We start from the raw sequence: 107,524 nt of genomic DNA on the forward strand, positions 1-107,524 counted from the left end.
ATTGTAAATAACAATGGGTTGTTGCCGTGTGTTTATTCAAGATCCTAACTAAACGGAGTCTTTCAGTGTCACACTGATTTTGTTTTTGCACGTTTAAGGCACGAAAAGACGTCGTAACATATAAAACAGCTTTTTTCAAACATACGACAGGGCACTCGTTTATTAAATTCACTTATACTGCGTCCATTTTCAAATTAGGACGAATTCACAGTCGATGTGCTTCTACTGGAAACCTCTCCAGCGTATTCAGCCTAGCTCGTACGTGCGTTGCAACGTAAAACTTTCACAGAACAAACTTCAGTTTTCCACATTTTAACATCTCTATACAAATCTCTACGAATTTAGCCTTGCAATGCTTATTTGGAGCAGGTCTTTAGGCCCTGATAAATCATTACCTATTGTTTGTCAACCGAATACACCCATAAAGCCAGCATAGCCATCTAGCTGTCGTGAAAGGTGTTCACCTGTTCGGTCATGTTTGTTCCGAACGTTGCAGAAAACGTGATGTTCGAGGGAGAGGGGCACGGGAGGTGGTGCAACGGGTTTGAGTCTCAGTAGGCATCTGTTATCATTTAAATGTTCATCATTAAGTGCAGTACCAACACTCAGATCGGTTTTGCAAGACTGCGAGAAAAGATAAAAAAAAAAGTAGTCGGACTAAGACCTTCTACATAGGCTATTATTGGGAAAACCGCGACTTTGCCTTTTGCTGGCACTGCTAAGTTTTGTTTTCGCATTGACTCGAGGAACTGAAAAAGAACTGGCATTTTGTCACATATTTGACTTATTTGTTTCCTCATTGATTACGGAATGATTTTGTATTATCGAGGAGCTTTTTCAGCTAAGATCTATGGCTGCTGTGACGACACTTGTGGTTTTTTTTTTTTTTTTTTTGGCTGATCCTTGTTGACACTGCATCGACTGACGTATAATAATAATAAAGATAACGAAAAGATGACATGAGTCCCATTGACCTAATATAAATATACTATGTAGAACTACAATAATCTGTCAAAATGCCTACTTTTGGAATAAAATAAGCATATAAAAACAGCTGAAGAGTGCACTGTCTCTATAGAGGAAGTCTAAAAAACATCAGAAAAAACCTAGAGACTTAATGGAGAAGAATGAAAATGATTATCTCATGGAAATTATTCCAAGTATGCTACTTGCAGCAGTCATTTGCAGGGCTATTGCACCACTGGTCCATTTCTGTCCATGCGGAATCCCAAGTTAGGAGGCAGTGGGCATCATTTTTAATTTCTGGTATTATTGGTAGGGCACTGAACTGCCAACCCTCTGTGGAAGGGTTGAACGCTCTAACCCTTTGGCTACTAGTCAGGAAAGGAGACAGTAATTTGATTATTACATGGAATGATTTTTGAGGCATGCTCATTTGTGAGGCATTTTCAAATGCAGTGGTGTACATAGCTGTAGGCAGTATGTGTGTGCTTGTTGAATGTGTACAGGGAGTGCAGGTTTCTGTTTGTGTGTGTATGAGGCACATGTGTCATGTATCAGTGAATCATTTCGTGTGTGTGTGTGTATGTGTGTGATGCATGTGCCATGTTTCAGTGAATCACTCCAGCAGGCAGGGTGTTTGTGTGATGGGGCCTTGACTTATTCCCGCCTCCTGGCTTGAGACGCGACCATGTGAAATGGATGGACTTGGCATCCAAGCAGGAAGGATGGGCACTTCTGTGTGGCTGAGATTAGCTCTGTTAATATGCAGCCTACCTCGAGATCCAAAATCCTCTCTGTGAGCAGTTTTCCTCTCAGAATTGGACAGTTCCTCCCAGGCTCCCAAGCTTGTCACAGATCGTTTCTTCATTGTTGTGGTAGACCATATTTTTCAATGAAGGTCACTCCAGGGCTTCTTGTAGTTCATGCTGCTGTTGTCGACAGCACCACAGTGTCTCCGAGCAGGATGGGAGTGTTGATTCTGCCATTGTTGGGTCTGCTTCCTCCACTAGGCAGAGGGCTCAACCAGACGCACACCTCGTGCCGATGGGAAGACAGGCTCCATCAAGAGGCGGGAGCGAGGGGTCGGCCAGGTAAGCCTGTGGAGAGCGGCTGCTGGTGATCACCAGTCACGTATGGGACTGGCTTCTCTCTCACACACTCATATATGTGTTTAGCGCTAGTGCTGGATGAGAGTGTCTGCTAATGTGACATATGACAATATACTGCAAGTTCATCTGATTGTGAAAGGAAACAGCATTTTGTTTCCATTTAGTCCACTGAAATCCTTAACTATGATGAATTGGCTGAAATGGTGCACAAGGCAGGAAGTAAAATGTGAAAAATTTCAACTTCTGTACCCATATGTGTCTTCCTGCTGCCAGGCTCTCCATAGATAGTAATGGGTTTATCTACCCAGTGCTGTGAACTGTCCATAGACAATGATGAATTGCATTGTTGGGTGCTGGAAAACTACTGATCTGTGTGAAGCCATCCTCTAGCCTCTCTGGTTGTACATCCCATGACGCTTTGACCAAACTGCTGCCTGCAGAACCAAGACTCACAACAATGCTTGATGGGAATACAGTTTGTCAGAGTGGATTAGGCAACAGCCAGAAAAATACAAGCTACAAACACAAGCTAAAAACTAGATTTGAGTTCTCCTGGTTTGGGAATGTGTTGATGCTAATTGTGGGCAGAACAGTCATAAAGTAGTTTCAAAAAATGTAGTAAATAGCATTCTTTAGAGGCACAAACTTCAGTAGCTCACAATGCCATTTCAAAGAGGTGAAACAGAGCACTGTAATGTTGTGAGGAGAAAAGCGGTGAAACTTTTTAACCTCACAGTACATGCACTCCTATTAAAAAACAGTTGGCAGATACTGGGATGATCCCCAGTGCTATGTGAGACTGTGTCTCAGCCTAATTCGTTTAAATTACTTACTGTTTTTTTTTTTTCATTTTTTAGCCTGAAGAGGACATGATCACAAAATGTCCAGAAATGGTAATGTCAGAAACCCTGTGCTTGCACTGCCAAGTAATAACTTGTGGTTGCCATGTTCAATGACTGCAGCTAAAGTATGAGTGATTGACACTACTAGAAAACCTTTTTTTTAATTTACACATAATGAAAGGTTTCATGGCAGAAATAGTTTATGGTTGTTGTAAAAGCTCTACCAATTTATAGACTTCTATCTATGATTTATATGACTCTTATCTTTCTATCACAGAAGCTGAAAACATTATTCTCTCAGCTTTCTTTGTGAATGCCAGTAAAACAGATTTGGTTTGCATTTCAGTGCAGCTTATTGTCCTCAAGTCTGGTGCCACAGCAAATGAGGGGCTAGATTCAGTGGGGTACTTTGCACATGTGTATATATATGCATGTGACATACACACACAGCCTCACACATGTTTGTAGCACACACACCATTGTGAGGCACGTATTAATTGATGTGTCCCCTCCAGCTGGACCTGCAGGAGAGCTACGACGAGGCAATGCAGGAGCTGCGGGGCCTGGAGCTCCAGCGTGAGGCACTGCTGTTCCAGGTGGACTGCCTCCAGGATGCCCTGGAGGGAGCTGAGGAGATGTTGGCGGAGACGCGGCGCGAGGCGGATGATGCCAACATGGTAAGGTGACTGCGACGACCAGCCGACACATCCCCCCTCAGTGGGAAAGCAAGTGGTCAGCCTGTGCCACAGCAGGTCTCTGAGCAGGCATTGCTAATAATTGTGATACTGTGTGTGTGTGTGTGTGTGTGTGTGTGTGTGTGTGTGGGGGGGGGGGGGGGGGGGGGGGGGGATCTGTGTTGCAGGAGTTGGAGCGTGAGAGATACGCCAAGAGGAAGTTGGAGGAGATGGTGGGTTCGCTGATGGAGGAGGTCCAAAGACTTAAAGAGGTGAAGGGGGGAGGGTGGGGTGGTGGGTGGTGGGAGGTTGAGTGTTTACACAAGTGCTCAGACATGCACTTCCTCTGTGGCTGAGCACAGAGGGACTCGAGCTGCGCTCTTCCACGGCGCTGGTGCAGTTGTGCAATCTTGCCCAAGAGGCCTTGTGGCGCTCCTCCCGTACAGAGACGCCACACAGAAGCTGGAAAATTCCACCGAGGATTTGGACCCCTTATCTGCTGTTGCCTGTCTCGTCCTGCATGTACGTGCCACAGGTCCGCAAATCCTTCCCCTCTGACCGTAGATTTTTTGCTGTGTCAGACTGTTACACTTATTTTGCTTTTTTAAAAAGGTGGAACAGTGATTTCTGTGGCTTGGTCACCCATTGGAGCTTCAACAGAACGTTTTCCCTTCTTTAAACTACTCTTTGAACATGCAGGCCATTGGAAACATTTAAAAACAAAGTTCTAGGCCCCTTTTGCACAGTTCAAGAACATAATACCCAGAGGAGATAAGGTAGAGCATTTCTTCATGCTGAAATCATGTGCTGCTTGTGTAACATGACACACACTGTGGTTGTGGTTGAGGTTCTAAAAATAAGTGTGCTGATTCACTCTACTGCACATTGTGCTGTTATGTTTTTTGCCTGTTTTGGTCCCAGACGGAGGACTTCATGTGAGTGCAGTGTAAGAGTTAGCTTTTCTTGCTTTATTGCCAGCAGTTAAGACATGAGCCAGCAGATTAGCTGGATGGTTTAGCTGAGTGTTTGATTGGTAGAGGGCCTCTTGGAACGCCGATGCATGAAGTGAAATTTAAAAGGCACTCAGTTGCATTTTAGCCACTCAATGATCCATTACTGCCTCTTACAAATACATGCAATTATTATGATATAGCTTTTGTCAAGTTAGTAGAGGGAGAATTCTCAGAACATTTGTCTGTCTGTGCATTTGTCTATTGGGGCTGTAGGTATTGTAAATGCTGTAAATTATATGGTGTAAATGCAGAAGTGGGGGTCAGATGGCAGTTGCTTTTGTATGATATTTCATTATACAGCTCAAAGCAGGCACCAGGCTCTTTCACCCATTTGTCTGGCTTCCAAATCCTCTGCTTCCCCTGGAGACATGTTATTTCTTGGCTAGCACTGTGGTGTAGCTTGTATGTTGCTGTTCGATTCCCTGCTGTTGAACATAAATTTAACCTGAACCACCTCAGGAAAAAATGAGCTGTATAATTGGATAGCATGTAAAAATTTTTTGATAAATTATGTGAGTCAGTCTGTATTATGGTTTCTGCCGAGCAACTGTAACATAATGTATTTTTGTCCCTCTCCACAGGAGCGGGCTGCCATACCTGTGGTCCCAGTGTACACCATAGTCAGGAGAAACAGTGTGCTGGAAGGGGAGGGGCTTGAGGGGGTGGGGACAATGGAGGCAGATGCCAAAGGAGGCGCTAGGCCACATGAAGAGGTGGAGTTAGCAAGTGACGCACTGACGGAGGCAGAGGGGAGCATCCCGGGGGCGCCACTCACAGTTGTGCGGCTGGACAGCACCCCGAGCACCCCGGGGCCACCACCAACAGGGCCGCGGAAGGGCGGGTCTTCCCCAGACATGACAACAGCAACATCAGGAGGCATCCTGGCCTCACTCTTCAGGAGGGGGAAGGAGGCGGAACAGCAGCCTGCTGGAGGAGGAGGAGGAGGAGGAGGAGGAGGAGGAGGAGAAGGAGGAGGAGGAAGCCGGCCCTCACTCCAGCACGCTCCCCTGGGCTCATCCGTGGACTCCGAGGATGCACTGGACAGCGGGGAGAGGGTAGGCGAGACGGGTGGCGACGGCCCCCTGGCCAGATTTCAGAGGATGATCAACAAGACCTTTGCTCCAGTGCCCAGCTTGGCTGTCACAACTGAGCCGGTCCAGGACGGGGTATTGAGGGGCGACCTCTCCCCCGACGGCGAGGCAGCAGGGGCGGGGCCCCTCTCTAAGCCAGCCACTGGCAAGGCCCCGTCAAACACGGGTGAAATCACTGTCCAGCCACCCCCCTTGGAGGATTCCCCAGCCACAGGACCCCCACTGCCAGAGGCCCCCACGAGGGAGGAGCAGCTCACACTCGAGGGGGAGGACACCACGACCCAGGGCGGGGAATTGGCCGGCCGAAAAGACAGCCCTGAGGTGGGAACTCCCAAGAGTCCAGACTCCTGTATTCTGTCTTGAAGGCACTGTCCTGTGAGACTGCTTCTGTGCTGGGCCCGAGACAATAGAAGCCCCCTGGAACCCAGCTCAACCAGTTAATGGCATCAGGCCAAAGGAATCCCAGAAATGGCTGAACCATGTCAACGCCTGTCCCTCCTTAGGCGCACACACAAAGAAAGCCCAGTTCTGCGCTTCCTGCTGTTTATCGGCAGGCACACACATACACGCACACACATATGCTGCCCTCCTCTTCAGTGAGGGCTGAACGCAGCGCACTGGCGTGTTTGTTACATGGGCATGCGAGGGAGGGCAGCGTGTGTGTGTGTTTATCAGGATACGTCAGGAGGCACGGAGGGGCTTATGCTCAGTGATCCTCAGGGTAGGTTTACAGTTGTATGAGATTTTATAGATCGTGAAGAAATTAGGAGTACGCTGCAGATATGGTCATGTTATTAGCCTGTCACGGCATGTTGATTTCGAGGGTTAATGAGTTTTTTAGCTCATTGATTTTTATATGTATACACGCACACACGTACAATGCAATAAATCTACTGAACGGAGGCAGGTCACACTAACATTGCTGGACAGTGTTTCTTCTATTGTTTTTATTAGGACTTAAACATAAATGTGGATCTGTCTACTGGCAAGCTCGTTTTTCCTGCAGGGTGGTAGCTTTAGGTAGGTTTGAACACTGTGAAGTTTTGGAGAAGTGCATTAATTCTGAGTTCCTAATTTTCTCTTGTGCTTTCTCTCGTCTTTCCACTCGGAAACATCCATGTTTTTTTAATATCTCCTTTTTATAGAAGCCTTTAAGTTCATAGCTGTAGTACACTATATCATGTGCCTATGACAGTGTTGAAACTGAACTGTTAACAAATTGAACTTTTTAATTTGATATCCTGTGATGCCTGATTTTTTTTTTTAAGTACCTTCAAGTCTTCTGAACACCAGAATGTTTACTGCAGTTGTGTTGTATTACCAGCGCCGTCTGGCCATGCCCTGACTAATATCTTTTTATAATTTGGTCATTTTATTACCTTTTTTAATTTAACTTTTGGCTTGCTGACTAAACTCTTCACTACCACTTTTATCTTTTACAAGTTAGTGTAATTTAGTTTAATGTGGGTTATTTGACACTTACACATTTCCAATAAGCACTAATGTGTAAAATATGGTTTTGGCTTGCACTTGAAGTTAGGTTATGGTACAAAACCCACTTAACACGCTTCAGTGGCTGTCTTATGAAACTGCCTCACTTAGCAAATGAACACACACAGTTGTTGAGTTCTGCAATGGGAGGACAGTGGTTTTTAACAGGTCTTGCACCAAGTAGTTTTAAATGCATGAACTTTTAAGTGTACATGCATTTAAATGTATTCTTTAAAGAATAAATATATCATGTACATCCTGGGGTTCGTGTCTGTTTCTGGAATAACACATTTTCCAGTCAGGTGATGACTGGCTTGCATCAATGGTAGCTAGATTCCCATGCCTTCATAAGAAGCATTTCCATGACTTTGAAAGAAGTAAGCCATGATTAACATATAAAATCACAAAAGGACACTGACTGACAAGACTGCGTACTATGAAAGGCAGTTTTTATTTTCATACATACAAGACAGGACTTGTTTGCAATAATTTCTTTACTTACATTAAATACACTGTGGAAATGGTCACCTTGTTTCTTTACCTTGGTTATATCCTCTAAGCCAAGAAAAGACACTTTCCAATATATATTTTGTTATGCATCTATACAATTTTAGCAAAGGCTTGATTTTTTAGGAGAAAATATGTATAAATTATGTATAATGCGATAAGAAAGATGGTTAGAATACAGCAGTATCCCTACACTTTGTGCATAGGCACAATGATCACATTTCGGAAAATATACCCTTTGACGAGTAGGCCAATGACCCATTAACTGGAGGGGGGAAAAAACCTAAAAACTAAAACATGGGGAAGGTTGTCGCTTTGACTCCCTTTGTGTTGTCAGATTGCCTGTCAGCAATGTTAGCAGCTAGTCCTTCCACGTGCAGCACAATCCAAAAGCTGGCGGCTGCTGTTGGCTCGCCAATGGCACGCCAACGCGCATGATGGTTGGTTCAGAGCAACAGCCACGCACCTCCTGCCGTGGGGCGTGTGTGGGTGGGGGGCAGGGGGTGGTTACGGTGGTTTTTCCATAAATTCGTTCTTTAGCGTAACTGTGTGGGTAACTGCGACAACAGTGGATACGTAAATAAACGATACTTCACATGAACCTGTATTCTCCGCACAAAGAGATGGAGCGTTAAACATGGTCTTGATTACTGGAGAGGAAGGAGCAGGTGACAGAAAGCAAGAAAGAGACAGCATTATGTTGTGCTGAAATGTGGGGTGTTGGAGTGCTTTATGAAGACTGTGCTTTTAGTGGAGGTGTCCACACATGAATCGTGTGTTAGTTAATTCCCATGCATTCCCACACCCGTCCAACAGTGGCGCCAGCGTCTAGGGCAAGTCGCTGTTTTGCCATATGCAAGCCCTTGGAACGGTTCTTTTAAAACCCCACTGCAACAGGAACTAAAGAATGACAAAAAGGAAAAATAAAGACAAGACCTTGTGCTCAAGGATGCTTGAGAGGCAGAGAAGTTCTAGAATCTAGGGCCTATGCTGGTAAGCGGTGTCAGGTTGTACGAACTGCATTTGGGGGTCTTGGGTAGGTCTGCAAGGAAACTGATGTCCTTCGGTCTCAACACGCTGCATGTGCCGCTCAGCTGTAGTTCCCCAAACCTAGCTCCCTTAAACTTCCCCCAAGTTTTTGAGAGAGTCGGCCAGACACGAGCTCTGGATTGTGACTTCAGTTCGGATGTGTGTTTTGAATCAGTTTGTCGGTTATGATGCCAGACTCCTCATTTCTTCCCACTTTGTGCTCATCTTCCTCCTCTTTCTCTACCTCAGCCCAGATATTAGCACATTCCTAGTCCCCTTCTCCCTCCCTCTTTCCTTCTGTTTCTCCATCTCTCTCAATCAGTCCCTCCCTTTGTCTCTCCATCCCTTCCTGTCTATCCTTCTCTCCTTGATTACCTCCTTCCCTCTCACTTTCCTTCTCCCCCTATTCCCTTTTCCCTTCTTCTTTCTCTCCCTCCCTCCCTCTGTCTCTCCCTCTCCCCTCAGTTCCCACAACACTGGCTCTTGCTTGATTGGCTGGGCTGACTCAGGTCCACACCCGCTCTGCCTCCTCGGCCCGCGTTGGCCCCTCCCCCGCCCTGTGGCTCACTTTTTGGCAATTTCTTGGCTAGAAAAGAAGCAGCAGGGAGAAGCAAGAAAATATGGTCATTCAAGAGCCAGTAAGCAGAGCAACAAATATTGGCAGTTTTCACAGGTAAGTTTACAGGGATTTAACAGGACACTGATCAGAAATGAGAACACCACAACTTCTAACTGCTGCATCATGTCCAGGAGCTACAATGAAAGAAGCTGAGTGGGCGATGCAGTGGACCAGTGCTTGGTGTTTTGGAGGCGCCGGTTAGAGGTGAGGTCCAGAGCCCCAGCTGCAACCCGTGGGCCTCCCCTCTCACCAGCATCTTCACAGAACACCATTCTGCACCCTGCCCGCTGAACTCAGTCATGCATTTCTCACTGTGACATGGGCTCCCCGTTGTGGTTGTCTGTGGAAATTGTACCTCACTGGAGCGATACTCTTGAGAACACAATCTTGTTATAAACAGGAGGGCTGCCCAGAGAGTAATGACCCGATAAAAACAAAATTCCACATGCAAACAATCAGATTTCTGGTGCTGTGAAATTTAACTCTCTGTGCCACACTTTACAGAGGATTAAGTTCTCTGACATATTTCGGCTGTGTGGGGGCACTAAGACCTGGGCACCCTGTGAGCCTTTTCAGTGCAGGGTACTTGCTCACCTATGGCCAGGAACAGGTCATTGACGTTCATTGCGGTCTTGGCGGAGGTCTCCATGAACAGGAGGCTGTTGTCGTCTGCATATGCCTGTGCCTCCTGGAGGAATCACAGTACATTGGTGAATCGGAGTAGGGAGTGTTTTCAAAAGAGAAACAGAACTAAACAAGCAAGGACTGAGAGACACTTACACACACAATCACAGACACAGACACATGCGTATCCACATTCAGATGTCACAAAAACACAGAGATACGGACAGACATACACAAACCCACATGCGTGCACACACACATATATAGACACACAAACTGCAGTCTGGCTGACTGGTTTAATCAGAGGCGTACCTCATACTCCACAGCTCTCTTGGCAGACAGGTCCGCTTTGTTCCCTGCCAGGGCAATCACAATGTTGGGGCTGGCTTGTCTCTGGAGCTCCTTCACCCAGGTCTTAGCACGCCCAAACGTCTCCTGCACACACAGCAGGGGGTCAGCAGCTGCCCTCAGCATGAATACATCTGAGACCACATTGCACTTCACCCACATAGCCCCAAAATGGAGAACGACATGATGGTGACATAATAAAGGATGGGGAAGGCTCCCACATGGCTCAGACAGTAAAAGTGCTTCTCTCAAGTGAAGGGTGAGCACTATAGCACGGGTTTGAAACACCCATGTCATTTGTGAAGAGTGACTGGGAGCCCACCTCAGCAGAAAAAAACTGGTTTTGTGTGGGACCTGGATGGGCACCTATGAGTTACTAAGACAGCGTTTGCTCCCTGCTGCAATTTGGGACTTGTAGTTTGCAGTAGGAGTGCATGTGTATCTGCAGGTGCCTCATCCCACATGGGTTCAGCGGTTGTAGCTGCCATAGTGACGAGCTTAAATGCATAATTGGCAACTATTACAAGGGTAAACAATAAGCAGGGAAAATGCAGAAAAAGGGGGAAAAGTGTACCGTATTGGTGATATCGTAGACCACAATGGCTGCCTGGGCTCCTCTGTAGTACATGGGTGCCAGGCTGTGGTAGCGCTCCTGGCCTGCCGTGTCCCAGATCTCAAATTTGACTGTGGTATCGTCCAGGCACACCGACTGCGTGAGGAATGCGGCTGGGCCGGGCAAAGGGGCCGGTGGAGGGGTGGGGGAGGGGGCCAGAAAGGAGAGAGGTGACACAATGACAAGGATGAGGGGAGGAGTTGACGAAAAGAAAGGGATGGACACAAGAGCAAGAGAAAAACAAGGGACAAAAAGGGACAGCGCTACTTAAAGTTTCACTAATCAGTTTACAAACAGGGCCTCTTTCCATTAGCTACGAATTATGCTAATTCTGTATTAGTCTTACACAGACACACACACTCAATCGAGCTGAAGGTCTACTGTATACAAACACACATTCAATTCACTTGTGTCCACAGTATACACACAGCATATACCCATTTGATCAGTTTATTCCTGTATACATCCATCTTGTGCACACAGTATACACACATTGGTTTAAATTTGTAATTGGACATAACCTGCCCCCTTTTCACTGAAGCCACACTCACTCCCTTCGCATGGCATTTTTTTGCCATGCCAAGTGAGGACCCCAAGGGTTTACCAGTCATTACATTACATTATATTATTAATATTTAGCAGATGCTCTTATCCAGAGTGACTTACAGGAGTTACAGTTTTACATGTTATCCCTTTGTACAGCTGGATATTTACTGAGGCAATTCTAGGTTCAGTACCTTGCCCAAGGGTACAACAGTGGTGCCCCAGCAGAGAATCAAATCAGCAACCTCCCAGTTACAAACTGTGCTCCTTACCACTATGCCACACTGCTGCCATGTGATGATGTAACTTGCAACAGCTCAGATACTGTATGTTGGCAACAGAAAAACGTTAAAGGGGGATTCTGTGAAGCCGAGCTGCCTGCTGTGGCCATCGAGGTATTAGGCCCACAAGTCGCCTTTTAACGCTGCGTTTGTCCGCAAGGCCTGGCAGGGTTCTGGCACGGCCTGGCTTGGCTCACCTTGGCTCGCATGGTTTGCCAGGGGAAAAGGGGCATTAAAGTGAGCGTGTCATGTATATGAGGCGTATCACACTGTAGGTGTACCGCATGTGTGCTTGCTTCTATTCAGATCAATTCCCCCCAGCTTAACTTTGATTGCTGTGCTCCAATGAATTACCCAGAACACACTGCAATAAGAATCAAGTGAAAATGTAAAGTCAAAAAGTAAAATCTTCAGATGTAATATCTAGGCCAAGATGCCAGGAATATCACAATGAATCAGGCTCCATGCAGTTAAAAGGAATGACCTTGAGGGTCATTGAGGAATGAGGCTGGAAGAATGTGCTTGTCTCAGATACTATCATTCACAAGAGGTGTGAATAGCTATTTAGCAACATCTTAAGGCTTGGCATGAACTGTAAGGGGTCAATTATCAATTCCTAAGTGTGTGAAAGTGCTTGATCCAATCAAACCATAAAACGACCTGTCAAGCTTCTCTCTTTTCTCAGCGTTTACAAAAACAGTTTGAGCACCTTTCAACAGCAGCTCATAAGACTGTGTAACAACATGGTGTTTAAATTTGTTACTGCTAAATTAGGAAAACCTGCTTTGCATGCAGACTTAGGCGGTGGGTACGTGTCCACGTCTAGTTCAGCGCGCACGCCCATTATACCTCCAATAGTGCTCTCCTGGTACTCGTGGAATTGCCCTTTGACGAAGCGCAACACCAGGCTGGACTTTCCCACGGCGGACTCCCCCAGGAGCACCAGCTTGAACTGGCACACCTTGCTGGGCTGCGGTTGGCCGTTGGGTCGCGACGGGCGCCCTGCCATTACGGCTCACAGGGAAGCTTTCGGGGAGAGGATGCTTCGTGACGGTCGGGATCGGGTCGGGAGGACGGGGAGGGGACTAGAGTGAGAGTGCCCCTATTGAAAGGATGGAGCCTCCGCCAGGTCGATAAAACTAGGAACCTACAAGACAAAAAAGTGCAGGCTCTAAACAAATCGGCGTAATTTAGTACCTTAACAGTAGCCTGTACTACCGTAACGGGCAGGTTACTTTTCTGGACTGAAGCCCCAATTAGCCTTTTCGAAATCATGTTTAAATTTAATATGAATTGTTATAACACTTTGTTATGTGGCTCTACGTTCGCCAACTTGCTGCCGTACTTAGCCTGGTTCATTTCAGGTGAGAACATGTCAGGAAAAAATCCAGAATTATCACCTAGGCTACATATCAAATGTGTACTGATGACTACAGCGATATGTTTTAGATCAGGCAGCGCGATTAAAATTAACTTCCACCCATCTAACTTGGTGCAGTTCAGATAACGTTTGCTGACATTAGCTGAACGACTTAAATTATGGTCGTTGATCTGACGATTATGAATACAAGTTAGCTTACTTAGCCAGCTACGAGAATATTCTCTAGTTAGCTAGCTGGCTAGCACACTATGTTGCAAGTTTCCTACGTCGATACCGACTTAAGACGGTAAAGATTCATATTTTTTGGTAAGATGCCTGCTTGCTCGTCACTAAGTAATAAACTGTTTTGAGACACAAGCTAGTTAGCTACCGTTAGCTGTTGTTGGTAAGTGGATACTCAACAGGAATTTATTGTCTTGATCGGTGGGATCTACTTGTACGGCAAATATTAGAAGCAGTTTTGTATTCAGTATAAGCACATCCTTGTTTTCCCCAGCTGGCTAATCCTCACCATCCTCAGATAGCTACCTAGCTATCCGTGTTTCACACATCGCGTTTTAGTGCGCCTGGGCGTACTGGAACGAAGAATACAACGCGATCGGCCCTGAGAAACACAACAAAGGCAGAGAGAACTGCATACAGTGCCTGGCAGGATTGATTATGACTGTTGACAGTAGCTAAATATGATTATTTCCCCCTCCCCCACCACCGCCAGTCCAACTAAACAGTCAGAGGTACCCCACCCCCTCCAAGCGCTTCCCCTAGATCATATCGGAAATAAAACACTGGATAGCGCCCCAGACTGGACACTAGGTGTTCGATACGGGAACGCCGCGCCACACCCGAACGCCAGAACTCTTTATCCCCCCCCCCGTATCCACGACCTGACGATCGTACCTGTCGCTCGATCGCTTTCTTCCCCCAGTCGCTTCGTCCTGCAGGCTGCGCAGCGTCGCCTGTCTCGTAAAGTCCCACGTCCTGGGCGCTGGCTGACAGACAGAGACTTAAACCAATGGGAGTTATGCTCTTATTCTTCTATTAACTTTCAAGGAGAGTTATTATTAGAAAGACCTATTTATGCCACCTACTGTAGTGGAGGTCTAAAAAAATACACACATGTTCAGCAATACATGCATCTCACTTTGTCAATATGGCCACAGCCTGAAAGAAAACACATTTACATTTACATTTATTCATTTAGCAGACGCTTTTATCCAAAGCAACTTACATAGGTTACAGTTCTTTACAATTTTATCCATTTATACAGCTGGATATTTACTGAGGCAATTGTGGGTTAAGTACCTTGCCCAAGGGTACAGCAGCAGTGTCCCAGCGGGGATCAAACCGGTAACCTTTCGGTTACGAGTCCTGCTCCTTAACCACTATGCTACACGCAATAAAATAAATTCAAATCATGTGTTGGAAATATCACATGAATAATAATTATGGAAATATCAAATCATAATCAATACGGTGTATAGAAATCTGGGTAATTGCAATGTCACTACCACAAAAGTGTGTGATTCATAATGCTGTTAGGTGGACTCAGTTCATCGTAAACTGCAGAAGTTCATGGTAATGGTCGTAAAAATGCCAGAAATGTTACTAAAACTCAGAATAACACCAAGTTGTCTTCATGGTTGAAATACACTTGCCTAGGATGCTACAGGAAAGAAGAGCATTGGTTTCCATAAGAAAGCAAGGAAAAATTTAGAATATCTTATGTATCCTCTGTTCTTTTTAAGTGTGTTGTATTTAAAAGTATTGCCTTTTTATTGACATGAAGTTTATCATTACCTTACTCCATCTCATAAACATTACCCCAGTCTTGAACAAAAACACTGGTAACAATGTTTTTAAATTATTGTTAATTATTACTAATTACAGTACTACTATGTCTGTTTGTGTGTGTGTGCTTATGTTTGTGCTTGCCTGTGAGTATGCTTGTGTGCATGCATGTCTAATGGTTTTACCTCTCATTTCCAAAGGCATTAGCCAATGCAGTGACAAGGAGCAGTTTTTTAAAAAATCTCCCTTTTCTGCTCCCATTTTTACCATCAGCCTTATCCTCTTGTTTCACCTCCTAATGGAACTAGGTTCTTTCATTTCAGTCCTGAATCCCATGAGTCACGGCCCCTCACCATGCATCCTGCTGAAGCATTAACTCTCATGCGCGTCTCTGTTTCATCTCAGTGCATAAACATGAGTCAGTCTTTTTGAACATCTTTCCCTGTTAGGTTGGGTGGTAGTCTACCAGGGGAACAGACAGGTGTGGTTCATAGTGTGAGAAAGGCCCTCTCTACCTGGGGCAGTTTGGAAAAATCACATTGCAGAGTCTGACCCCTTAACATACCTGTCTCAATATGCAAGCCTGAGAAGGGTAACCCACCAAAAACCCCATAGCTGCACACTGTTCTCACTGTCATGAAACTATTCCTTTAATCACATATCTCCAAATCATCTGTAACCAAGGGGGCAAGAGGACACATGGGGCATTAGGGATACAACATTGCAGTATTGCATCCAGCATTTTTCTTGCTTTGAACCTGATCAAAACCAATTCCAAAGAACTGGTTTGCACCTTCTTCCTATTTGTTTTTATCCTAGGACAAACTTGGTAATGAATGACTGACTTTACAACAAAGTAAATCTTTGTATGATTTATTGCTTTGTGGGAGAAGCTTAGCATTGCATGCAAAGAAATTAGTCTTCAAATGTTAATAACTGTAATGAAAGATTCAGTTCAAGAACTTGTAAACAGTCTTTCTTATTGATGATATCAGGTCACCATCAAAATTCCCTATAATGTCAAAGATTTATACCACTGTTCACCTGTTTTTTCTAAAGCATTACAATCTCCAGAGGAATGTCCTAAAATGGCTCTTCAAGTTGCACATGTACCACATGTGTGAAGAAAGATGGAAATTACTCATAATCAATAGTATCTTTATATCTTGTTTCCTTTATACTAATGAAAGACACAAATTTATTTTAAAAAATCTGCATCTGGTACCTTCACGTAAGGGACAAAGTGTTAGAGGACAGTAACCCAGCTTGTGTCCTCACAGTGTGCTCAGTGTAAAGGGATAAGGCCTGCAATGCCTCTCCTGTATGGCACTGCCTTGGAGCTGGAGTTGCAATTGGAAGCTGGGGGAGTAATTTTGACTTAGGGCTGCACTCTGGGGCTGGAGGTGCAATTTGGGGGTATAGCTTCACATATGGTGTCATAGCAGCACAATATGGAAAATACTAGTTCACTTTTACTGGAAGGCCCTGACTCCAGAGCCCAATACAAGCCCTGGCTTGTATTGTAGCTGTGGATTTCAAATGGGAACTGAGAATATTCGCTTCTCCTTTTATTTTGAATAGTTTCAGCTTTGGTGACACGTATTGAATGATACAAAAAGAGCTGATGCACAAGAGCAACAAAGACATGCATTATGAGAATTACATGGGATTTACCACATGCTGCTCCAGACTTACCAGACTGTCAGGTTATGCTTCCTTAAGCTTTATCAGGTACCTGAAGTAGGGAGCACACAGGATTTCAGCACAGTGCCAGCAGATGGCACCTGAGGAGCACCTACACACGTAGCTCAACGCTGCACTCTAGTCTTTTATGCTGACCTATAGAGACTGATGCATTAGACTTGAAAATCTCACATGCCGATGCAATCACACAGGACCTAAATCTTGCTGGCTCTACCACCACTATGACTGTGATTATTTAAATCCAGTGTGATTAGATGAACACAAAGAGATCTCACTATGGCTGCTTCACTGAAATCTGAGTGTCTGCATTCTGTTTTTGTTCATGGCTGGCTCTCCTAATGTGAAATGGATTCTGTCTATTAATTACAAATCACTTTATCAAAGGCAGCTTGTAGCAATAATGCAGAAAAATATACATCCCTCCTGGTATTGACTCTTTTTCCAGTTACTCAGACTAATGAGAATTTGACCACTGTCTGCTTCATAGCTTTGTAGTCAAACTCCGCATATTCCAGAACAATCGGAATCGTGTTGTATTGCAATGTCCTCATTTCCTTTGACCGGTTATTTTTAGCCAGTAGCAAGAGTAAGCACTGGCCTTTCAGAAGGGAAACAAGTATAGTGTATCTGCTTCCTGTTTACGGAAATGTGGAACTACAAGTGCTGAGGTGTGTTTTTATGAGCTTGCCGTGCCTTTGGGGGCAATACAGTGAAATATTAAACTCTTTGTTATATCTTAACGTTGGTACACTGAACATCCTCTTTTAGCCCATGGGTGTCGAGGTAATGTCCTTTCACCAATGCGACACAAGAGGGCGCTTTTCAACAAAAACTTTGCAAATTGACGTACTGCTCCTTCAAAGCGCCAGCCTCGACTGCAGCGCAAACCTTTGCGCGAACAACTAGTGGAGTGTGGACAAATCGTTCTGCAAATTGTTCTGCCTTGTTTGTGTTGAGATGGGGAGGCCAGATTTGTAGCTGGGACAATGTCTCTAGGCCAGGGTGATACAGGGGACGAAAAACACCAGGATGGGAATCTCTGTATCCTGTTATTGTAAAGGTCGATGCCATTAGAGTCCGAACCATAATAAAAAGTCTTATCCCACACTTTCCATCTCGTCTGTTTCCTCTCGCGGAGGATGCAGTGACATCCATAGTTCTCTGCTCTGATCATCCTGAAAACTTGAAAAAAAAAAAACAACTTAGAAATAGCTACATTGATTTACTCATTAATGTGATGTAAACGAAAGGAGAACAATAAGATCGTAATTAAGGCTACAACACAGCTATGACCCATACGATGTCAGTTCTATCACTGGCGTATTCATTGTCAAAACGGTCTTTTCTCACGGTTTATTTTTTCTCGGTTCTGCTACAACACGCTGCATGTCGCTAGGCTGTCCGTTTTCAGAGTATATCATCTCTCAAGACATTGGCATAGGACTAAAAATGTTCCTACAGTGAAATTTTAACAGACATTGACATACGTCTCAAATGTCTCAAAAGGTCAAGTGAAGGCTGGGGCCTAAATAGGTTCAAAATGTCTTTAAAAGATGGCGCTTGTCAAATCTCTACCCAGCTTTTGTTCTGTCACTGTTTTCCTTGTCAACAGCCCCCTGGTGAAAGACTCCCAAAGTGGCAAACACGTTTTTGCAAAGCACTATCTTTGTCACAACTTGCTTTTCACTTGTAATCTCTAGGTACATTATGCTGCGTAGAAAATCAATCTGTCACTTGAACGACATGACTTTGAATATGTAATATGATCTGCTGTGCCATTATAGCGTCATAGATTTTCCCGCGCATTGACCTTTCTCATCCTTTCATAAACGCTCCGAGGTGGTCGTCCTCTACCTTTCATGGGATATCAACAAGGTTGCTATTGAATAAACAACGCTTCTGGCTGCATTTCGTGGGATGACTAAAAAGAAACCTTGCAAACGCACCCGCAAATATGATGTTGGTTCGTCCATTTCCCTCGTGATATTCGCCAATCCAGTTGGACTTTCCAATTTAGTTGGAATTATATAGTGTCATTTCCATGCACACACCCTTACTTAACAGCGAGCCTATTTCACCCGACACTGATAAAATTCGATCAGGTTGAGTGGAATTCCTTTTATTAAATTCCGCTTAACTGGGTTCAGTTTCAACTAAAAATGCTCTTCTGTTCCACTAGGCCTACCTGCTGTCGCCTGATGGATAAGTTTAGTCAACCTATTCACTGCGTTGGTACATGAGTTAGCAATGGATACCTTTCAAGAGGTTAAGACACAGAATCTGTTAGCGTCTCTCCAGCTCAGAACGCTCTTCCTCTGTATCTCAGGTTCTTCTGTATCGTTGCAATGTACCGAGTGTTGTCCGGCTATGACTTCTCAACAGTGAACTCGTCACAGAGCTGCCACTGAGATTCGAATAGCTCCTGTCTTATTTAATATGAAGCTTAACAAAATATCTGTCGAAGAAAACTTCACAAATCACGCTCCATATAAACAGTTTATGAGATGACCTACAGAAATGCCACATATATGCGTAGATATTAAATAAACACACTAAACTAAATTATTTCAATTACATAAATTATCTGCTCTTGTAAGGACAAGAGACAGCCAAAGTACTATGGTGCGGTGTGTACGGGTGAGTATGGTAGTGCGGTAAAAGAACGCTTTTAACGAATGAGGCAGCATTTCATACCTTATCGTTTAAGACTACCATAACATAAAATTAGTAATGCCTTTTATGTGCTTATTTGAAGCCAATTTTTATTCCTCTCAGATTGCAGTTCTAGGGTGTCATCTACCATTTGACCACTGTCTCACCAGCTGGCCCTACCAGTACTCAAACTATCACTCGCCCCTGAATGTATTACTTTATCCTGCCATTTTTTTTTTACCATTTCAGTTGGCATATCATTTTATTATTCTGGAGCGACAAAAACGATAACCAAACACATGCTTTCACTCAAAGCCAAAAGCCACATGGCAGTGTGGCATTTCTTAGTTTCCTGCCGTAAGACTATTACCGACTAGCTAATATTAGAAGTTACCGTGCTGGCTACACTTCATTATATTCACTGCCTCGTTTCAGAATTAAGATTTTGCATTACTCTCCCTGCTCCAGACACGCGCTTTCTGACCTTTAAATATTTCACCTTCCTGTCCGAATCCTGGGATAAAACAGGAACGGGACTGACATTGCTGCATAGAGATTTCACAGTAAGTCATTTCAGTAAATGACAATAAACAGTAAATGACAGTGACAGTAGAGTGACCTCCCTAACTGGCTTATTCCCATTATAAACTCAATTCTTGAAATGTGATCGTGGACTTGTATCAGAGAACATATAGCCTACTGTTTTTTTTTTTTTTTTTTTTTTTTTTTTTTTTGAACGTTTAGTTGTCCCAGGTTACTCAAAGACTCCTGGGTGGGGGTGGGAGGTTTGGACGATTCCAAGGGCCCAGCACTGACACTATTATTATTATCATAGGCCTAAGTACGTTAATCTCATTAAAATTATAACTTTATCTATTAAAAAGTTGCAAATGAAACAAACTTGTGGTTTGTTTCTCCATTTTGGCTAAATTATCAGGATAGCCTTCATATTTCACCCCTCTCTGTGTTCATTGCATGGTTCAGTCTTGCGCAGGTACATTTTCCAGCAATGATTACAGAGCGCGCTACAACCTTTGCTTACCAGTAGGTGCGTTTACAAGCAGAACAGATGGTGAACTGTCACTAGATTTGACATGTCGTCATCGAAGAAGTTGGGATATCAAAAACGAAAAACGAGGCAACAGAAAGCTGAGAGGGAGACAAAGGGCCGACAGTTAGTCACCCAGTGTTTTTTTCCCAAAGAAATGTATATTTATTTACGGACCTTCCTTTTATGCCCATTAACACGTAGCTACCTAGCCAACATTACTATTGTGGCTTAACCACTGCCTGGATGATCTAGCTAACTAACAAGTTAAATTAATTTAGGCCCTGTTCACACCTGGTATTAACATGCGTCTTTGGTGATCCGATCACAAGTGGACAGCTCTAACTACGTCCGTTGTAGCAGCCGATTCCGTTCCCTTTAGGAATTCAGGTTCCCCCTTGAGAAAGCCATGTCTGTTCACGGAAGCTCCAGAAGCACCCAAACACAACTGGATGTACGGAAAGCGAAATAGCCCAAACGTGCTGCCGCTAGTTTCATATGTCTTGGCGCACATACAATAGCATACATTCCTATTAATGTTCTGTTATTTTAATGTTGTTTCCTTGTTTTTGTGTTTTGCAGTGGTCATATGTCGCATTTAGCCTACACCATTAGTATGTCTGAACCCACGTCCAAACTCAATGGTTTTTGTTGTTTGTTTGTTGATTGTTTTGAGACAATACATTTAAATTATTCTCAAACTCATTTGTCTGTCGACAAACTTACTGATACTTACAAACAACACCAATTTAAAGAACTATCCGAAGGGCGAGCTGTCACGTGACTGTGGATGGATACATTTAGTTCTCCGTTAGGGGAACACCTTATTCAGGTGAGATATGCTACCTTGTCAAAATCTGTTCCCTCATCATTAATATATGAAATAAAATCCATGGACATTAATAAAAACATAAAATGCGAACAATAATTCCACGCAACCACGCGATCTGTCCTTAAAAACAACTTTTTAAAAATCGCATCTCTAAAAATAGTGTTTATAGGCTTAAATGACATTGAACATATAAGAAGGCTTATGTTTTCATTATTCCCCACTTCAGAATCTTCTCTCAACTGAGCTATAATTAGGGGTGCAAAGTGACTACGTGTTTATCGTATTTCATACACACAATTTCGGAGGGCGCAAAGTTATAAAGTGTGGAGATGACGACACACCATTGTCACGTGAATTTATGGTCTTGCTGGCGCGTTTGCTTTGGTTTGGAAACATGGATCCAAAGACAGACATTAGATCGTTTTTTGGAGTAAAGACTAAGCATGGTAGATGATATTGATAGGCGTGTGTGGATTTATTTAGCAACCAGTTTCACGTCAGTCATCGTTTGAATAATTTGGCAACAGCGATTGTAGCCAAGGCTATTAGCTAGCTAGTTTCTGTGCTGTTGAAACTACTGTCGGTTAAATAAAATTTGCTTTCAGGATACGTTGAATTCATGTTATTCGTGTTCATTGGTAAGAATTATACTGATTTTGAATTCACATGTCTTTTTGCTAGAAAATAACACTAATGAGAGATGCCACTCACGTACCTCTGACTATCTGACTACACTAGAGCTACCAGTCTACAAATTATTGAACTTTGGGTCGTTAAATGGGTTTTCTGGGTTGGTGGGTGGTCTAGATTTGGGGGGCCCAATATTCTTTCATAGGGCCCAAAATTTCTAGCGGCGTCCCTGCCTAAAGGTGAACTCACAAACTGCTTCTGGACGTGGACCCAAGCTGTAAAGTGAGTAAGCAGATTTCTGTGATTTCTGTGACCCTTTCAAGCACGTTTTATTACCAGGCCCTTGGTATTAATTTTTTTAGTTATAATTTATCTGACCTGATTCGCACTGTTGCTGTCTATACGGCGCAGATCGAGCTCACTGACCTTGCACCGTCAAGGTTACAATCGACTGCTCTCGGCAAGGAACACGTCTCCTGACTGGATACTGGCCCCCGTAAAGCTGAAGCAAAAGAAATGCAGCTAACCATTGTGAGTCAGAAAACACATTATAAGATCTAAAGTAATTGTTGTTTATGTGACCATAATTTATGCCTCTGTTCCAGTTTAACATAAAGAATAGCTAGATGGCTCCATATGTATGCTGAATTTTTCAAGGGAAACTTAGGGCTACTTCTTAAAGCATCTTTTACATATTGTTTGGTAAGTCGTGTATTAGGACCTGTGTGACAGAAGACGAATCTGCTCTAGTAAACTACTATTTTGTGCTTAGCAGGCACTACTATGGACGAGGCATACAAACATAATTCCATTCCTTTGAATTCTCTGATCTAAGTAACGCTGATATTTGAAATTTGATATTTGAATATTTGAAAGATTTGACACTTCAAATAGTTAACATGCACATTTGACGAAAAAGCGAAATACAAATAGTTTTAAAAACCAGCGGTCTGGACCACACAGAGATTGGCTACTCCGTAAGGAGGGGGCGGCGAGTGCAATTTCAAGCAATGACATCACTTTTCCTGAAGAGTGCTTCCAAACGCGGAAAGACCTCTGAGACGGTTTTCCCTGTCTGTCCAACGCGAAAGCAAGTGGTTTTGTAATAAAAGAAAATACTATTTTGTATGCATCGTATTTACCGTAACATTTGCACGTCTTTTCCACATACAGCTTTCTGCGGAATCCGACAAATGAGGTTAGTGTTTGTTTCCACTGGCATTTAATGCGGCTGTGTTTGCTTTATTGCAGATGGGCTGGTACTAACAGCGATACGACAAAACCATCTTTAGGGTAGCTAGCCAACAGTAGCTACCTATGCCGAAAAAGCATGCTTTGGCTTTCCGTGTGGATGCGACAGTGGTAGTTAGCTAGCTAGCCAGATAACGTTAGCTTACCATTCCTTTTGTCAAGCCATGCCATTGTACGTGGATGTAAAAGAATCTTGCAATTTACTTGTCGACAGCAGGCGCATTAGGTAACGTTGGCTAAGATTAGAAGCATTAATTGCAATTTGGCTTGGCCAGTGCTGTTGTGGATGAGTGAAGTGCTGCGTTTCTGGGCAGCGAGCTAGCTAGATATAGCTTCTAAATTTAACATGGTAAGGGATTTTGGTTAGTGAACGTCATCAGATCTGAAAGAATAGGCCAGCTTGCTGGCTATAACGTTACATCTATTTAGCCATCTGGCTCCTTTACATAGCTATATATTAATTTATATTGTGTTTGGTTAAAATGTTTGCCGCTGATTAGCTATTTCAAAAAATTATAGTAGGTAATGTTAGCTTATGCATCTACCATTTTAGCCATCCAGCTAGCTAGATTGCTAGTTTGTGTTTGTTTGGCTGCATTCTGGTCAGGAAGGCGTCTGTGATTTCTTGTCGATAGCGTATGTCTTGGGTATCTTGGAAGCAGTCTATTTAGTCTTGTGAGACCACATCCAGTGTTTCCCTGAGGGCGTGTTGTCGGCCAGGTGGTGCTTTGGCGGTGCACCGGTCCGAGGTTTGGAGGGGGGGGGGGGGGGGGTGAATGCGGAGGGAGCAAGCCACCCCTCAGTCCTGACCACTAACATTTTAGAATCGTTGTCGTTGTCTGGAATTGACACATTTAGTTCATTCTTGGGAAAAAAGAATGAAATGGGAAAATGTTTAATGACAAAAAGAGACGAGTGGAAACGGATCGTTGAAGTGCAAAAGGAAAGTTAAGACAGCAAAAGACAGGTTTGACATTTGCCATTGACTCCTGTTGACATATTTTATACGCACGTTCTCTTTGATCAGGTGACGTTTCTGTTCCCTCTGTTGCCGTTGTTTTTGTCGTTCACCCTCAAATTGACGGGTAATCCATCATCTCACTTGGAACAAGATTTTTCAGGGCATTTACTCTATACTAATGGTTTAAATAGCTAGAAGCCATTAAGAGGTATGAAGGAAGGGAAAGGGGAAAACAAGCTTATTACATGAACAGAGAAACCCGTTTTCTGCAAAAAAGTATAGTTGCTATATAATTATAGATATGTGATGCCATGGCACCAGTAACACTTAATTAAAAGTCTATGACAAACTTAAACCATCTAAACCATGCTAACTAAAATATCTGGTCAGTGTTGATCAAATATCAAATGTGCTCCTTCAGTAGTCATTGTTAGTAAGGATCTGGGGGAAAAAACGTCGCTTCAATTCATGCGTGATTAGAGAGATGCACTATGGATCCGCCTTCGTAGCACCTTCATTACTGTTGTTCAGCATTGTCAGTGTGGCAAGAAACAAATACAATTAATTTATTCAAAATATAAATGTCTTTCATTGTACTGTGTCGACATTGAGTGACATTGTCAAATAATGGCAGTCAATTTCCATTTAGATACAACTCAAGTTTATATATTACACCAATAGCATTTTCTACTGCTATTATTTGTTACGTAATAAGTCTAATCTGAGCCAAAGTGGTCTTGATGTGGACACGAAGAAACTGACCAATCAGAGCATACTTTCTGTTCATGTGAAAAGATATGAATCAGTCAAAAATACATTCGGCACCAGCTTCCTTTAACAGAAAACATGTTTTTTTACGTAATAAGTTTATTCTGTAGCCTACATTTTAGATTACATAGATGTTTATTTGACTGAGCCATTTGATGGGTCATGCCAAAGCAAGACAGTAATAACCCAGACCACAGGCTCCCCAGTAGTTCTAGGTTAAGGCCTAAGTGAACTTTGAAGGCAAGCTGAGCTGGACAGCCCAGATTTGGTCCCGCCAGTGTCATCAGCTGGTGATGGGGGGGAACCCACGCCAGAGAAACAAACTGGTCTAGTTCCATGTGTTTGCCTGCCCTCTCCCGGATGGGTAGCTGCTTGAGCTGCATCTCTATGGCATAACTGGCCACTCTAAAGTGGGAGAAGACGGGTATTCCAAATTTAAAAAGCAAACAAAACAACACTCACTGCGAACAGCACAAAATCCTGGAACAGCCTTCATTTTTTTGTGTGTTTACTACTAAAAATGTAAGTAATACAGTGTCACTTAAATGGAAGATGTCAGGGTTGCAGTTCTTCCTAATTAATAATTCTTCAGGTGTGACTATTTTTATTAGGCAAATTATTTATGAACTGAAACCTATGTAAGTTGCTTTGGATAAAAGCGTCTGCTAAATGAATAAATGTAAATGTAAATGTAAATTTATGACTTGTGTAGATAACGTCTCACAAAGTGAGGAAAGTTGCCCTAGAAATGTAACAAAAATTCCACAATAGGTATATGTTGGTGTGATTCAAAATGGTTGTAGTTTTGTTGTGACACCATTCCATTGATGAAGGAAGTATGCTTCAATCTTAAATCTCATCTTTATGAAACATTTGAGTGGTGAATTAATGAATTTGTAATGTATGCACTTGTAATATGGCCTGCAAATTATTCTCTTTCTAAAGGGGGAAAATTTCCCTCTTTTTTTAGTTAGGAGTTAGTTACAGTTAGGAGTGGAACAGAGTTGTGTTTTAAGATAAGCAAACAGTACAGTTCTCAAGTTTTCAATCAACATGGCAAGAGCATTGAGTGTGTACTCATAAAACTGTATCAGCTGTTGCATCTACAAACTCGCTGTGGTCTGGACCAGTGCATGCCAGTGTCGGAGTTATTGTGTGTGTCAGTCCATCTTGCCACATGGCTAACGTTAATACTACAAGCTTTGCTTGGTTTGCTGTATTCATCCTGTCTTGTTCGGAGAGTTCTGGAGTGTAATTAAACTGCAAATACACTTTACAACAGAATACACATTCAACAGCCAATTTCTTTAATTAAACAGTAAATGAAGCTGGGTTCAGGTTTAAATTTCTTTTATGGTAGAATAACCAACTACTTAGTTCTTATCATCTCTGTCCTTCTCTCTCTATCTCTCTCTGTCTTTCTTCCTGGACTGAAGCACCACCCCAGAGGGGCTCTGGGATGTGATTTTAAACTCAATGGCACACTCACTTTAGGTACTGAACTTGTTAAGCAGCAGTTAGCTGGCAATTGGCAATTTAACTGGCTTGGAAGAAAAGAAAGGGGAAGAATAGGTTATTCCAGGTTTAGGTTAAGAATAATTTATATTCCAGAAGCTGGTGAAGATTTACAAGCATGATTGTAACTTTGCAATCGTTTGTAAATTGATATATCATTTAGGATATGTATCTTATTCCTTTGAAAAGTGCACGTCCCAGAAATTACGAATATTTAGCTAGGGCTACTGTTCTCCTGACCCCAGTGGTTTATTTTAAGATGTCTTCTCCAGTTGAGATTGTGTTTACTAAAGTATAGGGCTGCCCCCGACTAAAGATTTTCCTAGTCGACTAGTAGTCGTTAGCTCAAGCCATTAGTCGACTAGTTGTCGCACGTTTATGATATTAATTTAATTGTTTAAATAGCCTATATGTTGATTATTTTTGGGGACATCAGAAAATGGTTTGAGTTCCAGGGCTCGGAAAGAATGTTATAAGTAACATTGTTAATAGTGTGCTACTTTACAGAGAAATAGCCTACAAAACCGTAATAATGAGACTTTAAAATATAAATTTTACAAGCTCACGCACGAAGCCGCCTGTTAATAGCAATGCTAATGGGAAAAACGGTAATGATTCTGAATGTGTCGGAACAACCAGCAAGGAGACTGAATATTTTGGTAATTTATTTCAACACAGTAGCCTATAACATAACATAACATAACACAACTTATGAACTTGTGAACTCCGCGCACTTACTGCCTCACACTTCTTCCTCTTGTCACTACTTGTTCGTCTTCTGTGCCTGTCTATCCTTGTGTTTTCACCTCGTTTACCTCTCTGTTCTACTTTCCTTGACTTATTTAGCTGAGTTTAGTTGTTTAGGTTGCAATTAAAGCTTACTCCAAGGTCTCCTACACTACCGTAGCTTGCTTGCTGTTCCTCACTTGTAAATCGCTTTGGATAAAAGCGTCTGCCAAATAACCTTAATGTAATGTAATGTAATGTAATGTAACTTGTAACACCAACACAATAACTTAGAAAACAAATGTTAAAAAAAAAACAGAACATGAAGTTAAACATGCAGTAAGCGAGGTAATTTAGCTTCCCCAGTCCCCACGAACACTTGGATAAGCCTAATAGTGCATATGACGATATATTTATTTAGCTGCATATAGCCTTAACTTTGCAGTTGGTTAATGTTAGTTAGCCCATAATTATTTAGCATAATGGAATAACTCTTTCTTGCGTACGGTCACACTGGTGTGATTAGCCATTTAGCATGTATGCCAAAACCGGTGCGATTAGAACACTAGATTGGAAAAAATTAGCTAATTTTAGCTTTGAGTAAACAGCGATTTAACATCAAAAATACAGCAAATGCTTACTGAAAGCTATTAGAAGCTTAATAACGCTAATGAAAAAAGATAACGTTACAGACAGAAACTAATTATCATTGTGATCAACAACTCACATGTGTGTTCTATCAATACCAGGTGCTATTTTGTACAAATTTGGAACAACTTCGGAATAAACCTGACTTGCTTCTAAACTGAAAAACTCTGACATTGCAAACTTCAGGATGTGTTAAAGTACTAATTACTGTCAAATGATCATGACTATGACCCATGAAACAATAGACACAACTTCATTAAAAAAATTCCGCTTGAGTGAATTTACTTTCCGTGATCGAAAACATGATGTACACGCGATTTTTCGGGGTTCTGGTAAGTGTTGCATGCTGTACATGCTGATACAGTCAGGCATATCAGACTTTTATGGACTCGGAGAAAATCGCGTGTTACTTTCGTCACGTTACTTTAGTACCGGCTCTACCCTACATGCTTCAGATGATAAGTCATGTTTGAGGTAGACGAATGATAGGCGAATCTTTGCATGCAGAGTTTGCATGTCACCTTCTTGGGGTCGTCCTTTACACGCTGGAAATGATCCCACACTTTGGATGATTTCCTGGCCGTCATAGTTTTATGTCATAGTTTTAGTTTGTGGACCTTTTTAACGACAAGGCGCAGCTCCCGAATGGAGTTTGAGGGGGTTTTTATCTGCGACTAACCGACCAATGTCATCGACTAACGTTTAGTTGACTATTAGGGAGCAGCCCTACTAAAGTATGTCTTTAGTACACCAAGATCTGTATATACATTACAACTCTTGTGATCCAACAGGCAAAGCTGTTTGTCAGTGATATCTGTAGGTGTTATCTTTGACAGCAGGTGCTGCTTACAGACCCTTTCATAACAATTAAACGATTATTTTTCTGTTTACCTTACCCCTCTTGCCATATAGAAACAACCAACTGACACTTGTTTCTGACTGCATGTCCTGAGTACTGGACCACACTGCTACACTGAGAACTGAGAGTTCTGATTCAGTCCCCCCATTCCATGTTTCACTGTCTCTCCAAGATATATTGGTTCACACATTTTTACGCAATTCTGATTGGGTACGGCCTCCTCCTTGACCAGAGCCACAGAACTGGAAGGGGCCGCCTGCATTATAGTATTCAAGGTCTGTGGCAAGCAAAGAAGAGTTAGATTTTAGAAGTTAATGTCGCAGAACTCCTGGAAAACCTGCCCTCAGCTGGATACTATGGGTGGAGAATAGAGAGAAATGGCGAAATCTACTTCCTTGTGCTTGCTGAAGACTGGAGGCAGAAAGGATCAAATCTGAAAGGATCATAGACTGTTTCGGCTAACATTTTATGCAATGATAACATCCCAGTTTAAATAAAAAATGGTGTGCTTGGTCTAGCAAGTTCAAACGACTATCTGAAGTTGCATGGAGGGCTTGTAATGACATTGTGAAAATACTGTCTTACTGCAGGAAACCGTGTTCATTACTTCTAATTCACTGGAGAAGGGAAATTCTGGAGTGAAACTTGGAGGAATGATGCAAGGGAGGGTTTTCTGCTTCTTAGACAGTTTCTCACTCAATAGGAAAGTAATGCACAATTTGAAAATACTTTTGTTTTATAGTTTAGGGTTGCATTAAGCACAGAACATAATTTTGTGTCTTTCTTGACACCAGATGATTGAGGGTCCATATTTAACAACCACAGGTGTAACCTCATTCCTTTTCTGTTATGTGTGCTTGTATCAAATTAAGGAAAATTTTTCAGATATTGGTAATTATTTGCATTATTTTGCCATTCATCATGTCATGGCAGTTTTGTTAGTCACTTAGCCCACATTAGTTTTGGTAGCAAACTGTAATGAGGATGTGGCTGATTTTATAGACATACACATGAGCAATTAGCGTCGTAAACTATTACCTGGAATACCCTGAAGCTTAATCGGGCAACCCCATCCAATCATTTTTTATTTCAGTGTGCTCATTCAGAGATGCAATCTGTCTCATTCCAACTTAAGTTATAGGAATAGTGCAACTTATTTCTCCGCAGGCATTCCAAAATGAGATGCAAGCCCCAATTTAAAAATGCTTTGTTCTCTGAATGGGCTTTGTTCAGCATAACTATTTAGAACCAGTGATCACTGAGGTCCCTCGCCAACAAAGAAAACCTTGTTTTGCGTTTCAGCTGCAGTTCAGAAACAAATATTGCTGCTACTTGTTTGGGCAAAACTGAATAATGACAATTATCCTAAGCAGTGATCAGGGAACCAATTTTTTATCCAAGTCTGTTCTTTGAAACACATGGTAACATGTATTGATGAGCAAATATTAAGCCTTTGTGGTCTTGTTCGTGGAATAGTAGTGCACAACATTCCAGTTTCATGTCAAAGAGCTGAAAGTGCAAAAGAGCTTTACCCCAGGTCTGCTCATACCCAAAGTGGAGTTTGTTAAAGGCCTGTTCCTTGCAGAGGCATCTGGAGGGGGCCAGCTCCATATCCCCCAGCCCTCAGGTTCCGGGTTATCAATGTGCTCTGTAAGTATGTAGGGCTGCTCTAGACGTTACCACAATATGCCAGCTTTAATGAAGAGTTTTACTCCAAATTGTGTTTTGGCTTGTTGCTAAACATCACGCCTTGTAACATTTGTTTGTCTGTTGTGGTTCTGAGTTGGCAGTGCCCCATACTATAGCCACATGGTCCCAATTCATCTCATATCTTCCACGTGATGATGTAGCTACTTGATTAGTGTGAGACTTCATTTAATTTAAACCAACAGAGAGAAGGAGAGATTTTCTACTACAAATTGCCCTCTCTCCCCACTGTTACCCCAGCCCTCCATTTACTTTAAGGCATGTTTAAAATTCTCATGTAATTTCTGGCAGCCCTTACTAGGAGAGTATCTGTGAAGTAGTTAAACTATAACTGTAAAACTACCACCCTTTCTAGCTGCTTGCAGATGTGTGTCAAATCTTTTTGAAATGGCCCACATCTTTCAGAGAAGTAATTACTTCTACCAGCTAACGTGAGGGGAAGCAAGCAGATTGCACTTTCCAAGCATCATCCAATGGGGTGTCATCTGTGGTTTTATTCGTAGTGCAGGCCACACCCATGATTTGGGGAGAAAAAAGAATGAACCAGGAAGCAGTTTAATCTGAACTCCTTTTGGTTCTCCCCTTGCCTTTGATGTTGGTCTGCTTCCCAGCACTTCAGCTCATATTGGTTTTAATGGAAGACAGCTGAAGAAAGCTGACAGCTTGCCACTGCAGAGCCAGTCTTTAGGTCTACTGCACTGTGCAGGAAGATCCTCTGCCCTCCAGTTCAGTGAGCTGTTCTCTCAGTTTAAACAAGCGTTTGGCAGTCAGAGACTCATGATTCTGTGATGTTCCTGTCATGTCTCCCGTCCCTCTCTGTCTGCATCATGTTAAATTTTGATGTCCAGTGCACAGTTTTTTTTGGGGAATCGGTCTTGTGGATTGCAATGTATTGAGTTGAGTGAAACAGGGAAGTCTATTCTGTGCACTTCCCCCTCTGTGGGCTCGCATGCTTGCCTGTATGTGCCACAGTCCAGGCTGTGCTAGTTCACTACCACCCACCCACTCAGTATTTCTCCTTGTTTTCAGCCTGTGATCTTAATGAGTGTTTTGTTACGGTCCTGTAATTGCCCATAGTCTTCCCCTCTTTCTCTCTCTTCCCCTGTCTCTTCTTTGGACTTACCATCTCATCATTTTAGTCCTGTTGATGTGAATTATTGATGGTCATGTGAAGCTTGAACCTGGGCTCTGTAGTATCAGTGCCTCTTGTACATTTCTGTTTCTCCTATTCCTGGCTCACAGCTGTGGTCAGGCCAATGAGATGGCAAGCTCGCTGAGTCCAGAGGGAAGCTAGGGGAAGAGACAGAAGCTCTTAGATGAGGAGTTTGTGCTCTGACTGTAAGCATCGGGAAGGAGGAGGGGGAGAGAGCGCAACGGCTTCCTCTTTAAGAGAGGAAGCAAAAAATCGCCACCCTACTCATCCTCCATATAACTGGGACATCAGCTCCACTGTCCTTGCAGTAGTGAAACACTGAATTGTTGAGGAAAAAATTATGTCAGACTTACTGGCAAAAACAAGAATGCATTGTCTTAAGGGTGGTTTATGAACATTTTTTTTGTTCTGCTGGTCTGGATGGTGAAACCTGACAAGAGGATGTGAAACATTTGAGGACATTTGGTGCCTTTGAGTGTGATCTAATTAGATCACAGAAGATCACCTGTGCTGGTGCATCTAAGTTGGTGTAGGTGAGAGATCTTCACATCAGTGCGAGGTCTGGAGCAAAAGCCTTATAGAGGAAGACAGCAGCAATGGTCTGTTGCATATGAATCTACAAACGTTATCATCTGGCATATCTAGGTACAGAATTAGTTCTTCTTGTCGATTCCCCCACCCCCCTCCTATCTCAATTTTCTCCCTCTCTCTTACTCTTTTATAATCATGTTGCAATCCCCAAATCCTGCTTAACGGATTTGTCTCCTGCTACACCAGTAACACCAGCGATGTGGAATAAATGACCCAGTGAATCGCTTGTCTCAGCACCGAAGGGGTCATTGGACAAACACAGGCTGGTAACATCTGTACAATTCATTCAAGTTTTTGTTTAACACATTTTCCTCTATGTATTTTTGCATGAATAATATTGGCATATATTGATACAGTATATTTTAACAGCAGTCAAGTCCACAATTCATGAGAGCGTAGAGAGTTGAAAGGATTTGAATGTATATGTTGTTGAGACGTGCCTGTTCAGCCATTTAGCCTTTTGGCTTATTTTTTAGTGGAGGTCCTTGGTCTCTGAGGCAGGCAATGTGTTTTCTGTGGATCGAATCTCACAGCAAAAGGCCTCCCAAAGCGTTCTGCCAGTGCAAGATGTACAGCCACACCATGCTGCCACATTGCTGAGCCCCAGCAGAGGGACGAAGGTGGCACGCTCGCCGCTGCTTGGGATGTCCCGGCCCTCAGGGAAGGAGGGAGTCACCTTCCAATGTGTTCTTTATGCAGTGCTACACAACAAAGGCATTTCATAATGAAAACGGGTCATTCAGTCCAGCTAGGCTCATCATTGGACTGTGTGTGTCTATCTATGTGCACAACACAGTAAATCTCTATTTCCTCCATACCCTGAAATCCCATTGACCCTAAAATATGGAACAAAAGACAATGATACATAATGAACGAAAAAGCTGGGACAAACATCCTGTAATCCTCTTGCAATCATATTTTATTTAGCAATATCCAACTTTAATAAAAATGAATGTTATGAAATTATTTCCACTTGCTTATATTTTAAATGTCATTTTTCTTATTCAAAAAACACCTTTTTACGTGCATGTGTCTGTTTTTTAATGTGCAGCGTTTGCTGCTTCCAGACCTGCACCTAGTGTAGTTTACATTACTAATGTCTAATATTTGGCTCAACAGATCAAGTTGAAGCCATCTAAGAGTCTGCCATCTTTTGAAAGTTGAAATAACACATTTAATTGTTTTTATTTACACACCTACCATAAATATACTAATTCCTCATTCCACCAGAGCGCTTTGTAAAATGTGTAATTCCGCTGGCCCTCCTTCACCCGTAGGAGTGTAACATGAGGAAATGAGAATGTAGAGGAGTCTTTCCATATCAAATCGCCCAGTTTGAGAAAAATTTCCCAGGTCACCCTCTCAGATTCCCCTGAAAAAATTCACAGGTGCTCCTATACCAAACTTATGGAGAAATCCCAAATATTAGGTCTGTATCTCTAATAGTTTTGAAACTACAGTCCTTTGAAATTTTAATTAATTTTATGCATTTTGCCGAACGAGTCTTTCAGTCCAACTTCCGACATTCATAGCTCCTTGAAACTTTGTGAGTAGGGCTATCTTTTTCTGTAGAATTCAAAAATCAGGTGTGTCTTATGTACTTTTCCTCCTACAAGGCTCTGAATATGGCAGAAAATTCAAAACGTAACAAAACGACACCCCCTTTGAGAGCTTCTCACTCCAACAGTATGCTAGATAAAGCGCTCATTTTTTTCCCTGTCATTTATGACATATTAGGCCATGTTTATGCAACAACCATATTTATTACTGTTATTGGACTGTCAGAATAATTTTTGAAATGTGCTTGATTTTCAAATTTTCATGTCCTCATTTGTCCATATCGGCAGTTCAACCATCATTTTCATATTTTTACCATGTGTTTCTATATATCTGAAGATGATCTGATGATCTGATCTGATCTGATCTGAAATAGCTTTTAATATTGCTGAAATGCTGACTTGTCACTATGAAAGTATTGACTACTGTCACTGTGAATCTGAACAGTATTTACAATGATTGTTTATGTCCTGAAAAGAAAACGTTCTTGCTGTGATTATTTGTCCATTACTGGTGATAATGCTTTGACATGCTTCTGACAATCAAAAAAATTGCCTAACTTGAAAAAAAATTCACTATTTTGAATTAATTTATGAAGGGGTAGTATGTTCCCCTTACTGAAATAAGTCTATGTGGCAATTCTGAAACTGGGAACTATGTAATATTTGTGTTCTGGTTGAATTTGTACAGCAACAAGAGCATGACAGTGTATCTATGTTCCCAGGGTCCTATGTTCCCCAGTTCAATATTCTGTTAACACACCAGCTAATGCTAACCTTGCATCTAATGCTGATATTAATAGTAACTGAAATGCTAATGCTAACACTTACCCACATGCTAATGCTAATTCTCAAGATAATGCTAACTCCTGCTAAGCTGTACATGCCATATCAAAGGAATTATGAATGTCAGAAGTTGGACCAAAAGGCTTGTTCCGAAAAATGCATAAAATTGATCAAAATTTCAAAGGGCTGTAATATCAAAACTATTAGAGATACAGACCTAATATTTGGGATTTCTCCATAAGTTTGGTATAGGAGCACTTTTCAGGGGAATCTGAGAGGGTGACCTTGGACCCTCTGGGTGATTTTGATATGGAATGACCCAGAGACCAGCGCTGATATAAGTCAAGGTTAAAATAGTCGAAATGCAAAAGAAACAAGGCCACGTTCAGCTGAATTGCTGCTAATCTAAAGATGATGTAAATTCCAGTTTTAAACTGTTGAAATAATCGTCATTTTACTGCATACGACTACAGGCTGATTAAGCTAAAGTACAGGTCAGAGCATCGGGGCATGCTGTTGCACTCCCCTCCACCTGTGTACCCTGGCCACCCAAGGTGATCCCAGGTGACCTGTGCAGGAGATTCTGGGGCAGGGGTGTGGAATTCACAAATGGATTAACCTGAAGCCTCTGCTGCCTGTGGGGTTAAAGGCTGGGAGGGCCCTCAGGACTCGGAGGTGTTCACCGGAACAGATCGCTGGATGAAAGACACGTGCCTGCTGCTGAGCTGGCATGTGACCAGAAGCCAGACTGCACTGAATGTATATGTTTAACATTTACGGTCTATTTTAATCGCAGCGCCTCCGGTGTGTTATGTAAGGCGGAGCATGAGGGAAAGAAGGGAGCTATTTTTAGACTCCAGCGTTGGGTGTAACCCATGACAGATTGAAGGCAGGGGCAGTGGTTGCCATTTTGAAATTGCATTGGAGAAAGCATTTTCTCTTTGTAGTTTTTGGTGCACTCGTGTGTACACCCCAGTGCCTCATACTTTACAGCTACTGACAGCAACACAGCCTCATTAATGAGGAGTGAATCGTCATTATACAGCCTAAAGCCTCTTTCACACCAGTGTTAGTGGCTCAGAAAACAAAATCACAGGATTGCTTCAGGACCCATGTTCACACCACTGAATGTTTCTGGAATAATACCATTAAATTGTAGGTTGCCCAAATTAAACAACTACCAGCCAAAAACAATTGTTGGGTGTGGCTTTGTCTTTGTAGCATATGAGACACCTTTTGTTGTTGTGAGTAGTACTGCAAAATAGCAGATGAACAGGAGATCAAGTGATTCTCAGAAGAAAAAGTATACAATTGGTCTAGTTGCCTGTTCTAGTGGAAATGATCTTACGCTCACCAAGAGTAAACAACATAACCAATAGAGTTTGACCTGAAATCTGTTTGAATAATATTTTAATAATTTGTTCACTATGTCACGTGCCAGAAACATCCTGAGGGTATAATTGTGGTATTTACCCCATTCACAAATTACTGGTATTTTACTGGAGCTGTGTCCTGTGCGAATGGAATTTTACTGTTGTGATCAATGTTTTCAGCAGCACTGTGTGTAATGGCTGTCCAGATCTACTTTGCAATGGGCAACTTTATGGTCAGAGTCCTTAGGTGTATTTTCAGTATATTTAATACTATTGCATACGTGCTGGTGCATTTAGCCTTGATACAAAGCACAATTCGGGAACAAAGAAGGTCAACAGCAGGCTGGTTTCATTGTCTAAAATCCTGCTAAATAAATATGGTGACACATTTTGCAAATATGGTGGCCCTGATGCAACCGGCTCTGGGCTTAAGATTGTGCTGTATCCTCCCTGTTGCAGAGAAATATTCAGATATTTCCTTCTTTGCATCTTAGAGAATATTGGACTGTAAGATCCCTCACTGAAGGACTGCAGCTGCTTTGTCTCTTTGCACCCCCACCCCTCCTAAATTCAACTGCTTTAAATAGAAATGTCTCTGCAGACAAAAGGTATTGCAAAAGGGAAGCTGATGCTTTCTGCCCATCTGAAACCCACGTGTGATGTGCCAATACAGAGCTACATGCGAGAGTGATTTAAATTTCCATTCTGTTTTACGGATTTTACTTGTTTTGCGTCCAATTTTTTGATGCAAATAAAAATTACATTAGTCCCAAATTATGCGGAGCACTGCTGAGAAATATATGTGCATAGGAAATTATGTTCTTAAAGAGACAGCAAGCCAGCTCTGAGAGAAACACAGCTCCTCTGATTGGTGGCCTAGTTATGAATGCTTGTTTATCCCAGTTTTCCAGTGGGTAGCATGATGAAAACACACGGCGGCGTGGGGGTGAAGCATTATTTAGATAAACGCTGCCGGGAGCACCGACCATGTGTCGTATCATATATATTACATTCACTTAGCGTATGGCGTATGTTGTTTTAAATATTGATTTGATTTTTGCCCTACAAACGCTGCACACATTAAATATTGAAAATATGTATCACAGCTTGGAGGCTGCTGCAGATAGCACAAAAGGAAAACACGTGAACCCTCCCTCCATAGTCTGAACTTCACTTTGCTCCCTTTGTCATTTCTCACAGTTTTACCTCAGGCTTGAGGAAATGCCATGGTGTAAAAATCTTGTCTTTCCATATTGAGACGGAAGCTACAATAAATACAGATGGACTGGTTTAGTATGTGCAGGAGTAGTCAAATCTAAGGTGTGACTTCCATGATGATTATGGGGATTTATAACTTATCATGACTAAGGAATGTGACTTTTGAACATGGCTGTTAGTAACCACTTTCACCTAGTTTGAACTTGAAATATCTTATAAACGTTGAGTGTGTATATAAACAGCTAGTTAAACTGTTTTGCATGTCTGGCCATCGGTACGAAAATGCGCATTAGACACCAAGGGGAACATACACCGTGTCCTTGGTTTCCGATGGGACAATCTGTGATATGGCTCGGGTGATGATTGCGGGTCACGTTTCGACTGATGGCTCTTTGAGACAGCACTTTCAGTCGTGCTTTGCTTAAAATGTCCAGCAGTGTGGTATAATGGTAAGTAGCAGGGTTGCAAGTGGAAGGTTGCTGTTTCTGTTCCCTGTGGGGGCATTGCTGTTGTACCATTGAGCAAGGTCCTTAACCCACAACTGCCTCAGTAACTACCCAGCTGTGTAAATGGATGACATGTAAAACTGTAACCTGTGTAAGTCGCTCTGGATAAAGTGTCTGCTAAATAACAATAATGTAAAGTTACGTAAACTTATTCTCCAGCATGTATGGAGGAGGATGAATTTGTGTGATTTTTATTAGCCTGTGATGGACTCAACTTCTCAGTCTACTTACATGATGCCAACAGAGCTCCTCTGGGATGCTGTGTTTACAGGTGTGACATAGTTATGTATAGCTGTAGCATGAAGCACTACTCCACAAATATAAATAAACACCCTGTCTCACAATATTGGAATATTGTTAGCATTGTAACAGTAAATGGTGAATATTACATTACATTACATTACATTATTCTCATTTAGCATGCACTCTTATCCAGAGCGACTTACATAGGTTACAGTTTTACATGTTATCCATTTATACTGCTGGATATTTACTGAGGCAATTCTGGCTTAACTACCTTACCCAAGGTTACAGCAGCAGTGCCCATATAGAGAATCGAACCAGCAACCTCTCAGTTACAAGCGCTGCTCCTTACCACTATGCCCCAATCACAATTTCACGGTCTGAGTTTGACTATTCCTGTGTCAGAGGTGCACCAGCGTTAAGCGCTGTCCAGTTTTTCCTTTCGGAACTAAATCGGCCTGTATTTCCCTCCTGTGTCATAAATAAAGCCAAATTTTTGCATTTTAGTGGCTGTGTGCATATGTATGTCACATTTTTTTAAAATCAGTTTATTAAATCTTAGGATTAATGTATGGGAGAAAGTGGATAAGCCCGCAGCAAGGAGACATGCTCACAGACGTCTGCCTGTTTTCAGGGACAACGGCTCCTTTTCCCTCTTTGAAGTTTCCTCCTTTGCTCACGTTTCCTGTGTTTTTTGTGTGAAGTTACTGTGACTGCTCTATTATGTAGATCCAGATTTTCTGTGACAAAATAATGGCTGTAATCACGGAGCATAATTGCAGGCTTGCAGGATGTATATTTTCTTTTCACTGGGAGATAAAATCTGAAAACAAACACTGTTGCCAGGGAGGTTATATTTGACTCCTCACCAATTGCCTGTCGTGTGTGATGGTTTGCAAACACACTCACTCACTACACGCAACTTGTGGTGTTTGTTACAGTGCTACCTTTGGCAGAAATGATTTTTTTCATGGTACTCGCCAAAGCTCGGTGTTTGCTCAGTGTTTTCTCAACAGGTAGAAGGAAGTTCTGGCCACCCGAGCTCCGCCTCAATTTCCAGCATAACACTGAGCCACCATCCAATTGCAAATCTTTTTTAACACTTCTCTTTCGATTGGTCTGCTTGTTTTTGCAACATGAGTCCAATTTCATTGCGGGTGCTTCTGTAGAAAATGGGCAGAAGAAGAAACTCTGACTGCAAATTTGAGTGTAGTAGGAAGAATCTGGAAGGAGAGGTCATCTCATGTCATTTGTCTGACAGACCCCTAACTCTTGGAGCTTAGTGACAGTGAGGGTCTATGCACGTTGCTGCTCAACCTGTGTCGTGCCTGCTCCACGTTATGTGCGATCGGGCAAGGAGAGATCGAAGCTTTGTTTAGCTTTGCTTCTTTCTTCTCCTCATGTTACAAATCAGAGAAAGATGAGAGGATATACATGCAGGATACAAGATAAGTGCAGATATAACATTATCTTGCATGAAAACAGGGGTAAGCTATCATCTGCTTTGGAGTTTGGAGTTGCATGAAACCATTGGTAAGCTCCTGTTCCCGCCTATGTGTCTTTGTCATGGTGTGTGTGTGTGTGTGTGTGTGTGTGTGTGTGTTTGTGTGTGTGTGTTTGTGTGTGTGTGTTTGTGTGTGCGTGTGTGTGTGTGCGTGTGTGTGTGTGTGCGCGTGTGTGCGTGTGTGCAAGTACCCCCTGGGGACTCCTTGCGTGGCAATAAGCTGGTGCTAGGGGAAACAGTGGAAAAGAGAATGCGCTTGCAATCTTGGCAGGGGTCCACGAATGTAAGTCCCTGCAGTTTGGTTTTGGGGGGGGTAACATCAGCCACTGCTCCCATTCGTCACGGATTCACCCATGACAGCAATCCCTGCACGGGGCACTCTGACAGTGCCCCGTGCTCATGCTTGCCAGATGGCCCGCGAAGGCCTGGCACGCGGATGTCCCAAACAGAGCGGTGCCTTGGCCGCAGGATGGGAGTGTGAGCAGAGGGCCTGTTCCTGTTTCTTCCCCGTTCTGGAGGTCCCTAGAGTTTGCACTTTTGTGTCACAGCCCTTTATTCCTTATGCTAATCCATGCTGTTGATTTAAAGCTTAATTATGTCCTCCATTGTACACTCCTGTTCCTCCCTCACAAACGTGTGAGCATGTTGCAGGGGGTGGAAGGGGGGTTGATTATAATAAAATGCACTAATCTAAGAGGGATTATGCTCATAGTCGGTATGCATACAATCGCATACAAGCACAGAAAGAATACAATGGAGGTTTTAAAACTCAGAAGCAGGGGGCATGGAGCCCCGGTATTCATAAATGGAGTAGCACTTATGAACGCTAAGGCACGGGACTCTGGATGCAGCTCATGCGTTTTATGTATCAAAATGTTTCAGGTAAGAATTAGTAAATTAGATGGCTTCCTTAGGGAAATTGAACTAATGTGTTATTTTTTGGATAAACAAGGGTCACAGTGTGTTTACATTTCCATAGCTGGTCTGATGGCCACAAAAAGATGCCAGTCACACACAGTCCCTTATCTTCAGTGCTCTACAGGGGCAGAAGTGGAGCCTCAACCACATGTGAAGCACGTTTTTCCACAGACCAGTTTTCCTTCTGAGTGTTGGCCATACCAGTTTATAAATTCATGAATTCACTCAAACTTTTTTTTTTCCCCTTTGGGAAGGTAATGGATTCCGGCCTGTGAAACATGCTTTGCGTTGGCGGACACAGGAAGCTTGGTCTGATTATGATGTCATAAGAGGAAATGTGTGAGGCACCGTTACTCTACACAAAGAAAAGCCCTACCCCCTTCCCCAGGCCTTCACCCACATCTGCTCTGTGCCTGCCCCAGGAAGGAGGGGGTCTGATTTCGTTCATCTGCAACTTCCTGACTAGTGTGCTCCCATTTTGGGATACTCTACCAGGGGCAGGAATTTGGCTCTGAAGCACATGGTAATGTTCACTCTTGGGTCGTCACTTTAGGGTTCATTGGCCATAGAGATATACTGTTTACAGTATATGTGGCACTAGGTTTCTCGGAAACATCCAGTTTTGCCGAATGCTCAGCCTATCCTCAGGGAGCAGTTATTTCAGTTCGGTGCCATCTCAAACAGGAATTTGATTGACATCAAGGCTGAGGTGTATTTTTGGTTTTTGGGTCCTGTCTCTAAACCACATTTGTCAGCGCAGGGCCACAGGGTCACGGTAAGGCCTGCCACAGCATTGGCAGTTCATCTCAGTGGTCTTAGTGTTGATCCATAACCCAAAGAATCGGTTCTGACTCACTTCTGACAAACACACATGTAAGCAGAGATGCATGCACATATACACAAGTGTGCTCAGAAATACACTCACGCACATGTGTGCACAGATACATTTGCTAATACAGATGCACACATGTACACACACACTCACACAGACATGTCCCCACACACACGTATAACTGGGCCGCCAAAGCCCATCCTTTCTCTCCCTCCATCTCTCTGCAGTTCATCCTCCCCTCTCTCCCTCCATCTTTGGCTAATCCCTCTTTCTCTCCCTCTATCTCTCTGGCTCGTTCCCCCTCCTCTCCCTCCACCTCTCTCTGGGCTGTGGTTGCCATGGCTCTGAGTTTGGGAGAGATTTAGCATGTAGAAATATTCAGCAGTGCCTCCCCGGCACAGCGGGGGCCCCCCTCTTCCTACGATGTGGCTCCTGTTTCCACATAGTGCACATGCTTGGAGGAAACAAACGAGACCGCCCCACCTTCATGCTCCTGTTTCCTTTGTGCTCCCTTGCCAGCTATGCAGCCCCTTACGAGGTGACAGCCGAGCCGCTGCATGAGTTTGCGTCACGCCGCTCAAAGGCCACGCACAACTGCTGAAACGCTGAAATTACACATATGGCTTGTAGCTTGTTGGAGCAGGAAATGCATTGAAAATTGTCTAGAAAGAAAAAAATGCCGCAGCCCCCAGGGATGCTGTTTAATGTTGTATAATACTGTATAATAATGTTGTATAATACTGTTTAAGTTACCAAGCTTGTGCTGTGTGTCACATCCAACCAAGTACTTTCTGTGGGTTTTACTTCTTCTACAGCCACCTGATGTGGCTTTTTATAGTAGATATAAGGAACCAAAATAAATCACTGGTGGTTACATTTAAACTAGGTGATGAAGAAAGCAAATAAAGCTCCACTTTGCATTTGCTGGCCTTCCTTCTGTAAACTGATTTTTTTTTCCCCTGCAGTCTGGATGCATTTGTTCAAGTGCGACCTCTTATCTTGATCAAGCCAGCCTGGCAAGCCCGGCCTGAGTTCTCCTCAACCCAACTGGTTCCTATTAATATGCTATTCATGGGGTATAACAAACCAGTGTTTAAAGCTAGAGAAAACACAGGCTGGAATGCAGCTTTAATTGATTCGAGCAAAATGGGTCAGAGGCGGGCGTTTCCTGCAGGCCTCAATGGGCCATGGGTCCGAGAGGTGCGGCCGATGCGTCACATGTGGAAACTGACTCTGATCAAGCCACTTGCCATAGCCCTACGAACCACATCAGCATTTCAAGGTATAATTAGAGGGGGGGTTGAACACAGGGTTTCACTGTACGCTGATGACCTGTTGCTTTATGTTAGTCACCCAACCACCATTGCTTCCTCAATCGTGTCTATCCTGGAGGAGTTTGGGACGTTTTCTGCATACAAACTCAATCTGCAGAAAAGTGATTGTTTTAAACTCAACTCTCCAGCTCCCTCCAGTCTAGCACCCTCCTTTCCTTTCCACCTTTCTGATGCCAGTTTCAAATATTTAGGAATTAATATTACCAAATCTTTCACTTCTCTTCATGCATCAAATTTCACAAGTTACACACATTAGTTAACCAAATGAAGGATGATTTTAAAAGATGGTCTGCTCTACCACTTACCTTAACAGGTTGTATAAATGCAGTGAAGATGACTGTGCTCCCAAAGTTTTTATACTTATTTCAATGTTTACCCCTTTTTCTTACTAAATCATTTTTTTTAATCAATTAATCAAAGTGTGACCTCATTTATATGGGGCAACCAAGCACCCAGAGTTAAAAATAAAAGAACCTTTTACAAAGGCGGAATTGGTTTGGCCAGCTTTATCCACTACTACTGGGCCGCAAATATTCAAAAGATAGTCTGTTGGCTGCACTCTCCTCATATAAGCTGGTGTGTTCTTGAGGAACAGTCATGCAAGCAGTCTAGCTTTAGGGCTTTAATTTATTCATCCTCGCCTATAAGATCTTCCAACTTCACCTCTCATCCTGTAGTACTCTCTACACTGAAAATTTGGAACCAATTTTGCTCTCATTACAAATTAATATCTGCCTCAATCCTTGGCCCCATTCACAAAAACCATCTTTTTCGTCCTTCTATTATGGACTTATCATTCATGGAATGGTGGAGGAGGGGTATTTACTGTTTTAAGGACCTTTATAGTTCTAAAACACTGGACAGTTATGAAAATCTACAGAGACTGCATGACGTCCTTAGACAACTGTTTTTTCAATATCTCCAAATACGGCACTTTCTCAAGGCTAATTATCCCTCCTGCCGGAGCTTGGACTCTGGGAAGACATGACGCTTCTAAAACCAGAAAAAGGAATTATATCTGTTTTATATCAAAAATTGATCTCTTTGGAAAACCACAACCTGGCTAGGATTCGGTCTGGTTGGGAGGAGGAGTTAGGAATGGAATTGGGAGATTATTGGGACCATGCACTGGAAAGAGTTAATTCATCATCATCCTGTGCCCGCCTGTCACTCATTCAGTTTAAAGTGCTTCATAGAGCACATTATAGTAAAGTGAAACTGGCTGAAATATATCCGGGGGCTGATGCAAGCTGTAGCAGGTGTTCTTTTTCTCCTGCAAATCGTACTCACACTTTTTGGTCCTGCCCTTCCCTTGAAACTTATTGGTCTGGAGTGTTCAAAACATTATCTGAGGCTCTCAACATAACTATTATTTTCAACATAACATAATTATTTCATCATTATTATTATAACATATTATATATATATAACATAAATTTTCATTGAGAGGGTCAATGAGGAATTTCTACCGGAGATGGCAGCCTATTATTAACTACTTTGATAACTTAAAAGAATTGGAGACACAGTCCACTTAGCTTACCCTAGCTTTCCACACTGTCTTTGAGAGTGTGCGGTACATATGATAATGCTCTCAAGCACCTATTCACCTATTTACTATACAAAGGCATCCAGGGCATAAGGTAGTTTTTTTTTTTTTGGATGATTATTGTGGGGGTTTGTATTTGTTTTATTATTATATTATTATTATTATTATTATTGTTGTTATTATAACAATAATAATAACAATATTGTACATTCATCATACTAGTTCTAAGTATTGTTGGATGATGTTAATGTTGTTGATGTTGGAGTTAGAGGAAAAAAAAATGGAGATTGTACTTTTAATGCTTCCCTTTTTACTCTCTGTATACCACCAATTTCCATAAATAAACAGATTTGTAAAAAAAAAAAAAACATGTGGAAACCAACTCTGAAAGCGCAGTTACCCCAAACCGGACTCATGGCCTGGTGAACACCACTCAGTGGGAAGTAGGAGGGAGAAAAAACAACATCTCCTCCAAAACACAAAATCAAAATGCTAAGGTCACACTTGAAAAGAATCCCCCAGAAAAATAAACGGGCACACAGAAAGTCTTTTTTTTTCCTGTAATGGGTTGTCTATCAAGGCTCTGACCTGTTAATCGCTGCAGAGCTGTGCCCATAAGAAGCTTAGTGACCGGTGGGTTATGCCCTGGCTGTGTCTGATATCAAAGCTGCTTTTGAGAAAGGGGTCACTGTGCTTTTAAAACAACAGGCCCATTAATCCAGTCCATAAGTGCTCGCATACTGCGCAAGGATATTGCTTACAGATGTGGGAGGGCCACGTTTTCTCTCTGTGTCTCTCCATCCTCTGGTCAACAGAGCGTAAACCCAGAGCTGTTTGTGTAGGTGCAGAGGTGGTCAGGAGTGGTTGAGGGGGGGTTTACATGGAGCTCCCCCCCACTCTGCGCTTTCCTCTAGGAACAGCTGGTTACCCGTTGCTTTTACATTGTGGGCTCCAAGTGAAACGGGACTTGTATTGAAGGTCTGACAGTTTGGAGGACCCTGCATGGTAAAGAAAGTTCTCTGTTTTCTTTATTCCTATATCACTTTATTTCTACTGTATTTCTCTCCTATTTCTCCCCACTCTCTCTGTGCTTCAGCAGTACCTGCCCACTCTATTGCCCTTTTCTGCTCACTGTCCCTCTCCTGTCTTTCTCCGGTCGATTTCCGTTCTGTCCTTCCCTTCCCTTGTCCCTCTCCACTCCTCTCTGTTCTCTCCTCTTTAGCCAGGCTCCAGTGCGTTCACTGCCTGCCCTGCACTGTTATACCACACGCATCTAGAGGAATCAAAGCCAAAAAAATCCCCTTTGTGTCAGATACCAGAATAACTTCATTTTGTTCATTTATATTTAACTGCTTTGTGGAACAGCTTCATTAATAAGGTCTTGCTTGTCAGTATATGAGTTAAGCTTCAGATCACCGGGCTGTGAAAGCCGGCATTGTGATGGCCCATCGCTTGCCTCCATGTCTAAGCTGGCTGTTTAATTGGCTAACTGTGTGGAAATGTGACTGAAATAAAACACTCCATTACCAGCTGACCATTTCCCACATTATGGTGTGAATGGTCTGCTTGTATGGTACTTTGTATGTCAGGAAGACCTCCGTGACCCAATGAATGAGTAACTGAGGGACAGAGTGAGCAAATGAATGAATGAATGAATAAACGAATGACATAGGTTTGTGCAAGCTCCAAAGGCCGGTCAATCAGGAGTATGCATATACAGCACATATGTACATATATGGTGCTGTTGTATGGACTATAATGAGGAGACCATGGAGCACAGCAGACTTACAGTTGGATTTACTGACTCTCTCATAGGCTCCCGGGCACTTGTTAATTAAAGCGCCAAAACCACGAAGCCTCTGGCAAGGATCTGACGCAGGTCTCTGCCGACGCTGGCGGTATATAGGTCAGAGGAGGGGGGTCTCAGAACACTCACTCTTTCACTCGTTCGCACACCCTCCATGCCCCCTGGTTAGATTGGCGGGTGGGGAGAGGGGTGGTGATGGCAAAGTTGACACATGCTCCGCCAGGGGGCTGGGCCTCTGTGACAGTCCCATCCTCTTTCACCAGCTGTCCCACTTACAAACCCTGAGGGTGGCTGTTAGAGGGGGAAGGGGGTGTGTGCAAACTGGGGAGGGGGCCTGGGGTGGTGGGTGCGGGGGTCAGAGGGCGTAAGTGGCAAGCGTGGGTGACACGCTTTGACAAGGTGAACCCATCATCAGAGCCCAAAGAATTGAAATCGGGGGTAGAGAGCTGTCATTACAGATCCAGGTCAGTGGAATGACAGTGATGAAGGCAGGAGACTGAATGCGGTCTGCCGAAGGTTTGTGTAGGAACAGCCTTTGTTGTGTACGTGTACACACACACACACACACACACGATGATCGGGATTTTACACCCTGAATCTAACGGAAGGGGAAATACAGGGGCATTGATGAAGCAAATCATGTATGTCTACAGAGACACCATTGTTTGTGGCAGTCTACAGACACTCGGTGTGTAAGGCAGTCTGTAGACACACTAATGTGTAAGGCAGTCTACAGAGACACCCATATGTGTAAGTCTGTAAAGATGCAGTCTGGAGCATTTTTCTCTAATGCAGTGACATGGCAGAACATGGGGTTTTTGTTACAGTAATGACCAGAGGCTCCAGGTACTTCTCAGTCAGAGAGCTTCCAGAACCAGTAGCTCCACCTGAGTCACCTGTACAGGAGCCTCACCTTACATTTACATTTACATTTATTTATTTAGCAGACGCTTTTATCCAAAGCGACGTACAAAATTGCATACAGTAAGTATAGCGACAGTACAGGGACAGGATATGTACAGTTCCACAATGAGACAGTAGTTCTCAGCTGAGAGCAAGTTCTGTTTGAGGACACAATACTATCCAATTTGTACAACTACAGGGTATAGGGCAACTAATAACAATAATACACCTTCAAACTTCAAACAGCAACTTCAACTTCAAACAGCGCAATGAGTGCCAGAGTAAAGGCGGTGACAAGAAGACAATACACAAAAGCACATAGCAATTTACAACAGCACTGATCTGGGGGGGGCAGCGATTGTGTGATGATGAGCGCAGGGGCCGGGCAGGTGTGTAGGGCTGGAAGAGGTCTTGGAGGTAGGTAAGGGCTGTCCTGTTGATTGCAGAGTAGGTGAGGGTCAGGGTCTTGAATCTGATCCTGACAGCGACAGGAAGCCAGTGGAGGGATTTTAGCAAGGGAGTAACGTGGGAGAATTTGAGGAGGTTGAAGATTAGTCAGGCAGCTGCGTTCTGGATGAGCTGCAGAGGCTGGGTGGTGCAGGCTGGGAGGTCTGCGAGGAGAGCGTTGCAGTAGTCCAGGCGAGGGAGCACTGTGGCCTGGATAAGGAGCTACGTGGCGTATGTTGTCAGGAACGGACGAATCCTCCTGATGTTGTGGAGGAGGAATCGGCAGCCCTGTGACGTGCGAGCAATGTGCTCCTTGAAGTCCAGGTTGCTGTCGAGGATGAAGCCCAAGCTCTTTGCTGATTGAGAGGATGGTATTGTGGTGCCATCGACGGTGATTGAGAGGTCTTGCAAAGGGGAAGGGCCGGCTCAGCTTCAGATGGTGGGATGACATCCATTTGGAGATGTCAGCCAGGCATGTGGAAATTCTTTCGTTGACCTGGGGGGTAGAGGGAGGGAAAGAGAAAAAGAGTTGCATCATCGTCATCAGCGTAACAGTGATAGGAGAAGCCGTGTGATTTGATAACTGAGCCAAGTGAGTTGATATAAATTGAGAAGAGTAGGGGTTCCAGTACTGAACCCTGTGGTGAGAGGGGTGGGTGCAGAAGTGGAACCTTTCCAGTAGATCTGGGAGGATCTACCAGTCAGGTAGGACTTGAACCAAGAGAGGGCGGTCCCAGAGATGCCCATCTCTGACAGCTTTGATATTAGTGTCTGGTGGTTGACTGTGTCGAAAGCAGCAGAGAGATCGAGGAGGATGAGGACAGATGACAGGTCGGAGGCTCTAGCAGTGTGGAGAGTCTCTGTCACTGCCAGGAGTACGGTTTCCGTTGAGTGGCCAGCTCTGAAACCTGTCTGATGGGGGTCCACGAGGTTGTTCCTGAGAAGAACTAAGTTGACCTTAGTATGACTTATCTGGGTACGGCTCCAGTGTGAGGGCTGAGTGTGGCTGAAACACAAAGGACAGAAATAGGCCTGGAAACAGCGCTGGAAAGAGGGGGGAGGACACAGGATCCGAAACGAAGTAAGGCAGGAAATATATTTCATGTTTTCAGCAGAGAACATGAAGATTATCTCTAACTGCAAGCCCTAACAGTGAGACCTGCACCGATAACCCTGCCAAATGTTTTGCCAGAGCTTTGCTGTAATAATGTTGACCCTCACTTGCTGCTGTTTTTCTTTCAGTTTGTCCCAGATAAAATAAACATGTAACTCTCTTTGGGTGGCATTATCAAGCAGACACACCAGTGCTGGGCAGTGAGCCCCTGATTAAACACTTCATTAAATTAAAATATATAAAAATTTCATACAGTCGTGTATAGGGGTAATATGTGTGCACATATATAAACACATACACAAACGTGATGAGTATTAAGTTTAAGTTTGTGTCATATAACAGATCAGATGTGATGGAAATATGGTTCAACTTTTTGAGTGTGAATAGTTGAATTTGCAAACTTAAGTTTTTGTAATTCCCTACATTTGTTTAGTTTTCAGAACAGCATGTTAAAATGCACCATTTTGGCTTTGGTTCCATGTGGTGAAAACATTACTGAATTCAGGACATGCAAGGTGGAATTAGAATCCAGAAGGCAGCTAAATCATTAGTCTGACTACAGCTCTGACATCCCTCATTTCTACTGATCTGTGGAACGTTTGTTTCCACAAGGCTAAAAGGGATGCATAAACTTGGCCAGCTGCCATGTTTATAAGAGGAGTTTCCCTAAGAAGCTTTTAAGAGTTTATACTCTTTTGAGGGGTCTTAAGGTGGGGGAGGGGTACATGTTGGTTGATATGGGGGGGGGGGGGGGGCTGGTCATGAGGTCATGAGGTCAGGTGGGTCATGGCATAGAATGATGTGTTTCTGCCTTTCTTGCCAGGCTCAAGGCCTCAGTGGCGAACTCACTGAACCCTGCATCCTGTTACTTGTGTGGCAGGGGGTCAGGGGTCATGTTATTGTACATCCCAGTGCCCCTGTAGAATTGTGTGATGAGTGTGAGACAAACATCAGTGTCTCCCAGGCAAAAAGACTCGGTAAGGCTGCCCAGAAGTATGTAACTTTGCGAGTCGTTTTTGCAGCGTTACCTGTTGTGTAATGATCATTATATTTCCAAGCTCCAACCTTGACATCCTCTGATGTTTCATGGTTGGAACAGATAAAAATAAGGCACATTTGCATTTTTCAGACCACCAGAACATTTTGGTACTCAGTTTATGAAGGATGCGCATATAAGCACAGTTTAAAAAAAAATGGTCCCCATACTCTGTCCAGAGGAATTCCTCATTTGTCTCCTTTGTTTGTGTGTTGGCAGGCTTAGGGTCTGCTCCCAGCACGTCCTGACCGACCTACCTGTCCCCACCTCTTTGTGACACGGGAGTGCCCCCAACCGCAGCCAGTGCAGCAGGAGCGCGATGAGCGTGGGACTGCCCGTCTGCACCCCTCGTCCACCCCTACTGGAGTCCGTGTGCGCCCGGCCCCTCAAACCCACGTAGCTGACGCTGAACACTTCAAGGTGGGTCCTCCCCCCCCTTTCTTGGTTAGGGAGCCCCTCGTGTCACTCGAGGGGGTAGCCGAGGCTTGCCCGACAGCCTGGGTGCCCTCTTATCCCAGCGCTTTCCAGCATTGTCTTGGGGAATTACAGGCTCGTACACAACTCTGTTAAACATAAATCAAATGCTTTCTATTCTGAGCACTAGGGCTGGGTATTGCCACAGATGCCCTGATTCGATTTGATTCCGATTCACAAGGTAACAATTCGATTCAATCCGATTCGATTCGATTCCGATTCGATATAGATTTGATAGGAATGAGGTCTGAAATACTATAGCAGCTTTCCATATTAGGAGAGATGTTTAAAAAGCTCTAAAGGGAACACAAATTTACAAATGCAGAGTCACTGGAAACAAATTGTGAAAATCACTAAAGAAAAGGCCAAAGGCTTGTACAGTCATGTGCCGCTTAACGTCCATTCGGACAACGTCCGTTTGCATATAGGTCCAAAGTCCCATAAGGTTATAATAAAGTTTTAAATCCTGATTGTAAAACGGAAAGTAGCGGACATAACCGGACATAGTGAAGGCACCGCATCCCGCACACAACACATGTATCTCATGTCTCATGGAAATGAAGCGATTGCGCTGCCAGGCGTATAATGGTACAGTACATAGTATACCATATAATACATATGTCTTGATAGTTATAATAAATGCCTATGCTAATGCCTTATGTATGTACTGTAGGCTAGCCTACTGTACTTTTTATCGTTGTTTTAATGTGAACTTTGCATACTTACAATAAAAAAGTTTATCGTATAACAGCATATGCTTCGACTCGTAAGCAGCAGCATCCAATCTCGTGCCTATTCCATATAGGCTTGATAAGTGTAGTATGGTGTTCGCACAACGTCCAAATCACATAATTTCCTATTTCACAGAACGTATCGTGGACGTTAAGCGATGCATGGCTGTATACCAAAATCTTTTTATTTGAGGACCACATGGGTATAGTTACTTAAAAACAAAAACAACATGTATAATTGCCTACTTATTAATGACACGAAGCAGCAATGTGTTTACATTAGATAGCACAGGGAAAGCTGGTTTGTAAGGTAGCTACAATGACTGGCAAAACGTAGCTGACTGCCAGTAGCAACTTTGCAATTGTGAACGTTTTCTTGCTAGCCTAATATGAACAACTAGCTAGCTAGCTAGCTAGCAAACGAACATGAACAACTACGTTTCTCTTGAATTGCGCTAAATTATATTGCAATCGTGAGCAAGTGCTGCTGTTCAGTTTAGCTAGCTAGCTAGGTAGCTAGGTAGTGGTTGTGCACTCTATTAAAGATAAATCTCCACGATTTGGACACCCTTCTCCACGCATCATTTTTTAAATTTATATCTCTGTAAGTATTAAGAAACAAATTGTAGATTATGGGGAAACCCGACACTGCCATGATAAGCTTCTCCTCCATGTTTGACTGGCACCAAAATGTTGGGTCATTCGTTTCAGCAACGTGTGTCACGCTGCCTTCGCCGTGTCGCATCGCTTAGTATTTGCATAAAACAGAACTTGAGTCTAGTCTATTTTAGCCCCACCTAGCTGCAAAGCCAAAGGCCACTTGTGTCTTGTCGTTGTAAATCGCCAACTCTCATTGAAAATGAATGGCAGCTGGTCGCTTTGTCTCTCTCCTGGGTCGTCCGTGTGACCGTAGGGTTAGCCATGGTGAACACTGAGAGGTCGCATCACAGTTAAAAAAAATTGATGTAACAGGGTTTCCTCTATGCGTTCGCAGGTCGTTAAACATTAAAAGTTAAATGAGAGCGACATCTAATGAGGGGGGGACTAGTAATTGCCTTTAATACGACAGTTAGGCTATGTCGGAGTCCATCTATTTAATTCTCTGGCTATGTTTAACCATTTTGGAAATGAACCTAGAAAACGGGAAAAAATGCATATTAGCCTAAAAGATCGATCCATAAATTTTACAGATCGATATCAAATCGGACGAATTTTAAAAAACGATTAATCGAAAAAACGATATTTTTGCACACCCCTACTGAGCACTACCGATTTAACCCTTCTGTTCTGTTCAAAAAGACTTTACACCCTGACAGGTCTTGGGGTACCCCAATAGTCTAGATAGTTAAAATATAATTAAAAATATACTTCCATGAAAGTTTGTTACTCAAATATGTTTTGTTCTTATACTGAGTATCTTAAATTCCCTGAGTGAATTGCAAAGAGCCCCCTAAACTCCTTATCTCACATGAAAAATGTCTGCTTAGGCCATACAGAAGTCAAAATGTGTTGAAAAATAGGTAAATTATTTTTTATTTCTTGTTTATCTAAAATGAAATAACTTAATATTTGATGTCAGAAGGGCCAATCCTATTTAAATAAACAATTTGAATTGCATATAGGAAATCTGAACAATCCTTGTAGGCCTACATACATGTGAGGGTGCTATTAGAAACTGTGAGACCCCCCTCTTGAACCGAGCATCACAGTGCCACTGTCTCAGTAAGAACTTACTATTCCAATAGGGACACATTCCCTCCATGCATTCATCCCTCCATACATATATCCAAGATGCAAAATAGAGAGCAAACTAACTATATACAAATATACACTACATACACTCCCCAGGCAACAGGACTGTCAGACACAGACCCCTTCCAACCTTGGCGCAAGGCGCTACGAAAGGCTTGATGGCCCCACATGACACGAGAGTCGTACGGGTAGAAAACATAAGGGGTTGATGGCCCCGCAAGACGCTAAGGCAGGAGGGGTAGGGGTTGATGGCCCCACAAGGCGCTAGGGCAAGAAGGGTATGAAACAGAAAGGCTCCATGGCCCCGCAAGACGCTAGGGCAATAGTGGTAAAAGAGATGCACAAGTCAGTTCACCCTGTCCTACTTCATACAAGATGGGCACAGAGTTATTGTGTGCACTTTGCATATGTAATTATGGCATTATGCACAGGTGACAAGTTTTAGCATCATTTTTGCGAGGACAAACTTGACACCTGCCATGCTTTCCCTTGGTTTTGGGGGGCTGTGGAAGTGGTGTATTTGTCTCTCTCTGAATCTCCCTCACCACAGAGACAGCTGATGGTGCTCTTGGAAGGCACTCACGATGCTCAATTTGAGGCTTTACAAGGGCGTACCCTAGCTGCTCAAGGAAGATCCTCCTCATTTTGGTACTGTTCCAGTCTCCATTTATCTTGCGTCATAAAACAAATGCATTGTATGCACTCACATCAAGAATGTGGAAAAAAAATCACCAACGGCCAACGGGCAGTCATGCGTTGGCAGCTATATGTGGTGGTCACCATGTCCAAATTGTCAACCCCACCCTTCGTTTTGTTGTAATTGAAAATCGTTTGAGGCTTTCTGTCATCTCTCTCACTCACAACTGCATCATTATGCATTGTACTCATAAGGAGTACATCCTTATTTTCCTTGGGGCAGCAAGAAACAATTGCAGTGCTGTCAGTGTTGGGTGTGCATGTGCGCATGTACCAGCAGACGTATGGTGTGGGAGTGAAAATGAGATAAAGGGAAGGAGGGTATACTACTAATAGAAGATAATATTAATTCATTCACTGTGTCATAAGTGTCAGTAAAAACAATAGTGGAAGGAAAAAGTCAGCAAAACTGATAAATCTTGATGTTTTTTGCTTGGAGTCAAATTGACCCCAAACAACATGACCCCGAAAGCCAAAGTGTATACAGGACAGGCAAAACAGACCATTACATGAAAATTAATGTTAATCAGTTGTTCCCACTAATTTAGGAAAAGTCACGAAATATCAAGTGCGAAAAAAACATTTTAAGCATGTTTTTACAGACTTTCAAGATTGAATGGGGTCAAAATGACCCCAAACAGTACAGAAGGGTTAAATATGGCATCTGGGGCTGTGAGATGAAAGAATCACCTCTGCTACGATGCAGTGCAAGTGGATTTGCATTAGAGTAGAACTCATCTTGGTACGTGGCAGCCTCCTGCTGTGTCATGGGTTTTGATGTTGAGATACTCCTCGTTTGAATGATTGGTTTGCCAGAGACCAGAATGTGTACCTCTCGTGTTGGAGGCAGACAGTGAGAAAGCCACTGTTGGTACGAATAGCAAGAATTGCACAGACGAAAGCAAAATTACATCTATGCTTCCTGTCATCCACTGTGAGAGAAGCTGCCCCTTGGATTTTTGGGATCTAAATTCAAAGTGTTGGAGGCATTCCCTTCCTGCTCTCTCTGGCTGCGCTTGGCCTGAAAATGCCAGTCATGGGCATTCGCTGCCGTTTGAACACAGCATTTCTGGCTATGGATCAGAAGACTAATGATGTAAATTAAGAACAGCTCGTTTTCCTCATCCGTTAACCAAAAACGTCTAGTGGTCTTTCAGCAATATTCACTTCCTGTCTCCTCGAGAGGAAACAAATGAGCTTTTAACATCCATTCTTTCATTTCTCTGTGGGGTAGCTTATTGTTAAATGATGATTAGTGCCTTTCCTTGCATGTATTTGACAGATGAAATGAGTCCCTTATTATTTAAAAGAATTCACTTTTAATTGTAGTTTCAGTTCTCTGTTATTATTGTAGGCATCCAAACATTTCAGATTAGTTCATCCAAAAGCCCTTTAATTTTTCTGAAGTTATTTTTGAAGCATTGATAGATGTCCTGTCTGTTCTTATCAATTTATATTCTTTTGTGGTTGGTGGGGTCTCTGGGTTGGGAGGACTTTGACTGGTCTTGTTAGGGCACAGCTGTGTGTGATCTGTATGGTGTTGGAAAATTAACATCACACCCCTTTTGATAATGACTCCCAAATGGGAGCATATGTGTGAGAGGAAAAACTCATAAGCTCGAGAATGGCGCTCACAGTGATCACAGTGCACATTTTACCTGGTACCAAATGACTCAGTAAAAGTCACTTATTTTAATGGTCAGTTGCTATTAAACTTTTATGTTCAGTCACATATATAGAAACTCTCCTTGTTTGCTCACCCGCTGAAAAAGAACCATCCATGCAAATGAACAGGCAGTGACAAAATCGGGTACTTGCGAGTTTTTATCTCCTGGTGCCAGGATCCTTGACATATTAATCACAGTCTTAGAAAAACAATAAAATAGGACTGAAAGCTGTTTCTGTGTGTGCAGCTACTCAGTTAGAGTAGGACAGAATGTACAATTCTCCCTTTTGCAGGGTAAAAACACGATCAGAAAATGATATTAAGATGATGGTTTTAGACTGACATTGGTTCAACTCCCTGTCTGGGATTGCTTTGAGCTAAATAGGGTTTAAATGTTCAATTACAGCTAATAGAAAAGGAACGATAAAGCAAAGATTCAGATCATTGCAGTCCTGCCATGTATAAGTAAGATTAGACAGGATTATTTTGTCCATCGGATAAAATGTACATTTTTGTGCAGCGTATTTTCCATGTTTATTGATGCTAATCTGTGGAACAACTTGACATAACTAGGCCCCCTAGATGATAACAAATGGTGCCACAGAAAGCCATACATTTGTGCCGAATTGGGGAAAAAAAAACCATTTCATACTAAATCTCAGATTGTACTGAACTACATACAGTGTGACAGTTGGTGATTCTGGAGGGATTCAACCTGGTAATGTGTGTGTCAAATGTCTCTGTCATGATGTCATTAGTGTAATGAGAGAAAAGCCCTGGTGACTGTTGTCTTTCAGTTTAGTACTGTCCTTTCAATGCTGCCACCTCTGATCACACCCCAACAGTTACTGTCACAAGTCTAATAGCTAGATTATACCCTTCAGTGCCTGTCGAGCCTAGAGATTTACAGGTCATTGAGCTGTCTCTGTCTTAGTAGGGGTGTTTGCACCACAATGGTGGTGTTGACTGATTTATACCCTCCACACTGAGACGCAGGGAGAGGGGGGAACAGAACAACTACTTTATCAGGAATGGATAAGGCTGTCATCCAAAAAAAAAAAAGCTCTGTGCGTAATTGCGGCAAAGATCAAGCTAGCAAGAGTCAGCGAGTTTGAGTGAGACATCTGTTAATGAATTATTTCCATTTGAGATTCTCCTTGATGAATTATTCAGGTCTTCATCAAAAGTAGGCAGTTTTTTCCCACTTCTTCTTCCTCCTCCTCTTCCTACTCTGCCGTGTTTTTGTTTTCTTTGTTGTTTCTGTGAGTTGGTAACTCTGGCTAATGTATGGAACGTGCGACATCTGTGAAAAACAGTGCCGCCCCGGTGCACGATGGCTCTGTGTTCTCGACGTCACTCGGAACGCGCAGACAGCCGAGGGTAATCAAAGGGCTGCAAGGCACTGCTCATCACTCTGATGCAACCACTCGTGGGTCACCCAGCACAATTCTTTTCATTATTTAAAACGTCACACTCCTGCTATCCTGGTGGATAAACTTTCCCTTCAGGCCAACAGCTTCAGCCTCAGGAGGAGAGATTCCTTGGGAGGCAGTTTGGAGCCTGGCATCCTCGGAGGAGCTATTTTGGTGCCAGGTGTACAAACACTCCTGTTTTTCTACAGACACACGTGCCATCCAACAACTGCGGGGCCCTCGGGAGCTGGAGCCTTCCGGTGGGCAATAGCTGGGCTTGTAAGGAATTGGGAGCAATGTCTTCACTGTGTATAAGGTTGCATTGCGATGCCAGGGTGGGTCTCGCTGAACTGAAACATGAATGGAGCTGTAGCATCTTAAGTCTCCATGCCTCCCCCTGCTGTTCATGTGGACGCACGCGAAGCAGACTCTGGCAGTGGAATTCACGTAGCGCTAGCTGTCAGTAGCTCCTGTCACTGCTTTAAAAAGCGATTCCTTTAACGTTGTAGCAAACAGGGACGATTGTGATGTCTGTTGTCATAGTTTTTCCCTGTAAGCCCCCATAGGCAAAACCACAGCAACAGGTGCCCAGACATGGTTATTACTCTTACTGTATTGGTATTTTAATGTAATAGTAGTGCCCCATCGTGTGTGTCTGCAATGGTGTAATGGGGCTTTTAACAGTAATGTTCCAGCACCGTAATGGACTTTCCGGCCACACCTATCCACTCTGCTCTGAGCCACCATGCTGGATGAATCTTACAGCCCTACCATTCATCCTGCAAAGATATATCCTGCAAAAAATATAAATATAAAAAACTTAAGGAAGATATAAAACGCAATAGAAAAGTGTGCAAGACATAGAAAAAATGTGCAGAACGGAGTTAGACTCCTGTATGAGCTGCATTTAGTGTTCTGATGGCCTGGGGGAAGAAGTTCCTATGGAACCTCTCAGTTGCCCCTTTTCCACCAAGGCAGTTCAAGGGCTGGTTCAGAGCCGGTGCCTAATCTCGAACCAGTTCTTCGTGTTTCGACAGCCAAAGAACCGGCTCTCAGCCAGGAAAACTGGTTCGAGAGTGGCACCAACACTTTGCTGGTCTAAAACAAAGAACCGCTACGTCAGGGGCTGGGGGCGGGATTATCGTGACCAATAAGACCAACTAAAACTTTGTGACCGGCATTTTTAAAAAAAAGTCAGAACTAGTGTAGTGTCTAGTCTGCCTAAAAAGAAGAAGAAGAAAAACTAGTTTTATTTTTCAAATGTTTCGCCTCGATGCCAGCCAGCTATGTATTTCTTAGCTGTTTAGCGAGCTACTAATTTCTCACATCAGTGTTACAAACGTAACATTGATGTCTAGCTAGCTGTTGGTCAGCTAACATTAGCCAAGCAAGCATAGCTACTAATTTCTCACATCAATGTTACGTTTGACGTTCGTCGTGACCAACAGCTAGCTAGCCAGCTACTGTAACCTTGGTCACAGTAGCTAATGTTAGCATGCTACTTTCTAACATTGCCATTGACTCACCTACCAATGTCACTTAACATTTGGCTTCACAAAAGGCTAACATTGTATAAAGTGTGGTGGACAATTTTGTTTTTAAAGCACTGTTTTCTTCTTTTTGTTGTTGTTTGTTCCCGCTGCAAGCTAGCGAAACACTATGCTCCTGAAACACGGCAGGTCTGAAATTTGTGTGCTATTCCGAAAACTACAGCATGAGATTGTTTAATTAACACGGATGGCAATTTGACTAATTAAGTGGCAAGTAATCCCAAAGCCTTCTCTTAAATGTGTCTTATTATAGCTTTCTTGTGTTGCAAAATTCAAATTACATTAATATTACAATAGATCTTAATTTAGTTAAATGGATTTAAATTACTAAGAATAAACTTGCAATGAACAATAACGTTTAGAAGACAGACCTCACAAAAGCTGTGATGTGTCATGTGCATTTAACGAAATTTAAATCTGTAAATGCCATCCCTGTTAATTAAGCAATCTCACATTGTGGCTTTCTCGCAAGCACACAAACTACAGAGAATCTGCGGTGTTCCGTGAGCATAATCATTTACTCTATTCTTAAGATTGGTGTCGATTATTCTGTGAATTATTTGTTTTATTGTTAATCGTGGAGGATAAAGGGGAACAGTTTGAAAGTAATGATCTATTTAGGTAGTGTTTGAGCTTCCCCTGTTTCCAGCTCACCGTCCACCACTGCTAGCTTGGCGCTAGTGGGAAAGCAGAAACGTATACAGTGACATAATGACGTGGCTCTATGGTGGCTCTGTAGCCCGTGGAAAAGCAAACCAGTTCTTAGAAGGTTTGCAAGATGAAGCAACTCCGAACTGGCACTAGCACCAGCCCAGAACTAGCACCTAGTTCGTGTTGGTGGAAAAGAGGCCAGTGTTGGCCTTGAGGTTGCGGAGGCGTCTGCCGGACCGCAGCCATTGAAATAGTCCATGGTTTGGGTGATGGGGGTCCTTCATTATCTTACTGGCTCTGATGCTGCACCGCCTGGTATACAAGTCCTGGAGGGGAGTTAGAATGGTCCCTGTGGTGCGCTCAGCTAGTCGCACCACCCTCTGCAGGGCCATACGGTCCTGTGAAGAGCAGCTCCCATACCAGGCAGTGACGCATCCTGCCAGAATGCTCTCGATGGCACCAGAGTAGAAGGTTTTTAAAATCTGTTTTGGCAGTCTGAATTTCTTTAGCAGTCTGATGTGATAGAGGCACTGCCGTGCCTTTTTCACCAGGGTGGAAGTGTGAGTGGTCCATGTCAGGTCCTCGGTGCTCACCCTCTCTACTGGGGCACCGTTGACCATTATTACCATTATTAATAACATTAGCTGTAGCATAATGTGTTAGTGTTTAGATGGTAGATCTTATCTTATGGATCTTATTACAGACAAAACACATGTTGGCATCTTAACTCTTGATAATGTGCGGGGCTCATTACAGACCAAACACGTTTTCACACCTTTACTCTTGTTAATGTGTGTCATTCAAGACCAAATGCAAATTAGCATCTTTTGATAATATGTGGGACTCATGATACACCAAACACATATTAGCATCTTTACTCTTGATAATGTGTGGAACCAAATGAAGTTGGCATGTGTTTAATAGTGCAGCAGTGGAACAACAATACGACATTACAGAAACAGGCAGATTGAAAGGAAGCCCCCCTCCCGCAGCCAGTAGCGTTGCTTTTGTTGCTCTACTGGGGTCGGATGGGCTGTATCAATGGCATCGTGGTTACACAGGGGCACCAGGCCATCTCTTTTGGCAGCCTTGCAGGAATCGGAAACAAAGTGCTGCTGGATGGACAGGTCAAGACTGCCTTGCCATTTCAGCAGAAGTGCAAATCGACAGTTGCCCTTGTGCATTCCCACAGCTGCTCTCCTGCAGCATGTTGCTGGCCCCCGATAAGTCACTTCCTCTTCACTCCACTGAGTGCGCGGTCACTGCTCAGAGTGGAGGTAATCAGGACTCTGCAGTCTGCACTGTCATTCCTGGGTCTCCAGGACACAGGAGCTGAGTCAGAGGCAGAACAGTAAAGCACTTTATCAATGTGAAAGCTCAGCTTGCCCCATGCAAATGTTTGTACATTTCATATTCAAAGTGTCACTGCAAAAGGCAGGAATGCAAATGGCGCATTTGCGGAATTGAACGGGACGCAAATCACAGAGAAAGGGTGCACTGATAAGAGAGGGGAAGAGGATACATCCATGCACACCACTGATCCAGGACCTGTCGGACTCCGTTAGATCATGGCATGCGATCGGAAGGCAGGAAGTGTGCAGAGGCGTGTAGGAATGCAGAGCATTTGTGTTCATCTGGGTGCATCTGACTGACAGGCCAGGAGCTCAGTGCTGGGAGGCGGGATGACCATGTTGCCATTGCCCCAAAGTGGTTTACTACAGCGCGTGTGTCAAGACCCCAGAAAAACAGGCAGCTTTTCCAGCTTCCATTTAAACTAGAACATTTAAGAGGTTCTGTGTCATTTTTTTGTTGTTTTTATCCTAATCTCTCCTTGAGAGTAATTCAAAAACTGCTAATCATCATTTTGTGCTTGAGCTGAATGTTATTCTGAAATGACAACAGATCGAGTGCTGGTAGCTATTCAGAGAAGGACCCTGGGTGTCCTTGAATGAATTATTGTCCAGTGAGAAGGAACCAAACATCTATCATGCCTTCCAGACTAGCTGGTCAGGAATTTTGCAGGGTGGGGAAAAAAAGAAACAATCACATTCCATTGATTGTAGTCAGTGGTGCCTTCTACCCACCCACCCCCCGCTCTCGCCTCAAACCTCTTCCCCTTCTGACTGATCACATTGCATGGTGTGAGTTCTGTCTCATCCCTCGCCAATTTCCACCCAAGTAAGGCAAGCCCGAGGGATCCATCAATAGCCCCTCCTGGCAGCCCACAGACCATCCCTGAAATTGCAGGAGCTGCTTTCAAAGTTCTGGCATGGAAAAATGAGGCAATAGTTGCAGCCATCGGGAGAGATTTTTCACAGGTGAGCTTTGGTCTGTTGGACGTCTCAGGCACTGATGTGATCTCAATAAGAAGTCCCCAGCGCCACACCACAACCCAGCTCTTGCCATTGAGCTGGTAAGAGCTTCTCCCTTTGTGTTTGTCCAGTGGGGAAGCCTCCAATTTTATGCCACTGAGCCACTTCTCCCTGCTTTAGTGTGAAGAAGAATTGCTGCCCAGCATGGAGTGAACAGTGCTTTAGAGGCCCACTCTGTCAGGGGACTCCCATCTGTCCCATCTAACCATGGGCAACAGTATGGTGTAGTTCAGTTCCCTATTGGGGCACTGCTGTTGTACACTTGGGCAAGGTACTTCGCTAACAATTGCGTCAGTAAATATCCAGCTGTATAAATGGATGAAATTGTAATGGAAGTCGCTCTGGATAAGAGCATCTATTAAATGACAGTAATGTAATGTATCAGGGGCCAGAGCAGCACTGTTTCCCCCCCACTGCACAAGTGAAAGCAGAGATTTCAAATGTTTGCAGTATGTGGCAAATGCTCGACATCTGTCCTTGGCAGCAAAGGTTTTTGGGGAGTCCCCCTCTTGCTTTTGGGGCAGCGACTGCGTTCCTGACGCCATGGGTGAGGGGGTGACCCAGGCGTAACCTGAGGGCCGAGGGACTGCATTCCGCAGCTGTGCTTGAATGCGGTGTGGGTGGTGGTAGGGGGGTTGTGGCTGCCCCCAGGTCCCTCTGTTCGCTCTAGCTGGGTAAACATGAAAGATGGGTTGTTGCCACCCATCTTGACAGACACCGGCAGGTGCCACGAATCAGTCTGGTCCTACCCCCATTTTTGTAGACCTCTGTTCTACCCCATCGCCCCCTCCCCCCATAGGCTCAACTCCAGCTTCCAGGGTCTGTTCCTATCTGGGACAAGGCTTGAGAGGACGTTTGTGCAGATGTGGGGTAAAACAAGGGCTGTGTCTGCTATCGGCGACCAAGAGTCCAAAGTGATTCGATTCACCTTCCATCAGCAGAGGGTGTCCTTTCACATTTTTTTTTTACCACTTCAAATCTTTTTTTTTACCACTGAAATCTTCTCTGTGGAAGAAGGGAAGACGAACCCTAAAGCACACAGTTATTGATTCTCTATTATGGCTGCCCCAGTTGCCGAGGCACCATTGTCCTTGAGCGTATCACAGCATGGTCTGCCATTGAGCAGGTTGCTGACACACTGTGGAAATCCTCTTAGCGGCCCATTGCATTCCATGTAGTCCCCCCCCTCTTTTTTTCCGTCTCCAGGACGACATTCCCTATACATAACCCTCCTTTTATGGCATCTCTGGCAACTTGATGGTTAATGCCAAGAAGCAGAAGAGGACGGAAGGGGAGGGGCGGCCACAGCTGTTGCAGTGGGCGGGGACTGTCGGTGCAGGATGCCCACCCCCTGTCTCTGTGAGCGCTGGAACAATGGGACCTGCGGCAGGCGCCACAGACGCCTCTCAGGGGGTGGGCCTGGGGTCTTTGCCAGAGTTCAGGATGGCTGCCACTGCCCAGAGACTCTGACATCCCGCCATTGGCACGCAAGTGCATGTTTGCTTTTATTCTCATTGCCAAGTGGATCTTTGGAGGGTGTTTCTGGCACAAGGCTCTGAGAGGCAGTAGAGGGGTGGTTTCCAAACATAGATTGAGTGCTGGTTTGAGTCTAAGAAAGACTGTGGTCTTCTGATTGTGCTGGGTGGGGGGCGGTGACTGGCATCCCCTCGTGCTGCACTGGAGCTCTCCTGTGTGTCGGATTCCGGCACTTGGTCGGTGGGGTCATGTTGGGGCTGCAATGGCGGGAAGGCAGGCGTCAGCAGCATCATCACCTACTTCAGGGTCCTCCCTGTCTGATGCCAGTAGGTGGCTGCTGCCCACTGAAAGGGAACTCAATCATTTCACTTTATTTCAGTTTCTTCAGACTCCTCGCATCAGGCTTACGACTGCGGCACACCAACCCGAGGGTTACTGCATACAGAAGTAAGTGGACCACGGCTGCAACTGCACTCAGCAGTGTTGCCAGATGCTGGACAAACCCTTCATTGCTGAACACCATGTGTCTGTGGCAGCTCTCTCCTTTAGGTGCAATCGTGCTGTAAAAATAGAACAGTCACTGCTGATTATCGGGTTTGCAGTTTGCGCTTTGACCCTGCGGTGAGAGTAGTGGTTTAAGACAGCTGGAAAAACTGATTTCCCTTGGAGTTTGTTACCAGTGCACAAGCACATGCTCTGAGTTTAAGTCTGCAGTGGAGTTGGTAATTGCTCAATTAAAAAAAATCTAGATATGATCTAGAAATTAATCATGCATGCAGGTTCATGCAATCATGTCAACAGGGGTTACCAAAAATATTTTTGCAGATTATTTTTGGAAGCATTAATTTTCCCTGTCATAAGGAACGGATGGTTTTCAGCAGGGAATCGAAGAGGTTTTTCTGTCACGTTGACCAATATAGTTTAACGTGACCAAACATGTTATGGATATTAGAATTTTTAGTATGGTGAAACAGGCCACCTATTGCTGTTCATATTGCATTTACCTACACCTTAGATCTGGTTCAGTGTCTTTTCTGACTTAAATGAATCAGAGTTTCTCTAATTGAGGAAATCAATCCATTTGAGCCAATTATGTACTAATTATCTTTGTTTCATCTTGTGGAGCAGTGTGGCCCAGTTCTCTGAAATTCAAAGGAGGCTTTTTAAAAATCTCTTTTTTAAAAATCCCTCTGCCTTGTGCCACAGTGAATTTATTTTTGTCTGTAACACACTGGCTGTGCTCACTCCCCTGCCTTCATTAATAAATCATATGTGTATATGTAGCATTTATGATGAACTAATTATGGGAGACATGCATGTAAGTGTTGCCTGGTGTTATAAGTGCAGGTTTGGCATCCACAGGCTGATTTTGGGAAAATGCAGGTTCACAGGGTGACGTGGGGGAAAGAAGAGTAAGACCTAGAATTACCCCAGAGGCAGAATGCTGTCTCCTCGTTACCTTTAATCCACCCCTCCAGTCATGCAGGGAATGGTCTCTCCCAGGTGTAGCACTGGTATGACTAAAGATGTTTCTTAAAGTGTCTGGTCTTTGGTGGGGGCTGCGTGTGGAGAGGCTGATGAGAAGCCGAGCAGGTCTGACTTCCTGCACCTCGGGGCCAATCCCAGCGAGTCTGTGATTCACAGGCCAGTGGAGCCTGACTCAGCCAGCCTGTGTGTTTAACAGCTGTGGGAACGCTCACCAGCACACCAGTGCCGACATCCCACGAGATCCTTTTATATCATCATCATCATCTTCAACGTAACAATTATGTTACTGGCATATTTTCACCAAAACCCATTATTTTGGTGTCATCATCATAACAAAACTCACAGTAATCCACTCAGTTTCTTGCTGTAAGTGATATTACATATACATACATACATGTATGTATACATACATGTATGTATACATGTAATATGTATACATACATATTACATCACCTTGTACAGCAGACACTCTCTTCAAGAGTGACATAAATGGGTTACAATTTTTATATGTTGCCCATTTATACAGGTGGATATTCACTGAGGTTGCTGTGGGATAAGTTCCTTGCCCAAGGGTACAACAGCAGTGCCCCAGTAGGGAAATGAACCAGAAACCTTTGGTTACTGGTCTTTACTGCTGTGTTCCTTACCACTACGCCACACTGCTACCACTGCTGATATTGAGACAATTTTATAATTATTGCTGCAACATTGTGAAACTTTACCCCTGGGCCAGGGAGCAGCAAACAAATGAAACCAGAGTAATCTCCCACCATCCAGCACACCTGTTTTTGGGGTGAAATAGGTCTCTGCTCAGCAACAGCCCCTGGGGGCAAGGGGCAGATGCAGGATGCTTATAATCTAATTTGGGTTTGATGAGATCCAAGTGGATTAAGCGTGTCCCCCAAAGGGCTGCACAGGCAGGGAGGGGTTAATGCTGCTCTGTTGTGAGTGATCAGAGTACGTGCTGAAGACGTTCACAGACATGGCGTCCGCTGGGACCTTCAACACAGCTGCAGGGGGTGGGGACACAAGCACAGGGGGGCACCTCCTATGTCGACCCCGAATCTTCCAACTTCCATTTCCTACATTCAGCCTTTAACTCCTCCTCCTTCTGCACAGGAATCTGTACCAGTCAGAAAGTTGTCTTAAATATTATTGTACCCTTACCATTTCAGCGGAAGAGGGTGCGTCACAAATGCATCTCAACCTTCCTGATCCACCCCCCCTCCCTTTAAGTGGCCAGAAGGATGCCCATATTTGGCAAATACCTCGTAGCCACAAATTCCTGTTGAATTAATGTATGCATTCCATAGGGACGACGCCCAGACATTCACATCCACAGCCTTACCCCAACCCTGCCGTTCGGTGTTCGGAAGCTCCAGTAAATGCCTCATAGGTGTGTTACTCTTGGCCACAGTGCCATTTCTGGTGAATCTAAATGAGTCTTGCTTTATATTACGCTGCTGTTCTGCAATCCTCTGGCGCGACTGATGGGTAACACTGAGCCATCTTTCTGATGGTCCTTCTTGTGGTGTGACGCAGAATAGCAGGGAGTGAAAGGTCTTTAGTATTTGTGAGACAGTGTCACAACATGCCATGCTTGCCAGTAGGATATTGGTCTTGAGCATCTTGCGCTGAATTGGTGGTTTCAATATGTTTGGATAGTCATCATCTGAAATATCTTGTTTCCAACCGTCCATGTCTCATAGGAAGGAAGTGTCTGACAGAAAGCTCATGACAAATTGATACATCTCTTCATGGGAATAGCTGTCTCTGCCTGCTACCTCTGAGGCTATGGACAGAGGTCATGGTTCATTCCTCTGTGCTGAATCAGAGAGTCAGTCAGTCACAGCCCAGACTGAGTCAGTCAGCCACAGCCCAAAGTCAGAGATTCAGTCACAACCAAGAGTGAGAGAGTCAGTGAAAGAGAGCCAGTCACAGCCCAGACTCGGAGAGTCAAAAACAGTCAGTCACAGCCTAGAGTGAGAGTGTCATGTAGAGAGAGTCAGTAAAAGCCCAGAATCAGAGTCAATCAGTCAAAGAGATTCTGTGGTAAACAGAGTGAGAGTCAGAGCCCTGTTGGAAGAATGGTGCTCTGTGCCAGCATTAACTTGTGTTACAGGCTATTGCCCCTCCCTTAAGGGGCGGGGGACTGTGGGAGGAACTGTGTAAGTCATTCAATGAGGGAGTACCCCCAGAGCAGATATGTTGTGTGATCAGAGGGCTGGTCGTAGGGCTGTGCGTGTAATGGCACGGTTTATGCTCACAGGTTGCTGCCTCTCGGATTGAGACCACGGTGACCGCGGCCGCTCTGACTGTTCTGAGTTGAGGGGAGCCAGCCTTATAGGTGAGCTGCTGTCTGTCTGTGTGATCCTGTCCTGCGGTCTCAACACACACGCATGCATACATACAATAACAGTAAAAAGTTTGGAAGCACCTTTCAAAGACATTTTGATCTGAAGACTTATGCTTAAATGCTTGAAATTTATAGTAATACTCACGCTCTCTCTCACACAATAAAATGCTCTCTCACAGCTAAATTCCTCTGTGATAATTCTATTCTGCCTGCAGATACTACCAGCTTGTCTGTGTGTTCATGTGGCCGATGGTTTTGTTGGTCTAGCAAGGGTTCTGTTATGGTACAGTTTTTAGCGTATCATGTTAGAGGGTCCTCAAGCTTTCACCTGCATGCAGTGGGGTGCCCTCTCCAGGGCTCTTTAGGAATTACACCGAGAGGAACCTCACCACAGTGGCACTCCCCACCATGGCGTGCAGATGATCTCAATATGTGTGGCTGAGATCTACTCACTACCCGACACCCCTGCTGGAGTCCCCGGAGAGGGGGAGGGGTATCGATTCGAGCGGTGCTGTCACACGGCCTCTTGAGCGTCTCCCACAGACAGTCTCTCTCTCTGTCTTATAACTGGCACAGCCTGCTGTGTTCTCTCTGCTGGCCGTGTCCTCACACCCCACTCCCCTGCGCTGAAAGGGGCTGTTGAGTGTGATCACTCTACGTCACGTGGATGTGTTATTAGAGTTACCCGAGGAGAAGTGTAAAACTGAGTGCAGCAAAATTTCCAGGGAACTGAATGCACTGATCTTGCTCCACTAGCACATTCTGGTGCTCCTCTCCAATTTGGACACTTTGCAAACAGAGGCCAGTTTAAGCAGGGGGACATCTCTGGGTAAGACAGGTGAGTTGTGGCAGGCAGAATGCCCACACACCACTCACTCCTCGCCAGCAGAGGGCAGTGTGTCCCAATGCTCTCTGTCTCTGTAAGCCTTTGTTTGCCTGAGAAGCAGGTCATGATACTTCATGCTTTAATTTGTTCAGCACTTGTCATCTGACTAATAGCTGGGGTGTTTTATGCTCTGGGGGAATGTTCGTCTTCCCAACTGAAACACAAGTTTGGGGGAAAGGAGGATGAATATGGTTAGAGGTACCTACCGATGGTCCAGTTTATTTTACATTGTCACCATGATGCAAATGATGTTATATATTGAGCTTGATTTTAGGGGGCAAGGTGCACTTACAGAAATCATATTTATATGGTTGATTTATTTTCCATCTTATCCATAACTGAATTATGTTTTCCGTTTTGTTTAGACAATCACTTAAGGACTCCCCTCATCAATTACTTTGACCCATGGTGTGGCCTCATGTCCCCTGATTCAGTGACATGCCAGTTCAGAGCTAAGAATGGCACACTATCAGATGGGGAACAGGAGACTGTTCATCTACTGCAGCCTGAGAATCCATCAGGGCAGGCTTGAGATCTATCCGACAAGCTCCGGCAGAGTCCTGTGACTCAGTCCCGGAGGCTGTGTGTGTGTGTGTGTGATTGCTTGTGTGTCTGAAAGCCAAGCCAGCCATGCTGTCTCTGCAGGAGGACACCCTTGCGCTGCATTTTCACTGGGAGTTATGATCCTTGCTTACACAGTTCAGGCAACCTGCAGTGTCACAAAAGCAAGGAGAAATTTAAGGGGAAAGCTGGTGATGTCACAGAGCAAATGGAGAGACCCTAAGGGGGCGGTTTTGATGTCAGGAGGCCCATGCAATACTGTATCGTCTACAACAGGACTTTATGGGCTCTTATATTCTTTATTGCATTGTATCCAGGGCTTTGCTTCAACCTTTTGGCTCAGCAGTGTGGGACATGAAAAGCAAGTAGTTTTAACTGACTTTCTGCTTCTGCATAAGGGATATCAGTAAGAGTCAGTGTGAAATACAGTCTTACATGGCATCATGGCATTTTTTATCACATGTTCAGCAGTTTAAGTGAGAAGCCTGTTCTTTTGTACTCATGCTCATGTAACGGGTGATCTCTTGCGTTGTGTTTTAATATGATGTTACGTGGGTCGGCGAGCGAGCGAGTTTCGAACCGAGGTTCTTACTGCTCGCTGCCAACCCCTTAAAGCCAGCGACGTTGCCAGTTGAGCTAAAGGCAAATTGCCGTTAGCCTGTCGGCAACAACGCTACTTAGCCAGGTCTCAGAGGGAGTGACGTAGCCGCTGCAACCACTCGGCTACCCGCTACCTAAGGCTTTACGCAGGACTCACACGAGCTAATCACTTCAGCTCCGCTACACTCACCCCACTTTGACCTCCTCTGACTCCTCAGCGACCACTGGCGGCCAAGCTGTGCTTTAGCCAGTGATCCGGGTCACGGCACCAATGTAACGGGTGGTCTCTTGCGTTGTGTTTTTTTTAATATGATGTTACGTGGGTCGGCGAGCGAGCGAGTTTCGAACCGAGGTTCTTACTGCTCGCTGCCAACCCCTTAAAGCCAGCGACGTTGCCAGTTGAGCTAAAGGCAAATTGCCGTTAGCCTGTCGGCAACAACGCTACTTAGCCAGGTCTCAGAGGGAGTGACGTAGCCGCTGCAACCACTCGGCTACCTGCTACCCGCTACCTAAGGCTTTACGCAGGACTCACACGAGCTAATCACTTCAGCTCCGCTACACTCACAGGATGAGTGCTGAAGCTGTATATATATATATCAGAGCTGAAGCCCCACGCAGGTAGGCTCTTGCCAGCAGCTGTTACTGAGTGTGCTTTGAATGAAGAGCCGTTGATGCTTCCAGCTCCGCAGGCCACTGTGACAAATTCGCCTCACCGCCTGGCTGTAAGCGGCTTCCTGTTTCCACCAGGGTTATCTGAGGAAACGGAGGCTCACTGCTTAGCCACGTTCTGTGGACGGAAGCCCTTCAGCTCTACCAACTGGGTCAGCTCTGCCTATGACCTCAACCCTACCTATCATGTCATCTCTGCCCAATTAGATCAGCTCTGCCTATTAGGTGAATCTCACCCGTTCTTTATGGGCAGAAATGGGTTCGCTCTGCCTGTTCCAGTTCTGTAGGTGGCAGGAAGTACTGATGATAAGAGCTGCCAACTTCTGAAACAGCTAAAGATGCTGTTGTTCATTGTCTGGTTCCTTTGCTTTCTCCTTAACTAGCTAATTTTGATTAATATGGTAGTATTGTTTGTACACTTGACATTTAAAAAATCTAAATATAGCCAAAAGGCTGGGTTAATTTTATTGAATATAAAAATGAGATCTGAGGTTAATAAAGTAAAATCATTTTTTGCTTTTTTGTCATTGTAATGAAATTATTTCATGTGAAGTGCACTAAGACAGAGGTACTGCCTTAAGTTGGAACACAGTAAGCGCAGCCAGCTGCTCGTGGGTGATCCTTTTTCAAACTGGGCTGCTTGTTAATCATGTGCAATATTCAGAAACAGGTTCAGGTAGAGAATACCCCTCCTCTATGCATAGCTCTCCAGCCGCCACTATCACACCAAAATGGTTTCTCTGGCATTGTAGCCACAATGGAGAAGTTTCACTCCAGAAATACTCCAGAAATGCATGCAATGTAATATAATAGTTTCCAAGAAAAAGTATCAGTGAAGACCCTGTTCACATAATGGGCACTGTCATTCTACAGCGTAATAGTGTCATTAATATTGACAGGAGATTGCAGTATTGCTTGAGAACATTGACTCCATGCATTGAGTCCATGCAGAAAAACTGAACTCAGAATACTTTTTCCTACGCATTAAATTCATGCAGTACAGTCACGCTTAGATATATCTGCCCTGATATTATAGCATAAAGAGTACCTAATAAAGAATCATGAAACCAAACAAGCCAACCGTAAGAGCTACATCAACATCTACCACACTAGCATATGCTTAATGGGGGCAACAATGTGTTATAGTGATAAGGAGCAGGGCTTGTAACTAGAAGGTTGCTGGTTCAATTCCCTGCTGGGGCAATGCTGTTGTACCCTTGGGCAAGGTACTTAACCCACAATTGCTTCTGTAAATATCCAGCTATGCAAATGGATAAAATTGTAACCAATGAAAGTCAATCTGGGTAGGTGCTTCTGATAAATGACAATAATGTAATGTAATGTAACATGGTACATGGAGTATGATACACTTCAGCCACTCATCTCAGACTTGCCTTTCCTCCTCACTGCTCCCCCTGGTGGTGGAGTTACATGTAGCCATCAGTGCTGCAGAGTCTCTCCTGATATATCACCTTAAAGGCAACTCAGAATCCACATCTTCAGACTACACCACACTGCTAGAACAAATCTTACATCCAGCTGCTGATACCTCAGCCTCTCTTAGATTGTGCTGCAAGACTGCTCAGGAATACCATCACAATGTTAGTGTCACTGTTACACGTGAATACTATGTTTCTCTGCATGCAGACTGTTTGCTGATAACTTTTTTGTTTGTAAATGTTTTCACAGGGAAGGCTGCTGAGGAATCTGCTAAATGAAGTATTTCTGAAATGAAGATGTGCTGATCATGGATTAAAACTTACCTCTCCCTCTGCAGGTGGGGATGTCTGAACAAACAGAGCTAAGGGAGTGCGATGAGGCCTTTGAGTCAGAAGAGGGCGACATTGAGCCATACCTGGAAGATGGAGAGAGCAGCAGGGAGCTTTTGGAGAGGCTGAGGGAGCTTGAGGTGAGCCAGCAAAAGCACTGATCTATGTCCCCTTTAATACTGTACCCAGATCAGTGGAAGATACTTTGTTCACTGTCCTTTCTAGATGCAGATCAGTAGGTAGTAGTCTTATCTCTGTTCTTAATACTGTACTCAGATCAGTTGGCGGTACTGGCTCTTATACGTGCAGATCACTGTGCAGTGGTTCTATTTTGTATAATATTGTACTCAGATCAGTTTACAGCACTCTGATTTCTATCTCTTATAGATGAGGGATAAAGATTGGTGAGCAGTACTCTGATGTGTCTTACAGTTCTTTAAAATGTATTATTATTGAACCCTTTAGTGTTATTTGCCACTGTAAAAATATGAATTAGAAGTACAACTGTACATTTACTTGGACTTACACAACTAAATGTTGTTTATGCACGCCAAATACCATAAAGACATTGTAAATAATTACAGGAAAAGGCTAAAATAAGGGAAAAGGTCATGCAAAATACCATGATGTGATCAGGTTTCACATTTTCCCCTGATTTTGAACTTTCTCATTAAAAGCATTGTGCCGTCTAAATAGAATCATAAATGAGCTGCTGTTCTACTCTTTTCAACAAGGTGTCTCCCTCTCCTCAAATAATGGTAAATAGGAAGCTCCGTTATTATTGCAGAGGATGACGGAAATTGCTTTACAATGAAGTGCAGTAGTGAATGAAGGAGTAAGCAGTGTTCCAGAGAGATCACAGAGATCACATGTCTTCAGGCTGGGATTCAGAGTGCTATGTTACCCCACTGGTAGATCAGGACATGAACTCCATAAGAGCATAGGTGGCTCTGTGATGTGGCAGAAGCTTTCTTCTACGGTCCTCAGGCACATCAGTGTCTGTCAGAGCCCCCTTCCTAGTGACCGCCATCGATGAAGCTAGCTAGTTACCGTCAAAGCTCTCTCATTTGAAACAGTGAGATTTCAGGTTGATGAGCACGCTGAAAAAATGGCGTGCGGAAATGGCAGAATGACTCACAAGCTTTGATAGCGTCCCAGAATCGTCGCTTAAGCAATCTGTGAGCAGCAGCACTCTGTGGCACACGCTCAGCAGAGCATCCCTGAGCAGCAGTAGCGTCACGCAGCCAATGTGGGTTAGCGCAGGTTACAGCTGACTAACAGATGCCAGCGTGACACAACATATCACTCGGGGAGCAGGACACAAGCCAGTGTCCAGCCATTGGCACCTACCTGAAAGATAATTAACTTTACATCATTTGAATCAGAGTCAGAAGATAATTGCTTGGCGAATCTTCCTCTCTGTGTTTGGGGAAAAGGGCTCTGTGCGCAATAATATAAAGCATTAACCCTTACCGTTCTTCCTTTTGCCCATCCGCGGGCATGAAGTTAAATTGTTGCACCTTGTTAATTTATTCGCTGCAAATAAGGCTGCTGGTGAGAGTTTACTCATCTTTACCAGCTCCGCGCAGTGACAGAGCCACCATCTGCCCTCATGGCGCAGTCAGCTGTTCCTAATCTGAGCGTAAATTTTATCCGCTCTGACCGCCACCACCACGCTAAGTGCTTGTGTCGGCTGTTCGCGCAAACCCCCACAGCACCTGAAGTTTTCCCAGAACATCTTATAAACCCCTTCCCCCACCCATCCTGCACCCATCAAGGAGCACAGGCCAGCCTAAAGATGAGTTCTTTCGCTGTGCTCAGTGGCTGTATTCAGTCTGCTTTGTGTTCATGTATATGTAATTAGGGCCAGACTTGGTCTGTTTTTTTTTTTTTTTGTCCCTTCTTCTCCAAAGGTCTAGAAACAAACTGGGGAGATTCCCAGAATGTCCTTTGCCTGCCAATGTCAAAGTCTCCCAGTGCTGACCCCATTGTTACAGCCACCCCATCTCTCTGTAGCACGTCGCGTTTGTGCTGCAGGTGCTAACTATGGGGTACCAAGTGTAACAGACCTTTTTTTCGTTGACAGAATGCCTTCTGTGCTACGAAACGTATAAATTCATTAAGAAACCATGTAACACCGTAACATGTTTTGTCCACGAAAAACACAAACGCGTTAGCAGTGTATCTATGAAATATTGAAGAGAGCACATACTTTCATGCACAGAAAACAAAACGGTTGATACCTGTCATGCACTGAATTGACCGTTGTGCTTTTCATTTTGTGGACAAAAGGCGGAATGCACTTCGCACTATGTGGATGAAAGAAACTCATTTTGTAGACAAAAGTAATTCTGTCCACGTAATAGATGTCCTAGGCCAGCATTTATGCTGTTGTGGCATGAAATGCAGAATGCACTATACTATCATGATTCCGTGCCATCGAATGTTCATTTTGTCCATTTAACTGTTTTGCTATATTACTGAAAGTATGATGTGCACGAAAGGGATTTAGCACAATATATTGCGTGACTCCGCAGTTACAGAAGGCATTCCGTCCACAAACACAAAGGCTGCTTGAAATTTCATAGACATCAATGTTTTGCTTTCATAAACAGAATGCCTTCTGTGCTACGAAACGCAGAAATTCATTACAAAACCATGTAACACTGTAACGCATTTTGTCCACAAAAAAAACACAAACACGTTAGCATTGTGTCCACGAAATATTGATGTCTACAGCTGTTTTCGCATATGAACTGACCTGATTCTCCGGACATTGTCCTGAGTTGCCCTTTCTCACATGTAGCACACAACAGGAGATTGTCCATGTCAGACGCGTTCTCACCTATTGGAAATACTCCAGTTTGGTTTAGGCGAGGGGTGGCGCCTGGGTCGAGCCAGAACCGTGTAGAGAGAGAGAGAGTCGCGTCAACTCCGTTCGCTCCAGTGGACCATTTTTTTACAGCAATGGCGGATTATGGAGCCTCTCAATAGTTCCCAGAAGTTAGCAGCAAATACTAGCAGCGCAGTAGAGTTGCAGCAGAATAGAGCACTTGTGATGCACTTTTAAAGGGTAAGACGTTTAAAGAATCAGATTGTATATTATCAGCACATCTGAATCAAATTAACATGTGCATTAAAGTATGTTAGTGGAATATCCCCCACTAAATTAGTAGATTTAGGGAACGTTAGATAACAGATTAGGCTATACAAAGTTAGCAACACATAATATTAACCACAAGCAGCCTATTAATATGATTACTTCACATATTTTTTTGTTGTTGTAATCTTTAGCGATAGTAAGATTGCCCCTGCTGACTTGAGGCAACCATTTTTTCCTCCTCTCCGTGTCAGTGGGGAAACCGTACATTCATACTCCTTTCTCCGAGCGATTGGAGCATCCCCATGCAGCACAGCAAACCATGGTGGAGACTATATGCAAGGACAACACAGAGGAAAGGGCACAGACAAACTGCTTGACATGCTATTCATGTTTCTGAGATGTATTTAATGAATTCATGACAATCATTGATAGTCACCTGTCAGTCTCATTCTGTCCTATCTGAAAGTCATAAAGATTACATTACCCTCCCTTCCCGTCCCTCTAAATATATCAATAAACATTAGGATATGATTCCTCTTGACTACCATACAAGTTTAAGAACACAATAATAAAAAATAATTCAAAGCAATAAACAACAGTAACACACTCTTTAACCGAGGTAACGTAAGCCTAAAATATGTCAACAAAGGCAGGTAACGCTATCTGTTCACACTAATCCTCAAACAGTACAGAATTTTACTTAAAAAACATATTGATGTAACTCCATACACATGTTGGTGTGCTATATAAATATTGTAAATCAATGCATTTATTGACTACTAATTACCAAAAATCGCAGTTCTGTCTCTCTGTGTTTACGCTTTCAAATTGCTGGAACTTCCTGGAACTATTTGAAGTCTACGTGAATCACGTGACGATCAAGCATTTTGGACTTCTGTTGACGCGACTCTCTCTCTACATGGCTCTGGGTTGAGCGTGCAGGAGGCGGGACATGACGCAAAAAGTACGCTGCAGAAATCGCAGTGGCTGTATTCGAAACTGCCTAGTGCATACTGTGTACTGTGTACTACACAAGTACAGTCATCCGCCGCTTAACAATCATTTGGACAACATCCGTTCGCATATACGTCCCTAGTCCCATAAGGTTATAATAAAGTTTTAAAATCCCGATCGCAGAACAGGACGTAGCGGACGTAACCAGACGTAGTCAAAGCAACGCTTCCCGAACGCAACTCGTGTATCTCATGTCTCATGGAAATAAAGCGATTGCGCTGCTGGGCGAATGGTACGGTACATAGTATACCATATACTGTATATAGTATGGTGTTCGCACAACGTCCAAATCACATAATGTCCTATTTCACAGAACGTATCATGGACGTTAAGCGACGCCTGGCTGTATATACTGTATACTACATGCTGTTTTTCAGTGTAGTACCCAGTCTGCGACCATTTGTAGTATGTTACATTGTCGCGTGAAATCATTGCGAGTTTAGAAACGTCCAGATTTCCTCGTGATATTTTCCAGTTAGATGCCACTTGCATTTCCACAATTGAAAAGTACTGACGAGTTCACGAAAATATTCGTGAGTTGAAGTATTTTCAGTTTTTTTTCTTTTCAATGTCTTACCTTTTGGTGGTACGGACACATAATGTGGCACGGAGGAGGAGAAGGCGAACATAGCTATTGTACTTTTGGGTAGCCTATAAAAAAATATCACATATAGCCATCCAAATGGTGCTACCAATACACATAATTTATTATTAATTATACATTTATTATAACAGGAAGGTAAGTTTTTGTTGTTCGCTATGTAATGTTACGTCACCAGTTCACCTCACTATACCTATGACTATTACTTAACTACAGCTTAGCTAGCTACTAACCAGATAATAAACTACTAACCAATGTTATTAATCATCATAAGAGACAAGTTTTGGCAGTATAGCTATAGCTAACTATCTCTTTAACGATCGTTGGACTCAAAATAACATGTATTTGGATGTATCTGCAATATCAACGAAAGAGTGGAAAGCAATATACAGGCAAGCTGAAAAGAGTACGAAGCAGATGTTTGTATCCTTCCGGTTTTGCACCAGTCGCATGATAGAAACATCATCAACACGCCCACTCGCTAACTATAATAATATATAAAATATATAAAATAATATATAGTGCAGATTTGATCTAACATAGTGTAATTGGTACCCCCCCCCCCCCCGTCTCTCTCTCTCTCACTCTCTCTATCCCCTGCACAGGCTGAGAATTCTGCCCTGGCCCTGGCCAACGAGAGCCAAAGAGAGGCATACGAAAGGTGTCTGGATGAGGTGAGTCTTTCATCTGTGAACTTTTCACTGAAGATTGTGTGATGGAAGTTGGGCCTAGCTTGGATGGTTACTGTTGTTAGGATATTTTGCCCGTCTCTGTGGACCCAAATGCAGGATGATGAAGAACATGCTGACGACTTCTCTTAAGAGAATTGATGTTTATTTCAATGCGCAAGGGAGAGACAAACTCAGGACATTCGGGCTGTCTGTGCTGAGAGAATCTCTAAGGAATCAAGTTGTGTGGTGTGATGATATACAGTCCATGGTCATACATATCAAAGGGTTGAGTTAAGTGGCAGGCGGAGACAAATGGTCTCGTGCCATGGGAACCTTGGCAAAGCCCTTCAGCAAGGATGTGTGACATCCTTGCTGCAGACACTACAGAGGTGTTATACAGAGACATAGAAATTACAGAAGTAGTAGTAGTAGAACAGGAGACATAATACATTACATATAATATATATATATGGTACTTAAATAAAACTGGGAACCTATCACTGTGGAGCAATTTAGAAGTTGATTTCCCATTGTAGTAGTGTAAGAGAGGCAGAGCACAGCCTGTTGAGCTTTGAGAATAAATTCCCAGGACATGTCTGACCGTGTCTTTGTGCCATTTGTAGGTTGCCAATCATGTGGTACAGGCTCTCCTCAACCAAAAGGTAAGGCTCAGAGCTCTAAACACATGTTTACCATGTTGGCAACAAATACAAAGACGATATCCCAAATATGGGAAAGGAAAATAGCCCATTTGGAAAAAGAGACACTGCCCTCAGTGATTTATCCTGAGACTGACCACAACAGTATGAAAACCTATATGGAACAGAGCAGAACTCCCACGGAGCTTCAGCAGGGACTGTTTCCCCTAGGAGCAGCTACAATGTTGCACAAAGAAAGCGCTGCCTTCCTGAAAAAAAATCATTTTTAAAGGGGTCATGTGTACATGACATGGCATTATATAAGGAACTGCATGACAGTTTTATAATATTAATCTGTGCTTGAGATCGTAGTTTTAGATCTTAGATCAATCTCAGATTGTAGTGTGAACGTTTTTGGGCTGCTTCGCAACAACACTCCCCCTCTGTGTAATGTAGAGAAACTGGTAGATCAGCATAAAGTGCTCACCAGACTCGTGGAGTTATGAACAACAGCTCCCACCCCAAGGATGCACCACACACAGTTAGGTTCAGGCAGCAGTGAGGGAGATGCTTGTGTGTGTGTGTTTCTCTCTCAGGACCTGCGAGAGGAGTGCATTAAGCTGAAGATGCGGGTGTTCGACCTGGAGAGGCAGAACAGGACCCTGACAGAGCTCTTCCACCAGAAACTGCATTGTCAGCCCAGCCCGCCGCAGCAGGTAAAAGGATCCCCCGGACAGAGTTCAGTTCTTTTACCGGGTGCTATGTTGGCTCTGCTCTGAGCAGAGTTCTCTTCACTAACAGGGTGCCATGTTGACTAGTCAGATTCCAACGTCTGCCACATGATATAAATACAGTGAATGGGAAATTCCCACTAAAGGTAGCTTTTCTAATCATTTTCCTGAAATCTGAAATCTTCCTAATGCACTTAGTTTTCTGGTGACATTTCACATCTTTCACACACTCCAGTTCATTCCTACAGGGCTCCAGACTGTGACCATTTAGTTGCATTTTGCAACCATTTTTGGAGACAGTGCGACTAAATTTTAAAAACTAGGCGCACCAGTACGACGTGCAAATATGCCCCCTATTCAGGGCTCCAGACTGCGGCCATTTTTTGAAAGTATACGAGTTAAAATTTCACGTGGTCACATTCGCACATTCACAAGTGCATGATGATCATTAGGCTGTTTTGGTGCCCCTCCGGCACGGGTACTGCGTTAGCCATTGTGGTTGAAAGTAGTACTTTTTCTTCTTCGCTGGCTCAGTCAGTCACTCCCTACCTGCACTCTCCCTGCCTGCACTTTCATCATGAGTGCGATGATGAAACGCATGAAACAATCCATTTAGCTGTTACCGTGTTCCAAAGATGAAGCGGTCTATAGCTGATTATTTCAACCCTTTCAAACTTATTTTATGCTATGTAGCGCGCATGTTACGTTACATGGTTAGTTATGTTTTCATTAGCATTATTAAGCTTTCAATAGTTTTCCCCACCGCATTTGCTATGTTTTTTTAATGTTAAATCACTGTTTCCTCAAAGCTAGAAATGGCTAGAATTGTTCCAATCTCGTGTTTTAATCACACCGGTTTTAGCATATGCGCTAAACGGCTAATCACACCAGTGTGACTGTACACACAAAAGGGTTAAAAAACAAAATGAGGAGAGAGAGGACTAGGCTGGTGGAGAGGGAGAGCCAACGAGAGCACCCGACTCAGACACAACTGAAAATGAGAGTGCAGGCTGCAGGCAGGGAGAGACCGACTGAGCCAGTGAAGAAGAAAAAGTGCTACTTTCATCTACAATGGCTAACGCAGTACCCATGGTTGCAGCACGAGGGGAATGCTATGCTGTGTGTGTGTTGTAGGCAATGTGGCCTGTCCATTGCAGGCAACCCTAAACTTGTTACCGGGTCAACACAGTTTAAGCTTGAAACTTTGAAGTTGCACAACGACAGTAAGAAACACAAAACCTGGAGGGACCGACACATCACCCGAAACACTGAGCCCCTCCCCACTTCTTTTCAGCAGTTAGATGAGAGTAATCATTCAACGAAGGAGAATGAAATGGTCATCAAGTTCAACACTGCCTATAACATATGATTTGCTTTTATTTGATATCATTTTTGTTATATTTTCTTTTAAAATTATATAATAGAAGATGACCTCGTGGCAGAGAAACTTAATGTTCAGATTAAAATATTTTGCAAATATCAAGTCTTGAGTCACTGTCAGTCTTTACATCAATGCAAAACTAGGGTATGCAAATTAAAGAAACTATTCATCAGCATGCAAGGTCATTGATTAATACCATGCTGTACCAAAAAAAAAAGGGTGCGAACAAATCATGTGCTGGTGCGACGAACTGAGAAAGTTGGTAGCACCAGTGCTACCAATGGAAAAGTTAGTCTGGAGCCCTGTTCCTATCAGACAGCAGCTCTCATATTATGCTGTATAGTGTAGGGAATTGGTCAGCTGGCTAGCTAGCAAGGTTAACACAGGTCAATTCAGCATTTTGGTCACTCTCAAATACACTATATGGACAAAAGTATTTGGCCACACCTGTTATTTATTGAATTCAGGTGTTTCAATCAGACCCATTGCCACAGGTGTATAAAATCAAGCACCTAGCCATGCTGTCTACATTTGCAAACTTTTGTAATGTAAAATGGGTCATTCTGAAGAGCTCAGTGACTTCAAGCGTGGTACTGTGCTAGGATGCCACCTTTGCAATAAGACGGTTCGTGAAATTTCATCCCTGCTGGATATTCCACGGCCAACTGTAAGTGATATTATTAGAAAGTGGAAGCGTTTAGGAACAACAGCAACCCAGCCATGAAGCGGAAGACCACATAAAATCACAGAGTGGGGTCAACGACTGCTAAGGTGCATGGTGCGTAAAAGTCACCAACGCTCTGCTGATTCCATAGCTGAAGAGTTCCGAACGTCCACTGGCATTAATGTAAGAACAAAAACACTGCGGCAGGAGCTTCATGGAATGGGTTTCCATGGCCGAGCAGCTGCATGCAAGCCTCACATCACCAAGTCCAATGCCAAGCGTCGGATGGAGTGGTGAAAAGCACACAGACACTGGACTGTGTGGAGCAGTGGAAACGTGTTCTGTGGAGTGACAAATCACACTTCTCTGTTTGGCAGTCAGATGGGCGAGTCTGGGTTTGGCGGATGCCAGGAGAACGTTACCTGCCTGACTGCATTGTGCCACCTGTGAAGTTTGGTGGAGGAGGGATAATGGTATGGGGCTGTTTTTCAGGGTTTGGGCTAGGCCCCTTATCTCCAGTGAAGGGCAATCTTAATGCTTCAGCATACCAAGACATTTTGGACAATGCTATGCTTTGAATGGGCACAAATTCCCACAGAAACACTCCAAAATCTTGGGAAGCCTTCCAAGAAGAGTGGAAGCTGTTATAGCTGCAAAAGGGGGACCAACTCCATATTAAAGTATGTTTTTGAATACAATGTCATTACAGTCCCTGTTGGCGTAATGGTCCATATAGTGTAGGTTAGCTTATGAGGGCAGCTTTACTCTTAAATACACAATGTAGCTTTTCTGACTAACTAGTCAGTTAGCTAAACATTTTCTTACCTTCCTTCAACTGTCCTCCATCTTAAATTACACAATACCCAAAGGTGGATTTATTATGTACTTTAAAGAGCTTTATTCTGATTTATTTAATCAATTTGTCCATATCGAAGGTTAACTTCATACATTTTAATTTCAAAGTGCACCAAGCTCACATCTCCCGCAGGTGAACATTTGAGATGCTCTGGGTAGCTCTTGCAGCTGAACATGAGTCTGGTTATAAGGAGCGATTCAAATGTGCCCGTTGAACGCGTGATTATCAGGAGGCTGAAAGGGGCATCTCAAACCGAATCAATGATCAGAGTTTGTTGTGGGTAAACACCCCCCCTCCATTGTGTTTCTCCTGCGGTCAGATCATCACAGTCCTCAGGGTATGTCTGGATGCTGCACACAGAGTGCTCACAGTCATCACCCATCACAGCTCTGTGTGATTAACAGACACAGAAATGTTTCAAAGGGAAAAGGTGTTTTAGTGACGTTCATATGCCTACTGTCTATTTTAATAACATTAATACTCTCCTAGTGTTCAGCAGTGAAGCTACTCATCTGTCTCTCTGATTCACTTTCTACCATGTTGTGTTTAACTTGCATAATATATAGTGATGATAATAAGTAAAAATAATAGTAGTATTGTTGTTGCTATTAATAATACACTTTATTGTTTAATATAATGTTTATTGTATCACTGCTATCATTGTTATTGTTATTAATATTGTAAAGCCCTCCCTTTGAATTGCAGATAATGATGATTCATTGATTTGACAATCAAAAATGTATTTTGAGCACTAGATAATCAATCAGTTGCAGTGTCCCTGGGAAGATCAGTAAATGTTCCTCCTTCGCCTTTTTTTGCCGTCCACGAGTCCCTGGTTAGCACCAGCATTCACACATTATTTCATCCGTATGAGGTGAGATGCGGCTTGTGACGTCAGGCCCCAGATGGCGGTGTTTGCACACATTTGTACTCGCCTGTTCTGGAATGTACAATCTCTCTCTGACTTCTTGTACGGAGTCTTCATCATGGGCCCTGGTCGTTTTCTGTAGCCCCCTCAGTCCACTACCCTCTGGCTCATTACTGTAATGGCACAGGGGGCTTCCTTATGTAACGCCAGGCACACAATGGCTGAAGGACAAGGCGTGACTTGCTATAACCAGGACGCAGCCGTAGAGTTAAAAGAGTTAGGCAGCCGCAAAGTCTGCCTTTGAAATAAAAGCATTGTTCTGTGACTACATAGCTAAATTTTTTGCTTTTCAAAATAAAAATAAATATAATATAAAATAAATATTCCACAATTTCTGTTGCCATGAAACTTGAACACATTTGTACAACATCAGTGCTCATGTAATTGTGCAGAGTCGTAACAATGCAGACAATTACTCATGTAATTTTCACAGAGATCCACAGCCTCCAGCTGGAGCCATCAGCCGCACTGGTGAAAAGCTACGCTGTGACCCTCTTTGAAATTGCACTAGCGTCATTGTGTTTCCCACCTCCCGCCCGCTCTTTGGTCCTTCTGGCTTCCCCAAAAAACCGCACACCGTCACTCTCTCGATTTAATGCCTCGACTTAATGAGCCGGCACGCAAGGCGGACATATACGGCATTAAGAGGAGAATGTCAGAGGAGTAATACACTGTGGGCCAGATTAGCAATTTGCTAAATCCTGGAGTAAGGCAAGTGGGCACTAAAAACAAGCCCTAAATGATTTTATATCTCTGGAAGGTGACGCGAAAGAGCTGTGTTCTAAAGTATGAATTCCCTCTGCTTAGAAACTTAGTGAAAGAGCTTTAGACTTCAACTTCTTCCTACATTTGGTAGTTTCACGTATGCGGCAAATTGAATTTCATCGGTCACACTAAAGGAGGGCCACCCTGGATCTCTCTCTCTTACCATCTTTGACACCGTGTAAGTGACCTCGAGAGTGGAAAGAGCTCTTTACAATGAGTGACTGTAAAAAGGGTGCCACCTCCTCCCAGTCTCCCAGTCTTCTTTTATACACTCTTACTCTATTTCTCTCTCTGTCCCATTCCTTCTTTCTTTCTTCACTGTCTCCCTCTCCCTTCTCTCTCCCCCTACCTCCATCTCTCTCTCCCTCAGTTTGTGTAGGCCAGAATGTTGGCTCTCTTATCATCCCCATTAGTATTCAGCAGGCTCTTTCTGAGGAGAAGGAAGAGGGAAGAGGTGATCTGCTTCTGAAATCTGAATAGCGCATTTAATCCACACAAATTCAGACTGTAATTGCCGTGAGGGTAAACTGGCACACTCTATTACTGTAAATGAAAATGGAAACGGTCCCCGACACCCCCCCCCCCGGACTCGGTTTTTCTGCTGGGTGTCCTGGCTCAATCTTTACCTGTGGAAATAGTCCCTTTCATACCCAGAATTTATGCGCCCACTCCTTGCAGTGAATATGATAAGCGAGAGGAAATGCGGTGCCATCTTCCCACCAATGAAACTTAATTACTGAAAGTGCGGGTGTGCATAATAGGGGCCGAATTGCTGGGGTGATATAATTTTCAAAGCCTGGGAAACCAGGTAAAGGAAGGTAGTTTAGAGTATAGGCAGTGCTTTATTTCTCTGTGCACCAGGAGGGTTACATTTGTACCAATGTGTGTGTGAAGTCTGCCACGGCTATCACGTCTGTTAGTGCAGGCCCAAAGGTGACTGGGGCGACATTAAAGAAAAGTTGAGTGTCTGTGAGCAGTGTTCTTCAGGGACTCTCAAACTGCAGATGACAACTTATACTGTGAGCTGTAACCAGCTGGGCGGTGGTATGTTGGCAGGTAACGTTTACTTGGCCAAGCAGAATTGAGAAATTAAAGTGTCACACTGTCCGTCCAAGCGGCCATTTTCACATATTCATTGGTTAAATACAAAATCGTGCTAAGTTCAGGGAATGATCCAAAAATGCAACCCGGATGACCAAGACCCTCTGCTGACTCCCACCTTTGTGACATTTTCCCTGGCGGAAACATACAGACCACACACCACGCCTCAGTCCAGCAATGTAGAACAAGCAGTTGCACCTACATGAAACTGGGTAATTCAGATGGCCAGCTACAAGCTATAAGAATGGTACATAGGTCTGTTTGAGCAAGACAAAAGTCTGTTTTATCTGCCAGCTCGGCCAGGAAATTGCAGTATGTTTTGACTCCCTTGTCAAGCTAATATACTGGTCGTCAAATTGTTACAGTAGGCCCAAAGGTAAATTCCTTTCATCTGAGATGCAGGCCAGAGCAGTAGGGCTGTTGATGATCATCAGACTAATTCAACTTGGTACTCTCATGAGGTTTTACTTTTGAGTCCAGCACTGTCCATACTGTATGTGCTTCGTGATCAAATTGAGAGGTGAATGTTTGTTGCAGTGTGGGGCTTTTCGTACGATCCTTTTACTTCATTCATTGTTACTTTTCTGTCACAAGGGGCTGTCGAATCTCATTGTTGAACTTTTTTTCTTTTCAACAGTGTCTTGCCCTTAAAGACGTGTTCTTACTGTCCCTTTTGTTGGCAATCTTGTTCCAGATGTTGCTGGCTCCCTTTCCAGAACACAGCACAGAGCCCCAGCTCATGGGCCCAGACAAGTCGGGGGTGCCCCAGGACGAAGGGCAGACCAAGGTGAGCCCCACTCAGTCTCCACACCCTCATCACAGTCACAGTCTCAGTCCTCTCTTTTTTTTTTCTTGCTGCTCACAACAGCAGACAAGTACAGCTTGCGGTTTAACACAGTGCCCCTTTTTTGTGCGAAATTTTGATTTCTCAACAGCTCAGCTAATCACCTCTTCAGGTCCCTTCATGCGTTCTCTTTAAATTGCTTCACCTCATTATCCAGACTGCAGAGTGCAGCAGCAAGTCCCTATCTGAAAATCGTGGGATTAAAAAAAAAGTCATTTCACCCCCGATGTCTGCAGATTGGTTTCAGGGAGCAGAGGGCTGCTGAGGTGTCCAATTGATTATGGCTGCTGCTTTCCCTCTTCTCGTCTCCATTCCTCTTGCTCTGTAATTTTGTTTCATTAAAGTTTCTGCTGCTAATGCCCCCCCCCCCCCCCCCCCCCCCCCATCCAAAAGCACAGTCCAAGGCAGCCAGTGTCTTCAGCCGTTGTCCTTTGCTCGTCAAATTGCTGGTGATGTAGGCCCGTATCCCTGGCGTGTCATAGAGGCTTATTTATGGTCTGTAGATTCTATGCTTAAAATGACAGCCGTTCCCCCACCCTTTCAGTAACTTGTAGGTGGTCAGTTTGGCCAGCCAGAGGCACTGCACTGGGCATGCTCAGAAACAACCAAGCCCAAACGGCCTCAACCTTCAGCCCTCCTTCCATACAAGCATTCATCCCAAAGAACCCTTCACCTTTTCTGGTCCCTGCCACACTGAAGACTTGCCTACAGAAATCTTAAGCTTTCTTCGCTAGTTTGTTAGGCTGTCCCCCCTTTCCCTCCATTAATAAAATGACCACAGTTTGCACTAAAATTGTATGGAAAGGATTTGAGCTAATCAGAACATACAACATACACATACAACTGAATTTGGCAAACACTATTATTGAGAGCAACTTACAAAGCTGAGGTAACTGCATATAGTAAGGCTGGGTGGTTAGGTTGGAGGATAGCAGAGTAGAGTGTGTCTTTGTGAAAGTAAATAAGTACCTCAATAATGTGTCCCCTGTGGGTGTTTCCACAGCTATTCCCTGTCCCTCCATTGTCAAATTGACATCCTCTGTTTTCAGGAACTCTGGGAGACAGAACACACTGCCACCAGAACTATACTAGTGTCTGTTGACTCATCACTCTTAATTTAATAATCCTCCTGAGAGTGCCAGCTCCTGCTATTATCGAACAGATTGGCCATTCTCCAGGAGGCTGAGGAGTGGGCGGGAAGAGGGGGGGGGGGAGGCCTCTTTTTTTCTACATTACAGAATTAATTGCTTCTTTATTTAGAGATAAAGGCACTCCTTAGGGTTGACTGGCCATGTGAAACCGCGGCCTGGTCGTGCCTCTCCTCCCCGATTCATTTATTCCTACTCCTGTCAAGATGTAGCATTCAGCTGCCACTGTCGCCCCCTCTGAGTCATTTGTGCAGCACATTAGTGACTTCACTGTCAGATTCACCAACGCCAACCTAATGCCAATGAGTGGCTGCCTTACAACTCCCCTGTCATTAGCTCCTCTGTAAAATGTAACCTTGTACTCCTCGTTGTGTGGGATAAGGAAAATTTTGTCATCTAAAGGCACTCAATTAAACAATTTCAGTTTTTATGCTCTCTAATTATTACTGTTTTATGTTATTTTTTGTCTAGCTGGTTGGGAGACTTGTTAATCCATATTTTCATATTGGTATAAATTTGTCTAACCTCTGCTTCAGAATCTTGCAGTATTAATTTACCCTGACATTGTCTGATATTTTATTTTGAGACTGTTAATTAGGTGCGTTTTGAGTCCAGCCCCTGTGGTTTCATTTTGTATTGATGACATGGCTAAACTGTGCATGTTTGTCCAAGTAAACATGCAAAAAGGGGACTGTCAAAAATATACTAGTCCATAAGCGACAAGTAATTTCATTTCTATTTTACGTTCATTTTATGGAATAACAATAACTCTCAAGACCAGAAAAAATAGTCGCCACCCTAGCCATGCCAATGGGCTGTGCCTAGTCTAATTTGTCTTTCTTGCTGGATTTAGAAGTTGAGGAAGCTGAGGATGTGCAGTTTGAGAGTTGAATTGTCCTTGTTGGTACAGAGCAGCGGGGATTGCACACGGAACAGTACAGCTGGCGCCCTGGGTCCAGCCACCTCCATGGAGGCCCTGTCCCCCTTCTTCAAAAAGAAAGCTCACATCCTGGAGGTCCTCCGCAAGCTGGAGGAGACTGACCCCCTCAAATTCTGTCCTACAGCTGGCCTCTCCCCCTATCGTGACTTGGGCCAGGTGCTGGTCCCGGAGGGAGCAGCCCTCGCCCCCTGGCAGCCGCTCTGCCGCCACTCCTGCTCGGACTCGGACCTCCACGAGTACATGAATGGTGAGGGGGCCCTGCGGGAGGACCGCGGGCCAGACAGCTGCTGGTCCTGCCAGGCACTCTCACAGAAAAGTCTGGACAGTCTGCTGCGGTGCGGCCGAGGCCACGGTGCCTCGCACACCACCAGATCGGACACTCTTGGCGGCCAGGGGCTGCCTGCACATGGCACAGGCCTGCAGACCGCCGCCAACCCCGCCAACAGCACGAGCGAGCCCTGCATCCACAGCTTGCCAATGGAGAGGAGCAGCATTTCCCCAGGGTGCAAGCGGGCTAATCCCAATGACCTTCCGCAGCTCATGGGGTCCGACTTGCACCCGTACTCGCTCGCTGACGATGGTGAGCTGGGTGGCCACACCAACGGGGATCCTGAGGAGCCCCCGTCACCTGAAGAGCCGGAGAGCTTCAATTCCCATGAAGACAGGCACCTGGACACACTCTCCAGCATGGCTGTCCTCATGCAGAAGGAATCAGGCGATCTCCAGATAAGCACAAAGCACATGGACACCACAGCCTTCCAGAGTCGGAGCATGAATGGGCAGGTCGTCAGCACAGAGGAGTGCTACCTCAAAGTGGCCCCCGAAGTAGCTGGTGTGGAAAATGGCTTTTACACCACTACCTCAAACCTGTCTGTCCTTGGGGTCCTTGATGGTTCTCAGATCACATACTGTGAACAGGACACCAAGGAGCAGGTCTGCAACGGCCTGTACTTCCCTCCTAGTGAGATGCCAGTCCCTAGAAAGGTAGTCGAATCTTACTCTGAAGGCTTGGCACCTGAAAAGAGCAGCACAGAGGCACAGCTGCCTCCCTCTGGAAAGACCAAAACAGTGGTCAGCCCCACATCCCCATCCTGCCTTGATGAGGTAAAACCCTCCCCCATCTCCTCCCCATCCAGGCTGCTGAAGTTCCTGAAGATACCCTCCATTGGGGAGCGGGCCCAAGCTTCCAACCCACTGCGGCTTAGCCCCCAGCTCACCCGCAGCTCCAAGATCCCCTGCCGAAACAACAATTACGAGGTTTACCACTCCCCTGTCTTGGCTCGCAAGGCCACTGCGACAGAGAGAGACGGGCAGCCTCCCTCCTCCAAGGTGGACTACCCTGCCACACACTCTGCCCCCCACCTCCCCTCCTAAGCCCGAGGACCCTAACTCACCAACCACCAGGGAGGTGAGCTACAGCAGCCACTCAGCACCCAAAGCCAGCCGCAATGCCAAGCTGGCTCCATCACCCCATCCTCAGGGAGGCCTCCACAAAGTATCCCACTACGAGAATGTCTCTGAGCTCTCCACTTCCTGCCAGGTGGAGGGGGGGCCCCAGTTCCTTGAGCAACTGAAGGCTCCCCACTTTTCTTCTTACCCTCACAACGAGGGTCCCATGGAGAAGCAGCCAAGCTCTTTTGATGAGACAGATCTCTGTGATCATAGCCTGTCCCCTGCAGGTAACCCGGTATGTGACCAGGACTCCAACAGTGCTGCCTGGTACAAGATCCACAACCACCACAGCTTGCCCTCGTCCTCTGTCTCCCACAAAGCCACGAGCATCTCGAATTACTCCAGCATGAAGGACAGACCACAGAACAGGGGGGTGCCTGACTCACAGGGTTTGGAGTCCTCCCAATTGCAAGAAATTGTCAAGAGAAATGAACCACCCACTGTTCCCAAAAGGCCAACAGCTGGGAGGTCCCCAAGCGAGTCCAGTCACCACCCATTCAAAGAGCGCCTGGCAGTTCTTGGTAAGCTGAAGAGCTCAGAGGACTTGATAGTCAGTCCACAGCCAGTAGACAAGAAGGATGCACAGTCCAGTACCAGTAAAGTATTGTCCAGCAACAGTGAGAAAAGCAAAACAGCAGAGAGGCAGGGAGATCGGAGTGTGTCTGAACACAGACACTCCAAATACACTGATTCCTTGGATGGGAAGCCTTATCCTAAATCCAACCTTGGTAACTATGCCCTGAAGTTCCCAGGTCCCTGTGTAGCTTATGAACCAGGAGCAAAATCCTCAACAGGAAATCCGTATGTTTATGTAGCCAAGCCAGAGGGCCCAAAGGTAAAGGCGAGCATGCCCGTCCTCCACCCCAGACCCTCCTCAGGTTTTGCGGAACTACATAAAATGCGCCACCGCCCCAAACCTTTCTCACAACAGCAAAGTTGCCCCCAGTCCTCAGAGCAGCCCCACCAAGGTACCGTCTAAATCACCCTCCAAGCCCAGCCAAGCCTCCTCCAGCGGGCGAGGGCCCAAACCTGGGCAAGAGGACCGTGCCGCCGCTCAGAAGCACTCCCCTCGAGCAGAAGACAAGACCAAGCTGACTGCGGGCAAGAAGAAGACCCCCACCTATACAGACAACCTACCACCACCCCCTCCCAGGCCTGCTGAAGCCAACGAGGACAAGAGGGCCTTCGCCCCATGTATCCAGTCTGCCATTGAGCAGAAGGTGATGAAGGGCATTGAGGAGAATGTGCTGAAGCTACAGGAGCAGGACCGGGGGCAGGCAGCCGAGGCTAAGCAGAAGGCCTCAAATGGCATTGCCAGCTGGTTTGGGCTAAGGAAGAGCAAGCTCCCAGCCCTCAGCCGCAAGCCAGAGATGTCCAAGCTCAAGCTCAACATGTCGGCCGCAGCCAAGGACCCCAAAGCCTCTGCCAAGAAGAAGCTGGAGGTGGAGAGCCTGAACATCTCCAAGCTGATGGAGAAGGCAGAGGACCTGCGCAAGGCTCTGGAAGAGGAGCGGGCCTACGTGAATGGGGTGGCCCTGGACCGGCCCAGTAGAGGCCACTCCTGCGAGGTGGTGATGGATCAGGCCCAGGGCCAGCTGTCTGTCATGTACAGGGGTGTGGCCTCTGACAACTTCATGCAGCAGCTGCTGAACAGGTATGGATTTGATCAAACCACCCATCACTTGGATAAAATTAACCATTTTTTTAGGTGATAACAACTCACATTTGTCTGAGCAGAGAAAAACAGTCCTACAGTTGGCCATCTGTACCATCTAACTTCCTTCACATCCTTTTCTAATTCAGTGTAATTGGAATGTAGTTTGTGTTTAACTTTGATTAGGTTTAAGGGACTGTTACTTTTTCCATGACTTGCCAGTCATTAATAATTCATTTTAGTCACTGCTGAACACATGTGGAAGTACTGAAAATTTTAAACTTTTTAAAAACTTTAACTAATTGCTTAAATGTACCTGTAATAAGAGCTAAGAACAAGCCATTGTAGGGTGATTGAATTAAAATTTCTCACTAAATGTCTCATTACTTTGGGCTCATAACAGAGCTTTCTTTGAATACTTGACTAATGTGTATGAAATTCTCAGTTTACAACAGCTCAGCTAAGCACCTGTTCAAATCACGTTGAGTCCACAATGAGTCATGCTCTCCGGTGAATCCTTGTCAATCGCTACTCTGATTAAAACACCTAATTGTCTTCCTTTTACCACTGCTGTTATATAACCAGGGTGGATGAGAGGGGCACCAATAGCTTTGGCCTGGCACACCGGCGCCTCTCCTTCGACTCCAAGAAGTCACGACCCATCTTAGGCCATCAGAGGGATGGTGTAGGTCACACCAAAAGCAGGGAAGAGATGGAAAAGGTATCATACCTGTAAATCTCCATGTGATTGAAAAGCCATTCCCAGCCCCCAATGCAGTAGCCCCTCATCCACTGCAAGCTTGCAGACAGCGGACTACAGTTTAGATGAGTAATAAATTTGAACAGTTTTTTACTACTTCTGCTTCAGTTACCCAGTTGTCTGTGTATTCACGTGGTCTACATCTGTAAGCTAAATTTCCTGTCACTAACATGCATCTTCCTTGTGTCTACTGTCTGTCCCCATATACCAGCACGTGAAAGCAGTTAACATGAAAATTACATTACCTTACATTGTCATTCTGTAGATACTCTGAACCAGAGAATCTTCAATCGATTACAAATTTTTATCCATTTATACAGCTGGATATTTACTGAGGCAGTTATGGGTTGCGTACCTTGGCCAGGGGTACAACAGTAATGAACCAGCAACCTTTTGGTTACAAGCCCTTGTTGTATAGCAGCTGAAATGCAGGAGTTACAACAGCATCACTCTGAATGGAGCCAGAGAGCTGTCCGCAGTGCAAGAGGCACACTGGAAAAGTGAGGAACAGGAGTATGTGAATTTACTGTTTTATGTGAATTTCAGCTTGAAATGTCCTCAGTGTTTCTGTTTCTACTCATGAAGGAATCAGCCCATACGACTCGCATTTCAGGAGCTTATCATTCAGGTGGTCAGGGAGTTGTGTTAAGAGGAGATGATGTCACCATGTGACAGCGTGTGAGAAGCAGGCGATGGTTGACATCAGCAGGAACAACTAATCCATTGTTTGTCTCCAGACTTGTGCTGTGCCAGTGTTTGTAGTATTGCTAGCATCTGTTGTTGGCTACCTCCGCTAGCAGCTGGGATAGGTTACTGGCAAAGCTAACCAATGAAGCCATGTTTTATTGTGTTAGCATTCACATAATCTCTCTACTTTGTACTAATTTATTCACATCAACATTGTGACAACATCAACAACATCACGTCTATTGTAAAAGTAGTATGTATTTTAACCTTGATGTGTGCATTATGGGAGGTTTTGCAAATACTATATTTGTGTCTGTCAAGGATCACTCCATCTTACCTCCATTTTCCCGCAAACTCACTTTGTCAAGTGCAGATTTGTCAACGGAGCTCACATTTAGGAACGTAGACCTATGCATTGCGGTCTATACCATTCTCATTGCTGTTGTCCCTCAGGGTTCAGACCTGGTCAGCAAAGATGATGTCACTTCAGATGAGAGTTTGGCTGAGTCCATCAATTCTCAGCACTTTGCAGGTAAGAAAACAATGCAGTCAGCATCCTTAGTCTCGGACATAAATTGAAAATGTATCTTCAGATTTATCTGATCCTCGGTGGGTTTAGTGCTGAGCCAAGTAGAAGCCGTACCAAAGTATTGTTCCACTGCCAGCTAGTTCATTTAGACCCAAGGGCTTAAGCTGGTGTGGCGGCTTCATTTTGGGCATTCCACCTCAATATCAGCAGCGTTGGGATCTAATAAAAGCTCTCTGTGTGTGAGGGGAAAAAAGCTTCTACAATATTTTTTAAATTATCTTACATAAGCTGTCTCTCAGCACATGCTGTACTCCGAGCTGCAGCAAGAATAATGGAAGCTGAGGAGTTCGTCTACATATTTGTCGTCTTTTATTTTCTTCTGATTAAAATGCAAATTGGATATAGCCGTTTTCGAGGCGCAGCAGGTGGAATTTAGGGCTTTCGGAAGGAAGTCCAGTGTAAAGGTAATATTTTGCAAGGTAATCTCTCTCCCTACAACCCCAAACGACCCCCAAGGTTCCGGGTCCTCCATGCGCACTCTTGACAGTGGCATTGGTACCTTCCCTCTGCCTGACTACGCTGGTGGCGCAGCGGGGAAGAGCATCCCCAAGATGAAGCCCCCGGGGGAGCAGGAGTCAGCCTCCTCCCATGGGAAGACAGGGCTCTTGACAAAGGTTCCGCGCAAGGCTCGAACCCTGGAAAGGGAGCTGTCCTCCCTGGAGGAGGTCAGCCCCTCCGCCCTATACAGCACCGCCTTGGAGGGGAGGGGCCCTAGCGTTCACCTGTCCAGCACCATCCACGAAGGTATTTTAGGTACTTCAGCTCCCACAATGCACTTCAGCCAGCAGCACCACTTCTATATCACAGTGTTTGACAGATTGGAAACCAGAGATTTGTATATACAAGTATATTTTTTACTTTGTGTCTCCTTCAAGCTACCAGGATAAAACTATTTTTTACTGGGAAAGGTATTTAGAGAATCAGCAGATGAGTGCTTTTGTAAAATATGAAAAACTGACATTCTCCAGCCTTTGTGAGCAGAGTCTTCTTGGACCTAATCACTAAGCTTCTTCCCTCGCTCTGTAGATGTTGATTCCTATGAGGCACACGTGCAATCTCCACCCTCCAAGAACTGGACCTTCCCCAACCTGAAAGCTTCAGCGGGGCCTGCTGATGTTTACCTGGGAGTGAAGGAGGAGGTGGAGCCAGCAGTCCAGGGAACTCCCTTCAGAAGGGTGAGTGCTGCCTCATCTAGCCAGAGGTAACCTTCCACTGGCATAACCATGGAGATACATACAGACCTAAATGTAAGACAAACAGTGCTTTGTTACTTAGGGGATACCAGATTTTCTGAGGTAGTGAGCTCTGAGATACCAGCTTTATTCAGGCAGTGAGCTCTGATATAGCAGCTTTTTGATGTGGTTAATCATACAGATGTGTCACTTTGGGCCTCCTGATTGTGAGGCCTTCCACCAGTCAGAGGAGTGGCAGAGGCTTGCGAGTAGTGGAGGCTCAGAGACACAAGACCCACACAAGCACAAGGCTGAATCACACCCTCTTCAGCTGTGGGCCATTAGCAGCCTCTCCCTTAACACCCTGCATCCCGGGCACAAGGAGAATGATTTGAAGCGTCTTTCAATCTTAATTCAGATGATTAACGTGCTGTACCACTCAGCACAGGTTGCTGTGGAAACTACAAGACAGCAAGAGAATCAGAGATTGACCCAAATTAGAATAAATCTCACATCACAGCCGCTTGGTCCCTAACTGTCATTCTCCGAATGGACTCAATTATCAGCCAAGCTCGAAACACTCCGTAATTGCACATCTTTTAAAAAGCATTTGGAAGCTTTTTTTTCTCAGAGAAAGCTTTCATTCCATTTAATTTTTTTCTAAATCAGCTTTGCATCCTTGCCCCGTCTCCTCCCCAGTTGATATGGCAATACCTCAAGTGTTTTTAGCACATTTTCTCCACAGCTAAACGAGTCCTCTTAAGAGCCCAGTCACCAAGATCCATTAAGATCAGGCCAGGCAACTTGAGGCTTAAATAAAAACAAGTAGCCCACATTTTTCTGAAATTGTCAACCTGTTTGGTTTGACGTTGTCATGAATCATAGCCGAACTGAAAGGACCGGAAAGGCCGTCTCTTGGGTGGAATGTTCCGGAATTCTCCATCATCACCATCCTTTCTTTTTTTGTTCTGTCTGGATAAGAAAATAATCATGTGACTAATCTCATCCATTATGAAGTAGTCTGGTGGCATGACTAGAGGAACCAAGATCAGCAGAACTGAACAAAACCAGTCCTAGGGGGCAGACCTAAACATGTGCTCTCCTCTGAAACATGCAGTGTAGCTGCTGCTTCTTTACAGGTCTCAGTCCCAGGATAACACAACCAGGATAGAACTTCGGCCATGAGGCTCTGCGTTTGAAACATCAAGTATTTTTGCGAACTGAGCCAATCAAGAGCATGAAACCTAGCTTTTCAGCAGAACCTAGCTCTTTCAGTCAAATCTTCCACATTAAATTAATTTAGTGTCAATGCCTTGTTTTTACATTGCCTGTAGTGTAGAGTATTGGAAAAGCAGTTTCAGCGGGGCTGTTTCCTGCATTGTCCTGCGTAAGCATGTAACCAATGTTAGAGGTCTTCTCCCCATGACCGGGTTTAAATTGAATCACATTTGCTTTTTGTTTTACTGGCTTCCACAGTGCAGCACACCTAACTTTGTGCCCCCCATCTCCCCCCCACCCTCCTATTCTCTAACAAGAACCTGAAACCATGTGGCCCCACAGCCCCCCGTGAGGTGGACCCAGCCAGCCTCCCTCTGCCGCCCCAGCTGGGGATGGGCCGGCGGGGGAAGGGCCGCACCCCCAGCGCCCCGGAGATGGGTAAGGAGCCAGGCCTGGAGCTGGCAAAGGAGCGTGCGGATGACATCCTGTCCCCCAGTCGCACCCAGGCACTGGAGACGCCGGAGTCCCTGAGCGACTCCCTGTACGACAGCCTGTCATCCTGCGGGAGCCAGGGATGACCCTGACAGCCCGCACCAACCCCCAGAGCGCACCGAGGGAGAGAATCCATGCCCCCTCTGCCCTCACACCCCTCACCCCAGACACCCCCCCCCATGGTGTGTCTGCACCCTCCTGAATGTGTGTACTGCCATCCTCAGACCTGCGGGCTGAGCCAGACAGGGGTGGGATGGGAGGAGGACAGGGAGAGGCAGCGGGAAGAGGGACAACATCCAGCACACCTGACCTTCCCCCACGGGCATGGTGACGACACGGATGGACAGATGAGACACGCACATGCCCCCTTCCGCCATACCCACTGTAGATACACCACCCCTCTGCTTTCCACATTGTTAGACCAGATTTCCAAGGCCTTGCCTGTGGTCACCCTGAAACACACCAGACTTATATGGAATGGCCTCAGGAAGGTAGACATTACCACACTGTTCCATTACCGCTGTCCTCAGTGACAGTGGAGTTCAGAGGCAGATTTGGAGTCTCTTTCTCTGGAAGTATTGGGACCACCTGTAGCCACATTTCCACTGACCCAAATTAACTGTAGGTCAGCTATACCTGAGGCAAGTTGGCTTCCCCACAGCAAAGTGACCCCAAAGATCCCAAGATACAGCACTAGGTTCACCTAAAGCACAGGCAACGGACATAGACATAGTGTTTGTCCTGTTTCAAACGCCACAGACAGAATTTGTGTCTCATGCTAAGCTAACTCTTAGCTAGGGAGCACAGTCAGATTCACACTGTAATCTATAGTACATGATAGAAAGTAAACAAGTATTTTACTTTCTTTGTTGCACAGTGGATCCGCTTACAACCAGAATCATTCACCACCACCTTTTTTATGGTCTCTTCAAACAGGAGTAAAACAAGCAGAACCTTCAGAATATCTTCCTCTATCACAAGCTAACAATTTGAACAGCTAGCCAACAACTGAAAAAGCTCACTCATGTATCTACAAGCAAACATAATACTGGCAGGTGTGGACAGCTCCAGAAAAGTTCAGCCGTAGGGGTAAGCAGCAGGTGAAACGCAGAGTCACAGTAGAATAGACACACACAGTGGAGGATCAGTGGAGATGCGGCCAGTGACATGAATCAAAAGACGACTGTAGTTACTGCCACGCAGATGTGCTCCCCGACTTTTTTATTTATTTTATTTTTTCCATTGATAGATAGTATGAAAATATTGCTAAACAGGTTTCAGTTTATTTGACTTTTTTATTGTAAATGTGAATGTTACTCTTGTCACTCATTTCACTTTGTTGTTTCCTTTTATAATTATTCTTTTTTAACTTGAAGGAAATGGAAAAAAAATGTCTTTGGTGAGTAGAAGCAGCGACTTCAATTCCACCAAATAAAGGTGTTACTGTCAGCAATCTGTGCATCAAGTGATTAAATGTTAAAAAGTCAGCAATAAAAGAAGGACATGAAATGGCCCCAAAAGAAGTGGAGATGAAAAACAGCTCAAGGCAAAAAAAAAAAAAAAAAAGTTTTATATTTTTGAAGCAAGATGAATAAACCCTTGGGTTGGGCAGCCTCAGGGGCTGGAGTCTGGGTGTATCTGCATCTGGTCCAATAACGACTGCAGCTGAGTGTAATGAGACTGGAGTGAAAAGCAGACCCATTGTGGTCCCATGAAGGTCTGAAGCCTCCTGGTTCTGTTCTAAAGCTGCTACGCTCACTCCAACATTCATACTCTCGGACACACACATACACACACACAGAGGCTCTACATTGACAGCAAAAACAACACCTTGCAGGAGTGGTTGTTCAGCTGAAGCGCATCGATCCAGTTTTGATCCCCATTGCTTCAGGCTAACTCACCGGAAGGTAGGCCTCAATTTATGCAGGGCTTTGGTGCTTCACTGTGTTCTGGTCAGTCCACAAGTCTACCTGAACCAACCTGAAATCAAGATTTCCAGGGGAAGCTTTTTGACAGCAGCCTGACTGTGATTAAGCATTCCTGGGTGCACAACAAAAGGCCAAGCCACTTTGCTACTTCAGCTTCTGCAGCTCCAGCAGCCCCGCGAACAGGCAGTAACCCAGTGCCTACTCAGACATTCTGTGCTATAACGGTAGAAGGGAGTACACGGCTACAAGCTGTATGGGTAGCAAAGCATAGTGTCATTTAGCCATATGAGCTAGTGCAAGTGTGCAGTTATTTTCATACATGAAAACTGGTCTGACCCCACTTTCCTGCAGTTCCCCTTCCTCCAGTTCCCCTTCCTCCAGTTCTTGTGCCAGTTCTCAGGCTAACCCTATATGCAGCCACTGTGTTACGTGCTTAACATACTGTAGAGTAGGTGTATTGACTGCAGGAGGCATAGCGGGGCCCCTCTGCCCCTCCCCCTCTGTCAATCTATACTTGGACCCTGTCACTTATTTCTCTCTGCCTTCTTCGATGTCCTGCAGGGCATAGACATCCTTCCCTTTCAGAAATTTTGTCGAGGTTTCATAAAAGTTTGAGGTGTTTTTGCCTTCCTCTGGCAGAAGTTCCTTATGAAATTGCTGAACCAAGCCTTGAAATTTTGAAACCACACCACACGTTTTCTCCTGTTTCTTCCAATATCTTGCCCCCCACCGTTCTGATTGGTTCATCGAGGACTCGCTCTGCAGTATGTGTGAAAGTGATCGGCCAGCCGGAGGTAATTAATAACATTTGTGTTTAACAGTCTGTCAATGTTCCCCTGATTCTGTATCTGAGTTAAAGATGGGAGGCAAAGGTAAAGACACAGGCTTCATACAGAGAGAGGCTGAAGAGCTTTCGTTTGACAGCCTTCATCTTCTCTTCAGTGTAGGAAAACAAGATCGAGGGCCATCTCTTCAAATGTTTTTTCCTTTCCTCTGTAAGGATATTGTGTCTGTTCCTTGGTCATCCATTCACTCATAATTGAAAACTGCTGCACTTATAACAAAAGAGATGCCCTGTCGTTGAATGAACTTCTGACTCTCCCAGTTACTGTGTTCACTTTTATAAGCCTGGAGCTAAAAAGGAATCAAATTGCTTTTTAACTGTCCAGAGCTTGCAGTGCTTTCTGCAATATGAATCATGGCCCCCTCTCTCACACACACTTCACATTTCCCAGCCTCTGGAGGGTACGTTTGAAATCTGTGCAATTAGCCAACTTTTGACTCATTTATGGGGATGGTACACTGAAAGCCATTTTTCCTTTCTTTGTAAAATAGTGAGCCTTTTGGAGCTCAGCACATGTGAGGGCATAGAGGAGAGGCCTTCCTCATTCTGTGGAAATAAAGACTGGTTTCTTTTTTATTTTTACATTTTCCCCTCTTTTCTCCCCATTTTAGCGGTCAGCAATTATATGCTTATTCAGCTTGTCACTGGCATAACAACATCCTTTGAACCCATGTGGGTGTGCGAGGCGAGCGACTTTCCACTGCAAGTCCCAGGGTGCACCAGGAGGCATACACTGTCTGAGTATCTCACAGACATCCACACAAGTCCCAGGGTGCAGCAGGACAGCATGGTCCCCCCCTGGCCGATCTACCTACTCCTATCCCTGACAGAACGAAGCCAATATGCTGGACCTCTGATCATTTTTTACATATGATACAGCCAATTTTTTACCCATACTTAAGGGCTCAGTTTGCGCTTGAAACAAGCTACTCGGGAGCTGTAAAACATAAACATCATTATACACACATGTTCCATTCCTAACACACACACACACACACGGCAGGTGGTGGTGAATTTTTTTCAGGCTGTCTCAGTAGTGCCACACCCAGGTAAACAGGGACTTTGAAAAACACCTTTCACAATCACATTCCAGCCAGCTGCTGCAACCAGCACAGGCTGCTTCTGAAAAAATATTCACTGCCAGAGCTGACAAAGTCGAGCACTTTGGCAAAATGTTATTTTCATGCTGTGCAATTTACATGGAGTGCGCTGAAGTTAAACTGGAATGGGTGTCTGGGCTCCTTTGGGAGCTTCCTAGCACATTTGTTTCTCCTCTGAGAGTTTCCCCTTTTACTCTGAGGTCACATTTCTGAAATGTGCTGCAATTTTTGGTGCTAGCATGCACATGCTTCGGGGACAGTGACACTAGCAGCCTGACTTAGCCAAACATTGGTCCAACTCCACTTGGCAGCTCTGTCTTGCAAAGCCATGTGTTGGTGAGGGACCTGGCCTGGACTGAGTGGTATCTGAGCTCACATTAGCCACACCGTTGGTTTCACAAACTCAGTGGCTCTCTCTCTTAAGGAGTTATGTGGTTTTATACTCATTTTGCAGTGTGCTCATTTATTTTGTATGTAGCAATACTTGGATTGATTTTTTTTTTTTCGTTCTCTAGCCATTTTCCATTTGTTCTTTTTGTTTCTTTCCATCCCTCGCCAGTGCCCTTTCATGTTTAAACTAAAGTTAACTGGAATGTTTTTTTTGTTTGTTTGTTTGTTTTTGGTTTTCTCATACTGTACATAAGAATGTCAAGGTGCTAAGTAAATAGCATTTCCACGAGAGTCCTAACAAAGCCATACAATTGTTGATGTATTTATCAAGGCGATAAACAATGAGACCAATGACCATATATGACCATATTAAAAGCAAGATCCCGAAATAAAGCATTTCACTGAACTTTCTCTCTCTGTGGCTCATTCATTTCATCCTGAAGGGAAACCATATAGAACCACAGCCGTTCAGAAACTAATAGACACTGCATTTACTTTTGCCTGAGGCACATGAGGTTAGAGAAATGAAGTGATTTCCTTCTTTACTGAGCAGAAATGTAACTTAAGCCAGGAAGAATCAACAGCAGCCATCTAACCTGTACACAGTGCTGAAAGAGATTGGTTGTTGATATGAAGAATGCAGAAAGTTAAAGATTTGTAGTTTTAAACTCCTTTTCCTCAATATTACGCAGCCTAAAGGTGCTATATGTGCAGTGACTCCTGATGGCTGTGAGCAGAAATGCAGACTCCTGGGAGCATAGTCATATGAAATAAGCAACTTACAAGGAATTGTGCCTTATGTTTTTACCAGGAATGCCACGGTTATTTCTGCCCTCTACAGCAGATCTGAGATCAGCTTGCCCACCCTGAATCCCAACTCCAACCATTTATTGGAAAATGTTGTCCTGTCTCCTGGAATAAGCCACCAGATCACAGAAGATGTCTAGACGTGGTCCTCATTAGTGCTGCAACTATGTGGAACTTCAATCTTGAAAAAGCAGTTGTGTTCACCTCTAACTCGGAGAAGTTTAAAAGGACATCTGTGTAATTTCAGTATATAGATAATGCATCTGTGGGCTATCTTGATAAAAATAATACATAATGGACAGAGGAGCAGACCACAGTTTCGTGTCCTACACCGCCAGGCACCTACAGCTTGTATCTTCCTGTGTGGAAGACCCAGCCTGGTTCATAGAGGTGCATAGCCTAGCACACAGTATGCCCAGCTCACTTATTAGCTCCACTATTCCCTTATGCTCCTATGCTGTTGAAAGACCCATGTCTCATGCTGATGTTAGGCCCAGAGCCAGTTGCACTGCAGCCTAACCAATCAGCAGAGCAGAACCTGGAGTAGCCTCACCACTGACCTGCCCTGCTGGGGGTGGAGGGAGAGCTGTCAGGCCTGAATGAAACTGCGAATAATGAAAATGAACCCCGCACGCAGGTCAGGTTTGCAGCACCGAGAGCCAGGAGGGGATCCATAGTCTATTTGCTCTGGCAAAATTCCCAGCCACTTCCCTTCAGTCTGGCCATCCACCAACCCCACCAGTTTGACTCGTTTAATGACTCCCTCCTTCTCCACCTCGGCTGATATGTGGTGAGCGTTCTGGTGCAAAATGGCTGCCGAGCATTACCCAGGTGGGTACTCTACATTCACTGTCAAGTGCCTGGAATGGCACGCTAATTTATTATTATTAGATGTAGTAGTAGTAATTATTATTATTATTATTATTGTTGTTATTATTATTATTGAAAGTGAGGGGGCAGTTTCACCCGTGAACTAGGTTCCTGCTAATGTTGCTGTCACAGTGGGGTTGTCGGTCAGGACACAGGAGTCAGGTTCTGGGTTCAGAATTTTATTGAGGATTTGCTTGGAGTGGAGTATGTGTGGTATGTGTGGATCCACCTTACAGAGTGTTTGGTTGTATTTGGTTGTGTTGGGTGTGTGTTGTGAGTGTGTGTGCGGTTTCCTGCAAGGGAAGGAGCAGGAATACAGAACTAGGCCAGTACAGTCACGAATGTGAACAATTCCCACAGCATTAAACAACACAAGTACATGGATCATGCGATCATGAATTTTCTCCACATGCAATTGGTACACTACTCTTGGTTAAGCAGCGCAGCGCTTCTCTCACAGCCGCAGTACACACAATCCGGCTGTGTTACGCTACTGCACATGCGCAACAAGGCTAAGAAAAGGACGCAGTTATGTTCGTGACCACAGGAGGTCCTAGGTGTGTACCATTCTGATTTCACTGCACTGCATGCATGTAGAGGAATTGATGAACGCTAGCTAGCTGGACTTATGGGAGAATACTTGTTTCATCTGCTATTTGCCCTGCAACTGTCAGTCCTTTGTATGATGTCCTGCTTGTGTTGTTTTTGTCTTCCTGTCTGTCAGTGTGGATGTCATTTGTTTGGTTTTTTTGTGTGCATGTGCTTTTGTTTTTGTTTTCATCCCATCGCCGCACTTCCTGTCCCGCCTATCTGCCCTGCTGCCACACCCACCACCTGAAGCCCATCCTGCACACCTGTTCCCTGTTATCTCATCACCAGTCTGTGTATTTATACCCCTGTATTTGCTCTGTTTCTCTGCCAGTTCATCACAGTTTATTAGTCTGTTTCATCCCTCCCTGCCTGCCTGCCTGTTTGTCTTTTGCTCTCTGTTTTTTTTTTTTTTTTTAACTTTCTGCCTGTTTTGTTGGATTTTGAAACTTGCCTTGTGTTTTGGATTTTCTGCTTGTGGATTCTCTGGTCTTGACTTGGACTGTTTGTTACTTCCAATTTTTGGATTTTCCTCAAATAAACACCTGGTGTGTCATCCTGGTCTTTGCCTGGGTCCTTCTACCTGAAAGCCTGACAGCAACAGTATAGTCTACTGCAAAAACAATGTGCAATGCTAACGCGTTGTCTTACGCAAACAAACACTTTGTCTCGGTACAAATAACAGATGTAATAACAGGATCTTAATTAACGTGCACACATAATATACATTTAATATGAATGCATATCACCCTTCTCTCTCTACAGACAATTGTAATACAACTGGTTGAACTTGGGTATAGTACTTATTTAGGCACAGATGCACACAACAACACAATACTCTGTCCCCAAGGGTTTGGTCTCCCCAGTTCTTCACCCCACAGATATTGGTGCAGTACTGAGGTGGGGGAGGTCACACTAATTTTATATTGTCCCATATCCTTGCCCCTTTTGGGGTTCTTATTGGTGGCTAAAGGATATGGACAGGTCAGAGGGCAAATGGTGACCTGGGGGCTTTTTCCTCTGGGAGTCTATGGCAGCCCATAGAACCCCTTGGTGGATTTTTATGAAATTTGGCACATTTCAGAGGACAGTCCAAAGTATCCAGGCCTCAATCCATGGGGTCAATCCATCCATCTCTGTAGTGCCACCAACAGGCCAAACTTCAAGGTACATTTTTGCTTATAACTTTTGAACCGTTTGTCCTAGAGCTGTGATCTTTTTTCCCCTGAATCCTTGGGTCATGACGATTCGAATGCACCCATTGGCGTTAAAGTCCGCCATATTGGTTTTTCCATATTTTCGACAAACCTACTTTTGCGAACTAGTCCTAGGCCATTGATCCTATCACCACCAAATTTGGTAAGTATCATCTACAGATGGGTGTGAGCAAAAGTTATTCAAAGAATTTTGCTAGGGCACACGATGCAACCACTGTTGTCCAATGAAATTCCATTGTCTTTAACAGTTGTTAAAGGATAGTTGCCAGGTTGAACAATATGGCCGCAGTGTACCCACAAATTCGCCCGTGAAGTCGCAATAAAGGAAGAGTGGCCATATCTCTGCAATGCTTTTATTCATTGGCATAAAAGTCGATACACATGCTTACAATTAGGCCTGGGTGCCACACAGCTAGTTTAGTGAAATTTGGCCACTTTGGGGTGCTATACTGAAAAACAGGTTTAAACACCCATGTGTCCCTATACTTAGATTTTAATGACATTTTGTTCTAATGGACATCACAAGGCACAGACCACACAAAGAAAAGCAGATATTGCGACCAATTTTTTGTAGGTCATTATATCATTACATATCAGGTCCTAACTGGAAAATGAACACATAGTTCAATGTCCAAATGGCATGGCTGCTAAGATACAATCAGTTTGTAGCACTTAAAGTAGGCACATCTCCTGCACCTTTTGACCTATTGCCACAACTAATACACTAAATAGTGTTGAAGAAACACTTGGACTTTCCATATTGGCCTGAATGTTAGACAGTGTTTTTTTTCTACTTCAGAAATTACATCTGAAAAGTGGGGTTGTCATACATGGGAGGACTACGCTTTTTAATGTCATTATACAATAAGCAGATGGCGCCATTTATCTGAGATTGAGATATGTTGAGTGGTATTAGAAATCCCAGTAGACTAGTTTATTTTTATTTTTATTTAAATGTGGTAATTTCATCTAACAGATGTAAAAAATATATCCTTGTGCCTTGTTTTACTCAGTGTATTTTATTAAATTGATTTCAGATTGAGATTTCCTTTATTGTCATATTATCATGCACTTGCATACAATCAAGAATGAAATGTGGTTTCTCCTATATCAACAGTGTATATAAATTACAAAGAGAATTAAAACAACATATATCCATAAACAATACACTCAGTTTTGTAAACATTTGGAGGGGAATAGCAGCATGACTCTATGGCGGCATGTCTTTATGGTATAGTTTGACATATATGTACTAGGGGCAGTGCGGTGGTGCAAATGGGTAGCAGTACTGCCTAACATTATGGAGGTTTCAAGTTCGGGGTGCGTCTGCATTCAGTTTGTACCTTGTCCCTGTGTTCATGTGGCTTTCCTCTGGGTATTTTAGTTTTTCTACCACAGCCCAAACACATTCAGGTGATGTCAATTGAACATGCTATATTGCCCACAGGTGTGAGTGTAAGAGTGGGTGTCAATATGTCTGTTCAGCCTGCGATGGATTGGTGTCTTGGTCAGGGGTTGTTCTCATTAGTTGTCTACCTGGTGGCCCTGAGGTGCTTGGCCCCTTCATTGCTGCTTGCAGCTATATTTATTATGGTTGTTGTTATTAAGTAGTTTGCAAGCACAAGTCTGAGGTGACTACTTTAGAGTCAAATGCAAAGTCCTCAAACATGACCATTTCCTAGCATCAATATGCATCATCCACACACTACTATGTGTTTATTTTATGAGAACAATGATGAATTTCCTTTCCTGTAGTCCTGTAGAACAGATTCTGATCTTTCAGACAGAGGTCCACTTGATGGCTTTGATTGTACTAAGAAAATGTCTGTTCAGGACAAAGGTGAATGGGCTTATAGATGATGTATTAGTGAGGATTTTCTTAACCAGGGAACCCTGATGTGACTCTGCAGCAGTGGCAGCTGGTGAGCTGGAAACAGGGGAGGCTGAAACATTACCTTTAAATCTATCATTATTTTCAAACTGCTCCCCTTTATCCTCCTTGATTAACAATAAAACAAATAATTCACAGAATAATTGACACCAATGCGTAAATAGAGTAAATGATTATGCTCGCGAAACAGCGCGGATTGCGCGCTATTGCGAAAGCTACAGCATGAGGTTGTTTAATTAACAAGGATAGCAATTTGAACAATTAAGTGGCAAGTAATCCCAAAGCTTTCTCTTAAATGTTTCACATTATAGCTTTCTTGTGTTACAAAATTCAAATTACAAAACGGAGCTAAATTTAGTTAGATCGATTTAAATTACTGAGAAGGAGAATAAACTTCTATGTGTGCAATGGACAATGACGATTAGAACACAGACCTCACAAAAGATGTAATGTGTAATGAGCATTTAATGTAATTTAAATCGATAAATGCCATCCTTGTTGATTAAAAAATCTCACGTTGTAGCTTTCGCAAGCACACAAACCACAGACAATCTGCGCCGTTTCGCGAGCATAATCATTTACTCTGTTTACGCATTGGTGTCAATTATTCTGTGAATTATTTGTTTTATTGTTACTCCTACATGATGGCCTACAATCCTTTGCACAGATTCACGCACTGCATTCCTCTCCTCCTGGTTGTGAACAAGAAAATTCTGGGGTTGAGTCCATCTCACGGAAGCCTCTGGCATTCATCAGGTCAGGAAGCAGACAGTGGGCAGGTTACTGATGCAGAATGGAAACTGAAAACGGGCTGCAACTGAACATTATCGTTAGCCACTGAGTGCAAGTCAGAGAATCCTTTATGAACATTAGCGTTAGCAATCACATGCAAGCTGGTGAATCCTTTCCAACAGACGTTACTGTTACAAAGAGTTCAGTACAAGTCATGATGAGGATACATTTGAAATGTGTTTTTTCCAAGACAAAAGCTACCCAATTTGTGAGGGATGAGTGTGATAGCAACCAGGAATAAACCCACTGAATCTTTTGGAGGCGTGAATCTGGGAGGGATTAAACCGATCAGAGGCATTTTGCTGATCCATTAGAATACAGCAGACATTGGATAATACACAAACTGACACACAGAGCCATTAGGTCATCTGGCTCAGTCAGTGTCCTTTGCTCTGTTGAGGTATACCTGAGTCATGGGCCTCAGGTAAGCATTCTCACCCAGTGTCATGTTACGCTCATGAGTGACATGGCACTGGAGCTCACAGCACTACGGTCATTACCATTTACCCACACTCTCCTTTTCACAACAGCTGTCTGGTGTACAGTTTGCTATATTAACCAGGTGGATCTCACATATGAGCTGCTTCCCCTAAATTCAGTGATTGGCCATCTAGAAAAGCATACATAACTGACAGCTACACAAATGTCAGTTATTTACAACTGTATTATCAAAAAGTGTCTGACATGGTCAGTTGTAAAAAAACAAAAACATGGCCATTTTAAAGAAATCTGTAAAAAAAAAAAAAAACACTGTAAATTGATTTACTAACCTCAGGAAAAGAAAGAAACAGTGAAAGAAAAACACATGAGGACTTGTGACTCAAAATATCCACCATTGCACTACATAAATCCAGAGGGTGTTCCAGCAGGTGAGAGAAGGAGGCGTGATCATCAGTGGGATGTAATCGGCCATCTCCAAAGACTCCTACCCAATGATGCCCAGTTCTCCGAACAGTCACTGCCAACTCATTTTTCAGCTGTGGAAGAAGATTGGTCTTTCCCAAGTACGTGTCCTGAAAATATGACTGTTTCTTGAGTTCATTAAAGTCGTTTTCCTTTTTTTGACATAGGGGCCCAGAAAGGTTGCTTAGCAACCACTACCAAGTTCTTCTAAACCCAGACAAAGCACCTTTCCTCTGGTGAAAGTGTAACATTTCCCATGCCCCACATTTAAAATGAATTCATTGAAACATTTAATAAGTGCATTTTTCATTCTGTTATGCGGAACTGTTCTACCAGCTCAAAAATTAATTGACAAGTTTTCTTGAAAAATGCAAAGTCGAAAAAAGTATCCCTAGCATGCAGCTGTAATTTTTTTTGGCTTATTGGCTTGACAAAAAGGAACTAGTTGGTCTTTGGTCATGTTTTTGAATTGCAAAATTAAAAAAAAATGTTGCCATTTTGTTTCCCTTTCCTGATGTTCATGTCCCCAAAACGTAAGCCAAAAATAAGAGAGGGAGTACGAGAACTCTAGGTTAAGGGTGCTACTTCAGGTACAGTGCCGTCCACAGACAGATTCATCCATTTTATTCGTTCAGCTTTTACGGACAGTAATGCGTAAATCGTATTTAATGTGAAACGCAGTTTTACGACCTCTCACCCAACCAAAAAAACAGTTACAGTAAACAGGAAATGCCCCCCCTGCAGCGATGCTAGTAAAAACCGGGTTCATTCCTTTACTCTCTCTCTTGCTTTTGTACGGCCGAAGAAGACGGACGTACCGCTCCCTCTCTTGCTGCGTACGTCCGAAGAAGACGGGCCTACCTCTCTTTCTCTTGCTCCCCGCATCCGAAGAAGCGGTGGACGCACCTCACACTCTCCCGAAGGCCGCACCACGCTGACGGGACACGAACAGCCGAGCTGAAGGCCCTGTCCTGGCTTAGATTCTCCGCGATTCAGCGCGAACTTATTAACAGCCGGAGACAAAGGTGCGACCGGATCCACCTCAGCGCGTCTCCCGAAAGAAACCCTCATCCAGACCAGCCCTGGCTCTCCGACGACGGAACTGCCAGCGAAACAATCCACGGAACCACAAGATTGGAACCTCATTTCATGAGCTACAGTAGGCTATTAACTCTGGGCATAGGACTTTGCATAGCTAAACACCCGATTGTTAGCTACATCGATGAATGTTGTACATCCGTGTGTTTCAAATCATTACGAGTAATGTAACTAGCCATGTTTCGTTGTTCCTAACTGATTTGTCACACACTATTCACCGCGCAGCCTTAGTTAAGATACCATACAGAGACGTAGGGTCTTTGCATGCGTATCGTTTTACTAACCCCCGGTAACTCCTTTTAATCCGCACAGAATAACCCCGCGGTTATCAATCGTCCGAACATATCCTGTACCAAACAGACGTTATGTTCGTTTACACATGCACATGGGCAACTCAAACCCGCCGCCACACGCATGTTCCTTTGTTCTCTTTGAACACGTGTGTTCAGCAAGCACGCGCAGCCCACGTGCACGCGCAGAACAAAGGAACACACACACACACTCGCTCATACACTCGCACAAGACATTCACGCAACTCTACACATCAGTGTAAATACGTACACGTGCTCCATTTACTGTACATACATGTGTCTTCCGACTCGACCGATTTTATATTTCAATAAATGCATTTTTCCAAGGTTGTCTGTTGTAATATTACACGTGGAATGAATATCGCCAACCTCTGCTGATCAGAATTCTAAAGACCTTCACCTCTTTGTTAAATCATCAGTGTTATTTGTTTAGTTAGCTAAATAGAAGATTAACTATTGATGTGGTAATTTCGATTATGATTATTAATCTAATTATTAACTGAAGTTTCAAATTAAAAGTTTAGTATATTTTATGAGACTGATATTTTATTTTAACCACTATGGTAGACGCCATATTCTGTATGGCGCCTCCATGTGTTTAATTTAATTATCACCAATATAATTGGTACCTCATGTAAGGATATTCCTTACACGTAAGTGGTACACCTCGTAGGCATTGTCCCTACATAATTGGCATTGCCCCTGTGAGGAAGACTAACTTCCCCCTACACTTTCCCATTGGAAACGAGCGCTGTGCATGCAAAATGAAAAATATCGAGGTTATGACAACTGTGATGAAGTTAGTTGGGCCCTCCTTCATCACCTCCTCACCCCATTTTGTCTGCCTCTCCCGATGTCGGACATTTTAAGGAGAAGTAAACTCGCTCACGCAAAACATTTCATACAGTTTGTAATAATATAATGCGCATTTGTCCATTCACCATCATGTTTTTCCGTTAATTCCATTTATCGCGTTGTTAATTACTTCGCGAGGAAAATTGCTTGCGGTAAAAAGCGGAGCGGAGTTTTGATATACGTCCCAAACAGTAGTATGTGAATGTTATGGTGGTATGTAAACGTGTAATTTGTTTATTTGGTTGTGTGTAATGTATTCGAAAATGCGTCATGGTTGAGCGTATGTTGGTGTTTATGTGCTGATGCAACTCAAAATATGTTAAGTATG

At 44.0% G+C, this 107,524-nt stretch overlaps 2 protein-coding genes across 2 annotated transcripts; one reads left to right on the top strand and one right to left on the bottom strand.

Annotated features, from left to right (window-relative positions):
• Nucleotides 1-9,122: 9,122 nt before the first annotated feature.
• LOC118779433 (ras-related protein Rab-5B) lies at nucleotides 9,123-14,117 on the bottom strand. The gene is made up of 6 exons (XM_036531551.1): nucleotides 14,026-14,117; nucleotides 12,597-12,894; nucleotides 10,885-11,036; nucleotides 10,275-10,397; nucleotides 9,933-10,026; nucleotides 9,123-9,305 (listed from the first exon to the last, which is right to left on the bottom strand). The coding sequence occupies exons 2-6, from the start codon at nucleotides 12,754-12,756 to the stop codon at nucleotides 9,181-9,183; spliced, it is 654 nt and encodes a 217-aa protein (XP_036387444.1). The 5' UTR covers nucleotides 12,757-12,894; nucleotides 14,026-14,117; the 3' UTR covers nucleotides 9,123-9,180.
• Nucleotides 14,118-22,822: 8,705 nt separating this feature from the next.
• LOC118778640 (nck-associated protein 5-like) lies at nucleotides 22,823-97,981 on the top strand. The gene is given in 16 exon segments (XM_036530227.1): nucleotides 22,823-22,980; nucleotides 49,304-49,504; nucleotides 65,622-65,699; nucleotides 70,202-70,333; nucleotides 75,517-75,585; nucleotides 76,206-76,244; nucleotides 76,817-76,936; nucleotides 83,341-83,433; nucleotides 85,549-86,933; nucleotides 86,935-87,880; nucleotides 87,882-88,684; nucleotides 89,270-89,405; nucleotides 90,585-90,663; nucleotides 91,177-91,464; nucleotides 91,747-91,895; nucleotides 93,428-97,981. Coding segments are annotated over 13 exon segments (4,494 nt in total). The 5' UTR covers nucleotides 22,823-22,980; nucleotides 49,304-49,504; nucleotides 65,622-65,699; nucleotides 70,202-70,207; the 3' UTR covers nucleotides 93,689-97,981.
• The last annotated feature ends 9,543 nt before the right edge of the window (nucleotides 97,982-107,524 follow it).

Source organism: Megalops cyprinoides, chromosome 6 (assembly GCF_013368585.1).
Source record: "Megalops cyprinoides isolate fMegCyp1 chromosome 6, fMegCyp1.pri, whole genome shotgun sequence".
Lineage (NCBI taxonomy): Eukaryota > Metazoa > Chordata > Actinopteri > Elopiformes > Megalopidae > Megalops > Megalops cyprinoides.

Bases quoted from the DNA above. Each gene is read 5' to 3' on its own strand.
- LOC118779433 (XM_036531551.1), bottom strand. From the start codon at position 12,756: ATGGCAGGGCGCCCGTCGCGACCCAACGGCCAACCGCAGCCCAGCAAG. The intron at 11,037-12,596 runs GTATAATGGGCG...TGCCCGGCCCAG, and splicing joins CCAGGAGAGCACTATTGGAG to CCGCATTCCTCACGCAGTCG. The intron at 9,306-9,932 runs GTGAGCAAGTAC...CTTCTTTTCTAG, and splicing joins TGACCTGTTCCTGGCCATAG to CCAAGAAATTGCCAAAAAGT.